A 144,179-nucleotide genomic window follows, 5' to 3' on the forward strand; every position below is an offset into this window, starting at 1 on the left:
ATAACATTGATCCCAAAAGAAGATTCAGACCATCAATTAATTCAAAATTATAGGCCCGTATCCCTTTTAAATGTTGATTATAAAATATTTATGTCCATAATGGCAAGATTGAAAAAAAACCCTTAATCAGATTATTCATAGTGACCAAAACGGATTCTTACCGAATAGACAAATTAAAAATAATACCACAATGGTATTGAATATTAATAGAATATTAATAGAATATTATGGAGCAAACCCAGAAAAACAATTGGCAATGGTCTTCCTTGATGCGCAAAAGGCATTTGACAATCTTAATTGGCAGTTCATAATACAACAATTAAAAAGCATGCAATTTGGCAATAAATTTATGAAATTGATTTTGACAATTTATACGACATAGATGGCCAGTGTAATAATGAACGGTGACAGAACAGAAACATTCAAGATCAACAAGGGAGTAAGGCAGGGATCCCCACTGTCACCCCTTCTCTTTATTCTTACCTTAGAAAACTTATTGGAAAATGTTAGGAAAAATATAGAAATCAAAGGGGCTTTAATTAAAAAGGAGCATTATAAGGTACAGGCATTTGCAGATGATATAGTATTTTTTTTTTTGGAAGATCCAAAGTATATGGGAGTAAAATTAATAAAGGAAATAGAGGAATTTGGCAAGGTTGCAGGCCTTAAGATTAATAAAAACAAAACAAAATTATTGACTAAAAATTTAAAAGATAAGCAAAAAAAAAAAAAAAAAAAAGAATTGGAAGGAAAATTGGGAATGCAAAGTGTGAAAAAGGTAAAATATTTAGGCATTTGGTTAACAGCAAGATGCTCTTCAATCGCAAAAGATAACTATGACAAATTAATAATACAAATAAAAAAAGAATTGGAAATGTGGGGGAAATTATAGTTATCACTACTGGGGAAAATTGCAGCAATTAAAATGTCTACTCTACCAAAAATGCTATATCTTTTTCAAACTGTACCAATAAGATTGGATAAAACCTTTTTTAGAGAATTAGATCGAATAATAAGTAAATTTGTTTGGGATGGGAAAAAAGCTAGGATAACAATGAAATTGTTACAGAACAAAAGAGAAAGGGGTGGCTTTGGTCTCCCTGACTGGGAAATGTATTATCAGGCTGCGGCTATGGTATGGATTAAAGATTGGATCAACCTGGAAAATAGAAGAATATTGTCGATAGAGGGTCACGACTTGCAGAGAGGGTGACATAGTTTCCTATGGGATGGGAAATGTAAACAGCATCCACATTTTCAGAGACACATCATTAGAGATTCATTAATTCGGACATGGAACAAGATACTAAAATACCGAACTGACTGTCAACTATGGAAGCACAAATCTACCCAAATGGATCTGGGAAAAAAGAGGAATTACAAAGACCTATTAGACACACAAGGAAGATTAAAAACGAGACAAGAATTACAGCAACAAAATATAAAGATAGATTGGTGGCCATACATGCAAATTCAGGCGAGATATCAGAAGGACAAAGAACAATTTGGTTTCTGCTTGGAAAAGCATCAATGAGATAAAATTCCACAAGAAATGGAAAAGAAAATGATTTCAAGAATATATAACTTTCTACGAGATTTTAAATGGAAGAGGAGGTGGTCAAAGAGACGATGGTGGTACGGGCGAAAAATGTTGGCCACAATCTAGACCTGGAAAATTGGGAGAGAATGTGGGGATCAAATTACAAGCTAATTACATCCACAGCATACAAGGAAAATCAGTACAAGATGTTCTACAGATGGCACCTTCCTCCCGCTAGATTGGCAAAAAATTTTAACTCAGACCCAAATTGTTGGAAGTGTGGAAAAGAAAAAGGCACTTATTTTCATACCTGATGGACATGCCAGGAAGTGAAAAAATATTGGAATACAATTAGACAATGGATAGAAGAAATCACAAATCAGAAAATTGAATTTAATCCAGAAACTTTTTTATTAGATATAACAACACAAAAATGCAATAAAACAGATAGATATATTATGTTACATATATTAACAGCTGCAAGGATTTCATACTCACAACTCTGGAAGGAAAAAAGGGTTCCACCAGAAGGCATGGTTATAAAAAAAAATAGATTGTATAGAGATGGACAGGCTAACAATGAAAATAAAAGACAGAGAAGATTCAATATTTTTTTTTGAACAAATTTTATTAATTTTTTTTAAAACACACACAAGCAAACAAAACATAGGATGTAGTAACATAAAATACCTTTTTCTAAGAAACACATAGAATATCTTATTTAAAAGCAAGATAGTTCCAAATTATCACATTTCTATACAAACACAATTTAATATATATATTTATCTTATCTGTTCAACTTCATATCCTTTCCCAACTTCTCTTTACTGCTCCCTTTCCTTCTGTTTAATTGTATTTCTTTTGCCTTAAATTATATATATTCATTATATAAAGTTTCATTAATTCTCTTCCAACATCCTTTCAAACATAAACAAACATTACACAAAACATAAATACATAAAACTTCTTTTTGGAAAGCGGCTTACCCCGGTTAGATCTTTTGTACAGACATAAATCAAATTCGTGCTCACATAATATACTATTTCATATCTTATTTAACATTCTATATTTTCTATATATTTTCTCTCTCCTATTCATTCTTTTAATTCTATTTTATTTATTTCATCTCAATTTAAATAATTATACTTGCATCTTTTGTCCGTTCTCTTTCAATCATCTATTTTTCCTTTCTTTCTAGTACAATATTTCTCCTGTAGCCACTGATTGAAGTATGACAACTTTTTATCTTTCCCCTAAATTTTACACTTAAAATAATACATACTTTCCATACTGATTCTGCTTCGTACATTCTAAGTACTACATTTCAAAATAATAAAACAAGGAAATAATATTAAATTTAGTAAGTAATAATAAAACCAAGAAAAAAGGAATATTGAGTTTATAATATAATAAGAGCAATATTTCATAGTAAATTAAACTCTATTATCAAATCTTAAACATTTTCATAGCTTCTCTTTAATGCATTATTAATTCATGTAATATTTTAATTTTCTAGTTCAATTTCAAATACTAATATCTACCATACAATCTTATGTACTTTTGCAGAATCATTTTTATAAAATTATATCTTACCCCTTATATCTGAAAAAAACCTGTTTTTTAACATCTTGTTTAAAGCTTTTATGACTTCTCTTTCCCTTTTCCCTTCCTTTCTTATCAATTCTAGCTTTTTGACCCCCCCATCTCTCAAGTTTCACTCTCTTTATCTTCCTTCTCTGTTGTATTTCTCTTTTCTGTTGCTTTCTGACATCATATCGGTTTTTCATCTTATTTTTCTTTTTCTTGGTTGCTTTTTTAAGTCCTGAATTCACCATTTCTTTACCCCACCTTGCGCTTTTGTTCCTCCACTAAAAGTATTTGTCCATTAAAGATGGCTTCTTCTTCTTGGTCCCAGTCTTCCTGTCGCTGTTGTATCGTGGCTTGATGCCAGAACTAGGAGAAGACTGAAACATCAATCTGAAGGGAGGCGTCAAGCCAAAAATTGATTAGAGAGATTGACACGCCCATCCAGGTGATTTAAGGAGGAGTGCTGATTCTCAAACTTTGCTTGGAAGCAAAGTGTTTGATGTGTCGAAAGCATACGTGTGGAGCGGCCTTTGTAATTTATGGACATTCTGAATTACCAGACAGATTCCGGGAAGTCTGCCAAAGACTGGAATATAGTACTCTTAACCCTTTTTTAGTCTGGTTTTGTTTTGTTTGAATATTTTGAACTGTGGAACTCTGTATTCTCACTTGTGAATATAGGTGAGACATAACAGGACTATATATTTTATGTTGCAAGCATTTCATGAAAAAATACAGGGTTGACACTGCCTAGAACATAGTAAGTGGACAGATGGGTGGGTGGGACAGCAAGCAGAGAAGCAATTGCAGTGGAACCTAAAGTAAGCCCAGGAATGAAGCCAGGAGGAGAAGCAAGTAGAGAAGCATTTGATGATTCTAAGAGCGTAGCCCAACACAAATGCTTTCTTTGCTTGTTTTTCAGGAAGCAGTAGAAGGAGAAACAGCTCAGCTGGAGACACACATAGAAAACTGTAAAACCTTTAGCTCAAACCCAAGGAAAAAGTGAGGTGAAGTATTAGATAGGAAGTAGCAGTTTATAAGTCTGACACATCTTCACTGTGGCTGTTTTTTTTTTTTTGTTTTGTTCTCCCTTTCTCATCCCCAGACTACTGGATTTAGCTGCTAGAGAGGTAAAGGAATGCCCCTCTCCTCCCGTCCCCCAGCTACACATTCCATTCTTCCCCTGTTCTCTAGGGCCTGGTCCCGCCTGTCCCAAAGAAGCAGCCAAAGGGAGGATGTTTGGCTTCAGAAGCATTTGGCTTTTCTGCTCTTAACTGATGTCATTACACAATCTCCCAGCTGATTGGCTGACTGCCAGAGCTTCAATCTGTATCCAGATTTGTACTGCAACCACAGATTTTTATTCCTGGCTTGCCTTTCTTATTTTTTTCTGTTTTTCTATGCATGCAAAGCAAGTCTAAGGATTCAGTCATGTTGGAAAATAATGAAAATTGAGTTCCATCTCTAGTCTAAATGAGACCCTCATTTTTGTGTTTGCTTATAGTTTTTGTAGCTTCACATACACTTGATTACAGATGCCTCCGATTTTCATAAATCTTTTAATGACAACCTCTCCCTTTGGGCAGAGGGGAATATCAGAGGACTACAGCACTGAGCTACAAATCATTCCCCAATTTTTTGTGTGCATTGCCTTGATGCAAAAAGGGAAAAACAATATTGTTAGATGGACTCAAGGAACTGAGCAAATAACTAACAATCTAAAACTTGTGACTATAAGAATAGACTAGAAGGTATATATAGTAAGTTGTTGTCCCAATCAGGAGGTGACACAGAGCTGGCATGAGGAAGTGGGTGAGTATATACTGGATTTAAGGTTAAACTATTTAAAGTTTTAGGTTTTCTCTGGAATAGCTCGATTTTAAATGACATAATTAATTCAGTAGAATTTACAAGCAGAATAGAAAAAAATTGGATACTTATATTACTTGAATAATCTGTTTATTAAACCATAAATAAAATTGTTTTCTGTAACTTAAAGTGAGCTTTTCATCTCCTCAGAAATAAGTATCACTTTAAGTGTTGTGACTCGGAGGTTTGAACCTGCTCTGTCAGAAGACATAGGCTTGAGTGATGAGGAAGATCTGGCATTAAGGTTTGAGCCTGCTTTGTTGAGTGACATAGACGGGAGTCAGGAGGAAGAGGAGGACTTGGCTCTAAGATTTGAGCCTGCTTTGCTGGAAGTTTCGGAGTCATCTTCCTCCCCAGAATCTCCCTCCCTGATTGTGCCTCAGGTGTCAGCAGATAATCAGGAGAGCGTGCCGGAGTCATTGGCTGAAGATCAAACCGAGAAATGCTGGTCTGATGCAAGGCAAGGACGCAGGGAGAAACGTGAAATACAACATAAAAGGAAATGTCAAATCAGGGACTGAGAAAAGAGACTGACACGCCCCTCCGGGAATATAAGGAGGCGTGTTAGCTCTGAATCGCTGTTTGGATCAATTTGTTTATTTGAAAAAGCAGCTTGGACAAATCCTCTGTACGGCGTCTGCCTTTTGATTTATGGTCTTGTTTGTTATCGGACTTGGCAGGCAGCTTCTGGAAGACTGCCAAGGAATTTCTCCAGTCAAAGGAATTTAACTCTGTCGTTCCTGGTCCTGTCTGTTTGTGTATTTTCCTTTGGAAATTTGGACCCTCACCTTGTAGCTACAGGTGAGACAGAACATTTAAGTATCAGCATTCCAATTAATAACCTCCAGAAAAGAAGACTCAGTTCAGACATTTCCTTTGGGGTCATGGTGTACATCTTTGGCTTCAGTAGCTTTAGCCCCTGGCTCAATCTTAATTGTGCAGTCAGGCGGTGTGGTGGAAGGACATTGCAGTCTTCCTTGCTAAAGATGGCAAGCAGGTCTTGGTACTCTTTGGGGACCTGGGAGCAGCCGGGCAGCATTTCTGTGGTGGTTGCTACTGCCTCCAGCTGTTTGGGGCCATTGGAGTTTGCTGTTTGCTGGTAGCTATCAGGTGGAATCAGCAGTAAGGGGCCTATTCTTATTTTTTGGTAGCCGTCTTCCCACTTGATCATTGGAGCCCATTTGTCCAGCCACACAAGCCCCAATATGACAGATTTGGTCATTTTGGGAGCTACTATGAACCGGATAAGTTCTCGGTGACGTCCCATATCCATCCTAATGAATTTGGTGACTCAGGTAGCAGGGCTCTGCCTAGCAGTGTCCCATCTACTTGCTCGAAACAGATTGGGTGGACTAGAGGCCTTGTCTTTATTCATAACTGCTTGACAATGGGGAAACCGATTAGGTATCTGGTCCAGCCTGTGTCTATCACTGCCTCTACATCACCTGCACCCCAGTTTCTGGCACCAGTAGCCTGATTTTGACAGTGAAGGGGCAGATGGCTCCACTTACCATCTGGTGATCTTCTCCGCTGCTTCCACTGGCAGTCCCAGGAAGGGGGGGTCTCTGTGGCTGGAGGTTCCTCGCCTTCGTTTGTGGGAGGGGGAATCTTGCTGGGCAAATCTACTTGCATCTGGTGGCTTCCTAGGGGTCCATCTCTCCTGAGTTGCCAAGAGAGGCCGAGCCTGAGGAACGGGATCTGGTGCTCGGATGCTCAATGCCCCAGTTGACCGCATCTGTAGCACTTGACTGTGCCGGTCAGCCGGGCAGGCAGTGGCTCAGCTGGCTTCACCAGGGTCCAGCGGTCCAGGGCTCTCCTTGCCTGTTTCTCTGGTGTAGGCTTGCAGTGGGGGTTGATCTCCTGATCCATTGTCATGGCTATGGTATACAGTCTTGCAGCCAGTCTGACACTCCTCTGATGCCACACGCTTTTCTGATCTCTGGGTCTATGGGTTTTTTGAAGTAGTGGACGAGGAGGCACTCAGGCCAGTGCCTGAGCTTCCTGGATACTCTTCAGAACTCTCAGACAAATTATTTAGGGGGCCGAGTCCCTTGCTTCATAGTCTTAATCTGGGCATCAGTCTCATTCCTGCGGTCTGTGTCCTCGAACCTGATCTGGAGCAGTTGGACAAACTCATTGGCATCATCCAGCTCGGTGGCACCTTCATCGTGTAGGTGAGTTATCCACTCTGCCACTTCACCTTCGTTCATCCCATCACCAATGGCCGAGATTAGGTCATGATCTGATTGGTATTGGTCCCCATACCAGTCGATGTAAGCCCAGTTAAAGAAGTATGCCAGCTTCCCTGGGATCCTGTCAAAAGTTTCTCAGAACTTTGGTGGTGGCATCTCTGGGGCTGCGGATGTTGGGACTGGCAGCAGTGCTGCAGGAGGTGCGGCTGGTGGAGCTGGCTGTGTGGCAGGGACTGGCTCTGGCATCCACTGGCACTGCACCCACCCCTGGCCAGGATAGAAATCCCAGCCTGGAGGGATACACTCAGCTGGCAGAAGCATGAAGATCTGCTGGTGAGGGGGAGTGGCTGGTTGCAACAAGCCCCTAGGGTTTGGTTGCAGCTATGGTCCATCTCCAGAAGAAGCGGTAACCACGATAGGTTGAACTGGCAGCAGGAAGCAAGATCCTCCATTGTCCCTGGCCATGATTGACTTTGTGCACTTGTTGGTCCCAGGTCCAGGAAGGTGAATGTAGGCTGGGCCAGAATCCATCTCTGCTGTCTGGCCTGAGGCTGCAGAATGTAGCTGCCCACCATAAGATATTCGAACCATTCCAGGAGGTCCATCAGCAATTGGCTACATGAGGGCAGTGGCAGGATCCAGTCCCGGGAGTTGTCAGACCCCAGAGGTCTTGGCCCTACCTCACTTGAGGTCCCAGGCTGATCTCACCAGGCATGTTGCTGGCCAGTATTTGGGTGGCCTCGACTCCAATTTCCCAAAGTGGACAGGAGGCAATGGTTGTTCCCCACTGGGATGGTCCAGCTGAGTAAGTTGACAGGACTCCAGCTCTTTGGGCTTGGCACCCTGTCAGTGTTCCACTTCGGTGGCCTCTTCTGCTCGCACCACACTCTTGGAAGGAGAGTAGATGGTCTCGAGGTGGACCCTTGTGCCATTTCCCACATCTCCCTCCTTGGTCATTGTTTTTTCCTCTATCTTCCCTGAGTCTTCACGATGCCCAGTTGGTGGGTCAGTGCTTGGGGGTCAGTACCCCAGACAGCACCCCAGTGTTCGGGGAGCTGGTTGAAGTTTTAGAGATTTGGGTTAATGTCAGCATTCCAATTAATAACCTCTAGAGAAGAAGACTCCAAGGCTAGTCTTTCCTCACAGTTCCATTTTATTAGAGATGTCATATCTGGGAAACACATCCCTGGTACATCTGGGAAAACCCGAATTTGAGAGCTCCGGCTTTTCCCCCACCCAAAAGAAAGTCAAAAAGCCATCCCCTGCACCCACAAGTTCATCACATGGTCCAATCATGCCTTTGTTCCGACTGGAGACTACCCACAATCACTCCCCTCCTGGTGCAGGGAAATTGACCTTGATTCCCAGAGAAAGGAATGTTGTTGTAGCTAATCTTCCATTGCTCCCTGCAATCCCCCCTCCCACTTTCCCAGGCACTAAATGTGGCAGCCTCGAAGCTCCAAAGGAGAAATTGGCTTCCAAGGCTGACATTAAGTTTATGCTATAATTCCTCTCGATCCCTATCAATGAAAGTCGGGACTTCACAGAGTTTCCTGATGATCTCCCTGATGGGTAGTGTATATATTCAAATCATATCATGGAAACTGGCTGGTTTTCTTCTTTTGTAACTTAACTTGGAATTTTTACATGAACAGTTCATAATTTGTTCTATAATCAGCTCTTGGCCATGTCTTTGATACTATGATTGGCTCCTCTGCTTACTTTTAACAATAATACGTTCAATTTCATTTCTATATACTCTCCACTTGGTGATGTCCATCTGTAGAGGAGTCATTTTGGTCATTTTAAGGCAGTTATGAAAAAATCATTGGAGTGTCAGAAATTGATGTTGTTCTCCTGTTCTGTTTCAGTTTCTTCAGTCATACAGTCCAACTACATTTTTCATTTTCATGTTTTCAACTTTGACATTCTAGTCTCCAATCACAAGCACCACATCTTCCTGACATGTTCTATCTATTTCAAATTGAACATAGAGGTTATCAACCTCCTTTTCTTCTGCATGAATGTTTGGAGCATAAACTGAATTATTGTCATATTTAAGAGTTATCCATGGAATTTAATTAATATTAGTTGGCCACTGATTGCATTGTAATCAAGTACTATTTTTTCTATTCCCTTCCTATAAAAACAACAGAATTTCTTCTTTGTTTTTTATGTCCTGAGTAATAAATGTAACCGGGGTGGGATTCAAATTTTTCAACAACTGGTTCTATGGGCGTGCCTTGGTAAGCGTGCCTTGGTGGTCATGTGATTAGGTGGATGTGGCTTGGTGGTCATGTGACTAGGTGGGCATGGCTAGGTGGTCATGTGACTGGGTGGGTGTGGCCAACTCTATATCCTTAATGACTGTTTTAAGTATAAAAAATATATACCAAAGGGTATATATTTATTACCAAAATGTATTATTTCGTGCCTTTAATGCTTAAATAAGTATAAAAAAGGTACACAAAACTAGATTTTGTTATAAGAAAGTTTTAAATTATTAATCAAAAACGATTAGATAATACTTGACAAAAAAACAATAAAACTACTATTTAAAGTATTGCCAAATTGTTTTTTATTGGTGTCCTCACTTACACTTTTCTTTAGTTTTACATGAGCATCATCGGCTGTGTGATTTACTCTCAACCATTTTTTTACCATAGGAATAGGGTCCCATTCTTGTAGAGGTAGGCCAATTAGATTAATAGTCATTAGGTTTGTTATATTGGAAACAGGCGACTTCTGTTCTCTGAACATATGATGTTCATTTGTGAAAAACCCCTTTCCACTTCTGCTGAACTTATAGCAATTGTTCTGACAATCTTTAGTTTTTTTAATACTGTCAGGAATTGCATATTCTCAGAATCTTTTAAAACATTTTCTATAACATCTTGATAATCATTAATATTAATTTTGTAATGAAAAATTTCACCAAATGCAACCAATTGTTCTTCAGCTGCTTTCCATGGAACCACCACTTCTTCAGTATTCCAGTAATCTGGCTCCAAAAAATTGAGAAATTTTAATTTATCAGTGTCTTGAAATTGGCTACCTGTTTTTAAATGTTCACAATCCATTAGTCTTGTCTTCAAATTTGTTATGAAAGTCTAAAGTCTAAAAGTCTTTCTCAAGGAAGTCCAACAAATCAATGATTTTTTACAAATTTGACTTGCTTGAAGGTTTCTGAAATAATTAATCCATCACCTTTTTTTCTATGCACCCTTTTTCCTTTCTAAGCATTTCAAATGATTTAATTGATCTTATCACAAGTTTTTCAGCTTTATGATGTCTACATTTCTTGCTTGCAGGGCATTGGAAAGAAGAGAAATTTCATTAGAATATCAATCATCAATGCCAAATCAGTCATAAAATGTATATTTTCAAGATGGGCAGCCATACCTGAGTATTTTTTATTTGAATGAAAATAGTGATGTAGCACTGGATAAGCACACCACACAGCTAGGGTTAATTTTAAATTACAGACAGCCCATCTTTGTCAAAAAACTCTACCAATCTTTATAATTTCAATTCCAAGTTGTTTGGATATTTTGTTAAATTCATTTTGGCTTATTGGATTGATGAAAAATTGCATATATCTTATCAATAAATATTTTTAAATGATTTACTTGCTTTATTTCCTTAATAGAATCATCTAAAACAAGTTGGAGACAATGGTTTAAGGAAACTCTTTTGCTATCCTAGTGCTCACTCCAGATTTTCTCCACACTGGCACCATCGAAGCAAAATCCTATGAAATTTTTCTGTAGGTAGTTCTTAGTAAACCCAACATTATTTAAACTTTCCATAACTGAAGAACATATTGTCTCTGCATCTTGTTTTTTCAATTCAACTAGCTCAAGGAAAATTGTTGGTGAGAAAACTGAATCTTCAACTTTTAAGTAAAGTATAAGAACTGGTTTGCAAGATATTGTTGAGGCTTCATCAATCAAACATATTTTCAGATTTTTTTTTCAATAATTTTAGTAAATAATTGTTTTCTAATATCCTTTGCAATGAAGTCAACTATTTTCATTGCAATTTTACATGAATGCAATCCTATTCCCAGATCTACTCCATTTTTAATTTGTGCTTCTATGTCACCTTCTGTGTCAGAAAATGGTTTACATCTTTGTGCCAGGTTGTAAACCAAATTGAATACTCAAGTATACAAGTAGTACCTAAATATTTTTCAGTCATCTTGTCCAATCCTTTAGTTATTACATCCTGCTCACATTGCTTTAAGTTCTCTGTGCAAAAGTTGTGAGCTTTAGGTGAGAAATGCTCTTTCATTTTCCCCCTAAGAGACGTTTGTTGCAGCTCTTTACTTTTCCGTGCTGCCTCAATTTGGAAATGTTTCCATTCCTTTGCTATGTGAACACTTTTTTCTTTTATTGTAATCTCAAATTTTTTGCAATACTTGCAACCTAATTTTTTTTGAAACTTCCAGTCCATCATATTTCTCCTTAAAGTTGGTGTACTGCTGCAATGTCCAGCAGTCAGGAAGATTACTTTCAATGCCTGAGTTATCAGTTCTTTCAGTAGTTGATGTGCTACTTTCCCCAAGTTCAAGTGGTTGTGGTTGTGACTCTATTGGATCTTCCAATCCTGTTTCCAATCTTATTTTCTTACTGAAGAAAATAGCCAAACTCCGTTGCCTTTTCATCCTGTTAGGCTACTGCAAAAAAATAAATAAAACAATGTTGTAATTTGGACTAGATTGTTGTTGTAAGTTGAGTATGGCAAGTGAAGGAAGCAGGCGAGGAGCAGAGATTAGTGATATTCAGTTACTTTTAAGAGTGTCTGACACTATAGTTAGTTTAAAAGATGTTATGGAAGAGGAACAAGTTTCATCAGACAAGACTGAGCTGAAAGTGGATTTGAAAATGACAGTCTACAAAAAAGATGTTACACTGTATATATAAAAGAATGGCTGATATTTTCATAATTACAATTAATTAATTGAAAAATAAACACTTAAAATGGAAATACAATTAACAAACCAAGGGAGTTTGTTATTTTGTGCCAGCATTGGCACAAACATCTTTCCTGGCCAAGACTACTTTACATTAGCCCAGGTCTGGACCAACAGTTCCTAATGGAATGCTCTTGCTATAGCAGAGAGAGATAAGTCAAGGGAAGCCATGTTTAGTTGCCTAAACTTTTTAGACTTTTCATCTTAAAAATCTACTGAAGCTTTTTACAGCCTTATGCAGATATATATAGAACAAAAAATGATATAGAACAAAAGCATCCAAGAAGTTTGATTAAGAATGAAAATCATAGGCACACTCACAGAGCAATACCGAATTCTTTTTCTGAAATTTATTCCTCAGTTTAAAAAACAGGATTATATGAATTAGGTTCAGTATTGGGCTCAGCTTGTACTAAAGTCAAAGTTAGTAGTTCAAGAGTTAGTAGTGTCATGGTTAGAACAAATGGTAAAGCAACATATAGATTTAAAACCAGAAATATTTTTGTTGGTACTGAGATAAATATATTAAAGGGAATACAATACATATTTAATTTTACATGTGTTAGCAATGGCTACAATTATGTTTGTGCAACAGTGGAAAAACGAAGAGATCCCTATAATTAAATGTAATTAAAAATATTACTATGTGCAGAAATGGGTAGATCAGAACATTTAAAATTAAGGAGAAGATTTTGAATACTTCTTAACATGGGATTTGTTTTATCAATGACTAACAGAAACAGAAGTTAGAAATATAAAAGTATAAAAGAAAAGACCAATTATTTCAGGAAAGTTCACTAAAATGGAGAAACGATTATTTACTCATAGTAATGTTATATTATTTCATTACACAAAATTAACCGTCCCTAATTGTACTAATATTGAATTTTTTATGCTTCTTTTTTAAAAAAAAAGTGGTTAGAGATAAGAGGTAGAAATTAGGCAAAGAACGATCATTGCTATGTATGAATTAAATACAAAGAGGGTTGATAATTATAAACATGTTGATATAATTAACAGAATTATAAATAAGCCAATACAAAGAGAAATTTAGTTAAAATTATTTTACTACACTACTATTATTGTTATACATGTTGATACTTGTTTGTTTTTCCTTTGCTTTTTTTGTAAATGATATGCCCTGACAATACAGTCAAAATAAATACAAAAACAAAACATATATTAAAAAAATAAAATAATAAAATAATAACCAGGGCTGGAGTCAGCAGCAGGTAGGCGACTGGGGCTTGCTTGAAGAGCCTCACTCTCCAATCCACAGTGGAAGGCGGGTAGCAATGGCAGGCAGCCAGGTGAAGATGGCAGGCGGGCGAAGGCAAGGCAGGCTGCAGGTAGTGATGACAGGCGGGCGAAGGCAGGCAATGATGGCTGGCAGGCAGGGTGAAGGCAGGCTGCAAGCAGCGATGGTAGGCGGGCGAAGACAGGCAGCAATGGCAGGCGAGCAGGCAAGATGAGTGGGTGGACTGGGGTATGGCAGGTGGGGAGGGACGGGCCCAGCCAGTGGTGTGATTTGCAAATTCCCCAAGTTGTGCAGAATCGTAACAAACTGGTCCGAACCGGCTGAATCTCACCCCTGAAAGTGTCTGATCTCAGTCCATCTCTATTAACTGATGCCTAAAATGTCAATTTTTGTTGTTTCATTTCATTTTTTCATTGTATTGAGTTTACCTGTGTTCATACTTGTTACAGTCAATGTTTTTACTATAATTTTATTTTTGCAGCTTTGGATTTTTTCTTCTGTGTGGCACCTAGATGTCCTGAAAGCTTTAATCTAGCCACATCATAAATACCATTACTACTCTGAAAGATCCTCAGCTCTTCCTCAGTACCAGGGGTGGGATTCAGATTTTTTAACAACCAGTTCGGTGGGCGTGGCTTAATTTGTGGGTGTGGCTTGGTGGTCATGTGACCGACTGGGCATAGCTTGGTGGTCATGTAACTGGGTGGGCATGGCCAGGTGGCCAGGTGACTGGCAAACCAAATACAAGTAGTCCTCGCTTAATGGCTGGTTGCTTAACAAGTGTTCTAATTTACGACTGACCTCCCCAGAGCTACTTGATCTGTTTTTGGAATTTTGACAGACACACAAACACACACATACACACTTCTAACCCTGCTATTCTATGATTCTGTAATGATCTCCTGCTGGAGCAGGGGGTTGGACTAGAAGATGACCTCCGAGATCCCTTCCAGGCCAGCCCTAGATTGCTGAGCTGTTTCAAAGAGTCTTTTGAAGCCAGGGTTTGTGTTCTTCCTTCCCCCTTTTTTTTCTCTCTCCTTCCCTCCCTCCTTCCATGTATCTATCTATCCATTCATATATCTCATTCACTTTTTCCTCCCTCCCTCCTTTCTTTCTTTCTTTCTTTCTTTCTTTCTTTCTTTCTTTCTTTCTTTCTTTCTTTCTTTCTTTCTTTCTTTCTTTCTTTCTTTCTTTCTTTCTTTCTTTCTTTCTTTCTTTCTCTTTCTTTCTGTCCCTTCCTTCCATCTCTCCCTCTTTCTTTGTCTATCCCTTTTCTTCCTTTGTCTTCCTTTCTCCCTTTTTCTTTCTTTACCTTTTCTCTTTCTTTTCTTTCTTGTCTCTTCCTTCTCTCTCTCTCTCCCTGTCTCTCTCTTTCTCTCTCCCTTCCCCCCTCTTCCTCTCTCTCTTCCTCTCTCCTTCTCCCTCTCCCTTTCTTTCTCTCTCTTTCCCTCTCTTCCCCCTCTCTTTCCCTCTCTCTTTTTCTCTCTCTCTCTCCTTCCTCTCTCTCTCTCCTTCCCTTCCTCCTCCCTCTCTCCTTCTAAAACTAGGAGACCCACCTAAAACAAACAAACAAACAAACACACACACACACAAACTCACACACACTTCCAACGAAGTACTTTTCAAGCACCTGGCAGTGTTGCTCATTATGAGGGTTTTTCCTGGCCAGTCTCCCAGAGTCCCAGGGGCTGGGCATGATTGTCCATTCACATCCAGTCACGCATTACCTGGAAAAGTCAGCAGGCAAGTCTTCCGAGTACTACAAATGGGCCACGGGTGGGATTTCCTCTCATCCCTCTTTTGGGAAAAGGAGAGAGCTGGGAACTTTAAGCAAGTGTGTGCTGTAGCCTCACCCACCCTCCCAGCAGCTCTGGGCTCAACAGCGGTTTGGCTTTCCCAACTGCCTGCAAACTTACCTTCCTCCTGCAGCTGGTGACAGAGGGAAAGATGACCCAGCCAGGGCAGAGTCGTTGCCACTTGATTCCCCACCATCTTGTACCCTGCTCGGATTCTCTGCAGCTGGTGGGGCTTGCAGCTGCTGGGGGGGTGCAGGAGGTGACCAGGAAGCATGAGGCTATGCCACCCACATCACCCCACTGCCAGCCACCCCTCCCTTGCCAGGCCGAGCATTTTAGCTGAGTGTGGGCCACTGCTGTGAGAACGGTGTGAGCTCCATGGGCTGGAAGATAAGACTGATAGCGGGAAAGGAAGATCCACTTGGCAAGGCTTGACTCGCACCATTCTCACAGTGGTGGCCCACATTCAGCCAAAGCATGTAGGCTGGCAGGGGCAAAGAAAAGGGGCAGCAGGCAAAGGGGTGATGCAGGCGGCATAGAGTCATGCTCCCTTGTTGCTCCCCCCAACCCTAGCAGGCAAGGCCCAGCAGCTGCGGAGAATCCAGGTGGGGGGGCTAGATGCATGCTGGCAGAGGGTCAATGTGGACAGCAGCCCTAGCTTGCCTTCTTCTCTGCCACCAGCAATCCAGGCAAGCTGGAGGCAAGGGACGGTGGGGGGAAAAGTTGGATAGGTTGCAAGTGCTGCGTGGCAGAGGTGGTATTCAACCGGTTTGCACCAGCTCGGGCAAACCGGTAGTGGTGATTTGGCATGGTTCGCTGAACCAGTGGCGATCCCTGGCTGGCCACGCCCCTGACCTAACCTGGCCACACCCCTGATTCAACCTGGAAATAAGGAGAAACTTTCTGACAGTGAGAACAATCAACCAATGGAACAGCTTGCCCTCGGAAGTTGTGGGAGCACCATCATTTGAGATCTTCAAGAAGAGATTGGACTGCCATTTGTCAGAAATGGTGTAATGTCTCCCGCTTGGGCAGGGGGGTTGGACTAGATGACTTATAAGGTCCCTTCCAACTCTCATTATCTGTTATCTGTTATCTGACCCAGTCGCCTGGTCGCCCAGTTACTTACTTGCTCCGGTTGCTCTCCTAGCATTCCCTACCACATGGTGGCCACGGCACAGCTCAGGCAGATGTCCTGTGACTGCTGCACATGCACACTGTATGTGCAGCCACTACGCATGCAGTGCACAGGTGCAGCAGCCCTGGGACATCCGCCCACCTGCCTGCCCTCCTGGAGCACGCTTTCTTCCTTCTCCTGGCGGACGTGCCTCTTCCAGCCTGTCCCGGCCTGGCCCAGCCAGCCAGTAGGTGGCCACATGTCCAGCGCCCCCTTTTCAGCAGAAGAAGCCTCCCCCAACGGGATGGCTGCTCTCCTCCTCCTCAGCCATACAGAACAAACAGGTAGAGAAGAAGGGGAGTAGCTGGCTGGTTGAGCTGAAAAGGGGGCGGCTGGAGACCAAAAAAAGTCACCTCCAGCCATGTCTTTCAGAGTGTTGCACCACTGCACTCAGACTTGCTTGGGTAAGTCCCTTTTGGTGCAGCGGGCTCAATGGGGTGTACCTGCATGGCCAGCACCTAGAACACGGTGGCGGCACGTTGTAGAAGCACAGCAAAGCCGCTGCAAGAAGCCTATAGCTGCTGCATGTTTTTTTCAATGTGGGAGGAAGGTACATAAGGTTTCAGGAAGTTGGGAAAGCTGCCTAGCCCAGAGCTGCCAGCGGGGTGGGGGAGGGTGACAATGAGGCTACAGCACACATCTCACTTGAATTTCCCAGCCCCAAAAGCAGGAGGGGAAGAAATCCCACCTGCTGCCCCTTTGTTGGACCCAAAAGCCCTGCCTGCTGGCTTTTTGGGGCAATGCAGGACCGGAGACTGGCCAGGAAGAACCTTTGTAATGAGCAACGCTGCTGGGCACTTAAGGGTGTGTGTGTTGGGAGGGGGGTTGTTTGTTTCAGGTGGGTATCTTCTCCTAGCTTTAAAAGGAGAGAGGGAAGGAGGAAGGGATAGAGAGAGAGGGAGGAAAAGAGAGAGAGAAAGAGAGAGAGAATAGAGAGAGAGGAAGAGAGGGAAAGAGAGAAACAGAGAGAGAGAAAGAGAGAGAGGGAGAGAGACAGAGAGAGAGGAGAGAAGAGAAAAGAAAGAAAAAGGAAAGAAAGAAAAAGAGAGTGAAAGGAAGAAAAGGGATAGAGAAAGCAAAACAGGATGGAAGGAAGGGAGAGAAAGAAAGAGGGAAGGAGAAAAAAGTGAATGAGATATATGGATGGATGGATGGATGGATGGATGGATGGATAGATACATGGAAGGAGAGACGGAGAGAGAAAAAAGGAGAGGAAGGAAGGACACAAACCCTGGCTTCAGAAGACTCTTTGAAACAACACAGCAATCTAGGGGTGCAAGGGATCTCGGAGGTCATCTTCTAGTCCAGGGGTGGGCAAACTATGGCCCGGGGGCCACATCCGGCCCGTTGGTCTGTCCAATGCGGCCCACCCCTGAAAAAAAATAACTGCCATTGGTCTGTCCAATCCGGCCCGCCCCTGAAAAAAAATCACTGGGTGTGGCGTATTGCCCTGTGTCGCGTGGCCCCCAAAGCTGCAAAACAGTGCGGAGCGATCTAGGGGTAGGAAAGAAAAGAAATTTGCAAAGGCCTCGGCTGGGAGTTCGAAATCACCTTCAAGTGCGACCTCTCCGAAGGTGAGTCCCCGCCGATCCCCCTTTTTTTCCCGGGGCTTCCAGGCTTAAACTTTGCAAAGGCAAAGCTTGCAGGCTGGAGCGTCTTCCCGCCGAGGAGCGGGAAAGGTTCCACCCGGCGGGCGGGGCGGGCTGCTTGGAGCCACCTAAAGCTAGGCCGCTGCTGGTGGAGCCTTGCCCTGCCTTGGTGCCCCGTTTCCCGGCTCGGCGGTCCTGCTCGGGCGGCACTTTAAAAGCCTGCTCCCAGCACCCGAGCAACTTCCCAGCAACTTTTAACTCACGGGCACTCGCGCCTCACCCCGAGCCGCACAGCAGCCCACTCCAAGCAGCCCGCCCCGCCCGCCGGGCGGAACCCTTCCCGCTCCTCGGCGGGAAGACGCTCCCGCCTGCAAACTTTGCCTTTGCAAAGCCCTGGAAGCCCCGGAAACCCGAGCAACTTCCCAGCAACTTTCGGCTTTCCTTTAACTCGCGGGCGCTCGCGCCTGGCCCCAAGCCACGCGGCGGAGGGGAAGCCCGGTGGGCGGGCGGGCGGACTGCTTGGAGGAGGCTCCGGGCTTCCCCTCCGCCAGGCATGAGCGCCTGCGAGTTAAAAGGAAGCCGAAAGTTGCTGGGAAGTTGCTTGGGTTTCCGGGGCTTCCAGGCTTAAACTTTGCAAAGGCAAAGTTTGCAGGCTGGAGCGTCTTCCCGCCGAGGAGCAGGAAGGGCTGCTTAAACTTTGCTCGGGCGGCACTTTAAAAGCCTGCTCCCAGCACCCGAGCAACTTCCCAGCAACTTTCGGCTTCCTTTTAACTCGCGGGCGCGCGCCTGGCCCCGAGCCGCGCGACAGAGGGGAAGCCCGGCGGGCGGGCGAGCTGCTTGGAGGAGGTGACCCGGCGGTGCTCCGGCAGCAGCAACAGGCAGTTTCGCCCGGGCTCCGCTCAGGTGTCTGGCTGGGGCTGTGAGGAGTTGCTACCGCCAGCGCAGCTCCGTGCGGCTCCAGTCCCGCGTTGCCTTGGGAAGGAAAAGGCAAAACCAGGAGCCGCTGAGCCTGAGCCTCCGGTGCCGCTGCTCCCGTTGCAAAGCACCGCCGCGGCTCTTCCTTTTGCCTTTCCCTTCCCGAGGCAACGCGGGACTGGAGCCGCGCGGAGCCGCCGGCGGTAGCAACTCCTGACTCAGGGGGCCTCCGAGGGGAGGGGAAGGAGGAGAAGGGGGGAAGGGTGGGGGGGGCGATTCCCCAAAAATCTTGTGCTGACCCGGCCCGTCTGTCAAATTTTAAAAGTCAATGCGGCCCCCGAGCCAAAAAGTTTGCCTACCCCTGCCCTAGATCGCTCCGCACTGTTTTGCAGCTTTGGGGGCCACGCGACACAGGGCAATACGCCACACCCAGCGATTTTTTTTCAGGGGCAGGCCGCATTGGACAGACCAACGGGCCGGATGTGGCCCCCGGGCCGTAGTTTGCCCACCCCTGATCTAGGGGTAGGAAAGAAAAGAAATTTGCAAAGGCCTCGGCTGGGAGTTCGAAATCACCTTCAAGTGCGACCTCTCCGAAGGTGAGTCCCCGCCGATCCCCCTTTTTTTCCCGGGGCTTCCAGGCTTAAACTTTGCAAAGGCAAAGCTTGCAGGCTGGAGCGTCTTCCCGCCGAGGAGCGGGAAAGGTTCCACCCGGCGGGCGGGGCGGGCTGCTTGGAGCCACCTAAAGCTAGGCCGCTGCTGGTGGAGCCTTGCCCTGCCTTGGTGCCCGTTTCCGGCTCGGCGGTCCTGCTCGGGCGGCACTTTAAAAGCCTGCTCCCAGCACCCGAGCAACTTCCCAGCAACTTTTAACTCGCGGGCACTCGCGCCTCACCCCGAGCCGCACAGCAGCCCACTCCAAGCAGCCCGCCCCGCCCGCCGGGCGGAACCCTTCCCGCTCCTCGGCGGGAAGATGCTCCCGCCTGCAAACTTTGCCTTTGCAAAGCCCTGGAAGCCCCGGAAACCCGAGCAACTTCCCAGCAACTTTCGGCTTCCTTTTAACTCGCGGGCGCTCGCGCCTGGCCCCAAGCCGCGCGGCGGAGGGGAAGCCCGGCGGGCGGGCGGACTGCTTGGAGGAGGCTCCGGGCTTCCCTCTGCCAGGCATGAGCGCCTGCGAGTTAAAAGGAAGCCGAAAGTTGCTGGGAAGTTGCTTGGTTTCGGGCTTCCAGGCTTAAACTTTGCAAAGGCAAAGTTTGCAGGCTGGAGCGTCTTCCCGCCGAGGAGCAGGAAGGGCTGCTTAAACTTTGCTCGGGCGGCACTTTAAAAGCCTGCTCCCAGCACCCGAGCAACTTCCCAGCAACTTTCGGCTTCCTTTTAACTTGCGGGCGCTCGCGCCTGGCCCCGAGCTGCGCGGCAGAGGGGAAGCCCGGCGGGCGGGCGAGCTGCTTGGAGGAGGTGACCCGGCGGTGCTCCGGCAGCAGCAACAGGCAGTTTCGCCCGGCTCCGCTCAGGTGTCTGGCTGGGGCTGTGAGGAGTTGCTACCGCCAGCGCAGCTCGTGCGGCTCCAGTCCCGTTGCCTTGGGAAGGAAAAGGCAAAACCAGGAGCCGCTGAGCCTGAGCCTCCGGTGCCGCTGCTCCGTTGCAAAGCACCGCCGCGGCTCTTCCTTTTTGCCTTTCCCTTCCCGAGGCAACGCGGACTGGAGCCGCGTGGAGCCGCGCCGGCGGTAGCAACTCCTGACTCAGGGGCCTCCGAGGGGAGGGGAAGGAGGAGAAGGGGGAAGGGTGGGGGGCGATTCCCAAAAATCTTGTGCTGACCCGGCCCGTCTGTCAAATTTTAAAAGTGGGGCCAGGCGCGAGCGCCCGCGAGTTAAAAGGAAGCCGAAAGTTGCTGGGAAGTTGCTCGGGTTTCCGGGGCTTCCAGGGCTTTGCAAAAAGGCAAAGTTTGCAGGCGGGAGCGTCTTCCCGCCGAGGAGCGGGAAGGGTTCCGCCCGGCGGGCGGGGCGGGCTGCTTGGAGTGGGCTGCTGTGCGGCTCGGGTGAGGCGCGAGTGCCCGTGAATTAAAAGTTGCTGGGAAGTTGCTCGGGTGCTGGGAGCAGGCTTTTAAAGTGCCGCCCGAGCAGGACCGCCGAGCCGGGAAACGGGGCACCAAGGCAGGGCAAGGCTCCACCAGCAGCGGCCTAGCTTTAGGTGGCTCCAAGCAGCCCGCCCCGCCCGCCGGGTGGAACCTTTCCCGCTCCTCGGCGGGAAGACACTCCAGCCTGCAAGCTTTGCCTTTGCAAAGTTTAAGCCTGGAAGCCCCGGGGAAAAAAGGGGGATCGGCGGGGACTCACCTTCGGAGAGGTCGCACTTGAAGGTGATTTCAAACTCCCAGCCGAGGCCTTTGCAAATTTCTTTTCTTTCCTACCCCTAGATCGCTCCGCACTGTTTTGCAGCTTTGGGGGCCACGCGACACAGGGCAATACGCCACACCCAGCGATTTTTTTTCAGGGGCGGGCCGGATTGGACAGACCAATGGCAGTTATTTTTTTTCAGGGGTGGGCCGCATTGGACAGACCAACGGGCCGGATGTGGCCCCCGGGCCATAGTTTGCCCACCCCTGATCTACGTCATAAAGCCCACTGTAACAACATAGCCAAAAAGGCATTAAGAGTTGTTAATCTAATCCTACGTAGCTGCTTCTCTGGTAAGATCACACTACTAACTAGAGCATACAAAACATTTGCTAGACCTATACTTGAATACAGCTCATCAGTCTGGAACCCATATCATGTATCTGATATTAACACAATTGAAAAAGTACAGATATATTTTACAAGAAGAGTTCTCCGCTCCTCTACTCATTGCAGAATACCTTATGCCACCAGACTTGAAACTTTAGCCCTAGAAAACCTAGAACTACACCGCCTCCGGTCCGATCTAAATATAGTATATAAAATCATACATTGCAATGTCCTACCTGCAAATGAATATTTCAGCTTCAATCATAACAATACAAGAGCACACAATAGATACAAACTGAAGGTTAACCGCACCAAACTTGACTGCAGAAAATACGATGAAAATACAACAGAGTGGTCAATGTTTGGAATACTCTACCTGACTCTGTGGTTTCTTCCCCAAACCCCAAAAATTTTAACCTTAGACTGTCTACTATTGACCTTCTCTCCTCCCTTCTCTCCTCCCATTTCTACACGTCATAAATCACGAGAACCAATTAACTGCAACTGGAAATTCTTAATACAACACACAGAATAACCTTGAACTTTTCAACTCCTCTAACTTTCTAAAAACAAATGTGGCAGCTGAATTTCAAAGCTGACACTCTGTTTAAGTCTGTTTTGGTTCATTTTTGGCTCAAGCATACTGCCAGACCTTACAGTGCCTCCAACAGAGAGGAAAATTGGCAGAGGAGTTTACTAGGACAAGGCTGCCATGAAGAGGAAGGCAGAGATAGTCCTTCACTTATGACCACAATTGAGGCCAAAATTTTGGTTGCTAAGCAAGAGCGTTGTTAAGTGAGTTTCACCACATTTTGCTCAATCCATGACATCTCCTGGGTCTAATGGTCATGTGCAGGCTAGGGAAATAAATCTGAAGGTGTGTGCAATGTTCTTATGTACAGAAGTTATAGTTAAATATGTAGCAGAAAGTGGACTACGGGTGTGTTTTTCCAAATACAGTGAAGTTGAAAGTGTATAGTTTTAGAAGAGCTCTCTCTCTCTCTGTGTGTGTGTGTGTGTGTGTGTGTATGCAGTATACATAGTAGATAATGTATCTTTTTGTGTGCCTATACACACACTATACTATGTAATATGTATGTACAGGTATGGCATATATACATAGAATACAAATAGTGTGTTTTGGATTTTCAGTAGTAGTAAATAAATAGAAAGGGAAATTGTATCTCTTTGAGGCGAGGAAAGGCCAAGCAAGGCACATCTCAGGGCCTTGGCTCGGCCTTTCATCCAAGCACCAGTGGGAGGGCAGAGAGAATGAACTCCATGGTAGAGCTGTATCTGAAGTGCTACATGAATGATCAGCAGTCCAATTGGGCGGACCTCCTGCTTTTCGTGGAGGCCGCGTACAATAATGCTGTTCACAGTGGCATGGGACTAACTCCGTTCAAGGTAGTGAGCGGCATGGACTTCACCCCAATGCCCCCTTGTTTTCTCCCACTCCCTTTTTCTGGCAGCTAAAAAGACCAAAAGAGTATCTTTTTAGTTGACAGCACCACTTGACATGAGTGACATCAAGTTGGCCACTCCCACCCAATCACATGACAACCCAGCATGCCCACACAGTCACATAACCACCAAGCCATGCCTACTCAGTCACATGACAACCAAGCCATGCCCATCCAGTCACATGACCACCAAGCCACGCTCACCAAATAAGCCATGCCCATAGAACCGGTAGTAAAAAAAATTGAATCCCACCACTGTGGCATGGGATGGAGCCACGGCACTGGTGGCTAAGCAAGCCAGGCAGAGATTATCTAGGCTGCGAATCCTGAGGGCAGCGGCGGCATAGCGGTGGCGGCCTAGGCTGCCCCAGGAGTCAGGACTCAACTTTGGGCTTGTGGCGGCAGTGGTGGCAAGGGCGAGGTTGGCAGTGATCGCGCAGCGGTGGTGGCCCAGGCCTGTCTGGGGCTCAGGACTCAATTGGGGCTTGTGTCGGCAAGGGTATTCAATACACTCAGTACCATGTTGTATACCATTAGATCTGAAGGCCCTGTCATATGTCACTATTGTATGTCATCTATCATTTTATATTTTCCATCCATGTGAGTGCTTTCTCACACAGTATGAATTGATGTCTTTGTCATTATCACAACTTTTTTTTTTAATAAAGTTTTATTTGGGTTTTCACACATACAAAATACAAGTAAAACATCTTTTTTTGAAAATAGCATGGTCCCGAGTTGAACTTCTTTATACAGACACAAAACTCAATTTCATGCTCCTTTTTGTGTTCTGTTCCATATATTATACTATTCTACATTTTCTATATAGTTTTCCCCTCTTTTAATTTTCTCAATTTTATTTTGATTATCTCATCTCAATTCAAATCATTATATTTATACTTTTGTCTGTTCTGTTTCAATTTCATATTATCTTTTCTCATTAAACAAATTTTCTCCTGTAGTTACTAATTGGAGTATGACACCTTTATATTTTTTAATTACATCCATTCAACTCTTATTTAAACTTCAATATATACCTTAAGGTTATGACCTTCAATATAATACATAACATCCAATCGAATTCTGCTTGGTACATTCTTATAATACACATTATATTCTTTTAAAAAAAGATTATAAATATATGTAATTATAAACCCTCATTCCATTCCAGTTCAGTTCTATCATTAATAATCATTAAAATCTTAACATCTTTAACATTTCTTTTCCATTAAATATCATACTTCCTTAAAGACACATATAATCTCCATAATTAATTTTTCTCTTATTTCTCTTCACATATGTTTTGTAAATCATTAAATATTCATTTTGTTACATTTATTTATTGACAAGCATTCCACTGAATTACAATAGCTATTTTATCAAACATTTTAATCATACTTTGTTTCATATTTTCTAAAATTATTTCTATTTCTAATATAACAATACTATCTTATGTACCTTTGCAGAATCCCTTTTTTCATTAAATTTTCACTCATTATCTCTAAATAGGCCCTGTTTCTCTATATTTTGTTTCTGTCCTTTATAACTTCTTTTCCTTTCTTTCTTCCCTCTCATCTTCTCCCTCCCTTTTTTACCCCCTTGTCTCTCTACTTCTAATTCTCTCTTCTGCATTTCCCTCTTCTGTTGCTTTCTGATTTTATACTTATTTTTCACTCTAATTTTTTTTTGGAGTTATTTTTCCTAATCTTAAACTTTCCATTCTCTTTCCCCCCTTTCCTTTTCCCCCCACATCTAAGATTACTTGTTCATTAAAGATGGCTTATTCTTTGTCACAATCTTCTTGTTCTGCAGGCATTTCTTGTCTCTCATAATTCGAAATCTCCATTTCTAAAAACTGAAATATGAAGCCAAAAGAACCTCTCCCTTTTTGTGCATCTTCTTTGTACTTTTTAAGTTCCATTTTCAGTTCTTCTAAAAGTGGAGCCATTTTAAACAGTTTTAAACAACCACCCGATTGATTTTAGTCATTCAAATACAATAACCAAAATTCCAGAAATCATCAAGTAATCCAAATAGTCCCAAGTTATTTCTTCTTATTTCTTTTTCCACTTTCTCTTCCTGGGGTTTTTGTTGCAATATTTCAGTTAAAATGTATCTTTTGGAAGTCTTATTGAGATTTTGCTGTAAGTTCTTTTTAATTTCAGGCAGTCTCCTCCCTTCCAGATCCTGCCCTTTTATCCTTTTTCTCTCCTTTCCTGTTTTCAAAAGCTTTTGATTATCCAGAAATCTTTATTATCCCTTTGACTTTTTATTTTCAGCATTAAATGCCTATTTATGTCAAAGTGGATTCCCCCCCCCCCAATTTCTTGCTTAAGTCTCTTAGCTATCAGTATAGGAAAAGGAGAAAAAAAAAACCAAATCTTTTCCCTTTTCTCTCTCCTTCGCAGCTTAAAAATCTTCTTAGGGAACAAAATTATTGTGTTTTTTTTTAATAGTTTCAATTCCAGGGTACCTTATTTGTTGCTTTTGCTATTTGACCCGGTCAACCAAAACTTTCTCTTCTTATCTTCCTCCTGCACATTCTTTTCCGGTCGAGTTCTTTGTGGTGGCCATTTCTGACCACCACTACAACTGCCTTCGGGAAAGGGAGTAAGGGCCAGCTGGAGATGTGGCTCTCTTCAACCCTGCAGGCAGTCTCCCCCTTCTTCACCCTCTCACGGGGTGGCTTAGCCCCAAAACCAGCTGGCTCAGGGCGCTCCAGCAGCGAGCACGGATCGAAGCCTCGCAGAGATGAGGTTTCGGTCTGTCACCGAAGAAGCTCAAACCGGAAGTCCCATTATCACAACCTTGATCTTCTGCCTCCAGCATCTTCCTGTGTCAATTCTTCCAAATGTAGGTGCCTGCTTGCTTTTGCTTGATACCTGGGATGATCTTCATGTCTTGGATAACTCTACTGGGAATTCCCAACTCCTGACATTTTTTACTTATCCCTCCCAGAAAACCACCATGATGAGGCAGCAGAGCAGGATTTGGGGGGGGATTATATAAATTACTATTTAATAAATTAAATGCATAAATGAACAAAATATTCTATTTCTGGAACAAGTCAATGATATTTATTTCTTTATTTATATCTTATTTTTCTTTCAAAGCTTCACTCACAGTTTCTTCCTCCTGTTTATCCCAAAACAACTATTTCAGAAAAACATGGAAGCTTCATTAGATATTATACTCTAATATATATTTGGGAGCACAAGTGTATATACACACCTTCACTGCCATTTTTCTTTCAAACTAAAAAATTTTTTTGAGCTCATTCTACACATATGCCCATACGTACACACATACAACCTTGTCTTTCACATTAAAAAAATAAATAAAATATGGAAAATATAGAAAAATACCTGAAAAAATATAGTGGAAAAGTACTCATATAATTGAGTCCTTCAGTGAACAGTATCACCTAATAGAGAGAAAAAGAATCATTTCAAATCCCCATCACAAAAAGAAAATGCCCACCTGACTTCTCATTCAACCCATTCTCACTTTCCTTTTTAAAATGGCAGTGAAAGTCCACATCCTTACACCTGGAAAAATCAGAGCATAATCAACCACTAACTTGGATTTCTTTGGACTAGAGCCCAGATTAGGGAATATATTGGAGGTTCTCTCCTTATTGACATTTTTCCCAGATCTTTTAAAGCTATTGATTCAATGCTATGTCTTATTTAATTTTATTTTAAAACTATTTTATCTTGGAAAGTGCCCAAAATCCAGAACCAGCAACATGAAGAACAGTTGCATGATTTAGGTTTGGCTCGTCTAAAGAAAAGAAGAATTAGGGGTGACATGATAACAGTAGTCTACTATTTGAGAGGCTGCCATAGAAACAATGTGTAAGGCCCAAACTCTCTCTCCTTCAAACGATAAGAATGAACTTCTGAAAGCTGAGCATTTCAAAAATAATTCTTTATTGAAAAGGAAGTTATCCAGGTACTAGTCAAAGCAGGGTCTAATATGTCTCCAGGCATACAGCATAGATAAAGGGAATTAGAACCCCTTCCCTTAGTTTGATGTGGATTTCATCAATACAAAGAAGCAACATGTTAATTCCCCCCCCCTTTTTTTTCCTGGAAACGTAGTTGAGAAAAATTTCCCAGGAAGTTTCTTTTGGAACTGGAATTTTTATGGCCTCTTCTCCTCTTGCTATCTCTCCAAGTGGTGACAAGTTTCCAGGCGTCTAGGCTCCAGTCCCCAGTATATCATGTGCAAGTTATACAGATTATCATGTGCAAGTTATACAGATTCAATACAAGACTTAAGATATTCAGGTTACATAAAAAAGGATTACTTGTTTCAACTCCCCCACTTCTTCTTTCATTGAAAAATGGCAGATACACAGATCTGACATATTGCCCTCCTCAAAAAATCCACCTGGAAGACATAAAACATGTGTTACATTTATAACTTAGGATGGTTTGTGAGGGTATTTTAGGTGGATCTTCCATAGTAATGTGGGTGCTTTTACATTGGCTACCCGCTCATTTTGTGAGGAGGGAAGGTGTTTCCAAGCTAGTAAATATCATGTGGATCCACGGTGAGTGCACAAATCAAGGATGTCTTTAATTTCAAAATGTTGTTCCCCATGGACCATAATGGGAGTTGAAGGGGGGGGGGGTCTAAGTTTTGAAGTGATCTCTGGTTTGAGTAGGCTACAGTGAAATACTGGATGAACTTAAGTGTTTGGGAAGTTGAAGCTCTGCTGTAAAAGGATTGATAATTCTGGAGATGGAAAATGGGCCAATGAATTTAGGTCCCAGTTTCTTAGAAGGTTGCAATGGTTTTAGGAACTTTGTAAATAAATATACGTGGACCCAACTTTGAATGGTTTAAGATCACAGCATTTTTGTCCACTTTGAGCTTTAAAAGCCTTTTGTTAGGCTAGTCTGACCACTGGCCAAGTGGTTTGCAAATTATTTATCCACTCCTTAAGCGAGGGAATTTCAGGTTCCTTGGTAGGTAATTCTGGCATGGGGTTGAATTCTTGTCCTGTGGCTACCTGGAATGGGGTGAAACCAGTGCTATTGTTAGGAATAACAAGGTTACCTAACGTAGTTTGGGTAAAATAATATATATAAACTATGATAGTAAGTTTAAGTGTGTGTCTCTTTAAATTGCAAAGCATTTTAATTTTGTGTGCGGTTGTAAAACCGCCATAAGAGGGAGCAAGAGAACCTGCTGGATTGCTGACTATACTGGATTGATGGTTTGCTAACTGCGTGTTCCCTGCTGCTGAGTTTTTGAACGTCGAAGGAAGAAAGGAGGTTTGATTTCTTTATATCTCTACTGCGAGGAGATATATTACTGGACTGATATTTGTAAGTTTACTAACCTCTTTTTCGACACTGGACTTTGCAACTGAATAATCCCCGAACGGACCGAACTAGTGAATGACATATGGACTGTTTGACTATGCTAAAACTCTTACTGGAATAAACTATTTAACTAGCACAGTGTATCTGTTTTACTGAGTGTAAGCTACAAAAACGTTTATCTCACATATTCCACTGTCTGCCTGACTGCCGTGCACATTCTGCTAGGATGTATCCCAAACACTGGTTATGGGCCCAGCTGCACAGTAAGACTAACCAGGATATAACAGGCTAATATAAAGTGAGAGTTGGTGTAGTTACACAATACTGTAAACAGACAGCTGTGTTTTATTAATTATAGTTTAATATCCAGAAAAAGATGGCACAAGTCAATTTACCAAGTTTGTCTCTAATATCCAAACTGGATGGAACAAACTATGTTTCATGGTCTATGAAATGCAGCCTACTTCTACGCAGAGAAGGTTTGTGGAGTATAATTCAAAACCCACCAGAGGTAGATGCTTGGGATCCGGAAGATGAGGATGATGCCCAGAAAATACAAGAATATAAACTGAAGAATGAGCAAGCTCTCTGTATAATAGGACTGACACTCTGTGACCAGCAGCTTGTCCATATTCGTGGAGAAGAAACAGCTGCGAAATGTTGGGAGAATTTAAAGAAGATTTATGTTCAAGACAGTGTAGGAGCACATATAAATCTTACACGGAAGCTGTTCAGAACACATCTTCAAAAGAATGGAGACATGTTGACTCATATGAACACTATGAAGAAGATTTTTCAGGAACTGCATGAAAAAGAACTTATCTTCACAGAACTGCATCAGGTTTATATAATTTTGTCTTCGTTAGATGAGAGTTATGATGACTATGTAACTTCACTGGAAGTACTGCCAAAAGATAACCTCACATTAACTGACATTACTGGCAGATTAATTGAAGAAGCCAGGAGAAGGCTTGAAAGGGATCAACTGAGAAGGGAACAACCACAAGAAGAGAAAGAATCTTCGACAGCCTATACAATTAGAAAATGTTTTAATTGTGGAGGAAAAGGACATTTGGCTAGATTCTGCAAGAAAGGAAAACGCCACAATGCCAGCCAGAATGCTAAAAGGCATCAAAAGGATGAAAAATGTTTAGAGTTAGCCACGAAACTGTGAATAATAATTTATGGGTTGTAGATAGTGGAGCATCGCACTGCATAACGAGTAGATAGGGCAACTAGCAACATAGCTTTCAATATCTTTTTTGAGAGATGGTCACCAGAATTGTGTTTTGATGAGGTGCAGGGTTTTTATAAATCCTAAGTGTCCAGCTATTTTTGAGTCGTGGCATCGTTTCATGAGGTCCATTCTCTGGCTGGCAGGGATATAAAGTTTGTTTTCTACCCAGGTTAGACTGTCTTTGAGTAAGCAAATGTTTTTGTTAGCCTGGAGCCAGTCATCCTTAAGTAGTGCCTCCTTAAATTTGGAAGTCATTGCATTGTCAGTGGTTCTTTCTTCCCTTGTGCTCAGTTGATTTTTGCTCAGTTTCTGACAGTTTCTTGGAAATATAAGCACATAGTTGCAACTCTCCATGTTCATTCTTTTGGAGTAGAACTGCTCCAACTGCTACATTGCTAGTGTCCGCATGAATGACAAATGGTTGTTTAGGGTCTGGGTGTTTCAGGATTGGTTCTGCTGAGAATAGTTATTTAAGTTTTTCGAATGCCAGTTGGCATTCCATCATCCAGGTAAGGCTTCAGCTTCTCTCCCCCCCCCCCCACCTTCATTTTTAACAAGCTCATGATGGGGAGGGCAATATTTGCAAAAGCTGGAATGAACTGACGGTAAAAGTTTGCAAAACCCAGGAAGCTTGCAGTTGTTTGTGAGTATGGGGTGGCTCCCAATCGATGACAGCTTTTACTTTTTGTGGGTCCATCTCTATTCCCTCGTGGGATATTCTGTGTCCCAGGTAATCAATTTTTTCTTGATGGAACTCACATTTAGAGAATTTTGCATACAGTTTGGCATTTTGGAGTTTGGTGAAAACCACTCGGAGTAACTTTATGTGCTCTTCTTTTGTTTCTGTGTAGATTAAAATGTCATTGAGATAAACTAGAACCCCTTTGTACAGAAAATCATGGAGAACCTCATTAATTAGTTGCATAAATACGGCAGGCGCTCCTTGTAGTCCGAAAGGGAGCACTTTAAATTGGTAGCATCCCAGTGGGATGTTAAAAGCAGTCTTCCACTCATCCCCCTCTCTTATTCTGATGCGATAGTATGCCTCTCGTAGATCTAAGTTTGAAAAAAAAAATTCCTTTAGAGAGGTGAGCTAGCATGTCCTTCATGAGGGGAAGTGGGTATATATTGTCCATGGATATAGTGTTCAGGGTACGGAAATCCACACAAAGGCATAGAGAGCAATCTTTCTTTTCATGGAATAATACTGGGGCTGCTACTTTTGGTTGGGTAGGTTTAATGAAACCCCTTTTTAGATTGTTTTCAATAAATGCTCTGAGTTCATTTAGTTCTCTGGGGACATGCAGTACATTTTTCATTTTGGAAATGTAGCCCCTGGCAGGATTTCAATGGCGCAGTCTGTGGTGTGATGAGGTGGGAGTTCATCAGAAACCTCCTCGCTAAATACTTGGGCTAAATCCTGGTACTCTTTGGGGGTGTTAATGAGTGCAGCAGCCTGGCCAGCCATGGATGGTTCTCTGTTCTCTTTTCTTTCCTCCCCGCCCTCTCTGGGATGTTTGCAAATGCTACATGTTTCTGGAAATGTACAGTTCCTCTCTTCCAGTTTATTTTTGAATTCCAGTTCTGTAGCTATGTGAGTCTTAGGACGAGTGGCCCTTCCATGCCTGTGGCTACAATGAACGTGAGCATCTCACTATGGTTCCCCAGTTTTATTTTCAATGGTTCTGTGGCAAAACTGGCAGGCTCCCCCCCCCGCTATAGTCCCATCTAATTGGCAGAAAGCAATTGGGGTTTCCATTTTCCTTAGGTGGATTCCCAATTTCCCTACTAGGAAATTGATTGATTAGGCACCAGGTGCATCCCGAATCCAGTAACGCTGCTACTTTGTCCCCTTTCCCTTGGCTCAGTATAAACAGTCTTAGGGGGTAGAGTGAGTGGTTTGATTGGGTCACTTACCAGCAGGTCATCTTCCGGATCACTTTTAGATTGGCTCAGGTCTCCTTGGGGCATTGGGAATTCTTCCTCTGGGTTTGGGGGGGACCGAAACCTCATAGCTTCTCGGCTTCTAAGAATGGTTTCTTTTCCTCAGGGGTTGGATTTTCCAGGGTTCCCCCCGATGGGTGGTCTGGCTTTCTGGCAGGGTTTTTTGAAGGGCATTCTGCTGCGCAGTGCCCCTCCTTTCCACACTTAAAACAGCCATATGGTCTTGGAATCGGTGGTTGGGGGTTTAAAAAACTCCAGCTTCCCCTGGGGTGGGGATCTTCTCCAAACCCTGCTGCTGCAGTACTAGTTACGGGCCATGTCTATCTCCGCCTCCTCTGCCATCAAGTACCATTCATGCAGAAGGTTTGGAGCCCCATGGGTCAGGCAGCTAGTGTACAGGTTGTCATTGAGTCCAGCTTTGAACCAACAGACTAGGATATCTTCAAGCCAGTTGACTCGGCCAGTCAGGTTGTGAAATTCCTCAGTGTATTTGGCTACAGGGTGATGGCCTTGCTATATGACCCTAATGCGGTCACAGGCTTTTTGATTGACGAGAGGATCTTTGAAGTGGTGGCATAGGGCTGTCATGAATTGATCAAGGTTCCTCAGCTCTGGGGCATTAACGTTGTGGAGGGTTATCATCCATCTGGTGGCTGCCCCTTCTAGGGCCAGGGTGACAACTCGCACTTGGCCCCCCTGGGTCAGGAGATTCCGCTTGTATTCTTGCATATAGGTGAGGACTTGTGCCAGGAAGAATCCCATTTTCTGGGGGTCCCCATCAAATTTCACCCCCAAGGGCAGGATCTTTCTCTGCAGTTGTATGTCTCTGGGTTGGCCAGGATTAATCCTCTGCTCTGGAATGGCAAGGGGTCAGGTACTTGGCACTGCTGATGGTTCTCTGGCTTGTTCCATTGCTCGATCATTCTCAGCTGGATTGGGGTGATGGCTCAGTTTCTCTCAATTTCTGGTTCACTCGCTCTCCTTCATTGGTGACCTGGTTCATCCCACACATTGAGGCCCTCCAGGGCTTCCCTCATGAGACAATTTATGTACTATTTCAGTCGGTCATCTTCTAGTGGTTCCTTGACCCATTCTTCCTGATCAGAAAGGGCCTCCAGCTCCATTTTCCACCCGGGTTTACGGTTACCACGGGTGAGGGTTACTCTCTTGGTTCTTCCATCCCAGCTGTCTCTCTTCCCTATGCCTATAGACCATCGGGGCTTCGTGGAATTTTCTCAGGCAGCTTCGATGTCTTCGATGGGACACACAAAGCCAGTGTCTGGCTGGGTAGTTGCCGAACTTTCTCCCCAGCATTCAATTTCCCCTTGCTCCTTGCTATGTTCAGACATTTTTACAGGGTTCCCTTGGTAGACTGAAGTTCTTTTTTGGAAAGAGAAAAAAATTTCCTCTCCGGGTTGGCCACTATTGCAGACCCTGCTTTCTGTAAGGCCCAGACTCTCTCCCCTTCAAATGATAAGAATGAACTTCTGAAAACTGGGTATTTCAAAAGGAATTCTGTATTGAAAAGGAAGTTATCCAGGTACGAGTCAAAGCAGGGTCTAATATGCCTTCAGGCATACAGCATAGATAAAGGGAGTTAGAACCCCTCCCCTTAGTTTGATGTGGATTTCGTCAATACAAAGAAGCAACATGTCAATCCCCCCCCCTTTTTTTTTCTGGGAATGTAGTTGAGAAAAGTTTCCCAGGAAGTTTCTTTTGGAGCTGGAATTTTTATGGCCTCTTCTCCTCTTGCTATCTCTCCAAGAGGTGACAAGTTTCAAGGTGTCTGGGCTCTAGTCCCCAGTTGTATATCATGTGCAAGTTATACAGATTCAGTACAAGACTTAAGATATTCAGGTTACATAAAAAAGGATTACTTGTACCAACTCCCCCCCCTTCTTCTTCCATTGAAGAATGGCAGATACACGGATCTGACACAATGGTTGGAAATTAATCAAAGAAAGAAGCACCCTGTAATTAAGGAGAAACTTCCTAATAGTGAGGACAATTAACCAGTGGAACATTTTTCCTTCAGAAATCATGGGTGCTCCATCAGTGGAGGTTTTTAAGAAGAGACTATAAAAGTCACTCAGTGCTGGGATTCAGCTGGTTCATACCAGTTCAGGAGAACCAGTAGTTAACTTTCTGAGTAGAAAGAGTAGTTTGATGAAATCAAACGAAGAGTAGTTTGATGAAATCTCCTTCCAACAGCCTGTTATAGGAAAATTCCAATAAAGAGGAACAGACAAACCACAAACAATAATTCTTACTTTAAGATCAGAAGTTTAGAAGTTCTGGTTTGAGCTTCTTCAGCGACAGACCAAAACCTGCGATTGTGTGCAGTTTCAATCTGTGCTCACCACTGGAGTGCCCTGAGCTGGCTAATTTCGGGGCTCAGCCACTCTGTAGAGGTGGTGAAGAGGGGGGAGACTGCCAGCAGGGTCAAGGAGAGTAGCATCTCTCCTCCCCAGCTGGCCATTACTGCGTTTCCCAAAGGCGGTTGCAGCGGTGGTCAGAAATGGCCACCTCAAAGAAGAACTCGACCAGAAAAGAATGTGCAGGAGGAAGATAAGAAGAGAAAGTTTTGGCTGACTGGGTTGAATTGAAAAAGCAACAATATAAGGTACCCTAGAATTTGAATTATAAAGAACAACATTGATTCCAAAGAAGACTTTGAAGTGGCGAATGAGAGAGGGAAGGGAAAGGATTTGGTTTTTTTTTCTTTTCTTCCCTATATTGACAACTAAGAGATTTAAGCAAGAAACCGGCGAAAATCCACTTTGACATTAACATTTAAGCTGAAAATAAAATGTCAAAGGGATAATAAAGATTTCTGGATTCTCAAAAACTTTTAAAAGAAGGAAAAAAACAAAAGGGTGAGATCTGGAAAAATGGAGGAGACCACCTGAAAGTGAAAGGAATTAACAGTGAAACTTTAGCAAGATTCCTAAAAGATACATTTTAACTGAAACTTTGTAACAAGATAAGAGAACCCCAGGAAGAGAAAGTGGAAAAAAGAAGCAAGAAGAAACAGCTTTGGATTATTTGGATTACTTGGTGATTTTTGGATTTTTGGCTATTGGATCTAAAGGACTAAAATTAATTGGGTGGTTGTTTAAAAGTTTTAAAATTGGTATCACTCTTGGAAGAATTGAGAAGGAACTTAAAAAACAGAAAGAAGATGCACAGGAAGGAAGAGGTTCTTTTGGCTTCATATTTCAATTTTTAGAAATGGAGATCCTGAACTATGAGAAACAACAAGAAATGCCTGTAGAACAAGAAGGGCGGGACAAAGAAGAAGCCATCTTCAATGACCAAGTATTTCTATGTGGGGAAAAGAAAGGAAAGGGGGGAAAGATAGTGGAAAATTTAAGATCTGAAAAAACAACAAGAATAGTTTGAAAAGTAATTACAACATTAGGAAGAAACAGAAGAGAGGATTACAGAAGAGAATCAGAATTAGAGAGAGAAGGGGTCAAAAAAGGAAGGGAGAAGAAGAGGGGGAAGAGGGAAAGGAAAAGAAATTATAAAGGACAGAAACAGGACATAGAGAAACAGGGAAAGCGTACAAGGATTAAGGGTATAAGCCTATTTAAAAGGTACAGAGATAATGAGTGAAAACTTAATTGAAAGGGGGATTCTGCAAGGGTACATAAGATGGCATTGTTATATTAGAAATAGAAATGAACTTTGAAAATATGAAACAAGTGTGATTAAAATGATAGATAAAATACTCCTTGTAATGTAATGGAATGTTTAATAAATAAATGAAATAAAGAGAATGAGAGAATGAAATTAGGAAAGGAGGGGAACATTTTAATTATTATAAATGTGTTATAAAAATTTAAGTGAAGAGGAATATGAAAGAGACATGAAAAAATTATGGAAATATTATAAGTGTTCCTAGAAGTATGACACCCTATTGAAAAGAAATGTTAAAGATGTCAAAGATTATAACTAACATTAATGATAGAGCTGAATTGGAATAGAATAAGTATTTTATTTATTATTGTTATACAGTATATATATTTTCTCTTTAAGAACTTAGTGCGTATTTTAAGAATGTACCAAGCAGAATTCAACTGGAAGTTATGTGTTATATTGAATGTTATAATTGTAAAGGCATAAATTGAAGTTTAAATAAGAGTTGAATGGATAAAAATTAAAAGATACAAAGGTGTCATACTCCAATTAGTAACTACAGGGAAAAAATTTCTTTAATGAGAAAAGAAAATATGAAATTGAAACAGGACAGACAAAGTATAAATATAATGACTAGAAAGGTATTGAAACTTAGAAAAAGATATATACATATAATTGAATTTAAAAAGGAATGAGATAATTAAAAGTAAGATTGAGAAAACTAAGGGAAGGGAAAAATTATTGAGAAAATGTTAAAATAGTAATAAGATATGGAATAGAATACAAAGATGAATATGAAATTGAATTTGTGTCTGTATGGAGAAGTGATAACCCGGGTCCATGCTATTCTCAAAAAAAGAAAATTTACTTGTATTATGTTTTGTGAAAACCCAAATAAATTTTTTATAAAAAAATAAGATCAGAGATTTATTGTTTCTAATAATTTGGAACTAAATAAATAAATAAAAGATATAATAGCAATAATGCACTTACATTAACAAGCCATTGCAATGAGGTCCAGAGATATAGCAGTTCCTTCAAGGATTGCTATTAGGCAGAGGACACCATTCTTGTCTCAAGCCACATTGTTTATACTTTCTTTTTTACTGACATACCATTCCACAGTTTCACTTCCCTGTTCTTTCTTACTGACCGTCACCTTCTATAAACACCTGTGTACATTTGAAGCTCTCAGACACTTGTTACTTTCATTTCCTCATTTCCCAGCATCACGACTTTTCCTGCTCTAAATATATCCATTTAAGTACATACTCTGTAGAAGTCAGCATATCACACAAGTCAGCATATTATAGATATCTCCAGCAAATTTTGCAATTGTCTTAGTTTAAAACATTGGTTCATCAAGGCCCACAAGACTCCACCTTGACCTTATTACCTGCAACTTTCCAATGGATATATTCCTCCCCTTTCAGTCCTCCCTTTCTGATCATGAGATCAACACAAACCAAAGTGTCCAAAACATTATATGTATATAACTAAAGCCAAAATTCTTCATTTAAGATGAAGGCAGACAGTTACTTTGATTAGGAGCATTTCAGCAAAATATCTGTGGAGGGATTGCATTAGGCAGGCTGAAAGGTCTGCAGCCTTTTCATGGTGGCATGCATTGGCTTGCTGTCTGACTGTTCAGGTAGATCTCTTCATTAGTGTCCTGAAAAAAGGGGTGTGTGTTAGCACCAATTTTATTGAAGGGGTTCTAGTCAATGTAGAGGAAGAAGAAGAACAAGAGCATTCAGTAAGTACAGAAGTGGCAGTATGAGGAACAACTACCATAAAAGGAATCAAATAGGGCTTGGAGGCTGTAGGTGTAGGGCAGGGCAGTGATGATTCAGACCAAAGGCATGAGTCCTTTCCTGATGCAGGCTGTTTCCTGCAATCATTGCTGGGCTTCCATGAAACTGTTCTTTTGCTATTCGTTGATGGTAGGCAAAGGTAAGGTTACTCGATGTAGGCATGGTTTTAGGTGAAGGTTGTATGGAGAGCGGGGGTAGAAGCACTTGCCTCCCTGTTGGGCAAAGCTTCAGTCTTTGCCTTGTTGCAGCCAGGTGACCTGAGCTGAGGGGCTTCCTTGTCTAAGGCTGATACCTTCTTACAGTGTGAAGTGTGCACCCAAGAGGCCAGATGTTGACACTTCACAGCAGCATTGGTGGTCAAGATGATCTGGAATGGACCCTTCCAATGAGGAGCCAGGCAGTTCTTTCATTGAAATACCTTCACCAAGGAGCGCACTTCAAATTTTTTAGCAAGGGCTCTCTGCCCTAATGACTGGCTGGGTGGGTGTGGCTGGGTGGGTGTGGCTGGGTGGGCATGGCATGTCATTGGGTGGGCATGTGATCAGGTGGGCATGGCTAGGTGGTCATGTGACTGGGTGGGTGTGGCCAACTTGACACCACTTCTTTGCCCTAATTACCTAAAAAAAGATATATACCAAAAAGTTATTTACTATTTCATGCATTTAATACTTAAATAAAAGACTGAGTGAAACCAGGCTTAATAGCAGTGACTGTGAGAGGGATCTTGGAGTCTTAGTGGACAACCAGCTAAATATGAGCCAGCAGTGTGCAGAGGCAGCCAAAAAGCCAATGCAATCCTAAGTTGCATTAACAGAGGGATACAATCAAGATCAAGCAAGGTGCTAATACCACTCTATAAACTAAAGCCTTAGTAAGACCACACCTAGAGTACTGCATCCAGTTTTGGTCACCACAGTATAAAAAGATGTTGAGACTCTAGAAAGAGTGCAGAGGAAAGCAACCAGCATAGTTACATCGCAGGGAGTTAGAAGAAGAGAAAAGTTGCTGTTATAATTAAAATAAATGATAGGAGGAGAGGTGGAGAGGAAAGATAAACCATAGAGTAAATCATAGAGAAAGAAAAAAATGGAGAAAGGAAAGATTGGAGAAATAGGAGGAAAACAACCCACAGCAAACTTGGCACACAGAGAGAAGCTCAGCTGCACCCGAGAGGCCTACCCAAGAGCTTGGAGGCCCATTGAAGTGAGGTGAGCAAACCAACGAAGAACAAGGGAAGTCGGTGAGTGAGTGGGGCCCAGCTCTGGAGCAGGGAGGTAAACTATCCGTGGGGCAGAGAGGAGAGCCACTGAGGGCAAAGCAGCGACCAGCAGAAGAGAAGTTCCTCATTTCCGACTTTCCTGCTCTAAATATATCCATACAAGTACATACTCTGCAGAAACATATCGCACAAGTCAGAATATTATAAATATCTCTAGCACATTTTGCAATTATGTTAGTTTAAAAGTTTGATTCATCAAGACCCACAAGCCTCCACCTAGGCCTTATTACCTGCAACTTTCCAATGGATATAGTCCTCCCTTTTCAAGCCTTTTGTTTTTCCCACCTTATGGAGTTAATCCTGTCAGGAAGGAGGCATTCTGGTGTGCCTGTGCATGTTGTTTCTAGCCTAATCCTGCTTATCTTTATTGACCTGCTTAAGTGTTTTCAGAAACTGCCTCTGGGGTTAAACCTTGGTACATAGTAACAGCCCTAAATGGTTCTTGGCAATATGCCCAGACTTTCTATAGCCTGAGAGGCTTCTCTGGAGTTTTTTTCCTTTGCTGGTACTTTTATTTTGGGCTTGACATTCTTAAAGGGGAAGGGTTGTTTTAAGCTTTTTACACTGCTTTAGTGGTTCCAGGTACTGTCCTTTTGGGTGTACTTCCAACATGGCTGAATCCCCTCCCAGCCACTCCTGTCCCCAATTATGGGTGGGAGGGGGCGATCACGCCCCTCTTTCTTCCCTGGATCCATAATCTTCTCTAAATGGAGCAATCTGGCTAGTCTATGGCTTGTTTGTTTGTTTGTTACAAAAAAATTACCTCAGCAATGAGGTAATCTTTTTGGACTGCAACTGATTGCTTGATCAAGTTAAGTAATGACTGAGAAGCAGGATGCAAGCTTGGCACTCTCTCTGGTTTTTTTTTACTGCCTTTCTGGGGGCATGTGATCTTATCTTGTGAGGTGAGTGATATCAGCTGTTATCTTTAAGTGGTGCAAATGGATCTAAGGATTGCTTATCCTGGGTGGGAAAGGCTCCTTTGTCAATTCACTGAGCACATGAGTCTCTTGTGTCTTGGGATTCTTCAGTCATCCAGGTCATGGTTGCCCCAAAGGTGCTTTTTTCAAGAGGCAGCTGGACTTTCTTGGTTGCTCACTGATAGTAAGATTTTTTAAAAATAGGAGGTTGGGGTGTGGATCCTCCATCCAATTTGTTTTAGTTTTCTCTCATGATAATAAGGCTTAGTAGCATGGCACCAGGCCAGGAAGTTTATTTAGATATCTGTGACATGTACTAATTTTATTGTGATCCTGACAACTTTGTGAGTGCAGAACCTGGGTCCCCTAAATACTTCATTAATTTGTTTTTTTTAGCTCGGCATTTTGTAGCCCAAGTATGCCCATCCACTTTCTGGAGAGCTTAAATGACCTCTCTGCTAAAGGATTTCACTTTATGAGCAAGAGTTGGCTGCTGACAGCTACTGCATTTTAACTATTTTAATTCCTCAAGGTGCTCTGGCACCCTGCCTGATTTGTAGGTTGCAGGTATTGCTGATGAAAAGGAAGGACAGAATGGTTTAGGTTTTCATGATGGCTGTGACTGTCATTGATCTTCAGTGTGTATTCCCCCATTTCTAATCTAATGATTGGTATTTAGGGCAGCTTTTTGAAAGCAAAGAAGCTTTTTGTAATTTTGTACAGGTAGTCTTTGATTTACAACAGTTCATTTAGTGATGATTCAAAGTTACAATGGCACTGAAAAAAGTGACTTATGACCATTTTCACACTTGTAACCATTGCAGCATCCCCACAGTCATGTGATCAAAATTTAGATGGTTGACAATTGTCTCACATTTATGACTGTTGTAGTCTCCCAGAGTCATGTGATCCTCTTTTGCAACTTTCTGACAATCAAAGTCAATAAGAAGGCCAGATTCGCTTAACAGCTGTATTATTAACTGAACAACTGCAGTGATTCACTTAACAAATTTGGCAAGAAAAGTTGAGAAATGGGGCAAAATTCACTTAATAGATTACTCACTTAGCAACATAAATTTGGGCTCAACTATGGTCATAAGTCGAGGAGAGGCTGGACAATGTGAGGCGCCCCTCGAGTGGGCCACGCTCACCCAGTCATATGACCACTCAGCCACGCCTACCTAGCCAGTCATTAGGGTAGAGAACTGGTTACTAAATTATTTGAATCCCACCACTGCAATCATGTATCTGAAATGATATAGCTTCTCCTGCTTGAGCAGAGGGCTGGACTAGAAGACCTCCAAAGTCCCTTTCAGCTCTATTCCATTCCATTCCATTCTATACTTTTTCTTAACCCACCCCCACCCCCACCCCAAAAATACCAGCAAATAATGTGATCCAAAGCATAATTCTCTGATCCCAAAACATTTTGGTGCCTAAGATGGAAATTCCCAGTAGTGGTCTCTGTGAAATTAATTATGATTGAAATTGTTAACATTATATTTGTCTGAATGTTCCACTGCCTGGGCTTGGCTACCTTTCCTGTCTTAAGACCAGTTATGGTTTATTTGTATGTTTTTTTAGGAAAGGGTTATGTTGTATAGGAGATAATTTTCCTGGAAAAACAAATGCTTATTCACTGTCCCAAGAGCAGGGTGAACCAGGACATGCATATCAGAGAGACAGTGGGACTCCATTCCTATCCATTTTTCATCCAGTGGGAATAGGAGGAGCTGAAGTCTTTGCAGTTACAATAAACTCTGGAATGAGATCATGAAAGATTCCTCCCCCCCCCCACTTTTCTCCTCATTCCATTGAGATGATGATATTGAAGCTTTCTAACTTTTCTTAATTAAATTTTGAAGACAAGCCAAATAAGAACATTTAGGAGTGGTTAGGAACTCTGGCCAAAATAGGGGATTAGTTGAAGGGGAAAGAAGCACATCTGCAGTGAAAAGAAGCAGAGTTCATGGACAGCAGTGAGTGGAGAGGGTTGTATCCCAAAAACAGAGGGTGATTTTCATAGGAGATGATGCAGATGCAATTAACTTAACAAAAATCAGAAAATAAATGAATGGATAGGAGAGAAGGATGGAAAGTAATGTAATGTTATCTTCAACTCAAATTATTTGGTTTTCAGATAGAGCAGTTGAACAGCTTAGAAAGGAGATTAAGGAACCTTTAATTGCCATTGTACATCAGTGAGTGAAAGGGAAGGATCTGTAAGATGTAGGTCAGGAACTTCCATTTATTTTCATTCTTTCTCACTTTGCAGGGATGGTGGCCTGTGGAACTCAGATGTTGCTGTGCCTTCTAGCTACTGTTGTCCTGCCATCTGGTGAGTAATGTAACACTGGCAAAGTACAACACTTCTTCTGTTCCACCTTAAATTTGTGTTAGCCAGTGGTATATTTTTTTAAAAAATGGATTACCTCCAGAGGCAGGATTTGTAGAATGACTTAACTACAGATTATGGAGTCTTTCCTTTTCTCTTTAGTGTAGTTTCTATGGTAGGAAAAATGATGGATTGAAAGATTGGAAAATCCATGTGGATTGTGATACCATCTCTCCCCTTCCCTGCACAAAATGTGAAGGAGGCAAGATGTTTACACAGCCTGAGACTGTGCAAGAGCTTCCTTAGATAAACTTGTGAGTTTATATAGTGTGTGTTCATACCAAACCAGAGAAGCTACCCTACACCTCAGTATATTGTGAAAATGAATTATCAATTATCATTTATTTTGTTACATACTGAAATGAAACAGAAAAAAGCTCTATGTGTTATTTGCATCTTACAAGTGATATACATTAACTTCTCCCAAAGGATTCTGTAGGAAAAAGGAATATAGTGGGCACTAAGTTGGGGTCCTGCATGGCTGTGAATGTGTGTCTTTAAATGTAGTTGAATTCACAAGTTAAGTTTGTCATAATGTGCCTTGTTTGATTTGGCTCAGTACTTTGTGTGAGCCATGATGTGATTTATAAATGTATTGTTAATGCTTAATGCATTAACAAGCTTGTTATCCCAATGGTAGGTTATTCAAGAAATCATGGTAAATAAACCATGGTTTAATATAATGTGTAAATCCTCCTTGTGTTGCCTCTATTGCTTCACTTATACTGTGTGATCTTAGAAATTGATTAAATTCATAGACCTACTTTAAATTAACTGTTTTTGAGCTTTCAGTATAATTATTTTAAGAATTTTTTTTCTAAGAAATTATTGGGACCTATTCTATGGGATGGCTGGAATATTTCAAATAGAAAATGCTTAGATTTATGACTCAGTAACAACTCCAATTATTCATTCAAAGACACAGGATGATTAAACTAATATAAAACAATATATAGCTGTAGTTTTTGTTTGCCAATTCCTGAATTCTCGAACATAATTCTGCTTTATAATTTCACCCTATACAGGGTGAGTAGTGCCTTTGCATGCCCAACAAAATGTCTTTTCTGAGGAATAATAGTTTCCAGGACATCTTTGCTGAATCCATTTTTTGTTTTTTTGGAGCTGAGAGTTCTTTGGTGTTTTTAATAAATGTTTATTTTTAAAAGTGTAGATGATGGCATTTGAGCTTGGAAAAAAACACACTGGCAGTAAGTCCAAAGAAATTATGGCACCCCAAAAGCTACAAGCCTATCTGCCAAATATGAAAATTTCAAATTGCCCCCATCTCTGCTTCTATTCAGTATTAATTTAGCTACTAGAATATTATGGGCTGAATCATCTAACACAAAATTGTTGCATAATTCAAAATTTTCTTTTTCTTCAGAATTCAAGATAGATATGGGGACTTTTTATGTTTGGAAACTATTACTAAGATAGGGAGAAGAGAGTTAGCTGTGATATTTTACAGTGATGCTAATTTTGATTAGAGAAATTTACTCTCATAAGAATATGGCCATCAAACATTTACTAACAAGGAACATTATGTCTTTTGCCATCATTATATATTGCAGTCATGATCCTTGACCACTTTCCTTCTTTTGCAAGTAGCAAAGATAGAGAGAACTAATACATCTTCCCACTATGCTTTTCCCCTCATAAAATGAGAAAATTCATTCTCCTGCTCACAGATATTTTAATGTAAAGAAAAAATAAATTATAAGAACCAATTGAGTCATCTATGTGATATCTTGCTTTAACTATATTTTCTAAGTATCTTGGAATAGATGTTGTTCCTTGCAGCTGCCCGATCCAAATGCTACCGTTTACCATGAAAGTTAAACTATACAAAATGAAAACCAATAATGGGATTACAATGGCTAAGATAATACTTCTTTAGCAGCCTGAAAACATAGTTCCATAACCCAAAAAGTAAGGGAAAGAAACTATGGCTTTTTTGTAACAATTATTTTATGTTCATGTATATAAATAACATTTTTTCTTTCTATTTAGAGTGGCTTTTGCTGGGAGTTGTTGCTCAAACAACAGCAGGTACATTTTAATTGGTTTTGTACTAATACCTGATTTGTAATTTTATGGAAATTCTGACCTAATTTCATTCATAATATTAACCTCTGTGATATAATATTGACTTTAATATTGACTTAATATAACTTTGATATCTATAGGCATCAAGGCATCAAGGCTAAAGCATCAAGCTAAAAATCCAGAGACTAGGAATTCTAGTCCTGTTTGTAGGCACAAATCTAGCTGGGTGATCTTTCTCACAGCCCCAAGAAGGAGACAATGGCAAACTATTTCTGAAAAACCTTGCCAAGAAAACTTCAGGCACGAATCTAGGCAATCACCGGGAATCAAGACTGCTTCGAAGACGCACACACATACACACATACATTTTTTTGAAAAGTGATTCAAATCACTGAGTCCTTCATTCTGAAGAATTATGGGTTTGGCCTCAGTGTAAATCCATAGTTTTGTTTAGAGATGTGAGTTGAAAATAGAGGCAGCTACTCTATATTCTCTTGTACTATCTGCTCTGTTTCCTAAAATTCATATAGTTAGAGGTCTGAACTGAAGTTGATCAAACTGTTAAAGATGAAAACTTTTCCCTATCAGTGGAATTTTTGGCTGAAATTGCTACTAAATTTCTTATTTCAATCAGGCTTAGCTGGAGGATGATCTCATTTTTTTCTCTCCAGATTTCGTAATTCATTTCTTAATCCACTTAATGCTCTTGTAACTGCACCGCACGGTGTAGCTTAATGATTTAACTGATTAAAAGCTTTGTTCTCTTTTTCATTTTTTAAAATTATTATTCACAAATTGTGGTTAAGCTGATTCATTCTTTTCAGCAGCCTGCCCCAGGTAATGAAGCTTCTCTATTAATACTTCCTCCGCTTGTTGCCTTGTCTGGAGAAGGGCTGTTTTCCTGAGTGGGCTGCCACTTTTTAGTAGGTTCTTTAACTGTTTCCCTGGGTCTTTGCTCTTTTTCTTCTTTCTTATCCTGAGTATGGGATTTACTCAAGTCTGCTGTAAGGACTTTGGTGGGGGTGCCTGTAGCCCGATGTTGTGCTTGCAGAAAGACAGCTATATCTTTTCTCAATGTCTCTACATCGTGTTGGATGGTTGTGTTAGTTGTTCAAATATTGAGACAACTGTTTACGCTGTGAGAAGCCATTGCTTTGACATAAACTCTGTTGTATTCTCCCATGGTAAGCTCTCCACACCCTGAATTAGTTTGTTGCTAAACCTTTTAGTCTTTATCTCAGTCTCCATATCGACTGTAGCTGGACTAATTGTTTGTGAAAATATCTGGCTGTCATTTTGCCCCCCCCCCTCCCCTGATCAGAAAAGTCCAGTATCTGCTGTTTTGTCAGATCTCCTTGCAGGTCCCGTTCTAACCTCTCAAGGTTGTTGGAAATGAAGCGGGGGGGGTAATTTTACTCAGGATGGGATTTTACTAGTTCTGACCGGTTCTATAGAGCCCCTTGTTAGCTTTCTAAGCAGTTCTGAGAACTGGTTGTTAGAAGAAATCTCCTTTTGTTTTTTTCCATCCTTATTACATTCTTGGCAGTATGCCTAGACTTACTATCTCTGAAGGAGATTTTTTTTCTTTCCTGGTACTTTCTTAAAGGGGAAGGGTTGTTTTAAGCTTTTTACACTGCTGTTGGGAGGAAATACTCCCCTGGAAATATTTCCAGCCAGCATGCAATGATCAGCACTTTGAAGAAATAATTGAATAATGAAGCAGAGCTGCGGAAATAAGCTTTTTAATGACAAGGAACCAAGATGAGTGACATTCAGCAAGGCTTCTTAGCTAGCTAGAAAGATTGACATTCAAACGTGAGTTTACATACCCTTTCTGAGTTTTGGTCTAAAACTGGTTTTTGGTGAAGTTTAATTCTGTGCTTGGTGACGTTTAATCCTGTGTTTATTGATGGGATAATTTTCCCTATTCAGCTTTGTTTGGAAGGAAAAAGGTTAGTCTCTGTTCCTGAAAAGAAACTGGGTTGAGAAATCTGGCTAGTTTCTGGGTCTATTTGTTCTGGTAATTGGTTTAACAAGCAACAGCTACTTAATTATTTGTATTGTGTTTGCATTTTTTCCTGCCTCATGGTTTCTTTTTCTGTCTGGGGAAGGGGTCTTCCTTCACTGCTTTAGTGGTTTCTGGCACTGTCCTTTTGGGGTGTACTTCCAAGAGGCAGGATGCAAGCTTGGCACTGATTTTTTTACTGCCTTTCTGGGGGGCATGTGACCTTTCCTTAAATATGAATGATTTCCTTAGGATATCTTATGAGGTGAGTGAGATCAGTTGGTATCTTTAAGTGGTACAAATGGATCTAAGGCAGGGGTGGGCAAACTTTTTGGCTCGGGGGCCTCATTGACTTTTAAAAATTTGACAGACGGGCCGCCACCTGGTGTCGAAATGCCTGTCATTACAAGTCAAAATCAAATGAATGCAATCATTCAATCATTCACATCAAACCTTAATTCTGTACCAATCTTCGGCAGGCCGGATTAAAAAGACCAACGGGCCGGATGTGGCCCGCGGGCTGTAGTTTGCCCACCCCTGATCTAAGGATTGCTTCTCTTGGGTGTGCTCTTTCTGGAGAGCTTAAATGACCTCTCTGCTAAAGGGTTTCGCTTTATGGGTAAGAGTTGGCTGCTGATAGTTATCATTGCACTTTAACTATTTTAATTTCTCAAGGTGCTCTGTCACCCTGCCTGATTTGTAACTCTGGCTTGCAGGTATTTTTAATCTAATGATTGGTATTTAGAGCAGCTTTTTGCAAGCAAAGAAGCTTTTTGTACTTTTGTACAGGTAATCCTTGACTTACAAGAGTTCATTTAGTGACCATTCAAAGTTACAATGGCACTGAAAAAAGTGACATGACCGTTTTTCACACTTACGACCGTTACAGAATTCCCACTGTCATGAAAGGCCAGGCGAAGAGAAGCACCACTTGATGTGAGTGACGTTGAGTTGGCCACACCCACCCAGTCACATGATGAAGCCACACCCATCACAGAAGCCACAGAACCGGTTGTTAAAAATTTTAATCCCACCCCTAGTTTTACTTACAGATCTCTTGCCAGCAAAGTGCTCCTCAATTCTTGGTTGTTTTGCAGTCTTCAATGATGGGAGAAATCCCGGGCTGGCACCATAGTGCTTCTTCCTTTTTCCTGTGCCTTATTGACTAATAACAAAAACTTTTCTCTGTGTGTGTAGTCTACACTGTTATCTTTTCTGAAAAATATCATTTAAATAAAAAAGAAGAGTACTAAAAATGGGAGTACTAAAAGTTGATAAAATAAATTAAAACCAAGAGGAGCTTCTGCTCCAGCAGCAGCAGCCAAAGCATAATTGCAATACAAATCTTTACATCACATATATTATAGCTTCTTCCAAAGGGTCTTGGCATACATGGTTTGGAGAAGATATCAATTCCTCTCTTACTCCACACCTTTTTTCTTTTCATTCATTCCTTTCTTGCTATCTTTATTTATTCTATTTTTCTCAGTCAGACCAGGAGTCACTTGCAATACAAAAAGCATGAATATTCTAGATGTATTTCAGAATAAAAAAGTAGAGTGAAAGGGCAATAAAATGAGAATGGGAATAAGATTTCATCAGCACATCTGACTATGCTAATATGTTAATCAAATGTGCATTGCTGTCACTGCTGCATTGTTGCAACCAATCTTGTTTCAGGGCCTCTGGAATCACCCACAGATCCAGACAATGACTTAGGTGAGTTCTTCTTATTTTTTCTACATCTATGGTAAGCATCTGGGCTGACTCCAGAGGTTGTATTCAGAAGGTTCTGACCAGTTCTGGAGAACAGGCAGTGGAAAATTTGAGTAGTTCAGAGAACCGGTAAATACCACCTCTGATTGGCCCCGCCCCATCTATTCTCTGCCTCCCAAGTCCCAGCTGATCGGCTGGGTCTTTTTTTGTTACCCTGCACAAGAGAATGGAGCTGGAAAGCACGTTAGTGGGGTGGGGAGGAAATAGGGATTTTGCAGTAACCTTTCCCCAGGAGTGGGGTGGGAATGGAGATGTTACAATATCCTTCCCCTGTCACGCCATATCCACCAAGCCACATCGTGCCCACCAAGCCATGCCCGCAGAACTGGTAGTAAAAATTTTTGAATCCCACATGTATGGCTTTCAACAGAGTTGGAAGGGACCTTTAAAATCTTCTAGTCCAACTCACTACACAAGCAGGAGACACTATACCATTCCAGATAAGTGGCTGTCCAGTCTCTTCTCAAAATCGTCCAGAGATGAAGTCTCAAGTTTAATGAAGTCTGGGTCTCTCATGCCCACAACTTCCCCTATACTGCCAGTTCTTCAAGTGGATCCCGGTTTTGAAGATCTGCCCCCCCCCCACCAAAAGACTACCTCATACTGTTCCCCAAGGGAAGTGATCCTTGGGGAATGGCATGATTGTCCACAGCCCGGTGCTCTTAAGGATCTGCCATGGACTGCTTATCTTCAGACCGTATCCTTTTCTGTTGACAGGCCTCTGTGGCCTACTCTAGGCTGCTATTGGTGACATGAGACCTTTATTGAAGTGGCTTCAGAGAATGCTCTTCTGTGACCTCTGCATCATCACTACTACAGGAGCAAAAAAACCTGAATATTTTTAATTCTACATTTGTTAAGCCTGGCACAGGCAGCACACATAGGGTCAATTCCAAAATCTACAGTTTAACCAGTTGACTAATCTATATAAAAAAGAAATTGAACATAGGAATTTAGCATAACCAAGTGAAGCCAGAAAATTGTCAACACCAAAGTGACACTCTAATGCATAAAATATTACTTCCATTGTGTAGCACCTTAAACTGCCCTTGAACTGTCTCAGCTGTGGGGAGACATTGAGATATATGTGGTTGCATACTCAGGAAATGATTAAAAGGCCATTCCTGTGTCTGGGCAAAAAGACTGTAGGTTTCTCAGAAAGATAGTCAGGCAAAAGTTGAAGTTCCCCCCACTTTACCACACTGCCACCCCATGTCACTTTGACTTTTAGTCTGTCAGAACTTGAAACAAATGTTAGCAAATACAGTAGTTAAACCTGCTGACCTGGACATCTGTCAACTCTCACCTCCCCTCTGTCCAGTCCCAGTACATAATAAGGAAGAATAACTGTAGGATGCTTTCCTGCTGCCTGGTCTTGTCTAATGGAGAAGAGGAACAAAGCCAGGGGAACCCATTTGCATTTAAGTTATAAATTTGGACTTTGAACATGAAACGCTATTTCCACCTTTGAAATTTAAATTAAACACATTAATTTAGAATGTGTTATCTCTATGGTATACAAATACCATACAACCATTGAATATTCTGTGAAATCACCTTAAAATATAATATATAGCCCAGCTGTTGCATTGATTTCTCATGCAAGCAAGATTCTAGATTTAACTGTCTAGTCTTCCTCAAACTGAGTTTCATTCCTGGTGATATTATGGATGCATCAACCTGGTTTACTGAGCTGACAGTATTTGAAGTGAATAGCATTTTATATCAATATGAATTTAATTTAATTTTAATTAATTTTATTTAATTAATTTAATTTAATTTTAATTATTTTACTTACTTAAATTAAATAATTAAATTAGTTATAACTTTAATTACTTTTACTTACTTAATTTTAATAATAAAATTAAGAAATATTTTTATATTTTATATAATTAATAATTAAATATAATTTTAATAATAAAATTAAAATATAATATATATCCCAGTCAGCTGCCTTCTAGATTTAACTGTATTTCCCATGAATCTCAGTTATGCTTAGCCAGTTGCACAATATCCTCAGCAGTTTGTGCTGTTAAACATTGTATGTTGTTTGAACTGATTGATAAATAATATTGTGATGCTTATTATTCAATTATAAATGGAATAGTCAATAAATATTTAAATATTTGAAAGGGTTATTTCTGTTTTGGCATTTGTTTTAATGTATTTGATTTATTTGCTCTACAAAATGTCTCCCTCAAAATGAAGTTCATTCCTGGTGTTATTATGGATGCATCCATCTGGTTCACTCAGCTGACAGTATTTGAAGTAAATAGCATTTTATATCAATATGAATTTAATTTTATAATATTTCCTTTTTTGTTCCAGTTGATAGTGGTCCAACAACATCTCCTGGTAAGTTTAGTTTTATCATTTCTTCCTTGGTACCCCCCCTCCCCCAATATGATTTCCTTTCTTAAGCTGAAATTTAACAACCAAGGGCTTGCCTTTGATGTTTTTGATATTTGCATCTTCTTGGAGACTTTGGAGAATTCAATGAATTTTAAAAAAAACCTCTGGGAGTTTAGAAGACAAGAAAATTTCTCTCTCTCTCTCTCTCTTATATCTATATCTATCTAACGCCCACTAGAAGCCCTTCTGTCGGTATAATGTTTTGGAAAGAAGTGGCAATGAGAGTTAAAATAAAATATCTCTTATAGCCACTCAACAAGTGTCAGTTTCTTGAATAAACTCAATAAACAGCTTGTGGCAATTCAAACATTTATTATATAATTTAACATGATATGTTTAATTCATCTACCTTTACTTGTTATGCTTATAACATTTTTGTTACATAAAATTATTGTTACATAAAAATAAGGTCAGCATGTTCTGATGCCTAAGAATGATTAAGAATGGCAACAATTAGGATCAATTTGGGGTGATGGGAGGGAAATTTTATTTTAACTCTCACTAAAATCAGTTTGGAACAAAAGTTGCCACTTCTTTCCAAAACATTATACTGACAGAAGGGCTTCTAGCAGGGGATGGAATGTACCTAACAAGGACCAGGAGGAATATATTTGGAAAACATCTTGCTAGGCTTATCCGAAGGGCTTTAAACTAAAACTGGACAGGGAAGGAGAGCAATTTATAAGACCAAACCCAAAGGATAAATCTCTCTATAGCAAATCAGACAATGAGGAAGGGAAGGATAAGAAGGAAGGGGTGAGAGGCAGGAAACAAACACATGGTTCAGTATAATAAGGTCTCCTGCCCTGGAAATGGGGTTGGACTAGAACAGGGGTCCCCAACCCCCAGTCTGTGGACCGCTATCAGTCCACAGCCTGTTGGGAACCAAGTCGCACAAGTGGTGAGTGAGTGTGTGAAGCTTCATTTGTGCCTGTCCAAGATCCAGACTGTAAACATGAAACCATCCCACCTCCCAGAGCTGGTCTGTGGCTCCAGAAAGGTTGGGGACCACTGGAGTAGAATCACTGTATGATTTGTGATTAGATTCATAACCTACAAAAAATAACCTTTTAGCCCTATGCTGCCCCTTTTGTCTCAGTGGTGTAGGGATATGCACCCATGCTGGTGCTCCAAATGTATGCATGTAGCTTAGGTCAGGTTTTCTGCCATGCTACCGTGTGAATGGTAATTCACCTGTTGTTGAGTTAACAACATTATTCAATATATGATTACCACACATTATTGCTTCTCCCCACAAAGTTTCAGGTAATCCTGAATCTGACAGCATAGTACGAGCCATTGCTTGTAATGTTTGGCCTCGTCTTTCTATAAAGGTATTATGTTGTGGCCTATATGGTGCAGACTTTTTATGTTCAACACCTGCCATCTTCAGTCTGTTTTGGAATTTATTGTTTATAAATTTCCGTACCATTATCAGTTATAAGAGTTACTAATTTCCTTTTAGTTTTTCTTTCTGCAAACTTAAGCCAATTAAAGAAATTTTGATATGTTTCCGTTTTACTCTTCATTAGATAACAGAAACCATATCTGGAATAATGGTCCATTACACTTAGTATGTAACGAGCACCTCCCACACTTGGTTTTTTAGGACTTATAATATCAGCAAATACCACCTCTAAAGGTTCCTTTGTCTTAAATCCATTTAATCTATTTGCTGGTATTACCTTGCTTTTTTTTGACTGCAAGTATTGCAGTGCAAATACTTACTGCAAGGCTTCAGTTTTATACCTTCAGATAGTTCTACTGTTTGTTTAAGCATTTTAAAATTTATATGCCCTAAACGTCTGTGTAACAAATGTTACTCATCATGAGGTTTAACATTATTATAAACTGTGTTAGCTACCTCTAATGAATTATCATTTAACACATACAATTCACCTTTTAAAGTTGCAGTCATTTTTTTACCTTCTTTTTCTATTATGCAATTTTCTCCTTTAAAGGTAATTACATAACCTAGTTTAACCAAAACTCTAACCAAAAGCAAATTAAACTTAAGTTGTGGTACATATAACATTTTTACATTTTCTTTTATGCAAGAACAATATGCTATACCTTCACCTTTAGCTTTCAGTTTCCAGCCATTAGCTAACGATATCTGCTGTGAACTCGTGGACATCTTAACAAATCTTTTCTTATCTTTCATTATGCAGTGCGATGCTCCACTATCTACAACCCATAAATTATTATTCACAGTTTCGTTGCTATACATGGCTAACTCAAAGCATTTTTCATCCTTTTGATGCCTTTTGATGCATTCTGGCTGGCATTTTGGCGTTTTCCTTTCTTGCAGAATCTAGCCAAATGTCCTTTTCCTCCACAATTAAAACATTTTCTAATTGTATAGGCTGTCATAGATTCTTTATCTTCTTGTTTTGGTTGTTCCCTTCTGAGTTGATCCCTTTCAAGCCTTCTCCTGGCTTCTTCAATTAACCTGCCAGTAATGTCAATTAATGTAAGGTTATCTTTTGGCAGAACTTCAAGTGAAGTTACGTATTCATCGTAGCTCTCATTTAAAGAAGACAAAATTATATAAACTTGATGTAATTCTGTGAAGATAAGTTCTTTTTCATGCAGTTCCTGAAAAATTCTCTTCATAGTGTTTATATGATTCAGCATGTCTCCATTCTTTTGAAGATGTGTTCTAAACAGCTTCCGTGTAAGATTTATATGTGCTCCTACACTGTCTCGAACATAAATCTTCTTTAAATCTTCTTTTCCCAACACTTCGCAGCTGTTTCTTCTCCACGAATATGAACAAGCTGCTGGTCAGAGAGTGTCAGTCCTATTATACAGAGAGCTTGCTCATTCTTCTGTTTATATTCCTGTATTTTCTGGGCATCATCCTCATCCTCTGGATCCCAATCATCTACTTCTGGTGGGTTTTGTATTATATTCTACAAACCTTCTCTTCGTAGAAGTAGGCTGCATTTCATAGACCATGAAACATAGTTTGTTCCATCCAGTTTGGATATTAGAGACAAACTTTGTAAATTGACTTGTGCCATCTTTTTCTGGATATTAAACTATAATTAATAAAACACAGCTGTCTGTTTACAGTATTGTGTAACTACACAAACTCTCACTTTATATAAGCCTGTTATATCCTGGTTAGTCTGACTGTGCACCTGGGCCCATAACCAGTGTTAGGGATATACACCCTAGCAGAATGTGCAACGGCAGTTAGGCAGACAGGCAGATATGTGAGATAAACGTTGTTGTAGCTTACACTCAGTAAAACAGATACACTGTGCTAGTTAAATAGTTTTTATTCCAGCAAGAGTTATAGCATAGTCAAACAGTCCATATATCATACACTACTTCAGTCAGTCCGGGAATTAATCAGTTGCAAAGTCCAGTGTCGAAAAAGAGGTCAGTAAACTTACAAATAATTAGTCCAGTAATATATCTCTTTTGCAGTTAGAGATATGAAGAAAATCAAACCTCTTTTCTCCTCTCAGCAATAGCAGGGAAACACGCAGTTATCACCATCAATCCATCATTGTCAGCAATCCAGTAAAAGCCAGCAAACAGTGAGCTCTCTTGCTCCCTCTTATGGTGATTTTACAACCGCACCCAAAATACATGTTTTACAGTTAAAGTGATACACACACTTAAACTCACTAACATAGTTTATATATATTATTTTACCCAAACTAAGTTAGGTAACCATGTTATTCCTAACAACCTCTGTGGTCCTTTCCAGCCTTATGATTCTATGAACCCAGGGAGATATTAGGAAGGATATACCATAGAGGGAAATTCTAGAGCAGGATTCCCCAACCTCCAGTCTGTGGAATGGCACTGGTCCCTGGCATGCCAGCAACCAGGCCACGCAAACAAATGAAGCCCCATCCATGGGATGCAGGTAACATGCAAAACCACATTCCCTCGAGTCTGCAGAAAACTCTCTCTCCACAGAACTGATCTCTTCTAGAGGAAAAAAAATCAGGATGCATGGAAAACTCTGAAAAATGAGATACTAAAAGTAAAAAAAAAAATCCACAGAGAAAAAAAGTCTCCAGACAAAACCAGCATGGTTGCACCAACAGCTCACTGACAAACTGAGGAACCAATAGGACAAGTATAAAAATGTAGAACGAGGGGCACATAACTACAATAAAATACTACCAAATAGCTCAAAACTGCAAGGATGAAGTCAGAAAACCTATGGGCTAGAATGAACTAAGAATTGCAACAAATGCCAAAAATATCAAAAAGGGTTTCTTCAATATGTAAGGAACAAGAAGAAAGTCAAGATAATGATCTGTTCACTAATGGCAGAAGATGAGAAGAAGGTAACAGGCAAGCTCTTGCCTCACAATCAGGAGGCTGTGAGTTCAATCCTAGATAGAGGCTAATATTTGGAATAGACTCTCCTGCTCAAGCAGGGCGTGGACTAGATCAGGGATCACCAAACTTTTGAACCTCAGGGACCACCAAATTCATAATTTTAAATCCCGTGGACCAGAGACCCTGGCACAATCTATTTCTTTCTTTTTTTTGTAGAAAAACTTTATTAAACAAATAAACAAACACAAAAACAAACAAGTCTTACATTAAAAATTTGAACGTGATATAGTTTCCTAACATCAATCATTGTCATTACTTCGCTAAATCCAATAGTAGTATTATATAATTTCCATCTACATGCTTTAAATATAAATATATCATTCCTTATTCTCATGGATCTTCCTCATCTCTAGCCAACCATAAAATTTCTCCCATGATTTATAATAATCTGAATCTTTCTTATTTTTTAGTTCTTTTGTTAATTTATCAATTTCTGCGCACATTGTAATTTTCCTCAATATTTCAAATTCATTTGGGATATCTTTACTTTTCCAATTCTGTGCATACGCCAACCTTGCTGCAGTAATTACATAGATCATTAAATACAGGTTTTCTTTATCGTATTTCCCAGTGTTAATTCCTAGCAGAAAGAACTCAGGCCTATATTGTATTTTAATTCCACACATTTCTTCTATCCACTTATGTAGATTTTGCCAGTATTTTGGGGCCTCTTTGCAACTCCACCATAAGTGATAATAAGTTCCTATTTCTTTATTACATTTCCAACACATAGTGGAAAGTTTGGGGTTCATTTTTGCCAAACTTGATGGTGGTATGTGCCATCTATAAAATAATTTATACAAATTTTCTTTGAAGGGTATTGCTAGTGTCATTTTTTTGTTTCTATTCCATAGTTTTTGCCAATCATCTAGATTAATGCTATAACCAAAAATTTTCATCCATACCACCATCATTTCTTTTACTTTTTCTTCTTCCAATTTAAATTCCAATAAAACTTGATATATTTTTTTAATCATCTTCTGCTCAGGTCCTAATAAAATTTCATCTAATTTTGTCCTAGTTCTACTAATTCCCCATTCTCTCTTATCTTTTAAATATTTTGATTGGAGTTGCAAATAAGCCCACCATTCGACCTCAATTCCTTGATTCTTCAACTCTTGTCTCCCCTTTTTCATTTAATATCTCTTCGTAGGTGATGATTTTTCCTTGTCGCAAAAGGTGTGGATGCATCAGTGTCTCCAAAGTTGATAGCCAAATAGGTGTTTCTATATACATTTGCCTTTTTATCTTATACCATATGTTTAAGAGAGTCTGTCTTACTTTATGCCTTTGCACATAACTATAACCCTTTAAATTCTCCTGCCAGAGGAAGGCATGCCATCCCGACTGTAAGTTATAGCCTTCTAATAACAATATTCTTTTGTATCTATGATTAATCCAATCTTTCACCCAAGTTAATATTGCAACCCCTACAACTCCCAGTCGGATAGGCCAAATCCTCCTCTTTCAGTAGCATCTTGCAACAACTTTAATTTAACTCTTGGTTTTTTTCTTTTGCCATATAAAATTTGTCGTAATTCTATTCAAATTATCAGAAAACTTTTTTTTCTAGTTTTATAGGGGCGTTTTGAAAAAGAAATAATAATTTGGGTAGAATATTCATCTTTATTACCGCTATCCTTCCCATGAAGGATAGACTTAATTTGTCCCATTTTTCCAAATCTTTAATTATTCATTTTATTAGTGTGTCGTAATTGTCTCTTTTGAGTGTTATATAACTTGCCGAAATTATAATTTCCAAATATTTGACCTCCTCTACAATTTGGATGCCCATTATCATTTCTAATAATTCTTTCTGTTTATTTGTCATATTTTTAGTAATAATTTTTGTTTTATCCTTATTAATCTTTAGCCCCGTGACTTCTCCAAATTCTTCTAATTTACCTAGTAATTTTGATCCCAAAATCTGTGGTTCCTCTAGTATAAAAAGTAAGTGATCCGCAAAGGCTTGTAATTTAAATTCTTCATTTTTTTATTTTTAGACCTTTAATTTCTATTTCTTTTCTAATTATTCTTGTTAAAACCTCCAGCAACATAATGAAAAGAAGTGGCGATAATGGGCATTGTTGCCTAGTTCCTTTTTGGATTTGAAATTTATCCGTTATCCCCCCATTCACCAGAATTCTGGCTTCTTGTTTTTCATATACTGCCGAAATTACATTTAAGAATTTTTGTCCTAAACCCATGTATTTAATTTGCTGCAAGATTGTTGTAATGACGAGGCAGTCGAGGTGTTTGATCATGATCAAATGAATCATAATGAACTTTATTGGAGTCTAGTCTTGCATTTATACACATTTTTAGTAATCCTCTAACATTGGTTAACTTTAGTTTCTGCTCAGCTTTTGTTACTGTTTAATATAGTAATTAACACAATTAATTATCTCTAGTTAAAGTCTAACCTATGTTTACTTCCTCTCTCTAATCCTTCTTTGCATTAGTGATTTTGTTTGCCTGAGTTGTATTTGTTTTGGAACCTTCATTACCTGAGGTTTGCCATCAAGATAAGAGTATTCCTGCAATTACAACTCTACACAAGATGAACTTCCATTTAACATTGTCAAAGGCATTTTTGGCATCTAAAAACATTAATGTGACTTGATCACCACTATGATCCTCATAGTATTCTATAATGTCTAGAATTGTCCTGATATTATTTTTAAGCTGTCTATAGCAGTGGTCCCCAACCTTTTTGTACCAGGGACCAGTTTCAAGCACAAACACTTTTTCAAGGACCGGGGGGAGAATCCGAGTTTGGTAATGTTGGTCTGATGTTGTTACCTAGTCGGGTAATAAAACGTCTGCCAGCAAACCACCAAGTTCAGGGAGCGCCTCGGCCCTGCCTCCCTCAGCCCCATCCCTCAGGTGTCTCCCTCCCTCCCTCAGATGTCTGCCTCATTCCTCTCTCAGTCGCTCTCTTGCTGCTCCACCAGCCCAGGAAGAAACTGCTTCAAAGAAACTGGGGGGGGGGGTGGCTTTTCCTGTCGCCACAGCTCCTCCGAATCGCCCGTTTACCCCCACCCCGCCCACCCCGTTCAACCCAGTGCTCCGTTCTGCCTGCCTGCCTGGCTGCCTTCGTTTCGGAGCAGCTTCGGCTGATAAAAAGAGGCGAATAGTTATTATTCTCAGCCAAAGCTGCTCCCAACCAGACAGGCAGGCAGGCAGAACGGAGCACTGAATTGAAGCGCGCGCGGGCGGGCGGGGTGGGGGTAAACGGGCGCTTCAGAGGAGCTGCCATCCCCCCGGCTTCTTTGAAGCAGTTTCTTCCTGGGATGGTGGAGCAGCGAGAGAGCGACTGAGAGAGGAACGAGGCGGGAGGAAACTGAAGCTGTTGAGCCAGAGAGCAGGACAGGCTTCGGTTGCTTCCTCCCTCCCCTTCTTTCATTTGTGTCCTTGATCCCCAATCCCAGCAGCATTCACGAAGGCGAAGAAAGCCGCCATTTTTTTTTAATTTGCGGCCCGGTACAGAGTGCTCCACGGACCGGGACTGGTCCGTGGCCCGGTGGTTGAGGACCCCTGGTCTATAGGGAAGCAATCCGTTTTGATCTGTAGAGATGAATTCATTTAAAAAATTTTTGAGTCTTTCTGCAATAATTGACATGAAATTTTTATAATCAACATTAAGTAGGGATATCGGTCTATAGTTTCCAGGGTCAATAGGATCACTTCCATCTTTAGGTATAGATGTTATCCTTGCTTCTTTCCAAAATTTTGGGATTTTAGCTTCTTCTAGAACTTTGTTGAATATTCTCAGCATTTTACTACGTAATGTATCTTGTTGCATTTTATAAATTTCCGCTGGTAGACCATCTGGGCCTGGAGCTTTGTCATTTTTTTGCTTATTTATTGCCCAGTGGACTTCTTCTACTGTTATTTTCCAATTCAGGATATTTTTATCTTCATCTGAAATTCTAATAAGTCCTGCTTTCTTTAGGTGTCCTTTTATTTTCCCCTCTGCTGGATATTCTACCTCTCTATATAGTTTCTCGTAATATTATCTCTCTTTTTTCTTCCTCTTGGTAGCAAATGTCTCCTTGGTCATTTCTTAATTTAGTAATCCACCTTTTTTCTTTTTGTTTTTTCAATTTATACGCTAATCAGTGCCCTGGATTATTTGCATTCTCAAATTGCTATTGTTTTGCCATTTCTAATTGGTGGGCTAGCTCTTCTTTCTCTATTAAGTTTATTTTATGTTTTAATAGTTCCATTCGTAACTTAAGTTGTTTCTTCTGTGGTGTCTCTTGTAATTTCTTCTCCAGATCTTTATATTCCTGTTCAAGTATTTTCCTTTGTTGTTTTTTCTCTTTATTTTTTTTCACCATGTATTTTATTGCTACTCCTCTTATCAATGCTTTACCCGTATCCCAATTATTTTGTGGGGAAGTAACTTCCTCTTTATTTTCATCAAAGAAAAATTCCAATTCTTTTTTTAGTGTCATGTTAAATAATTTCTCTTTTAGGATAGACCTTTGAAGTGTCCATCCTATACTTTGCTTTTAACTCTTTCAGCTAAAACTGATCTTACTATGATCTGCCAAGAAATTTGTCTCAATACTAATTTCAGATAATTCTGAATTTAATTTTTTGGTCATCCATGTCATGTCAAGTCTCGACCATGACTGATGCCAGTTAAAATAGTATGTATATTGTTTTTTCCCCAAGTTTCTTTCTCTCCATGCATCACAAATATTGAAATCCTTCCTCAAATCCAAGAAAATTTGTGGTAATTTCTTTCTTTTCTCTAATTTTGTGTTATTTCCCTTATAATCTAATAATCTATCAACAACTGCATTAAAATCTCCCATAATACAAAATTCTTCATATTGCAGCTTTTTAAATTTATAATACAATTTTTGAAAAAGTGATTCCTGTGGGCCATTCGGTGCATATATTACTACCAATAGAATGTTTCTATTTCCCAATTCAATTTCAACGATCAGAATCCTACCCTCATTATCTTTATAAATTTCTTTAGCAGGAATCCATTCCTTTATGTATTCCTTTAATGCTACCCCTCTTTCCTTTTGTACATCAAAAGCAGAAAAAAATTTCCCTATTTTTTTTATTTTCTAGCAAGTATTTTTGTTTTTTTTAAGATATGTAGTTCCTGTGGTGTTATTATGACAACCTTTAATGCCTGTAGATTTTAAAACATTTTTTCCTTTTTACTGGAGAATTTATGCCATTAACATTCACTGATATCAGTTCACACCTATGCCAATTTTTATTGGTTCCTTTGTCTAGTGCTCCATGTAATTCTAATCTCCTTAGGTTCTTTATTTTTCTCTGTAGATTCCTTCTCTCTTTATTAGTTACTGTATCTCCTTTTGTATTTGTTACTTCCCTTTTCTTTCATTCTCGCCCATCTCTCTCCTGTATTGTTTCTTCTGCTTCATCTGCCCTATTGAGTTGTTGATCAAAGAAGTCTTCCACTTTTTCAAGGGTATCCAGCCTAAATCTCTTTTCCTGCCATGTTACCATGATACTGTCCAGCACCAACCACCTAAAATTTACATTATATTTTATCAATTTTGATGTTAGAAAATGGTAACTGTCTTAAAGCAAATTCCAAAGAGATCTATCTTACCCTCTTTGGAATTTGCTTTAAGACAGTTGATTGTTTAGCCGCATATTCAAGTGGTTCATCTCTTGTGTAAAATTTCATCTCGCATGGATTTTTTGACTAGTCTAATATGGACCTCTCTTGGGAGGTTAAACCTCCTTGCATAATTTGTTTGAACTCTATAGAGTTCATCTATCTCTGTAAATATCTCTTCCTTATCCACCCCTAACATCTTTGCCAGTATGTCAGCCATGACCTCTAATAAATTTTCTCCTTTTTCCTCCTTCACATTTTGAAATCTTAGGTAATGGGCTGCCTTTTCTACTTCCAAAAAGATTACTGTTGTCTCTAATTTCTTATTAGCTTTTTCTAGTTTATCCGTTAAGTTATTTACCCTTTTTTCTTCTTTACCCATCTTTGTCTCAATTTCTACAATTTTTTCTTGATTTTGCCTGACCTCTTGTTGATCCAGGAAAAGGCGTAACCAGGGGTGGGATTCTACCAGTTCGCACCTATTCGCTAGAACCAGTTGTTAACATTCTAAGCAGTTCGGAGAACCAGTTGTTAGAAGAAATTACTGGCCTTAATCCTGTAAGGAAGGCAGGGAGGAAACATTCTGGTGTTGCTTACAGAAACTGCCTCTCCGTTAACCCTTATTACATTCTTGGCAGGACTAGACTTCCTGTCTCTGGAACTTCTTGAGTTTTTTTTCCTCCTTTGCTGGTACTTTGCTTGTGTGGAGTGACCATTCAAAGTTACAATGGCACTGAAAAAAGTGACATATGACCATTTTTCACACTTACGACTGTTGCAGCATCCCCACAGTCACAAGAGGCCAGGTGAAGAGATGTGTGCCTCGATGTGAGTGATGTTGAGTTGGGCCATGCCCAGCCAGTCACATGACCACCAAGCCACACCCACCAACTAAGCCACACCCACAGAACTGGTTGTTAAAAAATTTGAATCCCACCACTGGGCATAACTGGTGCTCAGCCTGCAGTTACACAAAGGCCCTTCTGGCCATGACTGCCACCTGCTCTTTGAGCAGGAGTCATGAGTCCAGGACAACCCCTAGATTACGCACAGGGTTTGTTTAGGGAAGTGCCACCCCATCCAAGACCAAAGTTGGCAATTCTCCCTGAGCCAACGAACCCCAAACCCAGACCCTTGCAAGGGTTTAGTTTCAACCTGTTGCTCCCCATTATCCAACTGGGTGCAGTCCAGCGATGGCTTCTTAAGAAGAGGGTAGACCACAACCTCCTTAAAGTACTGGGGCACTGTCCCCTCCTGTAGGGAAGCATTAATCACTGCCAGAGTCCACCTCCTGGGAAGCTTTCACAAGCCAGGAGGGACATGGATCTATAACAGAGGCACTCCCCAGGATCCTGTCCACTTCCTCAGGAGCAACAGGATCAAAGCGTTCTCAGATAACAGGGCAAGAACCTGCCTCAGGAGCTTCCACTGGACCAGCAACCACACCGGCATCTAACTGGGAAGGAAGTTGAGTGATTTTGTCTTCCAGAAAATCCACAAATTCCTCAGTGCGCCCCTCCAGGTGGACCTCAACCTCCTCCTTCCCCAGGAGGAATGGCTCACTTTAAAGAGGGTCACTGGGTGATTATCTGCAGACACAATTAGTATGAAGTATTTATACTTTGCCGCATGAATCAATACAAGGTAGGCCTTAGTAGCAGGTCTTACCCGTGTTCAATCAAGTTCATCTCCTGTCTTCTGCCAACGGCGGTCTAGACGTTTCCTCATGCATTTCATCCCTCTCAGTTCCTCTATATACCACGGGGCAAAGAGAGGTCTATGGGTGAGGAGAGGTCATAAGGGTGCAATCCTATCCAGAGCCTCAGTCACCTTCCTATTCCAAACAGTTACTAAGAGCTTGGCTGGACTGCACAGTAGATCTGCAGTTATAACCCTCAGCTCCTTCTGGAACCCAACCAGGTCCATTAGTCAATGGAGGCAGACCAATCTAATAGGTCCTGCCTCTCTGTGGGGTGTGTGTGCAGTTTTTGAGAAATGCATTGTCACCAGACTGTGATCCGACCATGACAAAGGGACAAAGGACAGGTCACATAGGTCACATAGCCACTGCTCCAACAAGAACACCAAATCAGCTGTGTGACCACTATTACTAGTCGGGATGATCTGGGACAGGCCCATGTAAGTCATGGTTTCCATGAAATCTTAGGCTACCTCCGCCCCCACCCCCAGAGAAGGCAGGTTGAAATCCCTCAGAATGATAAGCCTGGGGAATTCCACCGCCAGCCCTGCAGTGAGGTCCAGGAGCCCAGGTAGGGAAGCTGCCAAGCAGCAGAGAGCAACAGCAATCCCACCTGATCCCTTGAGCCCAACCTAAGAAAAAGGGTCTCACAGTCAGGCACTTGTAGAACAGTGCCTCTGGAAGCTACTAGAGATTCTCTGGAAACAACAGCCACACCTCCTCCCCAGCCCTGAGGTCTAGACTGGTGCCATGCTCGATAACCCAATGGGCACATTTCTACAAGGGGAACACCTCATTCTGGGCCCAGCCAGTCTCAGTTATACAAGCCAGATAAGCCTTCTCTTCGAGGATCAAATCGGCAATAAGGCTAGCCTTATTGCAGGCTGATCTGACTTTTAAAAGCATCAGTAAGACAGGGCCACCACAGATCTGTTGACTAGGAAAATGAAGTGAGTGCAAGGGGGCAGAAACGAGACTGGTACTAAATACTAAACATTATTTAGTCATCAATGGAATGAAATACATGGAAGGAAATATGTAGGGGGGTACCTCAAGGTTCTGTTTCAGGGATAGTGCTCTTTAACATTATTTATGATGTGAGGATAGAAGAAGAGCTCATCAAATTTGTAGATGACACCAACAGACCTCTTAGGAAAGGGGTGAGGTCAATAGTAGACAGTCTAAGGTTAAAGTTTTTGGGGTTTGGGGAAGAAACCACAGAGTCAGGTAGAGTATTCCAGACATTGACCACTCTGTTGCTGAAGTCGTATTTCCTGCAATCAAGTTTGGTGCGATTAACCTTGAGTTTGTATTTATTGTTTGCTCTTGTATTGTTATGGTTGAAGCTGAAGTATTCATTGACAGGTAGGACATTGCAATGTATGATTTTATATACTATACTTAGATCGGACCGAAGGCAGCGTAGTTCTTGGTTTTCTAGGTCTAGAATTTCAAGTCTGGTGGAATAAGGTATTCTGCAACGAGTAGAGGAGTGGAGAACTCTTCTTGTGAAATATTTCTGGAGTTTCTCAACTGTGTTAATATCAGATACGTAATGTGGCTTCCAGACTGATGAGCTGTATTTGAATATTGGTCTAGCAAATGTTTTGTATGCTCTAGTTAGTAGTGTAATATCACCAGAGGAAAAAGTTACATAAGATTAGGTTAACAACTCTTAATGCCTTTTTGGCTATGTAGTTACAGTGGGCTCTAGCATTTAAATCATTTGAGATGAGTACTCCAAGATCCTTGACAAAGTTTGGATCATCAACAAGGTCTTGACTATTCAGCCTGTATTTTATTTTCTGATTTTTTTTGCCAATATGTAAGACAGAGCATTTATTTGTTGAGATTTGAAGTTGCCATTTGTTTGACCATTCTGATACATAGTTGAGGTCTTTTTGAAGGGTAGCAGTATTGTCTGTGGTGTTGAATAGCTTTACATCGTCAGCGAAGAGAACACAGTTGCTCTTAATATGATCACAGAGGTCATTTATGTAGAGTATGAAGAGAATGGAGTCCTAGAACACTGCCTTGGGGGACACCACTGTTGACAGGTACAGAATTTGATAGGACGCTCCCAATTTTGACCATTTGTTGTCTGTTTGACAGGAATGCTTCTATCCAGTTATGCAGGTGTCCAGAGATACCATAAGATTTTAGTTTTAGGAGTAGTTTGTCGTGTACCACTGAATCAAAGGCTTTATAGAACTCTATGTAGATTGCATCTATTGCTTTGCCCTGATCAAGTTGTGTAATCCATATGTTTTTGCAGTGTAAGAATTGCAGATTGCAGGATAGATTTTTTCTGAAACCAAATTGTTTATTAGAGAGTAGGTTGTTTGTCTCTAAGTGGAGGATAATGGATTGGTTAATAATTGATTCCATGACTTTACAGGTGACGCAGCATAAAGAGATTGGTCTGTAGGCTGGGGTCTCCCTTTTTGAAGATGGGGATGACCGTGGCTTGTGACCATAGTTTTGGCAAGGCGCTGGTCCTGAAAGATTTTTCAAATATTATGCTTAGAGGTTTGGCTATGGCAGTGGGTAGCTTTTTTAAGAAGTAGGCACATATTCCATCCGGTTCAATAGAGATGGTTTTAGATTGCGTAGTGCTTTTTCAACATTGTCTACTGTAAAATCAATATGTATTAGATCATTGTAGTTGTCTGTGGTTTGACTAGGAAATACTGGGCATGATCCATTGCTATTTACAAACACAGAGCAAAAGAATGTGTTAAAGAGGTTGGCTTTGATGGTGTTGTCGTTGCAGTCTTTACCATTAGGTCCTTTCAGGGGTGGGATGGACCTTGAGTCTTTTAGTTTGTTGTTTACAAAATTGTAGAAAGCGCAGGTGGAATTGGTGCGTAGAAGGTTTTCCTCTTGTTTAATGTGATAATTGGTGCATTCAGTCTTTATCTGGTGGCATAAATTTTTTTATCAGCTTCTGAAGTTGGAAATGTGACCAGATTTGTTTTTCCGCCAAAGTGATTTTTTTTTGATTGAAGCTTCCTTATTATTATGGGTAATCTGTTTTTTCTGGTTTTTGGAGTTGTTATTGGTACATATAGTTTGATGACTCTTTTGACTTCAAGTAAAAATATGTTGTAATGGTCTTCAACAGTATTGCATCCAGTGAATAGAAATTGCCAATCAAAGGATGAGAGATCATTGTCTATAAGATCATAGTTGCCTTTTTTGAAGTTATAATTGGGGATCACATCGTTGTGTTGATTTATGTGTGGACATATGTTGAAACAAAAGTCAATCATGCTGTGGTCACTGTTGGAAAAGGGTTCTTTGTATTCTGTAAATTGAAACTATTGCAGAAGATGAGATCGAGGCAGTTGTTAAGTCTAGTATTGTTTGTTACTAGTTGTTCCAGTCCCAGATTTGTTACAGCATTGTAGAAAGTTGCATGTATAGGTTCAGTTTTACATTTGTTTAGGGTCCAGTTAATGTGAGGTAGATTGAAGTCACCAAGAAAGATAAAAGTGTGTGGGCAGGATGTTGCCCATGTTAGTAGTGAATTTAGCTTGTTTACATGTTCGATGTCATAATCAGGGGCTCTGTAACATAGAAAGAATCTAAATGTGATATTTAAGGACAGTTCACAGACGATGGTCTCAGGAAGAGCAAGCTCTTGGGTAATTTGAATTTTTTTTTAGATGTAAGGACTTTTTATAGAAGAGAGCAACACCACCTCCTCTAAGGATTTCACGATCTGATCGGTAAACATGATAGTCTCTTACTGTGGTAATGGAGTCAGGGAGAGAAGCGTTGAGCCATGTTTCACAGACAAATATGATGTCGATTTTAGCCATATTTAGTAAGAGGAGAAATTCAGGTATTTTATTCACAAGGCTTCTTTCATTGAGTAGCTTGCGTTTAAGGCCAGTTGTGGTTGGAATAGAGGTAGTTAGGAGCGTGCGTGCCTCGTTTTGAGTGATGGTGGGTTGGATGAGGTAGGGTTGGATGTGGAGTTGTGGGTTGTGTGACTTACTTTTGATACAATCAGCACGGTAGTCAACATAGAGATCCTTCTCTCCATTGTCTAGACCAGTGGTTCTCAAACTTTTTCAGTCCACCGCCCCCTTGGTGCTACAAACTCATCCTCAGTGCCCCCCACCCAGGGGTGGGATTCAAATTTCTGTGGGCGTGGCCTAATTTGAAGGTGTGGCTTGCTGGTCACATGACTGGGTGGGTGTGGCTTACTGGTCATGTGACGGTGGGTGTAGCTTGCTGGTTACGTGACTGGCTGGCATGGCTTGCTGGCTGGGCATGGCTTGCTGGTCACATGATGGGGTAGGTGTGATTTGGTGGTCATGTGACTGGGTGGGTGTGGCCAGGTGACTGGCAAACCAAATACAAGTGGTCCTCACTTAATGGCTGGTTGTTTAGAAAGTGTTCTAATTTATGACTGGCATCCCCAGAGATACTTGACCCGTTTTTGGAGTTTTGACAGCCATGCACACACATACACACACACTCCCTTCTAACCCTGCTGGAGCAGGTCATTGCACTAGAATTGGCAAAGCATCTCTGATTAGATTCTAGCAGTGAATAAAATCTAATCAGAGATGCTTTGCCAATTCTTGTTGATTTGTTTTATTTGTATCTCTTTATTTTATGTTGCTGAATTGCATTGACATGTGTGTCCCTGCTTGTGCACAACCCAGAAGCTTTTGCGATTCTTTGCAGCAAAAATTATCGACCTCTGGCTTTGCTCTACTTTTCAAACATGCCGACACTGCTGCGTTCTAGGTGCCGACCCCACAGGTCCACCCCATTGAGCCCACTGCACTGGAGGGATCTGCCCAAGCAAGTCAAGTCAATGTGCTGAGCCTGAGAGAGGGAGAGGGAGAGAAAGAAAAGAAAGAGAGAGAAGGACGAAAAGAAAGAGAAAAGGGAAAGAAAGAAAAAGGGACAAAGAGGGGGGATGGAAGGAAGGGACAGAAAGAAAAAGAAATAAAGGAGGGAGGGAGGAGAAAGATAATGAGATATCTATTCTAGTCCAATCACCTGCTCCAGCAGGGTTAGAAGGGAGTGTGTGTGTGTGTGTGTTCTCCTTGTAATATACCAATACATTTTGGTTTTGCTTTCTACAGAATTGGCACTGTAATATATTGGGGAAAAGTAATTTTTAGAATGGAGATCTGGCCCAATGGATCCTGTTTAAAGCCTCAACAAAATGTGAGAGCTTCCTGATAGTCTTGACCATGTTTTGTCCACAAAACTTTTAATAGAAGCCAAAGATGTTTCAATGTGCTGGCAAAGATGTTTCAATGTGGAAAAGGACCTCAGTCTAAACTAGGCCTCATTTCAATGTGATGAATCAGGTCTCTCTCTCTCTCTCTCTCTCTCTTTCTCTTTCTCTCCCCCTCCCTCCCTCCCTCCCTCCCAGACTGGCTTTGCTCTACTTTCCCAATGTGCCTGCAGGGCTGGAGCTTCAAACATGGATAGATGGATGGATAGAGAGAGAGAGAGGCAGACAGACAGAGAGAGACAGACAGGTAGGTAGGTAGGTAGGTAGATTGGTAGATAGATAGGCAGGCAGGCAGGCAGGCAGACCTTTTGGATGAATGTATGGATAGGTAGGTAGGTAGGTAGGTAGATCTATATTGGTAGATAGGTAGGTAGGTAGACAGAAAGACAGGTAGGCAGACAGGTAGGTAGGTAGGTAGGCAAGAAGGCAGGCAGACAGACAGGCAGACCTTTTGTATGTATGTATGGATGGATGGATGGACGGACAGACAGACAGACAGACAGAAAGAACGAATGCAACAGCAGTGGCACTTTGAGAAAGTAGAGCAAAGCCAGAGTTGGAATTGAATTCAAGTTGCCAAGATTGAGAAACACAGGCTGAATATATCAACCCAGCCATTCTGTTTTAGAGTTTAGCATGCTGTTTGATTCCGGGTTAGTCAATGAATAAACCATGGCTAAGATCTTCCTGCTCCTTAATGCCCCTCTGCCCCTTCTGCAGCCCCTGCAGCTGCCCCTCTGCCCCTTCTGCAGCCCCCTGCAGCTGCCCCTCTGACCCTTCTGCAGCCCCCTGCAGCTGCCCCTCTGCTCCTTTTCCATCCCCCTGCAGCTGCCCCCTCTGACCCTTCTCCAGCCCCCTGCAGCTGCCCCTCTGACCCTTCTCCAGCCCCCTTTGGCATCAAATTTTGTAATGCCAACCTCCCCAGGGCAGCGATGCAGCCGATCTCACCCTCTTTGCTTCAACCCAAGGTCCACTTCCATTGGGCCAAGCAAGGGGAGGTACTCTGCACACGCCCAGAGATTCCCAACTTCAGTGAAGCGTTCCACCCATCTTTATGCTCCACCTGGGAGGAAGAAGGCGTGTGGAAGCAGCCCAGACCAGGGGAGGCGGAGGGAATGATCGCTTGAAAACTAAGCAAGCAAGCAAGTGCAGGGCTTGGTCAGAAGAACTGGGCTGCAGAGGGAAGCTAGGTTGTAGGTGCGGGACAGCCACGTAGAGCCGAACCGAACCGAGCCATGCACCTTGGAGAGCCTCAGCTGCACCCACCCGCATCCTGCGCGCAAGCCTGGCTGGCTGGAGAGGCAGAAGCCGGGTGGGCGCTGCGCGCTCCCTTGTTCTCCTCTGGGGAAGGGGGCCCTAACGCCAGACCACCCACCCCTTCCACTGCATGCCTGGGGAGGGTTTTGCTTTCGGGCCTTCTGGCGTGCCTCCGCCGCTTCCACCGAAGAGGGCAGCCTGCAAGCTAAGGCACCCTCTTTCCACCACCTCCCACCTCTCCCCCCCCCCCAGGCTTGGCAAGGCTCACCGCGCACGGGTTCCACATTCGAGGTGCCAGCTATGGAGCGATGAAACAGTCAATGGGCTGCGTGGCCGGCAGTCATTGAGCCTGGGGGTCAGAACCTTGAACGTCCCCCTGCCACCTCTTAGCCCCCCTGCCACCCCCTTGCCTCTTACCGCCCCCTAAGGCATCCCACCCACCCCCCAGGAGGTGGTACCACTGGTCTAGACATTTTGAGTTCCTTGCGGAGTTCACAGGAGCAGATTCTTTGCAGTATGGATAAGTCTGGTCTTGAGCGAAGTTTTGAAGTTCTGGTCTTGAGCGAAATTCTGTCTTTAACAGCTAAGGGAACTAGGTAAGTTTAGAGTTAGGGGTAATGATAGCCATATTCCAATACTTGAAGGATATGACAGGAAAATTGATTTATTGTCTAAAACATTTTAGGGCAGGATAAGAAATGGATGGAAACTAGTGAGAGAGAGATTCAACGTGGAACTAAGGTGAAATTTTCTGACAGCGAAAACAATTTAGTCAGTGGAACTACTTGCCTCCTGGAATTTTGGAAGCACAATTGCTGGTGGCTAAAAGAAAAAGATTGGACTACCATTTGTTCGGGATGGAATAAGGATTCTGTCTTTGGGCAGAGGGTTGTGCTAAAAAACCTCCAATGTCACTTTCAGCCTAACAATTCTATGGTTCTAAACCACACTTTCACTTCATCTTCTGAAAGCATTTTTCATCTCAGCTAAGCAAACATGGCAAGAGGGATTCCCTATTACCATTTCCTCTTCCTAAGCCCTCAAAAGCAATTTAAATATGATATGCAATTGTCTTCTCTCCTGCCACTCTTGCAGTGCTGAAAAATATTGTTATTATTAGATTGTTATTCCACCTTTTCTGTATCTATGTAACTCAAGCAAAAACCAAAGAAAACAAACAAATGGCTATCTGATGACACTATCAAAATAGCTGATCAGCAAAGAGCAGCCAAAGATAAAGGCAATAAGGATAAAGTTAAAAAGCTGAATGCAAATTTTCCACATGAGGCCAGGAAAGACAAAAATAGGCAGTGGGAGTAGCAGTGTCTACCTTGGAAGAACTTAATAGAAAGGAACATACGAAGATCATGTTTGCTGTAGTGAAAATGATGTGATCCATCACAACAAAGAACTGTTAAAGATTACAATGGGAATGTACTAAGAGACCAGCAGAAGATCAGGAACAGATGGAAAGAATGTATGGAAGAATGTATGGAAGAAGAATGTATGGACTCTATAGCAGTTTGACTTATCATCAAGATGACAACAATGGCAGTCCTTAATAAAGAATTAAACATCTGAAAAAAGATCTTTTTCAAGTCATGGAGCCCAGGAAAGCCCCAGGTATTTATGGAATACCTCCAGAATTATTAAGACCAGTGCAGTTAATATCACCACTATCCTGTGTCAAGAGATATGGACTCAGGGCTGGAAAGGCCTCAGGGCCTCAGGGCTGGAAAGTATCTGTTTTTATCCCATTAGTAAAGAAAGGTGATGCCAGAGACTGTAACTATGGCATGATTGCATTGATTTCTTATGCAAGCCAGATTCTGTTAAAAATTATTAAACTTCAGTGCTGTGTACATTCTCTGTTTCTAAAAATACAATATCCTTGCAGATAAATAATTTGTCTGTAAATAATGTTTTGAATATAACTTTTACAGAATTATAGAATAATAGAGTTTGAAGTGAACTTGGAAGCCCAACCTTGTTCAAGCAAGAGACCTTATATGATTCCAGACAAATAGCTATTCAATCTCTTCTTAAAATCCTCCAGCGATGGAGCATTCATAATATTGTCACAATTAATAGGAATGCCTGATGGGAATGCTTTGGAGAATATTCTCTTTGTGATAGCCCTTCAATATTGCTATCTTGTCATTCCTAGTCCTTCTCTTTATTAGAGTACACATACCACATTTGTGCAACAATTCATCATACACCTTAGCCTCCAGCTTCTAATCATTGTTGCTTTTGTGTTGTTTTGTTCTGTTCATTTCTAGTAATAGCTTTGATTGTTTCTAGGTGTTCACAGATTCATTGCTTGATTATCTTTTCCAGGATCTTCCCAGGTATTGATCTCATGCTGCTTAGCCTGTAGTTTCTTGGATCCATTTTCCCCTTTTTTGAAGATGCCTCCTCTCAGTATTTGTTTGTTTTATTTAAAATAAACTTTTGTTCATTTTAAATAACAGGTTACAATTTCAGTGTGCAAATGCAAATCATACTTGTGTAAGTTGGTTCCAGTTTCTTTAAATATGATGGATTGCAAATATTTAATGTGATTGTAATATTATCTGGCAACCATTTCTGAGGCATTTTTATGCAATTGAGATCATTTATTGGAACTGTGGTTTGCTCCCAGAATGCCGTGAAGAGCAGTTTCCTTGCACACGTCTATACTCTGTTCACAAGCCTGTGAAGCAGTGCATCAGTTATTTGTGTGTCACAAGGTAAGAAAAATCTATGCATATTATTTGTTAAGAAAAAATGACATACTGTTTTAGATTAGGTTATGAAAAGTAGGGTTGATGCTATTAGTGTTGCATGGTATTTTGGCAAGTTAGTGAATCTGAATATTTTAATTTTTTTCTTTTTCTTTTCTTTTTCTTAAATAAAGTTTATTTAAGTTTCATATATTTAAAACATTTAAAAAGAAACAAACATATAAACAAATATATATACATGTATACATTTTGCAGCAGGTATTGAGCATTGGTTACACTTTTCTTTTCTTTTTTTCTTTTACATTGATTACACTGATTACATTGATGTGATCTACCTTGTTACAATACCTTCCTTGTTCTCTTAATGTTTTAATTTCACAGAATACTTTATGATTAAATGCACGTCCTTCATAGTTTCATAACTTATTTAGTTGTCAAATGTTGCTTTTTCTTTAACCATTCATACCAACAGTTCCAAACTTTATAGTATTCACTATCTTTGTTGTTTTTTAGTAATTTGGTTAGGCTATCCATCTCTGAACACTTGTGAATTTTTTTAATGACCATCTCCTCTGAAGGGACAATAGACAGTTTCCAATTTTGTGCATAGCTTATTCTGGCTGCCATTATAATGTGCAAGATTACTGATAGGCAAAATTCTTCTCCCAAACATATACCATTTTTAAAAGCTCTTAGGTAGAAGTGTTCATTTTCATGTAGACATTTTCTACAGATATAAGTCTTAAAGATTTGCTATCCCCTACACTCCAAAGTTCAAATTGTTCATTTTTCAGCAGTAAGATGGGTGAGATGTTAACTATATCTTCACACACACACACACACACACACACACAGAGGGGGGAGAGGGAGAGCTCTGAATATAAAGTGGATTTTTAATTATCCCAGCTCTTTACCATGTGGCTTCGGAAAGTGGGTACCCCTTCCATTGTACTACGTATTGTAATCTCCCCTTGTACAATCTGGAATCCAAAATCCCTTTTAATTTTTTAATGTGTCTCCCCTTGCACTACAATTGGTTTTGGGGTTGCCCGGTCCACTGGCCTTAGCTGGGAGTCTACTGTGGGGTTTAACAAGCTGCTGTGAAAAACCAGGTGCACTTTCCCTAGCAGGCACAGGAGTTTCAGCTCCATTGTAACTGGGTTAATCACTTTCACTATTGGGAAAGGTCCTATAAACTTTGGTCCCAACTTTTTGCAGGGGAGTTTTAGCCTCAGGTACTTGGTACACCTTACTCCCTATTTGGAAAGGCTTTTTGGGGGCTTGATGCTTGTTGGCTTGTGCTTTATGGGTTTTTGCTGCTTCTTGAAGAGCCCACTTCATGTTTTCCCAGGCTTTCTTCAGTGACTCCATCCATTCATTTAAAGAAATGGAGGAGGGTAGCTTCCTAGGGAGTTCAGGCATGGGGATGAACTCCCTGCCACTTGTGATCTGAAAGGTGCAAAGTTTTAGAAAGCTGAAATGCCCTGCTTGCTTGGAATTGTGGCTCCTCTGGAGAACCCTGGAGGCATAAGCTGTTGGGGACATACAGTTTAGAGCCCTTCCAGGCTAGTCCTCCCCTAAGGGTTAGCACTCCTCAGTTATCCTTTTACCATGGATCAGCTGGAAGTTTGATTTTTAGCTTTTGAGTCAAGCCCCTGCCATCTCCGGCTCTTTGTCATGGGCTTGCCCTCAGGTGGTGGTTTGTGTCACTGGTTGGGAGGGGGGAAGCATGGCACGGACCACTTCCTCGCGTTTACAGCTTTCATGACAAAAGCATCTGCTTTGTCCTCCCCTCCTCAGGGATGTACTTCAGGGTAAAATTGAAGGTGGCTTTGATTGGTGGCAGAGCAGCTGGGTGGGGATGCAGTGGAGTGGATGCAGGGAGCTGCAGTGGTGCCCCAATAGGATTCCACTGGGACCCAGCCATGGATCCCACATGGACCCAGACATGCCCAGGTGTCATGTCCCTGTCAGAGCCTGAGTCTGCAAAGGAAGATGAGCTGGAACTGGAGCTGATGGAGATTGAGGGGGCTGCTTCTGTTCTGACCCACGCCCTTTTCCAACAAATCAAACACAATCCAAAGGAAACACTTTTAATGCTTCTGCAAAATAATTAGCTGTGATAAGGACAAGCCTTGCCAAAAGATAACAGATAAGAAATAATTTGCAATACAAGAATCTTCATATACAAACTCAAGATACTGGAAGGTCTGTGAGGCTGGAGTTTCAAAACGTCTTTGCCTTCTGCAAAGAACTTTTGTTTCACAGCTGGCTTTTATCTTCTTGAAGGAGGGGCCATTAACTTGCAGCCTTGCTCCTGAGTCACCCATGCTGTTGTAGCTGCTCTTTCCTACGAGCAATCCTGCATGCATGCGCACTTGGCACAGGCTCCTCGGGAACCTCCTCATCACTGCTGCCAGCCCCCACAATCTCTGAAGGCAGCAGTCCACTCCCTAATGGTCCTGCCCCCTCATCTGAGTTCTCGCTCTCCTCAGCCATCCGCACCTGCTGCCGGCTAACCACAACAGCTTCATTGGCTTCAAAGGAATGTGGGGAGGAGTGGGCTGAGGCAGGCCAAGGCCTTTCAGGATTGGGATGGCTTGTAGGCAGGGAGGAATGGGGGCAGGATGACCAAGAGAGACTAAGAAGTGAACATGAGACATAGAGCTCAGATGGTGAGCAAGGATCACCCCTCCTTGAGTGGCGAGAAGATGGAAACTGTGCTGACCCGACAACTCGGGAGGAGAGCACTCCGCCCCTCTTCACAAGGCACACCATTGTTGGGAACAAACACTGAATTGGTAGAGTTTGGTGTGTCGGTACAGATATTTGGAATTTGCAGGACTGCTTGCTTCTTCCTTACTTGTGAACTCAGTGTCTTCTTCCTGACTTCGTGAATGCATTGTCTTGTTCCTGACTTTGTGGACTCCTTGTTTGTCCCTTGGTTCATGGACTCATTGTTTGTTCCTTGTTGTTCCCTTAACAATTTATGGCAGGATGTTAGCAAAGCAAAAAGCTGAACATGACAGATCTAACATTTTGCCACCCTTTTCAGAGATGTCAGTCCTATAGAGGAAACAAAAGTGGGAGGAGACAGAGAAACAAAGACAAATACCAAATTAATTGATTTTCAGTGAGGTTTCTCCGTGTATTGTTCATGGAATTTTTTGAGGAATTTGGAGGTTCGTATACTGTTTTGGAAGGTGGAAAGTCTTTACATGACATTAGGTATTGGATTTTCCCCTGGTGCGTGTGTGAATCTAGGATTATTTTGACCTCAAAATGTTGCTACCCCTTGATCACGATGGCATCGGGTGGTGGTTTAGTTGCCAGGCATACAGGAGAGGTGGATGCCACCTTTAGTAGACTACAGTGGAACACTGGGTGGATATGTCTGAAAGTTTTTGGAAGTTCAAGTTCAATGGTTACTGGGTTGATGATTCTTTTTATGGGGAAAGGGCCAACATATTTTGGACCCAATTTTTTTTTGAAAATTGTCTGGATTGTAAGTTTTTAGTGGATAGACTCTGATTTTAAACTTTTTTGGTTTAGAACATTTCTTGTCACCTTACTTTTTGTATGACTCCCTCACTTCTTCAAGTGCTTTCCTGACTATTGGCCAGGAGTTTTGCAGCTGTGAAATCCATTATTTTAAAGAATCTATTTGGGGGGTGGCTTGGGGCAATTCAGGAATAGATACAAAGTCCTGCCCCATGGCCACCTTGAAAGGGGTAATTCTAGTGCTACTATGCATTATTATAAGCTACTTCAGCAAACGAGGGGAGACTCACCCAATCATCCTGCTAATTACTGTAGCATCTGAAGTATTGTTCTAGGACTGCATTCATATAAAGTGATGTTTCACAAGGTGTAGGGCTTTTACAAAGCCAAAGCACCCAGCCAATTTTGAGTTGTGATTTTTCTAGAGAACTACTATGCATTGACTTTCGGGACATACAGTTTGGCTCCTACCCAAGCTAAGCTGTGCATTCATTTGATAGGCTTGGACCCACTTCAGGGATGGGATTCAAATTTCTTAACAACTGGTTCTGTGGGCGTGGCCTAATTTGTGGGTGTGGCTTGGTGGTCATGTGACTGGGTGGGCATGGCCAACTCGATGTCACTCACATGGAGGGGTGTCTCGCCTGGCTTCTCCTCACCCCTCCCCTCCCAGCCAGTCCTCGCTTCGTCTTTCATGTTATGGTGAAATTCCCCTTGATACTCGCCAATAAGATGAGATTTTTCTATCAGAAGACCTGATGGACATTTCCAAATATTGTTTATCTTGGAAAGACTGAGTGGAGAGATTTATAAAGATTAACAGAGTTGGAAGAGACCTTGGTGGTTTTCTAGTCCAACTCCTGCTGAAGCATGAGACCTTATACTATTATGGACAAATTTCTTCTTAAAAACCTCCAGTGATGGCATACCCACAATTTCTGAAGGCATCTCTGATTAATTGTTCTCACTGTCAGGAAATTTCTTCTTATTTCTAGGTTGGATCTGTTTGATAAGTTTCCATCTCACAGTTACTTCCAGTTGAGCCAGGCACCACCTATTCTATACATTTTTTCTTGTCTGTGTAAAATCTTACTTTACTCTCCATTAAATATTTAAATTGTTCTACAGTGGTATTCAGTTTACTACAATGATTTTTGCAAAATGCATTAAAGCTTGAAGAATACATCTCTGCTTATACTGATAAAGATGATTCTTTTTGAACATTAAAGCATACAGTCAAGCAAATATTTCCAATCCTTGAAAAGGTAGTTTGAAAGGTATTTTCAAAGCAGTCAGTTAGTGTATGTCTTACCATTCTTTCTCTTCTCCTTTATTTAAATTTTTCTGCTTTATATATTTTTTTCTTTGGCCTTATTGCAATATTACAAAATTTTCACAGATCATTCACAAAGAACCATTTCTAATTTAACTGGAATACAAAACAATCTTTCTGGTCTGGAATTCCTTGACTCACACTCACACCCCTCAGCTCCTCAACACTTCTCAATGTTTTTCTTTCCTTTCTGTTATGTGCAGAAATGTGCTTCGCTTTTATTGCTTTTTTCAAATTAACCCTTCCCTGATGCCTACACCTGCATTTAATTCAGGTAAACCCAAAAGACAATACTTCTTTCCTAAGTTGTCAAAATGGAAAGTGCTGCAAAGGGACTTACTCAGGAGGGTAATATTAGCAATTCATAAACATAATTATCTTGCTCTCAGAAAAGATGGGGATTTAACAAATTATTTAAGCAATGCATGATTAACTGCGTAGCACCCTCCTCCCCCAGCCAGCATGGACACAGCTGCGTGACTTTTTCCTGGCCAGGGGAAGGAGGAGATCGTTTCCTTTTCCCCCAGCCAGCACGGACATGGCCATGTGACTTCTTCCTGGCCAGGGGAAGGAGGAGAACGTTCCCTTCTCCCCCAGTCAGCACTGACACGGCCGTGCAACTTCTTTGTGGCCAGGGGAAGGAGGAGAACGTTCCCTCCTCCCCCAGCCAGCACGGACATGGCTAGCTAGCTAGGTCACGGTGAAGCAAGCCAGGTAAGCCTGGGGAGTGGAGGTGGGGAGACAGTGCAGCAGCCTGGGAGTCAACTCTACCGGGGCTTGCTTGTAGGCTCACTTACTCAGGGAGATCAGGACCGCAGTGGAAGGCAGGCAGCAATGGCAGGTGAAGGCAGGTTAGTATTTGCGGGTGAGATAAGGAATGACTGGGTGGGGCGAGTGCGTGGGCAGGAAGGGGCAGGGCCAGCCAGTGGCGCAATTTACCGGTTCTCCGAACTGCGCAGACTCATAACAGCCAGTTCTATAGAACTGGTCCGAACCAGTAGAATCCCACCCCGAACCACTTGTCTTTCTCTAGTACTACTTTTAGTGCACTGCGCAGGTCCTCTGCTATCTGGAGTATGGCTCTCGAGATGGGATAACTGGTCTGATGATTTCAGGTTAAGAGCTATTGTGGTCGTATAGAAAGAGCATTGGCTAGAAAGTTCTCCCCCCCCCCCCCAAGGAGCTATCCCAATGTAATATTGAACTAGTTGAAATACTGAACCCAGTGGATTTGCTTGGGGAAAAACCTCCTGGAGTTTTTTAAGGCCTCCATTTTTTTGTAGTCCATCCATACCTTGAAGGAAGTTCCTTCAGGTGAAGAGCGCCCAGTGCACTGTGTACATCTCACACACTGCCCATCTGCATTCAGTCTCAGTGAGTTTTTGGAGTATAAATCAATATATACTCAAGATAAACCAAAACTCCCTTATAAAATGCTTATGCAGCACTTCATTAATCACCTGCATGAAAATGGCGGGAGCTCCTTGGAGCCTGAATGGCAAAACCTTGAAATGAAAACATCCCAATGGACAATTAAATGCTGTTTTCCATTCATCCCCCTCCCGGATCTGGATCAGGTAATAAGCCTCCCTTAAGTCTAGTTTGGAAAAAAGTATCCCCTTCACCAGATGGGCCAGCATGTCCTTCATTATAGAGATTTTCCTTACAAATAGTTTAAATTTCTATAATCCACACATAAGTGTAATGAGCTGTCCTTCTCCCAGAACAGGACTGGGGCGGTCATTTGGGTCTCACCAGTTTGATGAACCCAAGTTTAAATGCAGTGTTTGTTTATTCAAGAAACAGTTTGTTAAGCTTAATGGAGTGGCAAATCAAAGCCAGAGCAATGTAAACGCCCCAGGCAAAAAAAAAAAGGTGCTATAAAGGATTTTCCTTTCTGTCTTCAAATAGCCCCCATCATTGCATGTAACTCAAAGTCTTCTGTAGATACCTCAATTTGCATATCTTGACATCAAGTTATACAGAGGAAATGGAAACTTTGAGGGTGGGGAGATAAAACTATCCCCCTTTTCAGATGAAGAAAATAATCAAGTAAACTAATATTCTGCTCCCCACCCCCACCCCACACCTGATCCTGCAGTTGGGCTGTGCGCTCCCCCTCACACACCCACACCCACATGATTTTAGGTAAGGAAATACGACATCGTTCAAGGCTGGTTGTGATGGTTGTAAGTCAAGGATTGCCGTCAAATTGGAAAGCAGTAGTCCTCAACTTTATGACAGTTCATATAGTGACCATTCAAAGTTACAGTGCCACTGCTGACCATTTTTCACCCTTATGGCCATTGCAGAATCCCAATGGTAACGTGACTTACAGTTAGATGTGTAGCAACTGACTCGCATTTATGATGGTCACAGCGTCCTGGGGGTCACACGACTGTCTGACAAGCAAGGTCACTGAGGGAGCCAGCTTTGCTCAACCATCGTCTGACTGATATAAACAACAATCCACTTAACAGCGGTGCCAAGAATGGTCATAAAATGGGTGAAAGCTCACTGAACAACTGAGCAACAGAGATTTGGGGAAGCCAGATTCGCTTAGCAACTGTTCAAGTTACAACGGCACTGGAAAAAGGGACTTATGACTGTTTTTCACACTTAATGACCATTGCAGCATCTCCATGGTCAGGTGATCCAAATTCGGACACTTGGCAACTGACTCATAGTTATGATGGTCTGTGTCCCAGAATAATGCAATCCCCCTTTGCACTCTGACCAACAAAGTCCACGGGGAAGCCAGATTCACTTAATGACCATGTGACTCACTTAAGAGCTGTAACTACTAGCTTAACAATGGTGGCAAGAAAGGTCGTAAAGTGGGTGAAAACTCACTGAACAGTTGTCTTGCTTTGCAATGGAGAATTGAGGCTCAATGGTGGACACACAGTAAGTCGAGGGATACCCTTACCCTTCCCTTATGAGTGTATCAATCATGTTTGCTCTCAAATTCTCAATCTGGTCCACAGTGATTCACATCCACTGTTGGAGGATGGGTTGAGTTAAAATGTGTCAAAACTCACTTTAAAACTCACTCTTGCTTAGCAACCAAAATTTTGGGTTCAATTGTGGTCATAAGTTGAAGACTATCTCTGCCTCCCTCTGCATGGCAGCCTTGTCCTTGTAAAATCCTTCCCTTTTCTGGGAATTTTCTTATCTGTTAGAGGCACCAAATTAACCCAGATAACATAAGGTCTCCTGCCGGAGCAGGGGGTTGGACTAGATGACCTCTTAGATCCCTTCCAGCCCTCGATTGCTGTGCTATTTCAAAGCATCCTTTGAAGCTACGTCCAGTACCAGGGTTTGTGGTCCTTTTTCTCTCCTTCCTTCTATCCATCCATCCATCCGTATCTCATTCACTTTTCCTTCCCTTCCCTTCCCTTCCCTTCCCTTCCCTTCCTTCCTCCCTCCCTCCCTCCCTTCCTTCCTCTTTCTTTCCCCTCTCTCTCTCTCTCTCTCTCTCTCTCTCTCTCTCTCTCTCTCTTTCTTTCTTTCTTTCTTCCTTCCTTCCTTCCTTCCTTCCTTCCTTCCTTTCTCTCTCTCTCTCCCTTTTCTTTCTTTTCTTGTCTCCCTTCTCCCTCCCTCTCTTTCTCTCTCTCTCTCTCTCCCCTCCTTCCCTCTCTCCTTCTAAGGCTGGGATACCTACTTGAAACAAAAACTCCTTTGGATGAAACCACCCCCACTTTTCCATCTCCTCCCCTTCCTTCTCCTAACAAGCACCTGGCGCTATTTGGCTGCATCACCTCCCCCAAAGCCCCCCAGTACAAATTGCCAGCATTGGCAGTTAGCCGATTGGTTGGTGAGGAACTGTCTTGGGTGCCCAAACACCCGAGGCAAATTGTACTTCAATGAATGGGCCACGCCGAAGGGCCTGGGACAGAGGGGCCATGACACATTGGCCAGGGTGAAAGGATGGGGATGGACCAGCCAAGGAGAAAAGCTGGTGGATAATAACATGGAGGCAAAACCCTGGAGGAGAAGTAGGCACAGCTGACAGTAGGAGCCTAAAAGTCCTAGACCCTAGAGGTCCATTTGCCACCATCACAGCTACCTCCTCACTCTGTGGTATTCCAGTCTGGTGGGGTTCCTCACTCTGGATTAATTCATTATTAGGGAATTGGAGGGTATCCTCTATCCCGCCCACCTTTGGGTTCCACTTCTTTAACCAGATTAGTCCCAGAATTAGGGGCCTGTCCATCCCTGGTATCACATTGGAAGCTATGGTTTCAGAGTGATTTGCCATTGTTGGTTCGAGTGGTTCAGTGGCAAACATGGCCGGGGCACCCCCCACAATGGATCCATCAAGTTGGCAGAACAAGAGTGGCATTAGTTGAATGCCCAGTTATTAGGCTTCTCGTGCACGCCAAATCCAGCAATGCTTTAAGTCTCACTTTTCTCCTCATTAATGGAATTAACAGTTCTATAGGGGTTGTAAGGGGTTGTAAGGGATTTGACAACCTCACTTACCAAAGGGTCTTCATAGTCATTCTCTGACTGATCAGGTTCTTCCCCCAGAGGGGTTGGAGTTCCTTGCACTGTAATTAATTCTGGAGGGAACTCAACAATTGCATGGGTTTTTAGGGTGGTGTCTCTGGAATGTGGTGGTGACTTTGAGGGTTTCCCTCCAACCAGCTTGTCTCCTTTCTGGGTGGGCATCCTCACATGGCACTCAGCTGCGTGGTGGCCTTCTCGCAATTGAAGCAGGTGGCTGAGCGTGGCAGGGCAGAGCAAGGTTTAGTTCCCTCCCTTCTCTCTTCTGGTGGGGATCTCTTCCAGGAGGGGCTTGTGCAGTACTGGTTTAGAATTTGGTCGACTTCAGCTTCCTCAGCCAAGACACACCAACTGTGCAAGGTGGACCAGGGCTTCACGGGTAATGCAGGCATTGTACAGGTCATCGTTTAAGCCATCTTTGAACCAACTCATGAGTATTTCCTCTGGCCAATCTATGTGGCAAGTCAGGTCACAAAACTCTTTAATGTACTCAGCGACTGGATGGTGCCCCTGTCTGATGTGCCTTATGTGTTCTCTAGCCTTGCGATCAGCTAGGGGATCCTCATATCTCCGTCTCAGGGCTGTCATAAAGAGGTTGAAGTTGCAGAGCTCCAGTGCATCTGCATTATGGAGGTTCACCATTCAACATGCAGCTGATCCTTCAAGAGCCAGTGTGACAACCCTGACTTTAGGTCCCTCCCATACTCCTGCATGTAGGTCAGTACATGTGCGAGGAAAAATCCCAGTTGCTGGGGATCTTCCTGTCGAGTCACAGGCCTTGCTTTGCATTGAGATGTCTCCTGGGTGGATCTTCCATGGTGGAAATAGGTTCACCAGTAGCCCCTGCTATTTCTTTAGATTCACCCTGTTGTGTCTGTGCAGCAGCAGACACAGAATAGCCTGCTGTTAGTAGCCTGGGAAAATATAGTTATTTAATTGTTTAATGGCGTGGCAGGCAACTGCTATATAAGGGAGCCTGCCAGCCATTAGCCCTCGTGGTGTTGCAGTTGGAATTGAGTACTTGCCAGTAAACATTGATTGCAGATTCATTGTCTCTGGCTCCTTCTTCCCCATGACATAACAACTGGCGATGAAGGTGGGATTGCCAAAGAGCCAGCCAGATCACCACAGGCTGCAGAATCCAACATCCAGCTGATCAGCACTTTCCCCACGCATTCGGAATCAACAAGGAGAGCCTGCAAAGAGAGAGAAGCAGGAGCACTGTCAATTGAAGATCTGGGGAACTTCCGAAGCTACCGCACCACAGGAGGGCCAGCTGAGGAAGCAATCACCATGGCTGATCAAAGAGCTGACAATGTCAGGCAAAGCCATGTGAGTTGGAGCATGCCCAGTCAGTTTCACTATAAGTAGACCAGCGCCCCCCGGTCATCCAAGTAGATCAGGCCATTCAGATCATCCAAATAAACTAGGTTGTCCAGATCATCCAAGTAGACCAGGCCGTCCAGGTCATCCAAGTAGACCAGGCCACCCAAGTCAACACAAGTAGACCAAGCCACACAAGACAGAAAAAATGGCGAATACCCAGAAGTTCACCCCTTTTGACCCGGAATTAGAATCTTGGGACCCTTATTTAGTACAATTTGACTGCAACTTAGAGGCCAAATGAGCTTACCAACATTACAGACAACCGAAAGAGAGCAATCTTCCTTAGCAACTGTGTCTTCAAGATGGCTCGTGCCATCATCGTTTCAGATCCCCTGCAGACAGTCCCGTGGGCCATGTTAATACAGAAACTGACCCAGCACTATGCTCCCAAACCTTCCTGCATTGCAAGGCGGCACACATTTTACCGGAAAGACCAAGCGGAGGGTGAGTCCATAAGTTGCTTTATGTCTGCACTCCGAAAAGATGCCTTGTATTGCGAATTGGCCGAACAGCTGGAGGATCTGGATGAGATCCTCCAAGACCGGTTAGTGAGTGGTGTCCAAGACATAAGGCTAAAAAGACGCCTACTCACCAGGGGTACCCTCACACTAAAGGAAGCCCTAGACGAGGCTGTCACCTCAGAACAGTTGGGAAGGTCCATGGAAGAAATCCAAATGGGAAAGACAAACATCCCAAAAACTGCAAGGCAGGCCACCACTGTCCATCGCGAGGAAACCGAGGACATGGGGGGAGATGAGGACAAAATGAGAGTGGCACCCCCCAGGCACAACAGAGATGGGGAGCATAAGACGGTGCAGTGCATGGGTTGTGGGGGAAACCACCCAAGGGCAGCGTGCTGACATAAAAACACAATCTGCAGAAAATGCAGAAAAAAAGGACACCTAGCACACAACTGCCATGCAGCTTTCCCAAAAGCCACAGCTTCAAACACAGAGAAAGGCAGTTTGAACCATCCACACAGCGGGAAGCAGAGCCAAGTAAAAGGGAAGAATAGGGAAGAGGACTGTTTCACTGTCCACACAAACCCTCGACCCATGGAAACAATAAGCCACCAATCTGGAAGCATTCCAAGCAAGAAAATACATGTGACTGTTGACATCGAGAGGGCACCATGTAGGATGGAGCTGGATACGGGGTTGGCTATGACCATCATATCACAGACCACACTAGATGACATCATAGACAAGAAGAAGCTCAAGCCCAGCCGCGTGATGCCCCAGGACTATCAGGGAAACAACATTCCCACCGCAGGAAGCAGCAAATTCTTTGTCAAGTATGGCCAGTTTGCTGGATACCTACCTGTTCTGTCTCACCTGTATCCACAGGTGAGAGTCCAAAGTTCCAAAGTACAAATGCTCAAACAGACAGTCTCAGACACGGCAGAGTTAACTGCTTCTGTTTACACAGTCCTTGGCAGTCTTCCTGGAATCTGTCTGGCAAGTCCGAACTAACCATAAATCAAGACGCTGCAGCCGAGTGTATCAGACGTAACACCAACCGGGATGACACTTTACTTTGAACAGAGAAGCAGAGCTAGCACGCCTCCTTATATTCCCTAAGGGGCATGTCAGTCTCTTTTCTGTGTCCGTTGGACGGCCCGTTTCTGCTTACGTCTTTGCCGTGCATCTATTCAACATTGCTCTTCTTCAACTAATGACTGCGGCACGCTCTCTGATTGTCTGTTACCTGAGGTGTAATACCTGAGGTGTAATCAGGGAGGGAGATTCAGGGGAGGGAGATGACTCTGCAACTTCCAGTAAATCAGGCTCATATCTCAGAGTCAAGTCCTCTTCTTCCTCCTGACTCCCTTCAATGTCGCTCAATAATGCAGGCTCGAATCTCAATGCCAGATCTTCCTCATCACTCGAGCCTACATCTGCTGACTGATCAGGTTCAAACCTCGGAGGCACAACACTATCCCTCACCACAGGGCCCTTCCCCCAAGTCTGACGAGCCGGATGCGGTTTCGATGGGAAGTGTTCATGGAACCTCCGGATAAGGTCCGGAGCCCGAACCGTGGAAGCATCCACCCAAGAGAGAACCTCCGATCCATCCTCCAGCCGCCCGACAAAGTACTGAAATTTTCCCTTCAGCAAGTGAGAATCCTGAACACTGACGACCGTGTCATCAGCATCGGCCTCATCTCTGGGTACCGATGGAGAAGCCGTACCTTCAGGAGAACGGAGAGTACACGATGGGGAGTCAGGAACCAGAAGGGAACAGTGGAAGACAGGATGAATGCGCATGGAGCGCGGCAGGGTGAGTCGATACGCAACGGGATTAATGACCGCCTCAATAGGGAATGGACCAATGAAGCGGTGGTCCAACTTCTTAATCGGGCGATCAACCCGAAGGTACTTTGTGGATAACCACACCCTGTCACCCACAGCTAGCGGAGGCGTCGCCCGACGTGAACGATCTGCAAACCGTTTGTAGTCCTCCTTCACCCATTCCAATTGTTGCGCCACTAATCGGTGATCTGACTGCAATTCCGCGAGAAATTCTTGCGTTTCTGGAACCGGGGAATCCACGATTGACAATCGGAAAAATCGTGGATGGTAGCCCACGTTCGAATAAAACGGCGTTACGCGAGTAGATGTATGCTGAGAATTGTTAAAGGCAAACTCCGCCAAAGGGAGGTAGGTCACCCAATCATTCTGTTGGTGGTTGACAAAACATCTCAGATATTGGGTGAGGATGCCAATCACTTTCTCAGTCTCGCCATCGGTCTCCGGATGGTGCGCCGACGCCAAACACACCTGCACTTGTAATGCAGTCATTAGGCTCTTCCAGAACTGAGCAGTAAACTGGACACCGCGATCCGAAACCACCCTGTCCGGCAGACCATGTAGACGGAATACATGCTGCAGAAATAACTGGGCAGTAGTGCGGGCTGATGGTAACTTCCGACAAGGGATAAAATGGGCCATCTTGGTAAGCATATCAACCACCACGAGTACCGTCGTATAACCCGATGAAGAGGGCAAGTGTGTTAAAAAGTCCATAGAGATTGCCCCCCATGGTCTGCCCTGAGTCAGCAGCATTTGAAGGAGTCCAGGAGGTGCACCCGACGCGGCCTTCGCTTGTCGACACGGAACACAGGAGGCGACGTAGGAAAAGACGTCATGTCGGACTCGAGGCCACCAAAAAGTCCGTGTGACCAAATGAAGAGTTTTAAAGAAGCCAAAATGGCTAGCAGCTGGGTTGTCATGACATTGAGTCATGATGAGGGCTCTAAGCGTCCTGGTGGGCACGTACAATAGGCCCCGATGCCGTAGCAAGGCCTCCTCCAAAGTCCATGGGGAGTCAAGTCCAATTTCCCCCATTCTCTGCTGCGACCAAGCGTCTAAGCACTGTGCCTCTCTTACCCAAGCCCTCAAATCCACCGGTTCCTGGATAACAGCCAAAGATTCCGGTGGCAGCACTGTACGTGGAGGAAGAGGGTCCTCGGGACACAGGTACTCGGGTTTATGGGACAGGGCATCCCTTCAGCAAGTGAGAATCCTGAACGTACATTCCACTGGGAATGTACGTGACCGAAAAATTGAACCTGGTGAAGAACAACGACCATCGGATCTGTCGCTGGTTCAACTTCCTCGCAGTGGACAAATGCTCCAGGTTACAGTGATCTGTCCAAACCTCCACCTTGTGCCGAGCCCCCTCCAAATGATGTCGCCAGGTCTCAAACACAGCCTTGATGGCCAGCAACTCCTTCTCCCAGATGGTATAGTTGCGCTCGGAAGTTGTGAGCTTCCTTGAATAATATGCGCATGGAAAAAGAGGTGCGCCATCCATTGGGGCTTGTAACAACACCGCCCCAATAGCTATGTTGGATGCATCCGTCTCAACCACAAACGGACGATTCGGATCAGGATGCCTCAAGATCGGTTCAGCAACGAAGGCCTTCTTGAGAGCCTCAAAGGCCTGTTGCTGTGGGGGCCCCCACTGGAATGGGACCTTCTTGCGAAGGAGCTGGGTGATGGGATCCGTCTGCTTGGCAAAATCCAGGATGAAGGTCCTGTAGTAATTAGCAAACCCCAAGAGACGCTGCACGTCCTTCACTCGACGAGGGGGTTCCCAACTACACAAGGCCTCTACTTTCCTCGGGTCCATTGCAATGCCTTCAGGAGAGATGATATGCCCCAAGAACTCTATGGAAGTCTGGAAAAAGAGGCATTTCTCCAGCCTCGCATAGAGTTTATGCTCCCGAAGACGCTGCAATACCTGGCGGACTTGGCGAAGATGGCTATCCCTGGACTGAGAGTAGATCAAAATGTCATCCAGGTACACCACCATGAACTGATCAAGCATGTCCCGTAAAATGTCATTCATTAAATGCTGGAAAACCGCGGGGGTGTTGGTCAACCCAAACGGCATAACGGTGCATTCAAAATGCCCGTATCGGGTACCAAACACCGTCTTCCACTTGTCCCCCTTGCGCATCTGCACCAGGTTGTAGGCCCCTCGAAGATCGAGCTTCGTGAAAATAGTGGCCTCCCGCAACCGCTCCATCAACTCTGGAATGAGCGGCAAGGGATAACTATTCCTCACTGTGATGGCGTTCAACTGGCGGTAGTCACAGCACAAATGCAAATCCCCCGTCTTCTTTTTCACAAAAAGGACGGGAGCAGAAAGAGTAGACAACGACGGCCTGATAAATCCCCGGGCCAAATTCTTATCCAGAAACTCTCAAAGAGCAGCCAATTCAGGCTCAGACATTGAATACAGACGACCCTTAGGTAGTGGGGCATCAGGTAGAAGGTCCACGGGACAGTCATAGGCTCGATGCAGTGGTAACTGATCTGCCTCCTTCTCGCTGAAAACATCGGAGAAGTCCGATAGTTCAGGAGGTACGGAAACAGCGGGGGCGACGATGTCCTGGCCAGCGCAGGTATGTCTCAGATGATCCACGCACTGGAGACTTGGGAACGAAATGGCGTTCTGCACCCAAGCCACCAGAGGATCATGCAACCGTAGTCAGGCCATGCCAAGGACCAAAGGGAGATGGAGGTCCGAGGTGATATAAAAGCTAATCGCCTCTTCGTGGTCCCCGATAACCAGACGCAACGGCTGGGTGGCAAAACGAATGGGCCCAGACCGAAGCTCACACCCATCAATGGTTTCCACCCTGATGGGTGGTTCAACGGCAACCAATGGGACATCAAAGTGAGTTGCAAAGGCCCGGTCCATAAAACTAGTAGTAGCCCCGAGTCCACCAACGCAAACGCAGGAATCCCCTCCTTCCGGGACTGTAGGAAAACCTGCGTGTCCAAAAGCAAATGTCGGGGAGGACCATTGTTCACCTCCGCTACTTTGGGCGGTGGTGTGATACATGCCCGACCTAGGGTTTCCCCAAGGCCAGGCCTGCCCCGTTTCCCGATGGCAACAGGATTAGATTCTGACACTGGTTTTTGTGTCCCCTGCAGTTTACAAGAACTGGCAAAATGTCCCAACCCCCCACAATAAAGGCACAAGCCTCCTTGGAACCTTTGCGAGCGTTCTTGCTCTGTCAACCGAGGGCGGAGTGCACCCAACTCCATCGGTTCCTCGGTCCTGTGCACGGCATTGGAGGAGACCAGGAGCGCTGGTTGCATAGGAGGCTGCGGTCGTGAGTGAGAAGGTGGTTCCGGAACTGGGCGTTTAGTCTTGCGCCATTGAAGCCGGGCGTCAATGCGCAAACATTGTATTACCAGCGCATCCAGGGTTAGAGCCGGCTCCCCATGCACCAACTCATCTTGGATTTCATCTGCCAAGCCGTCTTGAAATGCGTCCATATGGGCTGCCTCATTCCAAGCAAAGTCCATACAGAGCAGACGAAACTCTGCAATAAACTCTTGCAAAGGGCGTTTCCCCTGACGGATGTCCTTCAAACGTCTGGCCACGGTTTGACTTTTTATGGGGTCCTCATACATAGCACGTAAATGGTGCCAAAAACCCTGGTAGTCATTTAATAAAGGGCTATCTTGCACCAGCAGAGGAGTAGCCCATCTTGCAGCCGGACCTGACAAGAGACTAATAACAAACCCCACCCTAGCCCGGTCATCAGGAAAATCTTCTGGCCGTAAGGACATGAATAGTTGGCACTGTCCCATAAACGCCGGGAACATATCAGTCTGCCATGAGAATTTTTCCAGCACAGATACCGGGCATTTCCTAAGGGGAGGAGCAGGGGGAGCAACAGGAGCCTGTAACTGCATAATATGATTAACCAGTTGGGTGACTTGGTTCTGTAATACCTGATTATTCTGCAGGAGTTGGTTAATCTGTTGCTGTTGCTGCTCAAGCTGTGTTTTGTCCATCTTGGATAGAAGATGGAGTAAGGGTTCAAAGCAAAAATGTTCTGTCTCACCTGTATCCACAGGTGAGAGTCCAAAGTTCTAAAGTACAAATGCTCAAACAGACAGTCTCAGACATGGAAGAGTTAACTGCTTCTGTTTACACAGTCCTGGAATCTGTCTGGCAAGTCCGAACTAACCATAAATCAAGACACTGCAGCCGAGTGTATCAGACGTAACACCAACCGGGATGACACCTTGCTTTGAACAGAGAAGCAGAGCTAGCACGCCTCCTTATATTCCCTAAGGGGCATGTCAGTCTCTTTTCTGTGTCCGTTGGACGGCCCGTTTCTGCTTACGTCTTTGCCATGCGTCTATCCAACATTGCTCTTCTTCAACTAATGACTCCGGCACTCTCTCCTGATTGTCTGTTAACAAGACCTGAGGTGTAATCAGGGAGGGAGATTCAGGGGAGGGAGATGACTCTGCAACTTCCAGTAAATCAGGCTCATATCTCAGAGTCAAGTCCTCTTCTTCCTCCTGACTCCCTTCAATTTCGCTCAATAATGCAGGCTCGAATCTCAATGCCAGATCTTCCTCATCACTCGAGCTTACATCTGCTGACTGATCAGGTTCAAACCTCGGAGGCACAACACCTACCATAAGTCATCACCAAGGGATCCTTGCCTAGCCTTTTAGGACTGGACTGGTTTGCATCCTTGGGGCTGGGAGTCACAGGTGTCCATGCAACGACTACAACAATGGCTAAAGACTTGACTAAGGAGTTCACAGATGTGTTCGATGGCACATTGGGGAAATACAAGAGCAAGCCAATATCCTTCAGCCTAGACCCACAAGTGGCACCCATTAGACTGAAACCAAGACGGGTGCCATTTGCATTGAAACCAAAGATTGACGAACAGCTGGATAAATTGGTCCAGCAAGAAGTCCTAGAACCTGTTAATCACGCGCAGTGGGAAACCTCAATCATCACTTAACAGCAGCCAGCGCCTCTGCCCCTGACAGCGTTCTCGAAAAAAATGCAACAGGCGCATTTGTGCTGTCTGGGAACTTGTGGCTCAGGTTGGCTCTGAAACCGTATGGAGAGGCATCACAAGTCAGGGTTAGCAGTGGGGTCTCATTGTACTGAACGCTGTTTGAAGTTAGCAAGTCTTTGAGCTGTTTGAAGGCTAGTGCTTCCTTCTGACCCCAGGCCCATGGAGTTTTCTTATCAACCCCACTGCTAACCCTGACTTGTGATGCCTCTCCATACGGTGGAGAGAAATTATTTTCATTTTTTTTGAGAACACTGTCTGGGGCAGAGAGAAATTACAGCCAGCTTGACAAGGAGGCGCTGGCTGCTGTCGCAGGGATTAAAAGATTCCACGAGTATATGTATGTATGGAAGTTTTAACTTATAACTGACCACAAACCGTTATTAGGCCTCCTCGTGGGTGACAAGCAAACACCGCAGATCCTGTCCCCACACATGATTCGGTGGACTGAATTCCTAGCGGCCTATCAGTACAAGTTCATATACCACCCAGGCTCGAACATAAGCAATGCGGACACCCTGAGTAGATGCCCGTTGGCACAACAAGTGGAACACCCTGCTCCAGTCGTGACAGTACTACTAGTCAAGACTCTACAAATGGGACTGATCATTGCCACCAAGGTGGCCAAAAAATCCAAAGAAGACCCAACCATAGCACAGGTACTGACCTGGGTGTGGGTAGAGTGGCCTAACAAGCCAACAAGTACAGCATTTAGGCCATTTAAAGCGAGGCAACACAAACTATCAGTACAGAAGGGTTGCCTACTGTGGGGGAGCTGCGTAGTGATACCCCAACAACTGAGAGAATCGTTGCTGCAGACACTACATGAAGGAAATCCCGGGATGGTCCGCATGAAGGCATTGGCTCGCAGTTATTTGTGGTGGCCATCCATGGATAAAGACATCGAACAGTGGGTCGCCTACTGCAAACCATGTCACCCCCCTGTCACACCACCACGAGAATGGGAGATGCCAAGAGGTCCATGGTCGACTTCACTGGGCCAATACACAATAAATACTTTTTAATTATCATCGACGCCTCGTCCAAGTGGTTGAAAGTGGCTGTCATGAGCAATACCACTACAGATACCACAACCAATGTATTACACAAATTGTTCACCACCCATAGCCTGCCAGATGTGTTGGTCTCTGACAACGGGCCACAGTTTATGGCCAGGCCATTTGAACTATTCCTGGCTAACAGGGGTATCAGCCACAACAAAAGAGGCCCTAAGCAGAATGGGGCAAGGCAATTCACAAGAAAAGCTAGAGAGATACTTTTTAACCCAGCACATTACCCCATGCATGGCTACGGGCAGAAGCCCAGTGGAGCTGTTAATGGGGAGGAAATTGAGAACACAGCTGGATAGGATACAACCCAACTACGGGGCAGACAATCAACAAAGAGATGAAGAAACAATCAGACAGTTCCAACAAGGTGAAAGGGTGTACACCAAAAACTATGCTGAAAATCCTATTTGGGTACCTGGCCACATACTTGATGTCACGGGGCCCCAGTCGTACCGTGTAGAGCTCAGCAACAGTAAGGGGTGGTACAGACACATCGACCAGCTGAGGAGAAACCTGGCATGACTGACTGATAGCAAATTGGAGGACACTGAACTACAGGGGGACAAGGAGAGAGACTTACCGGAGAAGGAGATCGCAGTGCCTGAGGTGACGCCTGTCATGAACCCCTTACCGGCTGAAGTCCTCAGGGACACATCCAGTGACTCTGAAATTTGACAAAGACACTGATGTGTGTATTGAGCAACCCAGAGTCTGGGAGGACGGGAGGTCGAATCGATCTTGGAAACGACCAGCTGACTTAAAGGACTATGTCTGTAGTTAAAGTTATGGTATAATAATAAGTAATAAGTTAATTAAGTAATAAGTTAAATGTTAATAAAGTATACTAGTTAGTAGTAAGTAATAATAGAATAATAGTATTAAAGTACCAGCTGGATGGTGAGGGGGTGTTGTGTCTATGCAGCAGCAGACACAGAATAGCCTGCTGTTAGTAATGTGGGAAAATACAGTTATTTAATTGGCTAACGGCATGGCAGGCAACCGCTATATAAGGGAGTCCGCCAGCTGTTAGCCCTCGTGGTGTTGCAGTTGGAATTGAGTACTTACCACTAAACATTGACTGTGGATCCATTGTCTCTGGCTCCTTCTTGCCCACAACATAACACCCCCTGGGGTTGGGGATCCCCTTCGTTCATCAGTAGCCTCCTTTTGCACTCCTATCTTGCCTGCAGCACAAGCTGGGGTACCCTGGATCCACATGCCTGGATCCACATGCCATGAGGTTCATGGCTTCCCTCAGGAGTTGGTTGGACCGGTCTGGGGTTTCTTCCAGTTCGTTGTTGTGGCTCTAACCCATTGTCTCCTCTTAGTATATTCATGATTTCTTCTTTCACTTTTCAAATCGCAGGCATATGGCCAGCTCTCTGAACTCTCCCTAGCTCTTGCTGATTAGTGACTTTTCTTTGCATATGCCACTTTTACTTGTCCCAGCTCATGGAGTTGGGACCCAGCCATAATTTGGGTGTTCTACAGGTTTGACTCTCCAGTGTGGCATGCTCTCAGAACTCCATCAAGTTGATCTCCACTTTGCTGGCAACTCAGAACCACACTTGCAGTCCTATTGGGGTATGCAGTTTTGGTATAGCTCTCGGTTCAGCCCTTCTCGGAAATAGGAAACCAGCATATGCTCAGGCCAATCCCTCAAGTGGTTAGCTAGGGTGTGGAAGTCTTGGATGTACTCTATCACTGGCCTCTTTCTTTGCGTAAGGGTGTGGATACAGGATTACGTGCATAAGTCCTCGAATCACCCATAGGTTCTGCATGAATGCATCCAGCTCACCCAGCTCTGGTGCCTGCTAGCATGCATGGACACTAGCCATCCAGTAGTGCTGCCTTCCAGGTTGGATGCCACTGTGTAAACCTGGGCTGCATCATCTGGGTAGATTCCTCCATAACATTCCATGTGATGCCACGTCTGGGCCAAGAAGTGGGCCAGCTTATCTGGATACCCATCTCTTACCACAATGGTGGTAAGGGACACTGCTGCTGGTGGTAGAGGAGGTACCTATGCACCCTAGCTTCTCCTAGGATCACAAGGGCTGGGTGCTGCCATACCACTGGCTGCAGGAGGAGATGGGTTGGTTAGCAATTTCACTCGCCTCCATCACAGCCACCACCACTGTAGCACCCTTTGATCTCTAGCCTGCCAAATCTTTCTCCCTGCTGCTCCATCAATAGGCTGCTGGTGGCCATTGGAAGTTTCTACTCAATCAGCTCATCCCATTTGACCAGCTTCAGTTTTTCAGCTCCCTGTTTGGGACCCATGCCTGCTGGCTGAACCTCTAACCCAATCTGCAACACTGCTTCTTGAGCCAAGGATTTCCCCAGCTTCCTCTCCTCCTCCTCCTTGTCTGTCATTGGCATCACAGGCTTACTGACTTTGTAGTGGTGTCCAGGTAGGCACTACCATGAAAACTGACTTAATGTCAACCATCCCAGTTGGCACATTCTAAAAAAGGACCTCCTGGCCTTGATTTTACCAAGAATAAACTTTATTGAAAAATCCATATAGGTACAGCAGAAGAAAAGTCAGTTCTGACATTTTCCCATGAAAACCAGTATAGGTAAAAACTCCATTCTTCTCTGGGCCATCCTTAGCTCATTGTCCACCAATTAAATGCAATTCTTTTGTTTTGGGAAAACAATCTGTGTCTTTTAAACAGTTCTTGGAATTTGACCTTGGTAGGTAACTGTTCTCATGTGGCAGAAACCTCTCACACATCCTTTAGCCCTCCCTGCTCCCTAGGAATTTACCAACTCTCCTGTTTCTGTTTTTCAAACTGTGAGTTGAAATGAGGTGCAGGCAATGATGAAACTGAGAGTCAGCTTTGACACCTGCCTGCTGCTCACACAAATGGAGTGCGCACAGATGCGCTTGCCAACTGCTCATACAAGTGGATGCACATGCAAGCTCACTTGCCATTTCTGCAGCCCAGTTCCATACATCTCAAGGGATAATAATGGGCCATGGGCCAGGGTTTGGTGACCTCTGGCCTATCTCTCACTGATCATTGAGTACTGATCACTGAGTTTGATGAGGACATACCCCTCTCCTCTGGTACCTATGCACTGTTGTTCGGGTCCATTCTTGCAATAGATGAGTCCAGCTGTTCCACTAGAATCTTCCCCCTTTGTGTATTAGATCTCAGAACATATCAGCTTAGAGACCTGGCTTTGAAAAAGAAAAAGCCAACAGGCTCTCTGCCACTTCACTGAACACCCACCACCACCCCTCAAATGCTAGTTGGCTGTTATTTAGCTCCAGTTGATGTGCAACTTGTTTCTTGAAGAGAGCTACTAACTCATGTTCAAAAGAAGCCTTCTAAAGCTGGTTGGCATCAGTGCAAGGGAGGAAGGATGCAGTAAGAAAAGCTCAGTCACCACCATCACCACCAGTCATCATGCCACTCCACCCCATGTAGTGCTGCAATTAATGAGTGATTTTCTCAGTGATCAATAACATTGAGGAAGATGGCCAAGCCAAAATAATGTAACAGCCCCTTTACTTAGTGCAGTCTATGCAGGAACTTAGGACAACACAATCTAGCCATGAACACTGGTTTTTGGAAAACACAGAAGCATTTGGCATTTGCAGTTCAGAAAGCAAAATCTAAGTTTGTTTTGTTTTTTGACAGTTTCCATTAGCTAGAAAACTCTTTACTCTGCAGAAGAGTCTTGCATCTGCTAAGCTTGGATACTCATAGAAGGAAAACAGCTGGTATAAGATGGTGTGTTTAAGCAAAGGCATAACTATCTCTTCTCTTTATACCGCTTTCCAAAAGATACACTTTAGCTGATTGGGTGAGTTGTGCATATTTGTGTGTAAGGTAAAATAAGTCCTTATATTAGCAATTATAGTAGGTTATACTTTGCTATTTAAATGCTGTGTTCTCAGGGATTTTTTGTTTGTGTTGTCTGTCCTTTTTGTCCTCTGCACTGCTGGTGGCAGTGTCCGTCGGGCATACATAATAAACAAGGAGATCTGCTCTCGTATTGTTTGCAAAGAAGATGAAGCCATGCAAGGTAAGTGACATGAGAAAAAAGGATATTTTTATCAAAAATTCCAATATTAGAACAATGCATAGAAAGAAATGATTGTGTCTCTTTTAAAGGAGGAAAAGTCATTCTTATCAGAGCTGTATGGTTATATAATTCTAGTAACATTCAATTGTCAGTGAGACAATTTAAGAAGCCTGCTAACAAATGGGGGAAGATGCAGAAATGCTAAATATGCAGAATAGGTAAGGGGAGGGGGGAAGGAAGAACCAGGATTTGTTTAGGTGATTATTAGGTAACACACAAGTTTCTGGATATTCTCCAGTTGTGTCACAGTGATTCTAAGTGTATTTGAAGTGTACTATATTCCTAAACAGATATAAAAATAAATAAAATAGAACAGTGGTCAGCAAAGAAAAACATTAGATTTGCTTGAAGATTTTCAAACTGCTCTGAATATTCCTCAATGACCAGAAAAAAAATTAAAAATGCGTAAAACACATAGAGAAAAAATATTTAAAATATTCTATTTATATTTGTTTTTCCTGAAACCCGGGTGACTTTTATGCAAATGAAATATTACAGACTTCGGGACAAGTACCTGTGAAACTCACAGATTGAAAGCTATCCTTAAAATATATGTATTAATTAGAAACTGAACTGGGTGCCCTCCCCCCCATTCATATTTAGTCATGATTTTAAAGCTATAGATCCATAAAATTATTCTTGCAAATGAAGCTGCATGTGTCAAATGATTAGCTCTTTCTTTTTCTGGTCCATGTCTAGAGGAGATTTGCCGCCAGCTGGCTGGCCTGCCACCACGCCGCCTACGCCGTTCTAATGAACCTCGAGGACCATCCTGTCGACAAGCAAAGGGCCAATCTCAGAACACGCTTGATTCTCAGTGATCAGGAAGCTGTAGGAATGAGATGGACAAAGAAGAACTGAGTTCATACTGGAAACCCATTCCAAATTTACCTTTTCACACACAATTCCTGTCTCAAAGGGTGCTTCACTAGCACAGGGACCTTTCATATCAATAGGTCATCTTTGAGATGTTAGTACTTAGACCCTCCTGTGCACCTGCTTCTAGGTTATTTTAACCTTGGACTCCTTATATAAGTCCTACCCAAAACCCACCTTAAAATACAAATACAAAATACTTGTTTTTTCAGTGACTTCCCACCCAGTTTAGAACTAGCTTGTCTACAGAAAATTGCAGATAATTAATATAATTTGTATGGATGATGCACTTATACTCTATTCTTTATAGGGTTTGTTTGTTACTCTGAAAAATTAAGGATAATAACCATATATTGAATTTACCACTTGTATATCTTATATACCTACTTGAAGAGGAGACACTGAAACTATAGAATCATAGAAAGTAAGGATCCATATAGACCAGGGATGTCAAAGTTCAAGGCCCCGGGGCCAGATCCAGCCCACAGGGTGCTTAGATCTGGCCCATGGGGCTACCCTAGAAACAGTGAAGGACTGGTCCATGGTGCCTCTGCAAGTGAAAATGGAGCTTACAAGGGCTGCCCATGGCTCTCCCGAGCTCCATTTCCACTGACAGAGGGTAGCAGGAGTCCGTTGCAGCTGAAAATGGAGCTCAAAAGCCCATTTTCTCTGGTAGAGCTCTCGGGCCATCACATGTGCCCCTTACACAAGTGATGTTGAGCTGGCCACACCCATCCTGGTCATGCCTACTCTGGCCCCCCAAGGTCAAACACAACCCTGATGCGGCCCTCAATGAAATTGAGTTTGACACCCCAATATAGACCACCTAGTACAGGCATCCACTACTATAGCATCCCTGATATAAACACTCTGTATAAACACTTCCATTAAGAAGAAGTTACTATTTCCTGAGGCCATTTGATCTACTCACTTCTAGGATATTTTGTCTTAACATCCAATCAGAAGCTACTTCATTTATCTAACTATTTTTAGTTCTGTATTTTGGATCAACTTTGAAAAGATTCTACATAACAGCAGTCATTCAGATGTTTGAACAGCTACCATGTCTGTCTAATCTTCTCCAAGTGAAATATATCAGACACTTTCAACTACTTCTTGTAAAGTTTTCCTCCAGGCCCTAATCATCTGATTGTTCTCCTCTAGACTTGCCAGTGTGACTGTCAGTGTGACAGTCAGTGTGATTGTCTTTCCTAAGACATACCGGTAGTACCCAGAACAGGATGCAACATTTTGTATAAAATCTGAAAGAAAGAACTTTTTTATATGTCTTTCCTAAGACATACCCCGGTAGTACCCAGAACAGGATGCAACATTTTGTATAAAATCTGAAAGAAAGAACTTTTTTATTAAACCTCTGCTTACTCCTCATATTTACTCCTCAATATATGGATAACATAACAAAGTGGTTTCCTTATATGTCTTCTGAAGCTGCTTCAACAAGGGTCAGCAATAAGCATTGCTCATAGTTGACAATTAGCTTTAGTCACCAACACAATGGCAATCAGTAGTAATCAGAAATCTCTCCCTCTCCTTGGCCCTTTCTCTCTTCTGCTTATGCTCTTCTGCAGTCTATTTCAACTTTCTCTGCCAAATTCCCATTGCTCTCCATCTCCTCTCATAGCTCATTACATATTCTATAAACTTATCACTGGCTTTGTGTGAGAAGAAAATTCTGCTTCTCTCAGAATGAGATGTAGATGGGGGTGAAATATATTGAGAATTGTCAACTAAATACTTATACTGCTATTGCAGTGGGAAGGAGGGACATTACTTAAATATCTATCTCTGTTTCATAAATCTTGTTCACTGCTCCACAGCAAGGAGACTGAGAATATAACATTGCAGGCTGAGAACCTAAACTTATGTTAGGTTTAGATTAGAAAGGCCCAATCAAACAGCAGAATTAGGAATAAATTCTAGTGTTCTAAAAGGCAACTTTGGATCGTCTCTCACTGCTTCAGATTCTAAAACTACCATTCTATGGCTGCATCTAGAAATAACTTTGTTCTAAGTGTGATGGAATCTGATATTCGAAATATCTCCATTCCTTGATTTTGCCCATTCTCTTTAGTCCATCCTAAATGCATACTTGAGACTGGTTTTCTATTCCCCAGCCAATTAATTGATGGCTATCACATAACATTTTGATTCTTAATGCTGTGCCAAAATTACTGCTATCCAACGGGCAACTATTATTTAAATTTTAAATCAAAGTGAAGTTGCACTGGAGACAGGAAAGAGACAAAAGCAAATGATAGAAGAATTGAGAGAAAAATATTAGGATACTTGAATATATAGTTATATTTGATTGTTCACTAGGATTCCAAAGATCTCTCTCAAAGTTACTGCTATTAACCCAGGTAACCCTAATTTATGCTTGTTCATTTGGTTTTTCTTGCATAAGTATAAAACATTACTTTTCCTTCCATTGAATTTCATTTTGGCAGATAGGGCACACCAGGCTCTGTGTTCAAGTCTTTCGAGATCCATTGATGCAGATGACACTAAACTTGCAGGAATAGCCAACACCTCAGATCCAAATGGATCTCGACAGACTTGAATATTGGGCCCTATCTACAGTAACAAAATGAAATTCAATAGTGAGAAAATAAGGTTGTACATCTAGGCAAACAACAACAACAACAGCCAAATGTATAGGCACAGATTAGGTGAAATCTGGTGGAATAGCAGTAACTGGGAGAGGGATGTTGGAGTCCTACTTGGTAATATGAGCCAGCAGTATGCGGCAGCAGTCAAAACAGCCAACACAATCCTAGGTTGCATTAACAGAGGAATAGAATCAAGCTAGGGGTGGGATTCAAATTTTTTTAACAACCGGTTCTGTGGGCATGGCTTAGTTGGTGAGTGTGACTTGGTGGTCATCTGACTGGTGTGGCCAATCCAACATCACCCACATTGAGGGGTGCTTCTCCTCGCCTGGCCTCTTCTGACTGTGGGGATGTTGTAACGGTCGTAAGTGTGAAAAATGGTCATAAGTCACTTTTTTCAGTGCCATTGTAACTTTGAATGGTCACTAAATGAACTCTTGTAAGTCAAGGATTACCTGTACAAAAATACAAAAAGCTTCTTTGCTTGCAAAAAGCTGCTCTAAATACCAATCATTAGATTAAAAAATACCTGCAAGCCAGAGTTACAAATCAGGCAGGGTGCCAGAGCACCTTGAGAAATTAAAATAGTTAAAGTGCAATGGTAACTATCAGCAGCCAACTCTTACCCATAAAGTGAAACCCTTTAGCAGAGAGGTCATTTAAGCTCTCCAGAAAGAGCACACCCAAGAGAAGCAATCCTTAGATCCATTTGCACCATTTAAAGATACCAGCTGGTCTCATTCACCTCATAAGATATCCTAAGGAAATTGTCCAGATTTAAGGAAAGGCCACATGCCCCCCAGAAAGGAAGTAAAAAAATCAGTGCCAAGCTTGCATCCTGCCTCTTGGAAGTACACCCTAAAAGGACAGTGCCAGAAACCATTAAAGCAGTGAAGGAAGACCCCCTTCCCAGATTAAAAAAAAACATGAGGCAGGAAAAAATTCAGACACAATACAAATAATTAAATCACAACAGTAGCTTTTGCTTGTTAAACCAATTATCAGAACAAATAGACACAGGAACTAGCCAGATTTCTCAACCCAGTTTCTTTTCAGGAACAGAGATTAACCTTTTTTCTTTCCAAACAAAGCTAAATAGGGAAAATTATCCCATCAATAAATACAGGATTAAACGTCACCAAGCACAGAATTAAACTTCACCAAAAACCAGTTTTAGACCAAAACTCAGAAAGGGTATGTAAATTCATGTTTGAATGTCAATCTTTCTAGCTAGCCAAGAAGCCTTGCTGAAAGTCACTCATCTTGGTTCCTTGTTATTAAAAGCTTTCTGGCAGCTCTGCTTCGTTATTCAATTATTTCTTCAAAGTGCTAACTCCAAAAGGGGAGTATTTCCTCCTAACAGCAGTGTAAAAAGCTTAAAACAATCCTTTCCCCTTAAGAAAGTCAAGCTGTCAGGTTTCCAAGCTACACATATGTCAGTTTCGGGCTTCACACAAGCAAAGTACCAGCAAAGGATTAAAAAAAAAACCTCCAGAGAAGCTTCAGAGAAAGGAAGTCTACTCCTGCCGAGAATGTAATAAGGGTTAAACGGAGATGCAGTTTTTGTAAGCAACAACACCAGAATGTAAGGAATGCTTTCCTTACAGAATTGGGCATGTAAAGTGGAAAAAAACAAAAGGAGATTTCTTCTAACAACCGGTTCTCTGAACTGCTTAGAAAGTTAACAGCCAGTTCTAGCAAATAGGTGTGAACCAGTAGAATCAAGCTTATATGAATAGTTGTCATCAAGCTTATATGAATAGTTGTCATCATCATTTTAGCCATTGTCTATTCACTGCAGGATGATGGCCGCTTATGCGGTCTTGAGCTTTCTTTTGCCAATTGGACCTTGCTAATGTCGTCAATCCATCCATGGATGCTTTTTATCTAGTGGGATCCATTCTATGATTGCTTTGGTCCACCTGCCATCAATTCATCTTGCTATGTGACCACTGATTTCCATTTCAATTCTTTTACTGTCTTGATATAACAGCATTAGTATCTCTTTATAAAGCCTTAGTAACACCACACTTAGAATACTGCATCAAGTTTGGGTCATCATATGATAAAAAAGATGTAGAGACTTTGGAAAGAGTACAAAGAAGAGCAACAAAGATGATTAGGGGGCTGAGGCCAGAAGTAGTATTCAGCAGGTTCTGACCAGTCCTGGTAGCGGAAATTTTGAGTAGTTTGGAGAACTGGCAAATGCTACCTCTGACTGGAGATTTTACAGTATCCTTCCTTTGCCATGCCCACCAAGCCACACCCACAGAACCAGTAGTAAAAAAAATTGACTCCCATCACTGACTGAGGCTAAAATATATGAAGAAAGTTGCAGGAATTGAGTGTCTAGTCTACTGAAAAGAAGGACTAGAAGTAACATGATATCAGTGTTCCAATATTTGAGGGGTTGCCACAAAGAAGGTAGGGTCAACTTATTCTCCAAAGCACCAGAAGGCAAGACAAGAAATAATGGATGGAGACTAATCAAGGAGAGAAGAAACCTAAAATTAAGAAGAAATTTCCTAACAGTGAGACCAATTAACTAGTGGAACCGCTTGCCTTTAGAAATTGTGGGTGCTCCATCACTGGAGGATTTTAAAAAAGAGACTGGACAGCCTTTTTTCTGGAATGGTAGGGTCTTCTACTTGAGCAGGGGTTGGACTAAAAGACCTCCAAGGTCCCTTCTAATTCTGTTATTCTGTTTTGTTAAGTGAAAAATACTATCGAGCAGACCCTGTAAGATAGAAGGATGGTATAATAAAAGCTTTATCTAAAACTTCTTTGGCAATAGGTCTGTATAACTAATGCAGTATGGCTGGAAATGGACAATTGTTTCAAAAAATTGAACTGGATATCGTAGAGTATTTCTTATTGTTTACTCTCTTCATCATTATCTTTGGGCAATTTGATAGTGGAGAGACATAAACAGGAGTTACCATATCTTGAGTGGTGGGATTCCATATAAAAGTGTGGAGACTGCCTTATCCTGAAGCATGGGCATTGGTCCATCCTACCCAGTCCTGTTTTCTCTGATTGATAGTAGCTATCCAAGATCTCAGGAAATCCTTTTACACCGCTCCCACCTTCTCTTACTTTTTTAAAATTTAATTTGCTAAACTGTTTTTCCCTTCTTCTTCCTTCTTTCCTTCAGAAAGAATCTTCTTTCTGAAAAGAATGTAATTTATCACTGATTTTTGTCTTCAACTGTAAGTATTTGAATAAGCAATTAATTTTAAAATCCTACAGAAAAATTGGATGTTCTTCTGTGAAAATTTAGAGTTCCTTGGTGAGACCCTTTATATGACATATATGGAACTCTCACCTTTCATTTTTTTCCAGTAACAATGGTTTCCTTTACAGTTGTACCAAGCACAGCAGTAAAGGAAGCATTACTAGTCCTATTATTCTAGCATTTAACATGCCTTCTGCCTTTTAATTCTATTGAGCAGATAACAGATAACCAGAGTTGGAAGGGATCTTGGAGGTCATCTAGTCCAACCCCCTGCCCAAGTGGGAGACCCTACACCATTTCTGACAAATGGCAGTCCAATCTCTTCTTGAAAGTCTCAAGTGATGGTGCTCCCACAACTTCCGAGGGCAAACTGTTCCATTGGATGATTGTTCTCACTGTCAGAAAGTTTCTCCTTATTTCCAGAAATCCTTAAATCTCTCCTTGTTCAGTTTCCATCCATTATTCCTTGTCTGGCCTACAGGCGCTTTAGAAAATACCTTGATCCCTTCCTCCCCTCAAATATTGGAAGACCGCTATCATGTCTCCCCTGGTCTTTCTCTTTACTAGACTAGCCAAGCCCAGTTCCTGCAACTGTTCATTGTATGTTTTAGCCTCCAGTCCCCTAATCATCCTGGTTGCTCTTCTCTGTACTTTTGCTAGAGTTTCAACATCTTTTTTATAATGTGGTGAACAAAATTGGATGCAGTACTCTAGGTGTGGTCTTACTAAGGCTTTATAGAGTGGTATTAGTACTTCCGTTGATCTTGATTGTATCCCTCTGTTAATAACTTAAGATTGCATTAGCTTTTTTTGGCGGCTGCTGCACACTGCTGGCTCATATTTAGCTGGTTGTCCATTAAGACTCCAAGATCCCTCTCACAGTTATGAATGTTGCTATTGGATCCTAGAAGTGCATCTCATTTATTTCCCAGTGCTAATCCCAGATCCCAGTGATATGGCAGAATGGCATTTGCTTAGTACTGGCACTATGTGATACAAATCTACAAAAGATGACATTGTCTGAGCCTTCTGTGAATGAAACCTCTTGCTTTCAGATGGAATCTAAATGTTTGATTATATCAACTTACTAATAAAGAGAAAAGCAACAGTTGAGCAGCCACTATAATATCCTCATGTATTGATGAAATTGAATAATGCAAAATGAGTAGTACTAGTGGTACCTCCATGGCATTTGTGCAGAAAAGCTTCCCAGTGGATTGTATCACAAGACCTCATCTCCACTAATGTAGTAGGTGCAAGTTCAGTTTAAAGAGCTAAAATAGTTGCTTCTTCCGGCAGCCCCACTAATGAATTGCATAAAATACTTATAGTATGTGCCAGAGGTGGTATTCAGCAGGTTCTGACCAGTTCTGGAGAACCGGAGCGGAGATTTTGAGTAGTTCGGAGAACTGGCAAATACCCTCTCTGACTGCCCCCCCCCCCCATTTATTCTCTGCCTCCCGAGTCCCAGCTGAACGGCTGGGTCTTCTTTTGTTGCCCTACACAGGAGAACAGAGCTAGAAAGCAGGTTAGTGGAGTGGGGAGGGAATGGGATTTTGCAGTATCCTTCCCCTGCCACACCCATCAAGCCACACCCATCAAGCCACGCCCACCAAGCCATGCCCACAGAACCAGTAGTAAAATTTTTTGAATCACATCACTGGTATGTGCCATTTTGTACCAGCAGCAGATCTTGAAATAAAAGCATAAGAAGGAAGTCATCCATTCATCACAGAAAGAAGCAGGGGCAAATGTCTGTACAAAAGCAGTATTTCAAAAACAGGTAATATGGAATCATTTTGACAGTGAGGTTGCTTTTTTTAATTGGACTCCAGGTTATGCCTCACTTAACAGCCCTTTGACTATTCTTAGTAACTGCAAATTTTCTGTATTGTGTTTGTGAGGACAAGTTGTTGTTTTAAAATACTTTGGCAACTTTTGATGCCAATGTATTTTAGAACAGATCACATGACCACATGATCTTCTGCACTCGATAACTCTTGACTGAATTTATGAGTAATTTGTATAGTTTATTATCAAGAAATACGAAAACTCATTTTGTGATCGTCTGCTCATATTCCCAAGCAATTCTTATTTACTGTAGATAATAAATGAAGAATTAGTATATGTGACTTTGGCTATATGTTAGGAATTGTCTTCAGCTTTTGATAGTAACAATAAGGAGAAATGGGTTTTTTTCTTATCACTTTAGGAAAAAGAATTGTCTGTTGCATTTCTGCATAACATCTAGTTACTATTAAGCTAGAGTTACAGTTCTAATCAGAAAAAAAGAGAATACTCTGTCACATAGAAAATATCTACTTTAAAAAAAGTTTTTACTTTTATATGAGAAGCTGGTGTATCTATGTTGTTAGAGATACATATATAATAACTTTAAATCTGTTCTAAATGTGAAATATAGAATCAGATGTACTTTTAAATGTATTATGTAGCTATTACACGCCATATTTTGAGAGAACACAGGTTTCTTATGCAGCTTCACTGGTCTACTTTAGGATGATGAATTTTAGTGGAATTTGTAGAAAAGAGAAACTATATAAATAACCTGTACTTTGTAGAAAATTTACACAAATATATTAAAAGATAATTTGAGTTCCGATTCCTTTTGCTCTAGTGTATGATCTGTCCTATAGTTTTATTTTATCACAGTTCACTAAATAACTCAGTTTTCTTCCCAGAAGCAGCAGAATTCAAGGAGTAGACCAGGCGTCCAATAGCCCTTCAAGGCCTCACTGCTTAAAACAAACCACTAAAGAAAAAAGGCACATTCACATCTGTCATTATGAAATAGGTAAAAAGAGGTGGTTCAATTGCTAAATTGGCAATTTTCTGACTACAGCTGTCTCCAGAAAATAGATATGTGCATTAGATTTGAACTGAAAGAAAGAACGGGAGAGGTTCTGTGGCTCTCTGAAAGTGATTGACTCTGAATCAATTGAAGATGTTTCTAAAATTGATGGTGATGGTATGTTCGTTGCGCTACAGAAAGGCAGACAGTGGCTACTTTCACATATCACATGAAGCCAAAATGTGGTTTTTTGATTTTGTTATTAATCAAATTTAGCTATGTAATGTGCAAAGAAAATATAAGAAAATAAAAGTCAAACTTTTCTGAATTGCCTTTATATAGGTTTCCCATTTGATATTAAAATACATGCTGATTTACTTGATGTCATGGCTGCCATTCTGTCAGCTTCACAATACATCTGCCAGCCTGACATTAGTAAGGAGGTGGGGAGTGGAGAGATTGGAATGTGAGTAATGTGAAGCGGGGGTTGAGAGCCGAGCTGTGCTGACCAAAAGTGAATGCACCAATCCAATCCAAGGCCAAATATGGAGGAGAAGAAGAAGGTGCAAATGTAAGGTCCATTGCCCAAATAACTTAGAGAGTGTGATGTCCTACTCACTCACACAGACACATAACAGTGGTTTAGTGAGTTTATTAATATTTCCCAGCAATTCCCTTCATCAAAAACCTACAACTGTCACAATTAAGTTCAGCAGAAAGCAGACTGATGCTAGTCACAGCCAATGAGTCTACAAGGCATTTGAAAGTTTCAGAAAAGTGCAGAAGGCACTGTTCCTCATCACTGAAAGGCTGCTTTCCCCACCTGAAGCCTCAGGGCTGTCCTGCTGCAGCTGTGCTTAAGCCAAATACCTCTCAGATAACTGTTTGTAACCATTGACCAACTCTCCAGACATGCCCAGATCTGGTTCATTCTTCTCTGAGCTAACATCTGGAGAGGTATCTGAGGAAGCATCCAGGGGAATCATCACACTATTCCCCCTGGTATGGCCTGTCCTCCTACAGCCTCCTGGTATGGCCTGTCTTCCTACAGCCTCAAGGACCAGGTTTCTGCAGATAGCATGATTGGAACCAACGGAGCAGTCTAGGGGCATGCATAGCATTTGCTTCCTCCCAGGACATGTCTTCAGGGCCATAACCCTTCCAGTCCACTAAATATTGCAGATGTCCCCAGCAGACATAGGAAACCACAATGTGCACCATCTTATATTCCAGCTGTCCCTGCACTAAAACCTGCTCTGGTGGGGGAGCCAATGTCCATTGAGGGTTGGCTGGCACAGAACGCATGAGCAAGAACCAATGGAATACCAGGTGGATGTGCATTCAGACGGGGAGGGTCAGACAATATGCCATGGGTTGATGACTGCTTCCACCAGGAATGGGCCTAGGAAGCAGTGGTCCAGTTTGTGGAGCAGTCACATTGTGGTAATGTACTAGTTGGAGCAACAGACATGGTCACTGACTGCCAAGGGAGGCACATCTCGGTTTTGATCTGCAAACTTTTTATAGTCCTCCTTGGCCCATTCCAATTGTTCCTGCAACAGTTGGTGTATAGCAGTGAGTTCTTACAAGCAATCTGTGGCTGCAAGCACCAGTTAATCTGTGGTAGTCAGAGGGAACAGACATGGATTAAACCCATAGGTCCCCAAGAACAGAAACATGCAAGTCAAAGTGTGCTGAGTGTTGTATGTGAACTCTGCCAGCATCAGCAGATCTACCCAGTTGTCCTGCTGGAAATTAATGAAGCAATGCAAATACTGCTCTAGTATGGCATTCTGTCAGATGGTGCTCCATTCAAAATCCAAGAAAGAAATACTTAGATTCCATTAATTAGAGAAAATATATCTTTTACTGGAAGTCAAGTGAGGCTGTGGGAGGAGCTGCTGGCTGCCTGTGAAGGAAGCAGAGGGTGAGTAGAAAAAAGAGAGGCAGTTTGAATTGCTTCCATTGCATTTCAAATTCCCAGAGGTTGTGGGAGGAGCTGCTGGCTGCCTGTGAAGGAAGCAGAGGGTGAGTAGAAAAGAGAAAGATAGCGGCCCGCGCGCCTAACTGCGTGCGAATCATATAACTATAAACCAAGAATACCAATAAGACATTTAGAGTAAGTGTGCTTGAGATTGTGATTTTATTTCATTTCAAAATGACTGGCTTAGTTCAGTGTAATACTTGTTTTACAGCTGTCTTTTGCAGTACTCTTTTCAAACTTGGATACTGTTATTAATATTTCCCAGCAATTTGTAAAAAAAATTACCAGTTTACATGGACAGATTACCTATTTAGAATATCTAATCTGTGCTCTCCAAGCAGAAATTTGGTGCCCAATCCAGCCATCTATTGAGCTGCCGTGCTACCAGCCCCCACTACCACAAAGATCCTACAGGAAAAGGGCAGTATGGACAACCGTGGGATCTGGCAGGGTGAGAGCTGTGGACCATAAATACAAAACTTTTGCTGTGTCCCAGCATAACAGATACAATGCCCTTGCTGATAGGGACACTAATAGGGACACTAAAGTGACAGGTCAAGGTAGTTGTGATAATGATAACTTAAGTAAGTCAGGGATCATGGTCCTAGAAGAAGAACTTACTTTGGAAAGGAGAAAGTGTGAATCTGGTATTACGCACCAGTCACACAAGAAGAGCAAGGCATCCAAAAGAGAAGCCACCTTCTGGTTGGGGACTCAATTGTAAGGGATGTAAATTTAGGAAAGAATACTGAGGTTTTGAAAGAGGTCAGGTGTCTACCAGGTTGCTACTGCCAGCAGAGACAAGAAGCGTATTCTTAAGATAGTCAAGAATGCCAGCAAGGGCTGTGATGTTGATGCTATTATACATCTTGGTACAAATAATCTGTCCCAGAAGGATGTACTTTCTGTTCAGAAAGACTTCCAGAGCTTGGGGTATGAACTTAGTAATATGGACTGTAGGCTTATCTTTTCAGAGGTTCTACCAGTATACAAGGAACAAAAAGGGAAAGGGCAGTGTGTAGCAGAGTTTAATGTGTGGGTAAAGGAGTGGTGTAAAAGGGAAGGCTTTGGTTTTATTAGTCATGATGTCTGCAGCTGGTCCAATGAAAAACTGTACAAAAGAGATGGTTTGCATCCATCAAAGAAAGGGACTGAGTTACTTGGCATTAAATTCACAGATTTCCTGGATAAACATTTAAACTGAACAGCGGGGACAGAGAATTAATGGATTCAGAACATCTCTGTCCCCAGCAACCTAAAACTGATAAGGATACCAGTGTATGCAAAATAGATGTTTGTGCAAGTAAGATTATCAACCTTGATGCCAACCAAAACCAAGCATTTAATAGTGAGTGCCATACCAAGTGCACTAATCAAACAAGTGGCAAGAAAGTAGGGACAGGCAGGCAAAACACAGGTTATGTAGACAGGAAACACAATGTCAGACATAAAGATCTCAAGTGCCTATATACAAATGCACAAAGTCTGGGGAACAAGCAGGGTGAACTCGAACTACGAATACATGAAGGTAAGTATGATATAGTTGGAATAACAGAAACTTGGTGGGATGAAACCCATGACCCATGAATATACTGGTAGAAGGATACAAACTATTAAAAAAAAAAAAACCAAAATAAAAGAGCAGGTGGAGTTGCACTGTATGTAAAGGATCATTATATTGCTACAGAAATGCATGAAACCAAATATGAAAACCTCCTAGAATGCATATGGGTCAATATAAAAGAAAAAAAGAATGACATGGCCATGTGTGTATATTATAGACCACCCAGTCAAGCAGAAAAAATAGATGCCAGCCAACTAACAAACATATGCAGGAAACACACAACAATATCAATGGGAGACTTCAATTATCCTGATATCAATTGGAAAACTAATTCTGCACCAATTGAGAAATCAAATAAGTTCCTAACCAACCTAGCTGACAATTTTGTTATCCAGAAGGTAGAGGATGGAACTAGAGGGACAGCCATACTGGACTTAATTCTTACAAACAGAGAAGAAGTGATGGAGAGAATTGAAACTGCAGGAACCTTGGGTGAGAGTGACCATGTCATACTAGAATTCAACATAACACAAACACAAGCAACAGAACATAATGACACCAGAGTCTTGGATTTTAAAAGAGCTGATTTCAATAAACTCAGAGAGAACTTGGGAAAGATTCCATGGATGAAAATCCTGAAGGGGAAAACAACTCAAGAATCTTGGAAAATTCTAAAAAGTATGATCATAAAAGCCCAGACCAGCACAATACCACTGAGAAAGAAAAACAAGAAATCCAAGAAGAAACCAGCATGGCTACACAAAGATCTCTTTGGCAAATTGAAAGAAAAAAAGGACAAGTACAAAAAATGGAAAGAAGGACATACAACTAAAGCAGAATATCAGCAGATAGCCAGAAACTGCAAAGACGAAGTCAGGATAGAAAAGGCTCAGAACAAACAAAGACTTGCAACAAAAGTCAAAGATAATAAAAAAGCTTCTTCCAACATATAAATAACAAGAAAAAAATCAAGGAAACAGTCGGTCCACTAAAGAGAGAAGTTGGCAAGGAAGTAACAGGCAACAGAAAGAAAGCAGAACTGCTTAACTCACTCTTTGCCTCTGTCTTCACACAAAAAGAAACTATAGCTCAACCCACCAAAAACAGATCAGAAATAAAAGTTAAAATAAGCAAAAAAATAGTAAGAGAACACCTGTCTGATCTTGATGAAAACAAATCACCGGGCCCTGATGGATTACACCCCAGAATTTTAAAGGAACTGGCAGAGGTCATCTCAGAACCACTGCACCATATCTTTCAAAAATCCTGGAGCACCAGGGAACTACCAGAGGACTGGAAAAGAGTTGATGTGGTTCCCATCTTCAAAAAAGGGAAAAAAACAGACCCAGGAAACTATAGACCAATCAGCCTAACATCAATACCCGGGAAGATACTGGAAAAGATAATAAAAAAACAGATCTGCCAACATCTAGAAACAAGTAAAGTAATAACTAACAGTCAGCACGGGTTTGTTAAAAACAGATCATGCCAAACCAATCTTATTTCATTCTTCAACACAGTGACTAAATTAGTAGACCAGCAAAATACTGTGGACATAATATATTTCAGCAAGGCATTCGATAAAGTAGACCACAACCTACTTCTTAGTAAGCTAGAAAAAAGTGGAATAGATAGCACCACCACTAGATGGATTCGCAACTGGCTGGCAAACCGTACTCAACTACTGTCCTTAATGGGTCTAAGTCTACATGGAGGGAAGTAAGCAGTGTGGTACCACAAGGTTCCCTCTTAGGCCCAGTACTCTTCAATATCTTCATTAACGACTTAGATGAGGGAATAGAAGGGGAACTTACCAAATTTGCAGATGATACTAAGCTGGCAGGAATAGCTAATACCCAAGAAGATAGGCTCAAGATCCAGATGGATCTTGACAGACTAGAACACTGGGCCACATCTAATAAAATGAAATTCAATATAGAGAAAAGTAAAGTCCTACACTCAGGCAAGAAAAACTAAAAGTACACATATAGACTGGGTGAAACCAGGCTCAATAGCAGTAACTATGAGAGGGATCTTGGAGTCTTAGTGGACAACCAGCTAAATATGAGCCAGCAGTGTGCAGCCGCCGCCAAAAAAAGCTAATGCAATCTTAAGTTATTAACAGAGGGATACAGTCAAGATCAAGTGAGGTACTAATACCTCTCTATAAAGCCTTAGTAAGACCACACTTAGAGTACTGCATCCAGTTTTGGTCACCATATTATAAAAAAGATGTTGAGATTCTAGAAAAAGTACAGAGAAGAGCAACCAGGATGATTAGGAGACTGGAGGCTAAAACATATAATGAACGGTTGCAGGAACTGGGCTTGGCTAGTCTAGTAAAGAGAAGGACCAGGGGAGACATGATAGCGGTCTTCCAAAATTTGAGGGGCTGCCACAGGGAGGAAGGGATCAAGCTATTTTCTAAAGCTCCTGTAACCCAGACAAGGAATAATGGATGGAAACTGAACAAGGAGAGATTTAACCTGGAAACAAGGAGAAACTTTCTGACAGTGAGAACAATCAACCAATGGAACAGTTTGCCCTCGGAAGTTGTGAGAGCGCCATCAGTTGAGACTTTCAAGGAGAGATTGGACTGCCATTTGTCAGAAATGGTGTAGGGTCTCCCGCTTGAGCGGGGGGTTGGACTAGATGGCCTACAAGGTCCCTTCCAACTCTGATTATCTGTATCTGTAAGTGGTAGCAACAAAATAATTCTGAATTTGAGAAAATGAGCATGTAAATCACATATACAAAGTGATGGCAATGTTCCCACCCCCAATAGTCCAATTGGCTCATCCAATTAAAAGTTGTGTATAGCATCATGTGGGCATCTCCAGGTGGTCCGTTGACCTTGACATATTTTGATAAAGAGTTGTGGCTACTCATAGCATAGGATAGAAGCCTAAGCAAGAACCTTTCCCTCCCAACTGTTCTGTTTTGTAACACCTCCAGCTCACTTCCCATAACCATGTCCCCCCTCCTCCCCCCGTTATTTATGACAGCCAAAAGATGCAAAGCAAAGGAAGAAAAACTTGAAGGCTGACACATTCATTCATTCATCTCTGGTTGACCTTGGTGAGCATGTCCACCACCACCACTACTGTTGTGACTCCTTGTGATTTTGAGAAATTAATGATAGTCCATGGATATGCTTCCACAACGCCCCCCAAGCATGGACAGTAGTCGTAGCAGACATGGGGATCCTGGTGCATTGTTTGCTTGCCAGCACTCCAGGCATGATACCACATAGGTCTCCAGGTTGTGGCAAATCCGCAGCAACCAGAACACCCACCCCATCAGGTGCAAAGTCTTAAACAAGCCAAAATGTCCTGCCACCAGATTGTCATGACATTGGTGAAGGATTAGGTTTTGGGAGGACTCCTTCAGCACATAAATCCTTCCACAAAACTTCAATAAGTCCTCCGAGCATGACCAAAGGCCCAATTGTGATGACCCATAGTCTCTCAAAATAACCCAAAACCCAAAACATACATTAAAGTCCAGTAATGCCTTCAACTTAACTTCACTGTTTTATTAGGCACAGTTTAAAGTCACAAAAATAAATAATGAGGCAAAAGGAAACCAAAAACAAACCGCATTGATGAGAGTTCCAAAGCAAGCCAAGATAATTAAGCATACATTCCAGGAAGATAACCGAGAAGAGTCCATGGGAAGAACGCCAACAAAGATAAACCTCTTTCAAAGGAAACACTAAATTTGACTCCAGCAATTCTGACTACGCAGTTACACACTTATATACATAGCTCCCAGCTTCAAGCCATGGTAATCTCCTCCCGAGTAGACCTCGCTTTTACCTGATCCTCTCCTCCCTGCTTGCCCTAGGATGGATAGGGGATGGGCCTGAATCCTCCTCATCTTCAGAGTCAGTCTCCACCAGGGGCATGACACCAATGGGCCTCTGACCAAATCTAATTCTGCTTCTTTGCCCTGGAAAATGAGTTTTCACACTGTGCCAGCTGTCAACCCTGAAGCTAGCTAGACAGTGGCCATTTTCCTGTTCTACAGGGATTTTTCCTTTCTTCAAAGCTTCAATGCTGGCACAGAGTGGAGATAAGGGATAGGGAGGGTGGGTTTAGAGATAGATGGGGTGCTATAACCAAAACAACATTCTTTTCTCTGAGAATCAAGGTTCTATGTGCAGGTTGTTGGGAGGTAGAGACTGAGGCCAACTAACATTTGGACTGTGTGCTGATTGGACCATGTGACTGACACCTCTGGGGAAGTGAAAAACTTTTGCTTTTAATTTGGTGGGGGGGATGAACGGTGGGAACTGATCTGATTTTTACCAGCATTGTGCCAATTTGACATGCTGTAATAAAATGTTCTTTGAGGAAACCTTGTGCCTCAGACTTCTTTCATTTGGGGTTGTGTTACTTGGTACTGTGACATTAAACTGGATCTCCTAAATTCTGAGCTCTGTAGAGCTGCTATCTGGGGTCCTGAGCTCCAGCTGCTTACTCAGTCTACCCGGACAGCAGAAAGACTCAATGAAGATGAAGAAGAAGACCAAGGAGGCCATGGTCAATTGCAGATTCTGCGGTAGCCCATGCCAGAACCTACTGACCCCATCGGAGACTCTGCAAGTGGCCGTGGTGGTGGCAGATGTAGTGCGCCAGGTGGTCTACCAATCCATGGACCAGACCAAATGGCCCACCATGGAGGAACTCTACTGGATGGAGAAGGACCTCTGTCAGATCCATGTATCTGTCATTTCTTCAATGGAAGAAGAAAAGGGAGGGGAGACTGATAAAGAAATCCTTCTTGATGTAACCTGAATATATTTAATCTTATATCGAATTTGTATAACTTACACATGATACAACAGAGAGATGAAACACAGATGGCCAGAACCTATCACCTCTGGGAGAGACAGCCAGGAGACCATAAAAATTCCACAGTGAGATGTGTCCTGGGAAACCCTGGAAAAGATCGTTCTAAAAAAGGGGTGGGGGGGAATTAACATGTTGGCTCTTTGTTTTACTAAATACACATCAATATAAGGGGAGGGGTTTTAAACTCCCTTATCTATCTCTGCATCCCTGAGAGACCTTAGACGCTGCTTTTAACCCCTACATGAATTGTCTCATCTCAATAAAGGATTCCTTTTGATACATTTTGATACTTTCAGGAGTTCATTCTAGTTGATTGAATGGGAAAAAGTTCTGTAGCCTGACACAAAGCAGCGTCTGCAATAGAGGTCAGCCCAGAGAGGAAATTTAAAAAAAAACAAAAAAACCTTCACTCTACTGAGGGGACTCTGCAAAAAAAAAAAAAAAAAGGAAAGTGTCTGAGTACAGCAAGGACCAAGGGGAAGACGAAGGCTGGGGAGAAATGTCAACAGTTACCCAGCCAGACTCGGTGCACCCCATTGAAGATAGCAAAGCTGACTGCGAAACCTCCACAAAGCCCCGGTGGTCTATAGGCATAGGAAAGAGAGACAGCTGGGATGGAAGAACGAGGGGAGTAACCCTCACCCAGGGCAATCATAAACCCGGATGGAATTTGGAACTGGAGGCCCTATTGGATCAGCCAGATGGATGGTGACGCTCCACAACGTCAATGACCCTCTCGCCGATAGAAAAGCCCGAGACTGCATGAGAGTTGTAAAGCAAGGCCATCACCCGGTAGCTAAATACACATGACCTGGCTGGCCGAGTCAACTGGCCAGAGGATATCCTAGTCTGTTGGTTCAAAAATGGACTAAATGATGACCTATACACTGCCTGCCTGGCCGTGGGGCCCCAAACCTCCTGCATGAATGGTACATGATGGCAGAGGAGGCAGAGATAGACATGACTCATAACCAGTACTGCAGTGGCAAGTTTTGGAAAAGATCCCCACCCCAGGGGAAACAGAAAGTTTTCAAACCCCAAACCACCATGACTCCAAGAACATCTGGTTGCTTTAAGTGTGGAAAGGAGGGACACTGTGCAGGAGAAGGCTGTTCAAAAACCCCTGCCAGAAAGCCAGACCACCCATCAGGGGAGAAACCTGGAACACCCAGCCCTCGAGGAAAGGAGACTGGCCTGAGAGCTGTGGGATTCCGATACCCCCCAACCCAGAGGAAGAACCCCCAATGCTCTGAGGGGACCTGAGCCAGTCCGAAAGTGATCCAGAAGACTACCCGCTGGTAAGCAACCCAATTGAACCAATCACTTTACCCCTAAGACTGTTTATCCCCAGCCAAGGGAAGAGTTGCTGGATTTGGGATGCACCCGATGCCTAATCAACCCCTCCCTTGCAGAGAAATTGGGAATCCAACTGAAAGAAATGGAAAATCCCATTGCTTTCTGCCAATTAGATGGAACTATAGTGGAGGGGGGAGAGCCAGCTAGGTTTACCACAGAACCATTGAAAATAAGACTAGGGAACCATAGGGAGATGCTCACATTTATTGTAGCCCCAGGAATGGAAGAGCCGCTAGTCCTAGGTCTCACATGGCTGCAGAAATGGAATCCAAAAATAAATTGGAGGAGAGGAACCATACAATTCCAGAGAGATGTAGTATTTGCAAATAGCTCAGAGGAAAGGATAAAGAAAGGGACAGAGAACAGAGAGTCAGCCATGACCGGACAGTCAGCTGAACCCATTAACATCCCCAACAAGTACCAGGATCTGGCCCAAGCATTTAGCGAGGAGGCTTGTGATGAACTCCCACCCCATCGCACCACAGACTGCACTATTGAAATCCTACCAAGGGCTAAACTTCCAAAACCACAAATGTAATGCATGTCTCTCAGAGAACTAAAAGAACTCAGAGCATTTATCGATAAAAATTTAAAAAGGGGCTTCATCGAACCCACCCGACCAAAAATAGCTGCAGTGTTATTCTGCGAAAAGAAAGATGGCTCAGCACGCTTGTGCATTAATTACAAAAAATTGAACGCAATTTGCATAGAGAATATGTATCCACTCCCCCTCATGAAGGACATGTTAGCCCACCTCTCAAAAGGAAAAAAAATCAAAGTTAGACATACGAGAGGCATATTACCGCATAAGAATAAAGGAAGGGGATGAGTGGAAGACAGCTTTTAATACTCCATTGGGATGCTACCAATTTAAAGTGCTCCCTAACTGCAAGGAGCGCCTGCCATGTTTATGCAATTGATCAATGAAACCCTTCATGAATTTTTATATAAAGGGGTTCTAGTGTATCTTGATGATATTTTAATCTACACGGAAACGATGGAAGAACACATCAAGCTACTCTGTGCAGTCCTCACAAAACTCTTAGATGCTAAACTATATGCAAAACTCTCTAAATGCGAATTCCACCAGGAAAAAATTGACTACTTGGGGTATAGAATATCCCACGAGGGAATAGAGATGGACCCACAGAAAGTAAAAGCTTTTATGAACTGGGACCCACCTCATACCCACAAGCAACTGCAAAGCTTCCTGGGGTTTGCAAACTTTTATCGCCAGTTCATTCCAGCTTTTGCAAACATCACCCTCCCTATCACAAACTTGCTAAAAACAAAGTGGGGGGAGAAACCCAAACCAAGGCAACCCCTTATCTGAACAATGGAATGCCAAGTGGCATTCAAGAAAATCTATTCTAAGCAGAACCGATCCTTCAGCACCCAGATCCTGAACAACCTTTTGTCATCCAAGCAGATGCTAGTGATGTTGCAGTTGGAGCAGTCCTCCTCCAAAAGAATGGAAATGGACAATTACAACCATGCACTTATACATCGAAGAAACTGACGGAAACTGAGCAAAGATGGGCCATATGGGAGAAAGAGGCATATGCTGTGCAGTGGGCAATGCTCACATGGAGACATTTCCTGGAAGGAAACCAAATCCCCTTTGACCACAAAAAACTGGAAGCCCTGAGAAATCCACGGAAACTCTCCGAAAAACAAGCAAGGTGGGCTCAATATTTTAAACAGTTTAATTTCACTCTCAAATATTTTCCTGGGAGAAAGAACTTCTTAGCAGATGCACTGTCCAGAAAACCCCAATACAACAGCAAAAAGATTGAGGTTATAAAACCAATGATCCAACCGACTCAACTAGCAGCCAAAGTAATCACCTGGGCACAAGAGAAAAAAAAATCATCCCTGACTGATGACACAACAATGTCAATATTTAAGGAGGCACTACTTAAGGACGACTGGCTCCAAGCTAACAAAAACACCTGTTTACTCAAAGATGGACTGGCCTGGGTAGAAAACAAACTTTATGTCCCTGCAAGCCAGAGAATGGACCTCATGAAACGCTGCCACGACTCCAAAATAGTGGGACATTTTGGGTTTGTAAAAACCCTGCACCTCATCAAAAGACAATTTTGGTGGCTGTCCCTCAAAAAGGACATTGAAAACTATGTTGCGAGCTGCCCCACCTGTGCTGCTGCAAAGAGAAGAGAAGGAAAATCTCCTGGACTTTTACAAACAGTAGCAGACCCTTCTGCACCCTGGAAAGAGATTTCTATGGACTTTATAGTGGAGCTTCCCAAAAGTGCTGGAAATATTGTCATTTGGGTTTTAACTTATCTTGTTTCCAAACAGGTTCACTTTATTCCATGCCAAAAGATCCCGAATGCCAAGGCATTGGTAAAGATATTTCTAATACACATTTATCACCTTCATGGAGCTCCCCAATGGATTATCTCAGATAGGGGTGTTCAGTTTCACATCCAAATTTTGGTGGGCGTTTTTAAACCTATTAGGCTCCACCCAGGTTGTCGTCATCAAGTCACCCAGAAATGGATGGCTCAATGGAGAGAGTGAACAGCGCATTAAAACAATATTTAAGATGCTTTATTAATTACTAACAGGACAATTGGACTGACCTTCTTCCTTTTGCAGAGGTAGCATACAATAACTCAGTCCATTGTAGCACGGGGTTCACCCCATTCCAGGTAGCCACGGGCCAAGAATTCAACCCCATGCCAGAACTACCCACCAAAGATCCTGAAATCCCCTCCGTTAAGGAGTGGATGGATAATTTACAAGCCATGTGGCCAGTGGTAAGATTATCTTTACAGGAAGTTAGAGCAGTTTTCAAAACTCAAGCAGACAAAAAACGTTGCGAACCTAAACTTTTCAAGTTTGGGGACCGTGTATATTTGTCCACAAAATTCTTAAAATCATTACAATCCTCTAAGAAATTAGCACCAAAATTCATTGGCCCATTCCCCATCTCCAGAATTATTAACCCCGTGATGGTAGAGCTTCAACTTCCAAAAACACTTAGGCAGATTCATCCAATATTTCACTGTAGCTTGCTCAAACCGGAGATCACTTCAAACCTCAGACCCCCCCTTTCCACACCTCCAACCCCCATCATGGTACATGGGGAACAACATTTTGAAATTAAAAATATCCTTGATTCACGCACTCACCATGGATCCACACCATGGATCCACACAATCCACAAAAGCTTGGAAACACCTTCCTTCCTCAGAAAGTGAGTGGGTAGCCAAATGACATGTAAAAGCACCCCCATTACTATGAAAGTTCCACCTAAAATACTCTGATAAACCATTGCAAATATAATGCAATTATATTTGAATTGCAAATATTGCAAATATAATGCATGACTTTTGTTTTTTTCCAGGTAGACCTATCTGTTTTTTAAGGAGGGCAGAATGTCAGATCCGTGTACTGTCATTTCTTCAGTGGAAGAAGAAAAGGGGGGGGGGGAGACTGATAAAGAAATCTTTTCTTGATGTAACCTGAATATATTTAATCTTATATCGAATTTGTATATCCCACACATGATACAATGGAAGGAGAAAAGCCAGATGGCGGAAACCTATCACCTCTGAGAGGCACAGCCAGGAGATGAAAAGATCATAAAAATTCCACAGTGAGTTATGTCCTGGGAATCTCTGGAAAAGTTAGTTCTAAAAAAGGGGGGAAATTATGTATGCCCTGGGAAACTGTGAAAAAGATCGTTTCTACAGAAGGGGTGATGGGGAAATTAACTTATTGGCTTTTGTTTCACTAAATACACCTCGAGATAAGGGGAGGGGTTCTAAACTCCCTTATCTATCCTTGTATGCCTGAGGGACCTCAGACACTGCTTTCAACTCCTATATGAATTGTCTCATCTCAATAAAGGATTCCTTTTGATATGTTTGGTTTTTCAGAAGTTCATTCTTGTTAATTGAATGGGAAAAAGTTCTGTAGCCTGACACTATGTCTCTTTCCTCCTGGTCAAATATCACCAGGTAGGGCCTATTAACTGGGGCAGGGATAGGTCCCAGGTGGCAGCCTTCCCCTCCAGTGCCATTGCCACTGCCACCACCAGCTCTTCCCCTTCCAGCCCTGGTGGCAGCTTCACTATGGTTCCGGGTTGGGTTTGATGGAACTCCAAGCAATCTGGTCTTCTCTCTCAACTGACTGTGGGCACACCTTGACCGCTATGGGGATGACTACCATAGTGACCGAGAGATAGTCACTGACATCAATGACAATCTGGAAGGGGAGGCCATGGAGTGGGTGACTCCACTACATGATAAAGGTGCCCTGGAGCTGGGGAACGTCAATGATTTCTTGCAGTTGCTAAAGAGCAGATTCAAAGATGTAGCCCAAAGCCAAGAAGCAGAAGCAGAAATCAAAACAGTGAAACAAAAGAGTCATCTGGCTAAAGAATATGACCAGGAAATCCAAAGGGTGGCCAGAAAACTGCAGGACTGGTCCAAGTGCCTCTTAGTGCACTATTTCAAAGAAGACTTGGACAAAGAGCTGCTAAAGATCTGCCTCTGCTAGGGAGCTCCTGACCGCATCCACAACTGGTATCAGATGGTCATAGTAATGGATCTCAAGTTTGTACCAGCCAAAGAGGAGGCAGCGGAGAAGAAGCCTAGGAGACAACTTGGTGAACAGCCCAGCACCCATCAGACCAAGGAACAACCAAGGGGACCCTCCATGGCAGCAATCAAGTGTTTCCAGTGCTGCCAAGAGGGTTATCAAGCATCCGAGTGCCAGCCCCAGCCCCTGTCCCACAGGCCAGGGCTCCAGCTCCCACAGACCAAAGAAGCCATCCTGGAAAGCTGCAGAGAAGGGAAAGTTTGCCCACCAAGCTGTTGAGGTCTCCCCTTCCCCTCAAGGGGAGGGGGAACTCCAATCCTGACTGGTGACAGCGACAACAGCGAGGATGACCCGATGGTAAGTGAAGCCATCCATCCCTTCACTATAAAGTCCAAACTAGTGGTGCTAGAAATGGGAGTCCAGGGCGAAATAGAGGCCATCATAGACATGGGATGCACCTGTTGCCTGATCAGCCTCTCCACTGTCACCAAACTTGGCATAAAGATGAAACCCCAAGAAAACCCCATATGGTTTGAATAAATTGATGGGCTGCTGATAGGGGGAATCCCAGCTATGCTAGTTTTAGACCCCATAAGGCTGGAGAAGGGCCGCTACTGGGAACTTATTCAATTCATGGTGGTGCCAAAATGACTGAGGCTGTCATTCTGGGGTTGGCATGGCTGTACAAATGGTGCCTCACCATCTCCTGGGAGGAAAGCTACAGAACACTAATGCAAGCCTTGGGCCCAAAACCCCCTCACAGCTCGATGGGAAGAGGAGCTCTCCAGTGCCTGAATAGGACTAGGCAGAGCAAAACAGCTGCTGCCACCTCAGATCAATGCCCTGAGATCCTCCAGATCCCCAGAGATTATCACAACCTGGCAGAAATGTTTAGCAAGGAAGAATGCAACATTTCTCCCACCCCAAACTCACAGATTGCACCATAGAGTTCGTGCCAGGGGGGTCAAGCTGTCCAAACCAAAAATGTACTTCATTACTACCAAGGTAATGACAGAATTAAGGGAGTACATTGACACTAATCTAGCCTGGGGATTCATACAACCAGCCAAGTCTAAGATAGCTGCCCCAGTCCTCTTTAAAGAGAAAAAGGATGGGTCGATGAGGCTCTGCACTGATTTTAGAGGAATAAATGCAGTATGCATGGAAAACATGTACTTACTGTCCTTAATGAAGAACAAGCTGTCCCACTTAGCCAAGGGGAAAGTGTTTACCAAGCTGGACCTGCAGGAGGCGTACTATCAGGTGAGGATTAAAGAAGGAGACAAATGGAAAACAGCTTTCAATTTACTTCCGGCTAATGTTGCGATGGGACCAGAAGCAGAGTACGGAGTTCTCCATTCCTGCACTGACTTCTCACTATTTGTGGGCTCCAGAGGGAGCTGAAAACTGCCCTGGAGGGGCATTCCGTGAGGTCCCAGGACAGAACACAATTCTCCTGGGAAAATCCTGAGCTTTTTCCCTCTATGCCATGACAGAGAGAAGGGGCTGGTCAAAATGGCCACTACAAAGTTGGGACAGCTGTGACCATCTAAGTGCTATGCAGGAGTGGAGATAGTGAATGGTGTCTGGAGCAGGGTGAGAAGAATCTTCTTTATCTAAAACTTAATCCCAAAAGACTATCTAAAAAGGATCTTAAAGTGTACAAGCATTTGGAGAAAAAAATTTAAAATTGAAAAAAAAAGGGAGAAGGCAAATGTCTGGAAAATATGAACTTTAAAATGGACAGATACTGTATTGAAAAGGCATTTTAAAATGCTGGAATCATACAAAATGAATATTATCTTACTATTTTGGATTGCTATTTTTAAAATTGGAGAAAACTGGTTAAAATTGGAGTGGGGTGCCACCTGCTGACGGAGGGAAGGAACAACTTACTCCCAAAGTTGGAAATGTTATGAAGTGATTTTGAAGATTTTGATATTTGAGATTGATTTATAGACTTACAAAGTTTTTGGAAAATTTCAGAGACAACCCTGAGGCCCAGAAATTATATTATAAAACTGAACTGGTGGAAACATTTATGAATATATTATCCTTGGTGCTCCATTCAAAATCCAAGAAATAAACACTTAGACTCCATTAATTAGAGAAAAGATATTTTTTTACTGGAAATCAAGTGGTAGCATCAAAGGAATTCTGAATCTGAGGAATTGAGCATGAAAATCACATATGATGATGTGATGGCAACGTTCCCACCCACAATAGTTCAAACTGTCCATCCAATTACATTTGTATGTAATGTCATGTGGGCATCTTCAGTTAACCATGAGGCATCTGTCCATTGACCTTGGCCTATTTTGATAAAGAGGTGCACTTGCACATAGCATAGGAAAGAAGCATAAACAAGAAACTCCCCCCCCCTCAACTTATACAGTATATTCTCAAAAACCTCTAGCTCACTTCCCACAACTATTTCACCCCTCCTCTCCCCTGTTACTTATGACAGCCGAAAAATGCAAAGCAAAGGAAAGAAATCTTGAAGGCTGACATTCGGCCCTCCTGCAAAAGAAGTGTTAGCCCTATAAAAGAAAGAGAATACAAGATAAAAGAATAATGTACATGTTACACATCCTACAAAATTTTAAGGTTTGTCTGGATATTTCACACAAAATGCCTGGATGAGCCTAGGGGCTTGAACATCCCTTTCATTTACCCATTCCAACTGGGAAGGAGGAAAGTGTTTCCAGATGACTAAATACTGGAGTCGACCTCTTTGTCTCCTAGAATCCAAAGTTTCTTTAATTTCAAAATGTTGTTCACCCTCAATCAATAGAGGAATTTTTTTGGGGGGGGGTGTTGACCTGAGCAGGTCTCAGGTCAGAGGTATGTTCAGGTTTCCACAAACTAACATGAAAGACAGGATGAATCCTTCTAAGGATTTTAGGTAATTGCAGTTGGACTGCTATGGGATTCACAATTTGTTCAATTGGAAAAGATCCAACATATTTGGGGCCCAACTTTTTAGACTTTTGTGTGGTTTGCAAATATCTAGTGGACAAGAAAACCTTGTCACCTACTTTGTGGAGCTCTCTTTTTATCTGTAAATTTCTTATGAGCTTGATGCTTTACGGGTAACCAGCCAGGTAAGCTAGAGTTGGGTTATCCATTCACTCAATGTTAAGACATTGGGTTTCTCCTGTGGAAGCTCAGGTATGGGTACAAAGCCTTGTCCTGAAGCAACTTTAAATGGGGTAAAACCAGTACTACTGTGAACTAAATTGTTATATGCCACCTCGGCAAATGGTAATAAGTCCAACCAATCATCTTGTTGATAATTTATATAGCATCTAAAATATTGCAGAGCTTAAGCCCTGGGTGGAACCCAACAACTTCAGGAACTCCTTCCCAAAGTTCAAGGTGAATTGGACACCCCTATCCGAAATTATCTGTTCACAAACATTATGCAACCTATAGACATGTAAAATAAACAGTTTAGCTAAGGTTTTCGCAGATGAGATTTTTGCACAAGGTATGAAATGTACCTGTTTGTTACCACCCAAATAACTGTATTTCCCCCACTTTCAGGTAATCCCACTATAAAATCCATAGAAATTTCTTTCCATGGAGCAGTCAGTCTAGCTACATTTTGTAGTAAGCCAGGTGGCTGTTTGGCTGAGGCACAGATAGGACAACTAGCCACATAACTTTCAATGTCCTTTTTCAAAGTAGACCACCAAAATTGCCTTTTAACCAAGTGTAGGGTTTTTACGAACCCAAAATGTCCAGCAGCTTTGGAATCATGAGCTTGTTGTAATATTGGGTTTCTCAACTTTGCTGGCATGTATAATTTAGCCCTCACCCATGCCAATCCATCTAACTAAATAACCTAGTTATTTGAGTGAGTCAGGAACCAATCATCAAGTTTTAGAGGTTTTTTTTAACTGTGCAGATAAATCATTTGATAAATCAACTTCCCCTTTTTTCTGGGCTCTAGTAACCATTGCAGCCACCAACTGTCTAGTTGGGACAATAGGACAGATCATTTCTGGATGAGCATTATTATATTGAGGCAACCTAGACAGTGCATCCGCCACGAAGTTCTCCCCCGAATGTACTTCAATGAAAAGTTAAACCGTTTGAAGTATTGCGCAACAATTTTCAAGGCGTTTTAGAGCCTCTAAATTTTTATGATCCATCCACACCTCAAAGGGGTGTTTTTCCCCCCTAGAAAATGCCTCCGGGTTAACAGAGCCCAATGAACTGCAAAAGCTTCTTTTTCCCAAATGGCCTTTCTTTCTTTCTGTTTACGGGAAGTGTATGCATACGGTTGCAGAGTGCCCGTCTCATTTGCTTGTAGTAGCACCACCCCCACTGTGACATCACTCATATCGGCTTGGATTATGAAAGGGGCATCCATGTCTGGGTGCTTTAGCACCGGCTCAGCTGCAAAAAGTCATTTCAGCTTCTCAAAAGCAGCTTGACACTCCATGGACCACTCTAGCGATCAACTGGACTTCAGTTTCACCTCCCCCTTGGTTTTTAGGAGATTTGTAATGGGTAGTGCAATCTTCGCAAAAGCCAGGATAAACTGACGGTAAAAAATAGCAAATCCCAGGAAACTTTGCAATTGCTTTCTGGTGTGGGGAGGGGCCCATTCCAAAACCCCACAAACTTTCCCCAGATCCATTTCTATGCCATCATGTGATATGCAATAGCCTAAATAGTCAATTTTCTCTTGGTGGAACTCACACTTGGATAACTTCATGTACAGCTCTGAAGCTTGAAGTTTTTTTTAAAACTGATCGCACTAATTTCACGTTCGAGAGTCTCAGTGTAGATAAGAATATCATTCAGATAAACCTCATTTATCATTTGCATGAATACAGCAGGTGCCTCCTGTAGACCAAATGGGAGAATGTTGAATTGGGAACATCCCATTGGGCAATTAAAAGCAGTTTTCCATTCATCTCCCTCCTTGATTCGAACTTGGTAGTAAGCTTCTCTCAAATCGAGTTTCGTAAAAATTTTCCCTTTGGCTAGGTGGGCGAACATGTCCTTCATCAAGGGGAAGGGGGTACATGTTCTTCACTGAAATTGCATTTAAATTTCTATAGTCAATGCACAGACAAAGCGAGCCATCTTTCTTCTTGTGGAATAATATTGGGGCCACTACCCAAGACCTAGCAGGTTGGATGAACCCATGTTCAAGATTTTTATCGATAAACGACCGCAGCTCCTCTAGCTCCCGAGGTGTCATAGAGTACAGTTTGGGTTTTGGGAGCTTCACTCCTGGTAAAATTTCAATACTGCAATCATTGGACGGTGGGGGGGGGGAGCTTGTCCAATGCCTTTTCACTGAACACCTCCTTTAAATTCCAATACTCTTCAGGGATTTTCTCCTCCCCCCTCAGGTTCTCACTGCCCATGGATGCCAACTCTGTGGAATTCTGGGAGTTTGGCTGAGATTGCCCCTTCCCTTCTGGGGGTTGGTCAGTGCATATGCGTAATGATCCCCTCCTCCAATCCACTTGGGGGTTCCACTTCCAGAGCCAGGGCAAGCCTAATAGTAAGGGGCACTCCATCCCAGGGGCGACAATATTGTCATTTCCAGTTGGCAAAATGCTATGGGAGTTTTTAAAATTCTTAGTCTTAAACCAAATTTCTCCACAACTTCTGAGCTGATTATGCACCTTGTGCACCCAGAGTCTAACAAGGCCAAAATTTCCTCTTGGGCTCCCGATGTGGGTACACTTAATCTCACTGGGGTGGTCATTGGGCCTTTGTTTGGACTACCAGAGGGTCGTCTTCAGATTCGGATTCACTCTCACCAGAAGAGATCTGAGTTCCCAGCTCCTCTCCTTTCGGAGGAGTGATCTCTACAACCTCTTTTGCTTTAAGAGCCATTTCGTGTGGCTTGACTGGAGTTTTTTCAGGTTTTCTTCCTCCCCCTGGCATACCCTTTGGCTCTGGCTTGGTGCGGCAGTCTGCAGCCTGGTGACCCTCCTTCCCACATGCGGTGGTCTTGGGTTTTGCTGCTGATCCTCCCTTCTGAGGTTTTGGGGCTTCTCAAGGGCTGGTGGGGGAGGACTTGCTCCAACCAAGGCCACCCCTGTGTCTGTTTCAGGTCAGATTGATCTCCACTTCTGCTGCCAACACGTACCAGAGCTGCAGATCACTGGTGTCTTTTCTGGCAATGCAGCTTTGATAAACATCTTCGTTCAACCCATCTTTAAAAGCTTCTATCAGGGCCCCCTGAGACCAGCCTCGAATATGGCATGCCAGCTCTCTAAATTCCTGGGTGTATTCAGCCCCTGATCTCCGCCCCTGATTTATGGTTTTCATTCTAATCCTAGCCTTACGTTCGGTTAGTGGGTCTTCAAATCTGGCGTGCAACGCTGCCATGAACAGATCATAATTCATCAACTGGGGGGCATTATCATTGTGCAAAGTCACCATCCATTTTGCAGCCATCCCTTCCAAAGCCCTGGTAACACATCTGACTTTAGCTGCCTCTGAGGAAAAGTCCTTGCCATACTCTTCCATGTGATTTCACACTTGAGCCAGAAAAAACCCTAAATCCTTGGGATCCCCTCCATATTTTACTTCCAACGGAGGCACTTTCAGAGCTCGGTGCCTTCTGCCAATTGTTCCCCCACCGGGGGGGCCCTGGGCTGCTGCCACCTGTTGAACTGGGTTGATTTATGGGGACGGCTGTCTGGGCTCTCATAGCTGTGGCTGCCTCCCCCTTTTCCCTCTCATATCTTTGATCAGGTTGGATTCCTCCGACAGCTTCATTCAGAAGATTTAGGGGTTGAGCAAATAAAAGATTTTTTCTTTGTTCCTCTTGCCACGTTTCTTCTCCCCGACACTGTCGAGTAGTGGTTACCCCTGGAGGGGATTCTTCCCCTGGTTCCTTCTAGCTGACCTCCAGGGACCATTTAGGTTTTACGGCTGGTTTCTTATTGAGATGTAGCCCGGCTAGCAGCTTGGCCTCCCCTGCAGTATCTAGAAGCAGGGAAAGCAGTCTTCTAGTGGTTCCCAAATCTTCTTGGCCACTGACTGGACTGGACATTGTTTTCAGACCCCCTCAGAAGAAAAAGTATTAATTCTCCAGGTGGGCTGGTAAACTGAGATTCAGAATAATGTCAGCTGGTGCTCCATTCAAAATCCAAGAAAGAAACACTTAGACTCCATTAATTAGAGAAAAGGTACCTTTTACTGGAAATCAAGTGGTAGCATCAAAGGGATTCTGAATCTGAGGAATTGAGTGCGAAAATCACATATACAAAGTGATGGCAACATTCCCATCCACAATAGTTCAAACTGTCCATCCAATTAAAGTTGTATGTAATGTCATGTGGGCATCTTCAGGTGGTGATGCAGGTATCTGTCCGTTGACCTTGGCCTATTTTGATAAAGAGGTGTGCTTGTGCATAGCATAGGAAAGAAGCATAAACAAGAAACTTTCCCCCCCCCAACTTATACAGTATATTCTCAAAAACCTCTAGCTCACTTCCCACAACTGTTTCACCCCTCCTCCCCTGTTACTTGCTGAAAAGGAAAGAAATCTTGAGGGCTGACACTTGGATTATCTAAAAGAAATAGATTAACTTTTGAACTCAAAGACTCCTGGTCATTGGATTTATAGCTTGAAACATGAGGCTTGGCTTATTGTTGGACAATTAGGACAAAAAAAGGCAGACTTGGAAAAATAGAGAAATCTACAGCTGTTGTTGGTCGGAAGGATAGCCATAACAAACATGAATATCCTACCGAAATTGCTATTATTTTTTTTAAAACAAATTTTATTTTCAAGACAAACAATACATAAATACACATAAACACAAAAACATAATAACATAAAAAATCTCTTTTCTGAAAGTTGCTTAGTCCCGGGTTAAAACTCTTGGTACAGACACAAATTCAAATTCATATTCATTTTACATACCATTTCATATCTTATTAACATTTTCAATTTTCTATATGACTTCTCCTCTCTTTTAAATTTTCTCAATTTTATTTTATTTTATTTATCTCCTCTCAATTCATATCATAATATTTATTATTCTTTGTCTGTTCTATTCCAGCCAACCATTTATTTTTCTTCTTTAAAAAAAGAAGAAAGACTTCTCCTGTACACTATATGGAGTATGATGCCTTTATCTCTTTCCCCACTTAATATAAAACACATAACATACATTGGGATTCTGTCTGGTACATTCTAAAATTATACTATATTATCAAAAGTAATACAAATCTATTCATTAATATTGATATTCATTCATATCTTAAACGTTTAACTCATTGCTTTTCAATTAAATCACATACTTTTTTGGGAGCCCTATTTTCCATAATTATTCCCCCCCCCCACACACACATCACATATTATAGCTCGATATTTCATTAAAATGTTCCTCCCTTCTACTTCAAATCTCATTTCACAAAGAATTTCACTAATATACCATATTCTAATCCTTAATACCGTGTTTCTCCAACAATACGGCCTCCACCAATAGGAAGCCCCACCATGTTTTATTGGCATAAAATCAAATTAAGCCCCTCCCCCCAAATTAAGCCCCATATTAAACATGCGAAATGGGGGGGGAAGCGGGGGGGGGCTTGCCGTTAGGAAGTACTTTTGTTGCATGCCCGGATATGGTGCTACCTGCGTTGGTGGGGCACTTCATATCGGGAGACCTCCCACCGTTGCTTCTTCCTTCTCCCTTGCTGCCCCTTCTCCCTTGCTGCCCCTTCTCCCTTGCTGCCGCGGCATTAGAGCAGCCACGTGCGGCCAGTCAGGGCTCCTCCCTGCAACCGGAGCCCTGAGGAGACACTTGGCTTCAGGCGCTCCCGTCTTCCCTTTGCTTTCGAAGGTAAAGCGAATTATTTTACAAAGCCTCCCCTGCCCGAGAGGGCAGCCCAACCCCACGTGGGGAGGCTAATTTCCCGGGGCCTCTTCCGTTCCTCCCCGACCTCCCTACACTGCGCGCCTCTGACGCGCCGGTCCCTTCAGCCCAGCGAGCTCTTCCACCTCAAAGAAAGGCCAGGCGGGCAGCTGCAGGATGAGTGGAGGGTCCGGCGGGGAGGCGCTCGCTGCCCGCCAGGGCCGCGCCAGAGCCGTAAATGCTGGGCAGAGCTGGGAAAGCGAGCCGCGGGTGTGTGTGTGCCTCTTCCTGCCCCTCGTTCTCAAATCTCACCCGGGCGAGCCGCGGCTTCCTCACCTCTCAGCAAGCAGGAGAAACCGGCTGCAGCCCTCTCCTCTGCAGCGCAGACGTTGACCTTGCGGGAAGAGAGAGGGAGAGATCCTCTCGGGCGAGCGCATTCCCCCGCAGCCCTCCGCACGAAAGGAGGGCCCGCCGGTAGGGGAAACCGAGCCGCGGAGGCGCTCGGTGCAGGTGCCTCCAAAGGCAGGAAGGACGGGCTGGCGGGCGCTAACCTCGCTCGTTCTCCCCGCGTCGGGCTAAGGGTGGTGGCTGTTTCCGCTGCGAGCGGCTCAGACCCGCTGCTGCTGCTCTGCAGCAGCCCGCCTGGCCTTTCTTTGAGGTGGAACAGCTCGCTGGGCTGAAGGGACCGGCGCATCAGAGGCGCGCAGTGTAGGGAGGTCGGGGAGGAACGGAAGAGGCCCCGGGAAATTAGCCTCCCCAAGTGGGGTTGGGCTGCCCTCTCGGGCAGGGGAGGCTTTGTAAAATAATTCGCTTTACCTTCGAAAGCAAAGGGAAGACGGGAGCGCCTGAAACCAAGTGTCTCCTCAGGGCTCCGGTTGCAGGGAGGAGCCCTGACTGGCCGCACGTGGCTGCGCCAAACGCCGCGGCTTTGCTCTAATGCCGCGGCAGCAAGGGAGAAGGGAAAGCAACGGTGGCCCGAACCCGAAGGTCTCCCGAATATCCAAGCTGTCGCCGCCCGCCCACCCACCCGAGGATGCAAGGGGGGGGAATTAAGTCACCCCCGAAAAGACGTCCTAGCCGTTTTTTCGGGGGTCAAAAAAAAATAAGGCCCGGCCTTATTATGTGAGAAACACGGTATTAACAATCATTTATATCTTAAACATTTTATCCATTTCAATTAAATATCATGCCTTTGTGGGAACACTTATGCTTTCCAAAAAGTATTAACCCCCCATATCACAATCTTGAATCATATTTCATTACAGTACTCCCTTTTTCTTAACCAAAAATTTCACTAATTTATATTAAATATTTTATCACATTTTAAGTTACATATTGTTTCTAATTTTCTATGATTACTTCTAAATACAGGTATAAAAATGCAGTCTTATGTACCTTTCTAGAATCCCTTTAACAATAAGATTTATCCATTATCTCTAAAAAACTTTTGCTTCTTAACATCTTGCTCCCCACCATTAGGGCTTCTCATCCCTTCCTTTCTCTCTTGCTTCTTCTTCTCCTTGTCCTCTTTAACCCCTTGTCTCTCCACCTCCCTTTTATTCTGCTTTCCCCCTTTCTGTTGTTTCTTAACATAATGTCCCCTTTTCACCTTATTCTTCTCTTTTTGGGCTGTTTTTCCAGATCTTAAATACCTTTTTTCCTTTTTCTCTTGCTTTTTCCCTTCTCCAGTCAAAGTCATTTGTTCATCAAAGATGGCTTCTTCTTCTTCTTTGTCCCCATCATCCTCATTCTGCTTTACATAAGTATAAACCGCCATTTCTAAGTATTGAAAAATAGTGTCAAGACCATCTTCCCCTCCTTGTTTTTCTCTTTCATATTTTTGATATATAAGTTTCAATCCATCCATAGATGATGCCATTGTGTAGAGAAAAAGTTTTTCCAAACAACCACCCAGATGTTTTAATCAGAAGTAATTTCCAAAGGTTCCAAAATCACCAAACAATCCAAACAGACTATTTCTTTTAGATACCGTCTTCTTCTTCACTTTCTCTTTCTGGAGTTAAAGTAATCACAAATCCTTTTCAAATATATTTTTTTGGAAGTTTTTTAATGTTTAAGAACTCTTTGCAATTCTAGGCAATCTTCTCTTTATTTTCAATTTTTGCTCTGATTTTTTTCACTCTCCCTTCCCACTCAGAGCCAAAAAGTTTTTTTTGTTTTTTTCCACTGTCACTTTAGGAAGGAGAGTAGAACAAAGAAAAAACTTTCCCCTTTAGAGTATTCGCAGCTTGTAACTCTCACAAGGAATAATATATACTTAGCAGCCTTCAAGGTTCCAGGTCACTTTCTCCTGTCTTGTCCTGGTTAGAAGCAACTTTCACTGTTCTTCCAGCTTTCTCCCTCCTGCACCTGTTTTCCCGGCTGCAGCTTTCTTCGTGGCGGCCATTGCTGACCGCCGTTCCTCCACCTCGGGAAAAGGGGGTTTAGCCGGCTGGGGAGGGGTTTTGCGGCACCCCTAAACCCCTTGCCGGATCTCCCCTGTCTTCAGCTGCCTCTACGGGGCAGCTATATCCCCCAGATCCAAATGGATCGGGGGAACCTTGGCGGCGAATGCAGCAGGGATCGCGCGGTCGTGAATCCCTGCCGCTGCTGAAAGCTTGCAAACTGGAAGTTCCCCGAAATTGCTATTTTTATTTCAAGCAATTTTATTTCTGATAAAACTAGGGCAAACGTTCTTTGAGGACTTAAATAAATTGATTCTAACATTTGTCTGGCAAGGCAAAAAAGCAAGAGTCAAACTGAAAATGTTACAAGACACCAAAAATAGGGGGGTGGGCTACCGGATTGGGAGTTGTATTACATGGTATAATACAGTGTTCACATGGTTGAAAGAATGGATAAATTTGAAAAACAAAAGAATATTAACATTAGAAGGTCATGACTTACAATTGGGGTGGCATAAATTTATGTGGTATGGGAAAAGTAAAATACATAGATATTTCCAAAGGCACTATATCAGGAATTCTCTACTTTCAGTATGGAAAAGAATCAAACAGAATCATTACATGAAAATACTGGTCTGGCTATCCATGATGGAAGCACTAATACATCCAAATGTTCTTGAACTGGAAAAAATCATAAGGTATAAAGATATCCTGAATGAACAAGGGGCCCTAAAATCAAAACAGGAACTAAAAAATAAAGGAATTGATTTGGCCTGGTGGCCACATATTCAAACACAAACGAGACACAAGAAAGATGTAGAAATATATGGATTCTATAAAGAACCCCTAGAACCCTTAGAATTAGATCAGATATTTCTAGGGACAGATGATAAAGTAAAGAAAATACATAATTACCTATTGAACTTTAAAATGGAAGAAAAACGTGTAAAATAAACTATGATAGTATGGGTCAAAAATTTTGGATGTACTATAGAATTAGACAATTGGGAAAAACTTTGGGAAAGAAACTACAAACTAACAATGTCAACAACATACAAAGAAAACCTTTACAAAATGTTCTACAGATGGCATTTGCCAACAGCAAGAATGGCAAAGATGTTCCAAAACATCACCGGAATGCTGGAAATGTAAACAGATACCTGGGTCCTATTACCATATATGGTGGACTTGTCCAATGGCGAAAAAATATTGATTAAAGATAAAAAGTGATTAGAAGAAATGACAACACAACAAATAAATTTAAAAACAGAATTGTTCTTACTTAGGTATACTACCAGGGAAATATAACAAAAGAATTATATATTTAATATTATATGTAAAAACGGCAGCAAGAATTATGTATGCACAAAACTGGAAAAATGAAAACACACCTATAGATGAAAATGTAATAAAGAAATATTAGATTGTGCCAAAATGGATAGGTTACAATGAAAATTAAAGATACAGAGTATTATTTAACATGGGACTTATGTTATAAATGATTAGAAAATAGAAGCAGAAGTTAGTAAATTTATAATTAAGAATGATCAATAAAATAGAAGTAAATAATTGGGGCAGTTGCCCCAATGAAATCATGAGTCTTGAGCCAAACTTCTAAAACTTCAAACGGATTTATTGGGAGTTAACATGTCTGGTACTGCCTGGGTGTAACTGACTCTGAGACACATAATTCATTGTCACCCTTGACCCTGGCTTTCCCCCACCCTCTAGGTGTATCATAATTCATATTATCCCATGAGACACATCTATAGACAAGAGTCATCAATCATGTTCTCCAGTTAGAATTTTACCCGGCAGAAACTTCAGTCACCTAGTTACTATCTTTGAAAAATATTTATGGAATGCACATTCAATTTCCAAGCTGCCGCACTGCCCCCCCTTTCTGTTGGCAACTCTAAAAAGACCATAGAAATATTTTATGAGTTGACATATATAGATATATATAAGCAATAATACTATAAGTAATATTATCACTAGACTATATTTGATTATAGTCAGAGGTGGTATTCAGCTGGTTCAGACCTGTTCTGGCGTACTGGTAGCAGAAATTTTGACCAGTTCAGAGAACCGGCAAATACCACCTCTGGCTGGCCCCGCCCACCCACCCTCGCCATTAACTTTGCTATATTCCGTTTTTTAGCTCAGCTGATTAACTTGGCAGAGCAAATTGCCGTGCCTCAGCTGAGCTAAAAAACAGCTCATCTCACCTCACTCAGCTCACACAGAAGTCGATCTTTGAACCCTGCATGCATGCATAGAACTGCTCATAGAACTGGTAGGAAAACATTTGGAAACCCACCACTGATTATAGATTAAATTGTACAGGGTGATTAGAAATGAAGATTATATTGTATATATTATGAGAATAATGGCTATAATTATGGTGTGTATAATATTATATGTACTCAAAAGAAATTTGATAGACAGTACATTGCCATTGCAGAAATTGAAATGTTATGTATAACAAAAAAATGTATAATAAAAATATCTTTAAAAAAAATAAACAAGAATTCTATTTTAAAAACTTCATAAGAAGATAATTGAAATGGATTATGAGAATATTTGTGTGACAGGAGGCTTCAAGGCAATTGTAGACATGAAATTTGACTATAGTCAAGGGGAAAATCAGGGGAAAAGATAAGGAAGACCCTTCCAAGGGCGTTCTTTAAAATGGTAGAGGAAACATGTATACAGGATAAATGGAGAGAAACAAATCCAGGGAAAACCAGTACACATTCTATTCAAATAGGCACAAATCATGATCTAGAATTGATATGATATGGATGACACTAGAATAGAGAACAAAAGTGCAAGAGATAGAGATAGAAACCAATATAAGGGCTGACGATAACCCAATGAAAGTTAGTTGGAAGGGGCAAAAGAAAAGGTCGAGATGGGCATTGAATCAAACTATACTAAAAGATAAAGAACTTATACAAACAACAGTAAAAGAAATGGAACTCTTTTTCAAGGAGAATAAAAAAGAAGAGACCTCATTGCAAAACCTATGGGATACAGCCAAGTATATATCAGGGGATTAGCTATAATTTATTTCGCAAGAAAAAATAGAAGAATAGCAACATCAAAAGACATTAGAAGAAGAACTCAAAAAATTCAAATTAGAACTACAAAGAGAGCTGCAAAAGGAAAATTAAAAAAAACAAATGGAAATAATAAAACATAGTTGAATTTAATGAAAAAAAAATTGGCACAATAAATTAAAAGAGCAAAACAAAACTTTTTTGAAAATGCTAACAAATCAGGAAGATAGCTAGCATATAAGCTGTAAACGAAGAAAGAGAAGAAACTGATAAGCAAACTACAAGATGAGAAGGGAACTTTACATTACCAAAATGAGACTAAAAAGAAAATAATTCATTTCTATGGATTATATCAAAAATATAAGATCAAGAAAAAATTTCAAAGGAAAAGATAAAGCAATTCTTAGAAAAAGCTAAATTACCAAAAATGTCTGAAAATGTAAAATGTAAATGAAAGAATAACAATGATGGAACTATCAGAGGCAATAAAAAGACAAAAGGATAACAAAACACCAGGAGCTGCAGAAGTTTATAAACACTTACAGGATACACTAAGCTTGTCAATGTTAGAAGCTAAGATACCAAATTTGTGGATAGAAGCAAACATTACATTAATAATAATAATACTTTATTTGCGGTCACAGACCAAAACACAAGTACAACAAAAGAAGAACATGGGAAAATTAATCATGAACAATTAGTCACCAAAAACTTGACTAAGGGGAATTACAGCGTTCTCCTCTGATGGTTACAGCTCTTAAAATTTTTTTGGAAACTAAAGAAGTGATATATGAGGAGCCATCCCCTAGACAATATAAGAACAAATTACTAATGTTGGGTTTAGAAGGGTCTGTTTCAAGGAGAGACAGTAACTTAGATCTGCCTGCATTATACATAGGACAAACATTACATTAATCCCAAAAGAAGACTCATATTTAACATAGATAAAGAACTATAGATCTATATCACTATTAAATGCAGGCTACAAAATATTTGCATCAATAATAGCAAAAAGACTAAAAAATTCTTGAATGAATTTATTCACCCAGATCAAAGTGGATTTTTACCCAAAAGACAAATTAAGAACAATGTAAGATTAATTTTAGACATGTTGGAATATTATGAAGTAATAAATGGCGTTGATCTTTTTAGATGCACAGAAAGCATTTGATAATGTAAATTGGCAATTTACTAAACTAGAGCGTATGGACTGTGGTGAGAAGTTCATAAACATGATTAAGACAATTTACTCCAAATAAATGGCAAAAGTTATCATGAATGGGTGACAGAGAACTTTAATATAAAAAAAGGCACAAGGCAAGATGTCTTACTATTACTATTCATATTACTATTCATATTAACATTGGAAGTGCTAAACAGAAGTATCAGACAAGATCCAGAAATAAAAGGTATGGAAATAAAAAGAGAAAAATATAAATTACAAGCATTTGCAGATGACCTGGTATTTATTTTAGAAGAGCCATTGGAAACCAGTCCCAAGCTAATGAAAAAAAATAATAGAGGAATATGGAGAAGTTGCAAAGAAAAAACCAAAATATTAGCTAAAAACCTTACAGGCAAGCAGAAAAATGAATTGTCAGAGAAGATAGATCTTCAGGCAGTTAAGAAAGTAAAAGACTTGGAAATTTATTTAACAGCTAGATGTGCAACCATCAAAGAAGACAACTATATAAGGTTAATACAACAAATTAAATTGGACTTGGAGAATTAGAAAAACCTGCAGCTGTCAATGGTAGGAAGAATAGCAATTATAAAATGAATATCCTGCTGAAGCTACACTTTTTATTTCAAACGATTCCTATAAAACTTGAGAAAAAAATACTTTGATGAACTAAATACAATAATTTTGAAATATGGGCTTCCGGTTATGGCACCATGGCAGTATGTGGTGAGGAGAATGAGTTCAGTTCCCTTGATCCCAATCTGCATGCCTGGAGGCCTCCTGGGGGGCACACAAATCTTGGAGGGATTTGTGAAGGAGTGGGGAAGCCCAAGGAGTAGCAAGGCAGAAGGCAACCACCTGCTTCATCAAAAGGAAACCCCTTTTGCTCCGGCATGTGAGTGACCTGTCATTTTTAAATGGCGGACCCAAATCGCGGCAATCACACTGAATGAGGAAGATAGATTTGCAGCAGTGGCAGTGGTAGCAGCATCAAATTGGCTTGCAGTAATCTATTGCTGAAAAGGCAGAGAGTGGCTTCAGAAGAGGGAGAGACCCTAGATGATGGATGGCAGAACAGTGAGTCTCAGGCAGAGGTCTGATAGCTAAGCAGCGACCTGGCAGTGACAGCCGCGGAGCTCGGAAAGAAGAGGATATAGCCAATTTGTTTATTTAACTGAAGTGATTAGATTGGAGGAGCAGATACATCAGGAGGATCAAGACTGTGATATTTGAGACTTGGTGTGAGAAGGAGATCGGTGGAGGAGAGACACAGCATGAGGAACAGACTAACAACTAAAATGACTGTCATTACTCTAATGGACAGCAGAGACAGAAAGGAAGCTGATACAATAGACCATGACTAAGCAAAATGTGTATGAACTGAAATTGATATAAATTTGAGCAATAATTGGATAAACTGATAAATGATTGATGCTGCTAGATGACAAATGAACTAATTATTAACAGTGGATTTGATTAACTGATTAATGTAATATATTGTATAAAAAGTAATATATTGATAAAAAGCTGATGGTAATATTTTAAGGTTTTATATTTCTTGTTTAAAAGATAAATACGGTACTTGTATATGAATATTGATACATGTTGATAAACTATATTACAAAGGATTTAGGTATCTGTGAAGTTAGAATCAGACTAGAAATTTATTAGAGAGATAAGTATTTTAATGAATTAAGTTAAGAAAGGTAGATTTATTATAATGTACAAATATAGTATTATTTATAGGAATATTATAAATATTTAATAACATTAACAAAATATTAACAAATTAGTGCAGAACTTTGGTTAAAGGATATATGTAAGCATAAAGTATTGTATTGTATTGTGCTGAATTGCGTGGATAGAGTGGATAGAGAAAAACGTGTGAAAACAACTGTGGATGGTGAAGTGGGAAGAACTAAAAAATAAAATAAAAAATAAAATAAAAAATATGACAAGCCTCACAACAACGACATTGAAAGGAAGAAAAACAACATCAAGTTCAACATTGTCCACTGCATCACCATCTGACCAGAAATTGATTGAAGAGACGTTTAGCATGGAAAAGACAGGTAACACCTCTAATATGCAAGTGATGCAACCAACATTGTTAGCCATACAGGAAACAATGTTAAAAATGCAGGAGACGATGTTGAAGAACCATACGGAACTAAGGACAGAGATGGGAGAGATGAAAGGCGATATCCATAAATTAGATGAAACAATCCAACAATCAATAGAAAGAAACAAGCAAAAAATAAAAAAATGTAGAAGTTAAAGCAGAACAAACAGAAAAGAAGTTGGAACTGATGGATAGGAAAGTAATGGCGATGAATAAGGATCTGGAAGATTTGATAGTGCACCTAGAAATGGAGCACTAAGATGAGGTAAGATGAGGATAGAAAATAACTTTTTTATAGGTTACATAGCTTCATCTCCTGATTTTTTAGCAATTTTCACACAAAGGAGACTCAGATAGATAGGCTGAGATTGGCAAATTTCCTGGAACGTTATCTGTAAAGGTGGCACAGTTCCCAGGTTGGCAGTTCTCCTAGAATAATTTATGATCTTTGAAGATGGCTCAGTTCCCAGTTTACAATGGAGCCCAGCCAGGAATCAAAAATTTAAAACTAGCTGTACTCTATACATGCTCTTAATGAATATTTTGATTAAAGCAGACAATTGACACTAAAATTTGACTCCATCAGGAGGATTTACAACAAGAATGTGAAGAATGCATAGCTATTACCAGCCCAACAGGTAAAATCACAAAAGCTATACAATGGGCTTTGCAAATAACTTTTTCTTCTAATTTTTGATAAATACAGTAAGGTGTAAATAGTGGAGTTGTGTAAATCTGATTTTCAATTTTATTTTCAGAATAACTTATCTCTTCAATGTCCTTTGCCTGACTATGTAAGCTGTATTGTTTGTCTAATGATCCTTGCTTGCTTGCTTAATGACTTCTTCTTTTCCTGTCCATCCACTGTTTTCTCCTTATGGTGGATGAACGAGAGGAGCGATTGCTTACAGGGATCCTCATGATGATACCTGGAAAGTGTCCTGCTATTCTAACTTTAAAAACTTTTTCTCAACAAGATTTAATCTCTGACTCTCATTATGTGTGTTAACTTAATTTTAATCTTCCAGGTGCTTATATTACGCCCAGGATTGTCCCTAATCTTATGACCTTATTTTTAATTTTGCAACAGCTACTACAGTCACTTGCCCCTTTCTGGCCCTCTTTCTTAAGGCTATAGCTTTGCTGATTTTTTTTCAGTCACTCTTTTTTCCATCAAAATGCTAGGGGCCTAGCACAAGTTTGCCATATTCCACTTGATCAAGTCAAGCTGATTGTTTCATCATCAACTTTGGCAAATGGATGTTACCTACTAGGCAAGCCCTCTTTTTATAACATGATATTCAGCTTTTTTGCAATTTTGTACAACCTGGAATATAGCCATAATGGCATATGCTCATTGGTCATTTAAGGCCTGTCTCCACAAATAAATAAAAAAAGAGGGAAAGGGTCTCTAAAAAAGTTTTAAAAGTATTATTTACCTTAAATCAATTGAATGCAATTGAATGTTTCCATTTACCTGAAATTAATTGAATGTTTTTATTCAAAATTTAACTATTTGGGGGTGAGGGCGCGAGGCTGTGTTGTTGTGTTTGCTCCTACAGGATCTCTGTGGATTCCAGCTTGTTGTGTCCACCCAGTCAAGGATGTCTACACCAGTCCCCGGATCCAGTCCCAGAAATGTGACTTTACAGATGGCACAGTGTCCAATCCAGGCTCATTTGTTTATGCTTGATTGTTTACAGCTGTTATTTGGCAACAATGGCTGTTATTTCACACAGACACTCACTTGAACAAATGAAGTAAAACTTATGGGTGCAATTGGCTGTCAGCCTCAAGATATCTTCATACTAAGTATATTCTATCCTCTAACTATTGCTCCTCTGCTGCTGTGCCATTTTTACTCTTTCAGCTGTCATGAAACGGTGGGAGGGGGGAATCTTGGAGGGGAAGAAGGCAGGAGGTGTTTTGCATTCCTTTGCTGGGTTAGCAAGGGGAGGGGGGATTCTTTTCTTTAACTTTCCATTTCTTTGCTAGCTTCTGTCCCTTTCTGCGCAACTGCGAACTTTTATCAAAATATGTCAAGGTCAATTGACAGTAGCCTCATCATCACCTGGAGATGACCACATGATCATATTCAGAAGTTTTAATTGGAAGAATCATTTGATTTATGGAGGGGGGGAGCAATTCTATTCCTTTGTATATGTATTCTACCCGCCAATTTCTCAGTTTCGGAATTGGCTCTGTCGTTTCCACTTTATCTTCCAGTAAAAGAATAATTCTGCTCTACACCATGGAGTCTGAGTATTTCTTTCTTGGGATTTAGAGGGAGCACAGTCTGACATTGGCTAACATCACACAGAAGAATGTATTTTGCTTATCTGAAACTTATGATATGGAAAATTTGCTTTCTACCTGTTTAGTTCCTGTCTCCACTCCTTCTGCAGTAATTCAAAACTTCAGGATTTGCTGCCTATTATGCAATTGCTTTACCCAATGGTAGCAGTCCCTGTAAATATAACTTGTGCAAAAGTAGTTAACTGTACATCTTCAGGTAAAAAACCTCATTGTCATCACATTAGCTGACCTACTTTGAACTGCATAGCTACTGAAGAGACTTCCTTTCACTTTGCTCATGTTTGGCTGTCACAAGGATGTTTTTTTACAAGTGGTAAAGAAACTTTTAATTATATTCCTGCTAATCTTAGTGAAGCACAATGCTGCTTTAGCTGACTGATTCCTGTTTTGCTTTCTAAACAACAAATTCATCACTCGAATTGTTCTCAACGGAGGGTCACACTAGATAGCACTTGTGACTCTGAAGCAACCTTACTTAATAAAGCAGAATACATAGTGCTAGCTTTTTCTATAGTGGGTGTGCCAGCAATTGCTGCTCGCGCTCATCTTAACATTAACTCTGTGGCATGTAATTTAGCAAAAACAATTAATGTTACTTCTTCAGCTATCTCAACAATCAACCACGAGATGCAAGCATTGAGGAAGGCTATTCTACAAAATCTATATTGTTTTAATTTGTTTGATGGGTCATGAACCATCCAGCACCAGCTTAATATTTTACACAATTTGGCCTCGGATTTGAAAATTGATAATTTAGAATCTTGGTGGGAAAGCTTTTGGGCTTGGTTGCCCACAGGCTTAATGGGAAAAATTCTATGCTATGTATTCATTATTTGTGCTCTAATTAGTGGGTGCTGCTTTGTTCAATGTCTCCCTTATCTTTGCAACATATGTATCACAGCTTTTCACCCTAAAACCCTCTCCTATATTGCCTAAGGGTCAAGTATATGCCCTGTATAAACAACTGCAAACATGCTCTTTTATTGATTATTATAAGTCCCTTACTAACCTTTCTTATGAATATGCTTTATCTAAACAAAATAAAAAAGAGTGAAATGTAGTAGCTATTGAGATCCTATAGATGGCACTAGATGCTAGCAGCAAACTGCAGTGTTTAGAGGCCTCTTTGTTCTTGGCACAATCTCCTCCTCTATCTGTTGGGTTGGAAAGTCCCGGACTTTCCAGACATATAGGTGATCTTATTTACTAACATCACCACTAGTCTTAAGGATTAGTTGGGAGGTTGTACCAATGTGGTTGAGAGGTTTCACCCATGTGGGATCTATTCTCCAATCCAAATACAGTATCTATGCTACTCTTCCTTGCTTGTAAAAATGGTATAAAAGAATAAATGCTGCCCAAGCAGTCAGACATCTTGGCACCCTGCACAATGACTGATCTTTGAAATCCACCAAAGCTGTAATGAGTTATTAGGCAATCAAGAGAAGATCAAAATGAATCAGGAGTTGAAAGAACAAGGAATTAAAATTGATTGGTGGCCATACTTACAAATACAAGATAGATATAAAAAAGCCCTAGAGGAAATTGGATTCAATAAAGAACAACAACAATTAGATAAAATTTTAGTTGGAACGGAAGAAAAATTTATAACTAAAATGTACAAATATTTATTGGGATTTAATATGGAAGAAGAAATTGTAAAGGGTTCTATGATAGCATGGGCTCGAAACTTTGGATATAGTATTGAATTAGATGAATGGGAGAAATTATGGACTAGAAATTACAAATTAACAACATTTATGGCCTACAAAGAAAATTTATATAAAATGTTCTATCAGTGGCATCTGGCCCCAGCAAGATTGACCAAGATACATCCCAACACAAGCCTAAAATGTTGGAAATGTGGACAAAAAGAACCTTCTATCATATGTGGTGGCTATGCCCCGAGACCAGGAACTATTGGGTTAAAATAAAGAACTGGTTACAAGAGATCACCAAACATCAAATTGAATTCAAACTAGAATTTTTTCTATTAGGAATAATCCCTAAAAAGATTAAATACATTATATTCCATATCCTGACAGCATCCAGAATAGCTTTCAGACAATTATGGAAAGGAGATAATATTCCTTCAGATTCAGTTATACAAAAAATAATAGGAATAGATAGATATGTATAATTCTTTATTGGCCAAGTGTGATTAGACACACAAGGAATTTGTCTTGGTGCAAATGCTCTTGGTGTACATAAAAGAAAAGATACATTTGTCAAGAATCATAAGGTACAACACTTAATAATAGTCATAGGGTACAATAAGCAATCAAATCATACTAGGAAACAGTCAATATAAATCGTAAGGATACAAGTGACAAAGTTACAGTCATACAATCATACAAGTGGTAGGGGATGGGTGATAAGGAGTGATGAGAGGATTAAGAGTAATAGTAATGCCGACTTTGTAAATAGTTGGACAGTGTTGAGGGAATTATTTGTTTAGCAGAGTGATGGCATTCAGGAAAAAACTGTCCTTGTGTCTAGTTGTTCTGGTGTGTAGTGCTCTGTAGCATCATTTTGAGGGAAGGAGTTGAAACAGTTTATGTCCGGGATGTGAGGGGTCTGTAAATATTTTCACAGCCCTCTTTTTGACTCGTGCAGTATACAGGCCCTCGATTGAAGGCAGGTTGGTAGTAATTGTTTTTTTCTGCAGTCCTAATTATCCTCTGAAGTCTGTGTCTGTCCTGTTGGGTTGCAAAACCAAACCAGACAGTTATAGAGGTGCAGATGACAGACTCAATAATTCTTCTGTAGAACTGTATCAGCAGCTCCTTGGGCAGTTTGAGCTTTCTGTGTTGGCGCAGTGTGGCTATCCTGCTTTAGCTATTTTGCCATAGAACAAATCTTGCCTAGCACGTACACCTCTCAGGGCAAATTCCACTGACAGGACTGAAACTGACAGGATTAACTCCAAAAGTCTGTGTCAGCTAAAAACTGTGTATTTGGTATTAAGACATGTTTACCTGAAAAGTATCAGTCATGAAGTTTGCTCCTTGTGTCACGTAGCTTGGTTTCAATGATTAACTCTGTAACTTCATTGTTTCCTGCAATCACCCCGCACCCCCGTCTTTGAATCAGCACAATAAAAGAGGACAGCGCAAAGCAATCGGGGCCGCCGGGACAATTCCATCTGCCCCAGGCGCGATGTGTTTCCTCACCTAAAGAAACTATTTGTTTTGTGTCTTTTTCTTTGTGCTTTGGCATTCACCCTTGCGAGGGCTCCGCTAAATTATTTCTTGAAGGGAATTCAGCAACAGACTGGAAAATTGAATCAACGGACCGGTCGCTCGACGTGACAGCTGGGGGCTCGTCCGGGATCCCTCGATTCGTCCGGGATCCCTTCGATTTTCTGGTTTCACGGTGTAACTTCTGTCTAGGGGTGCATCGCCTTCACTCCCATTTCTACGCACCTGGCATAGGCTCCGTACGAACGTAAGTAATGGGCTCCTATTTTTACATTGTATATTCCTTTTAAGATCACTCAATGGGAACCTCTTTTTCAGACTTCCACAACACTGCAGGACGCGTTGGAAGATTGGTGTGGCCAAGTGTCGTGCCACCTTCCCTCTGATTCACGACTGCAGGTGTTGCGGACAGTTCCTTTTGTTTTACAATCACCTTTTGTCCAACAGCCATTGAAGGAAGGCTTCACTGTATTTACTGATGGTTCAAAAAATATTGGAGCATGTACATGGTACGAAAATGCTCAATGGCATAAACGTTTAACTACTTCACAAACATCAGCACAACAAGCTGAATTAGCTGCCTTCCTATTGGCGTTGTCTCTTTTTTCACAACAACCTTTAAATGTAATATCTGATAGCATGTATGTTACCCAGATGGTTGCTCATATTTTCGATGCATATATCTCCCCTGTTACCCCTCCCTCTCTCATGACACTTTTTTTGCAGCTTCAGACCCTGTTGAAAAAACGAGGGAAACCCTTATTTGTAGCCCATATCAGAAGTCATCAGCAATTGCCTGGATTCCTAGCAGAAGGCAATCATATGGCAGACGAGGCTTGTAAAATTATGGCCTCCTCTCCCCTTCTCCAACAGCCTTCACCTGGGGAGAGTCATGATTATTTTCATCAAAACAGGAAAGCCCTAGTGCGACAATTTGGAATTACATATCAAGAAGCCACGGCAATAATTCAACAATGTCCAACATGTAGCTTGCAGGCCAAAGGTATCCCTGAAGGCGTTAATCCTAGGGGTACTCAAGCCTGTGATACGTGGCAAATGGACATCACTCATTATCCTCCCTTTGCTCCCTGGAAATACATTCACGTATCAGTAGATACTTATTCAGGGTTTATTATAGCAACATTACAAAGAGGAGAGGCTACCAAAAATGTTATTAATCACTGTATTCGATCATTCGTAACGTTGGGATGTCCAAAAATTCTCAAAACAGATAATGGTCCTGCTTATGTCAGTTCTCCCTTTGCTGAGTTTTGTCATAAATGGGCCATCATCCATAAGTTTGGCTTGCCCTTCAACAGCCAAGGTCAAGCGATTGTGGAGAGATCGCACCAAACTTTGAAACAGGCCCTTGATCGGCACTTGGGGAAAAAAGGTTCAGGCCCCCCGAACCTCCCAACGTTGCAAAATATCTTAAATGTTTGTCTTTATACTCTTAACTTTCTCAATCTTACTGGCTCTCCTCCTGCCACAGCGGCTTCCCGCCACTTCACCAAGCCAGTAGTTCCCTCTTCCCGTCCTCTTGTCTATTTCAGACAGCTTCCAGATCCTGCGTGGAAAGGTCCTGCACAGCTCATCACCTGGGGAAAGGGTTACGCTGCTGTCCAACTTCCTGATCGAGTGCTTTGGGTTCCTGCTCGCTGTGTCAGACCTTACCATGGCAAACCTGACTCTGATCCTAATCTTTCTTCTGATATCGATACTTCCTGTCTTTTCTCAATTTAGGGCATCTCCTGATGCTATTTTTGCTTTCCTTGCTGACACTGTTACCTTTGTTTTTAAAGATAATCTCCTTTCTGCATGTAATTATGTTTTCCAACACAACGGTCGTTTCCTTCCTCCTACTTCTGACATAACTGTTCACTATTACTATTCTCCTTGTTTAATATTTTACATGTCACTTCGCTTACTATAGGTTCCTATTCTTGCTTGGGGTTTTTCCACAATCACACCTATTTCAATCACACTGTTCTATTGCTTTCCACTCCTTCAGTGGCATCTCCTCCACTATCCTCTGTTTTCCTTACATTGCCCTCTCTAGCTAATTCTGAGCTACCTTTTCCTGGAGACAAACTACGATGGCATCTTCGTTGCTGCTTTCCACCTTGTGATGTCACCAACTGCATATGGCATCATTCATCTTCCTGGGTTCCTGATCGCTACAAACCACCTGTTGTGCGACGACGCCACCTCATCTATGACGACACCCATCGCAAGACTACGGCTCTCATTCGAGCTCGCCATCTTCGGTATCCTGCCTTCATCGGTGACAGCTCCATCTCTAAGCAGCCTGCGTTTCATGCTATTCCACGATTTGGCTATCGTCGCACTCCTCGAAGCATACAACCATCCTCTACAAATGAACATCAACCTCAAACTTATACCTTGACTTTCAAGGAAAAATTTTAAATACCACCACTAACTATACTCGATGGCCATGGTTTCCTCAGCTTTTCATGGATTTTGCTGAAATGGGAACAGGAGTCGAAAAATTCGCAGACAAAAAATTGCAAGCTGATACATGGGACAAGCAAGGCTCCTGCTCTCCAGCACCTGCTGACAACTATAGACTATATTTTTGCCCTGCCCACAGTACTGGCACTTCTCGTTCTGCCTGCGGTGGGGTAGTTGACAGATATTGTAAAAAATGGAGTTGTGTGTCCACAGGTCATATCTGGTGGGAAGCACCTACCAAAAATGACTATATTCATATTACCCGTGCCCAAGCACAGCATTCCTGCTCTTCATGGCCTTGTTGTGGACAAAGAATGAATCCACTCATAATCACCTTTACTGCACAAGGAAAGACACTTGCAAAAAAACAATGGATGGTTGGGTTTACTTGGGGAGGGCGTCAGTGGGATGGTCAAGGAGATGAAGGGAATGTTTTTACAATTCGTCTCTCGATATCCATGTCCACTTACGATGTTGGTCCCAATCCCAATTTGAAATCAAACTTTCTACAAAAACCCAATATCCAGGTGAATCCATTAGTACAGTTGGTCAATTCTTCTTTCACATTGCTAGCAACTACACTTAATGATTCATCCAAAACTGATCAATGTTGGCTTTGCTTA

The 144,179-nt window shown here is 42.0% G+C and overlaps 1 protein-coding gene and 1 pseudogene across 5 annotated transcripts; one reads left to right on the forward strand and one right to left on the reverse strand.

Moving 5' to 3' along the window:
* Positions 1 to 11,149: 11,149 nt before the first annotated feature.
* Positions 11,150 to 11,856, reverse strand: LOC148132369 (E3 SUMO-protein ligase KIAA1586-like; annotated as a pseudogene).
* A 29,204-nt stretch (positions 11,857 to 41,060) lies between these two features.
* Positions 41,061 to 103,429, forward strand: MFAP5 (microfibril associated protein 5). Of its 5 annotated transcripts, none has more exons than XM_026687373.2 (8): positions 41,061 to 41,226; positions 41,523 to 41,585; positions 43,653 to 43,691; positions 47,374 to 47,412; positions 49,798 to 49,824; positions 70,736 to 70,823; positions 93,935 to 94,008; positions 94,768 to 103,429. In XM_026687373.2, exons 1-8 carry the CDS (start codon positions 41,217 to 41,219, stop codon positions 94,887 to 94,889), a joined length of 462 nt encoding a protein of 153 aa, XP_026543158.1. In that variant the 5' UTR covers positions 41,061 to 41,216; the 3' UTR covers positions 94,890 to 103,429. The 5 variants fall into 5 exon arrangements, with proteins under 5 accessions (XP_026543158.1, XP_026543161.1, XP_087813256.1 ...); XM_087957130.1 differs by having other exon boundaries at positions 41,197 to 41,345; XM_087957131.1 differs by having other exon boundaries at positions 41,197 to 41,257; positions 41,522 to 41,585.
* The last annotated feature ends 40,750 nt before the right edge of the window (positions 103,430 to 144,179 follow it).

This window comes from Notechis scutatus, chromosome 2, assembly GCF_049901735.1.
Source record: "Notechis scutatus isolate UNSWTSFEM ecotype Mainland chromosome 2, rNotScu1.2, whole genome shotgun sequence".
NCBI lineage: Eukaryota > Metazoa > Chordata > Lepidosauria > Squamata > Elapidae > Notechis > Notechis scutatus.

What these genes read in the sequence shown, in the direction of transcription:
- MFAP5 (XM_026687373.2), top strand. An exon ending in TGGTCCAACAACATCTCCTG is followed by an intron (nt 49,825 to 70,735) that starts GTAAGTTTAGTT and finishes GTTTGCTCCCAG; the next exon opens with AATGCCGTGAAGAGCAGTTT. An exon ending in AGTTATTTGTGTGTCACAAG is followed by an intron (nt 70,824 to 93,934) that starts GTAAGAAAAATC and finishes TGCTGGTGGCAG; the next exon opens with TGTCCGTCGGGCATACATAA.